Source organism: Mauremys mutica, chromosome 1 (assembly GCF_020497125.1).
Source record: "Mauremys mutica isolate MM-2020 ecotype Southern chromosome 1, ASM2049712v1, whole genome shotgun sequence".
NCBI classification, from domain to species: domain Eukaryota; kingdom Metazoa; phylum Chordata; order Testudines; family Geoemydidae; genus Mauremys; species Mauremys mutica.
The window spans coordinates 6,369,664-6,513,218 of NC_059072.1; the positions used below are offsets into that span (position 1 = coordinate 6,369,664).

At 48.0% G+C, this 143,555-nt stretch overlaps 2 protein-coding genes across 6 annotated transcripts; both read left to right on the forward strand.

Moving 5' to 3' along the window:
- The first annotated feature begins 859 nt into the window (after nt 1–859).
- NRF1 (nuclear respiratory factor 1) lies at nt 860–119,037 on the forward strand. Of its 5 annotated transcripts, none has more exons than XM_044986739.1 (13): nt 860–879; nt 42,078–42,309; nt 49,256–49,370; nt 51,194–51,320; nt 53,222–53,362; nt 67,698–67,856; nt 69,272–69,469; nt 71,544–71,645; nt 78,055–78,212; nt 83,629–83,753; nt 100,597–100,653; nt 102,980–103,060; nt 117,094–119,037. In XM_044986739.1, exons 2-13 carry the CDS (start codon nt 42,087–42,089, stop codon nt 117,255–117,257), a joined length of 1,650 nt encoding a protein of 549 aa, XP_044842674.1. In that variant the 5' UTR covers nt 860–879; nt 42,078–42,086; the 3' UTR covers nt 117,258–119,037. The 5 variants fall into 5 exon arrangements, with proteins under 5 accessions (XP_044842674.1, XP_044842644.1, XP_044842647.1 ...); XM_044986709.1 differs by lacking the exon at nt 860–879 and adding an exon at nt 3,838–3,986 and having other exon boundaries at nt 42,081–42,309; XM_044986731.1 differs by lacking the exon at nt 860–879 and adding an exon at nt 3,855–3,986.
- On the forward strand, nt 1,312–3,555 carry LOC123343921 (basic proline-rich protein-like). The gene is made up of 3 exons (XM_044979494.1): nt 1,312–1,338; nt 1,833–2,874; nt 2,984–3,555. Exons 1-3 carry the CDS (start codon nt 1,312–1,314, stop codon nt 3,553–3,555), a joined length of 1,641 nt encoding a protein of 546 aa, XP_044835429.1.
- Nucleotides 119,038–143,555: the final 24,518 nt, after the last annotated feature.

Genomic DNA, 143,555 nt, shown 5'->3' on the forward strand with positions numbered 1-143,555 from the left:
TCTACATACAAAATGAGGGGGTCTAAATTAGCTGTTACCACTCAAGAAAGAGATCTTTGAGTCATCATGGATAGTTCTCTGAAAACATCTGCTCAATGTGCAGTGGTGGTCAAAAAAGCTAACAATGTTAGGAATCATTAGGAAAGGGTTAGATAATAAAACAGAAAATATCATAATGCCATTATATAAATCCGTGGTATACTTCCACCATGAATACTGCATGCAGTTCTGGTCACCCCATTTCAAAAAAGCTACATTAGAAATGGAAAGGGCACAGAGATGGGCAACCAAAATGATTAAGGGTCTGGAACAGCTTCTATATGAGGCGAGATTAAAAAGACTGGGACTGTTGATCTTGGAAAAGAGGTGACTAAGGGGGAATATGTTAGAGGTATATAAAACCATGACTGGTGTGGAGAAAGTGAATAAGGAAGTGTTATTTACCCCTTCACATAACACATGAGCCAGGGGTCACCTGATGAAATTAATAGGCATCAGGTTTAAAATAAACAAAAATAAGTACTTCTTCACACAATGCACAGTCAACCTGTGGAACTCATTGTCAGGGAATGTTGTGAAGGCCAAAACCATAAACAGATTAAAAAAAGAATGAGATACATTAGGAGAAGATAGGTCCATCTGTGGCTATTAGCCCAAATGATCAGGGATGCAAACCCATGCTCTGGGCGTCCCTGAGCCTCTGACTTCCAGATGCTGGGACTGGACAATAGGGGATGGATCATCTGATGCTTGTCCTGTTCTGTTTGTTCTCTTTGAAGCATCCAGCACTGGCCACTGTTGGGAGATATGATACTGGGTTAGATGGACCATTGGTCTGACCCAATATGGCAATTCTTAATTTCCTATGCTACAATATAGGTAAGTAACCATTTTTTCCTTTGGGGAAGAAGTACGTACACTGGAGTGAATTATTTTAGTAAGAGTCTAGATTTTTTTTTAAATTAAATATACACACTGCTATGTTTTTATGTTAGAGAAAGCAAGGTCAAAGAAATGCCCCTTGGACGTGGAGAGGAAGGTAGTGAGGTTTGTGATGTTCCTTAGTTATTTGAGGAGTTTATTCCACAGCCTCAGGCTGGCCCCTCAGAAAGTGCTGTTTCCTGCACAGTGTGCCCAAGGAGTGCAAATGTCTATCACAGCCTTCCCCAGAGCTTTAGGCAGTATTTTTGATATCCTGGACACAAGGCATGGAGTGTCTTGGAGATAAGGACTGAGAACTTGAGTCAGCCCTTGCTAACATAGCAATCATAATTTTTTGTTCCTTGCTAGCATGGCACAGCCCTTCCCAACATGGCATCCAGTGGCCCCATCCTCCCTGTAGGGCTTCGCCTTTGCTAATATGCTTCCATCTGCCTGATGGTAGTTTTCTCATTTCAAAATTCTGTGACCCTGTCCTTCCCACCACAGCACCCAATGGCCCATACTCTTCACTGCTGAGCCCTGTCTGTCCTGCCACAACACCCACTGGCCTATACCCCTCCTCCACCCCAGCACCCAATGGTCCATGCCTCTCTTCCACCCTAGCACCCAATGGCCCGTACTTCTCTATCACAGCACCCAATGGCCCATACCCGTCTATCACAGCACCCAATGGCCCATACTTCTCTATCACAGCACCCAATGGCCCATAGCCATCTATCACAGCACCCAATGGCCCATACTTCTCTATCACAGCACCCAATGGCCCATAGCCATCTATCACAGCACCCAATGGCCCGTACCCGTCTATCACAGCACCCAATGGCCCATACTTCTCTATCACAGCACCCAATGGCCCGTACCCATCTATCACAGCACCCAATGGCCCATAGCCGTCTATCACAGCACCCAATGGCCCGTACCCGTCTATCACAGCACCCAATGGCCCATACTTCTCTATCACAGCACCCAATGGCCCGTACCCGTCTATCACAGCACCCAATGGCCCATACTTCTCTATCACAGCACCCAATGGCCCGTACCCATCTATCACAGCACCCAATGGCCCGTACCCATCTATCACAGCACCCAATGGCCCGTACCCGTCTATCACAGCACCCAATGGCCTGTACTTCTCTATCACAGCACCCAATGGCCCGTACCCATCTATCACAGCACCCAATGGCCCGTACTTCTCTACCACAGCACCCAATGGCCCATACTTCTCTATCACAGCACCCAATGGCCCGTACCCGTCTATCACAGCACCCAATGGCCCGTACCCGTCTATCACAGCACCCAATGGCCCATACTTCTCTATCACAGCACCCAATGGCCCGTACCCGTCTATCACAGCACCCAATGGCCCGTACTTCTCTATCACAGCACCCAATGGACCGTACCCGTCTATCACAGCACCCAATGGACCGTACCCGTCTATCACAGCATCCAATGGCCCGTACTTCTCTATCACAGCACCCAATGGCCCGTACCCGTCTATCACAGCACCCAATGGCCCATACTTCTCTATCACAGCACCCAATGGCCCGTACCCGTCTATCACAGCACCCAATGGCCCATACTTCTCTATCACAGCACCCAATGGCCCGTACCCGTCTATCACAGCACCCAATGGCCCGTACTTCTCTATCACAGCACCCAATGGCCCGTACCCGTCTATCACAGCACCCAATGGCCCATACTTCTCTATCACAGCACCCAATGGCCCGTACCCGTCTATCACAGCACCCAATGGCCCATACTTCTCTATCACAGCACCCAATGGCCCGTACCCGTCTATCACAGCATCCAATGGCCCGTACTTCTCTATCACAGCACCCAATGGCCCGTACCCGTCTATCACAGCACCCAATGGACCGTACCCGTCTATCACAGCACCCAATGGCCCGTACTTCTCTATCACAGCACCCAATGGCCCGTACCCGTCTATCACAGCACCCAATGGCCCATACTTCTCTATCACAGCACAATGGCCCGTACCCGTCTATCACAGCACCCAATGGCCCATACTTCTCTATCACAGCACCCAATGGCCCGTACCCGTCTATCACAGCACCCAATGGCCCGTACTTCTCTATCACAGCACCCAATGGCCCGTACCCGTCTATCACAGCACCCAATGGCCCATACTTCTCTATCACAGCACCCAATGGCCCGTACCCGTCTATCACAGCACCCAATGGCCCATACTTCTCTATCACAGCACCCAATGGCCCGTACCCGTCTATCACAGCATCCAATGGCCCGTACTTCTCTATCACAGCACCCAATGGCCCGTACCCGTCTATCACAGCACCCAATGGACCGTACCCGTCTATCACAGCACCCAATGGCCCGTACTTCTCTATCACAGCACCCAATGGCCCGTACCCGTCTATCACAGCACCCAATGGCCCATACTTCTCTATCACAGCACCCAATGGCCCGTACCCGTCTATCACAGCACACAATGGCCCATACTTCTCTATCACAGCACCCAATGGCCCATGCTCCTCACAGCAGGGCTCTGCTCTGCCCTTCCCACTAGGAAGCCTGAGTCCAAGCACTTTGAAATCCACGGGTCTCTTTCTGTTGACGTCCGTGGGCTTTGGATGAAGCCCATAGGGCCCAGCATCCCGCGTATCAACGTGGGGGTTTGACCTGCCTACGATGGCGCTCATTTCCCCCCTTTTCTGACCGCGACAGGCCCCCGACCTCCCAAACATGGCGCCCGGCGCCCCCTTAATTCTCCCCTTTCACCGTAGGCCCCCGACCTCCCAAACATGGCGCTGGGCGGCGCCCCCTCCCCCATCCCTCCCAATGCAGCGCCGGGCCGTGCCCTCCTCATCATGGCGGCGGCGCCGGCCCGTGACGTCACGCGTCCTCCTCGGCCTCCTGCTGCTGCTGCTGCTGGTGCCCGCCTCTCGCTCGCTCGCCATTGCGGCGGCTCAGGGCGAGCCGCGCCGTGTCCCCGCTCGGCTCCCTCCCCGGCCGCCGCCTGGCAGAGGCTCCACGGCGCAGGCCCGCTGCAGCGCAGCCGCTCTGAGGTGAGTGTCCTACCGCGCAATCTCCCAGCTCCTCCAGCCCCGGCGCAGCCGCAGCAACGCGGGGCCCCCGCCGGCTGCCCAGGCACCCCGCTCCGGAGCCCGCGCTGCCGGCTCGGCCTCCCCCGGCCCGGCCCAACTCCCACCTCGGGGATGCGCAGGCCGCGCTAGGCCCGGGCTGGGGAGGCGGCGGGGGGGTTGGACCCCCCTTTCCCTGGGGTGGGCTCCCCGCGCTCGGCTGCGGGGCTGAGGGAAAGGCGCGGGCGGGATCTTCCACCCCACCCCCCCGCCCGGGGTGACCTGGGCGCTGCTGCCGGGAGGCGAGGGAAGGCAGGCAGGCAGGCGGGGGGGGGGGGTCTGCCCGATCTCCGGTGCATCCCCAGCCCGGGGAGAGGGCGGCTCGCCCACACCGTGGAGAGCGGGTTCCCTGCCTGTGACCCCCCTTCTATCCAGGGGTGGGGAGAGGGCCCGATCTGCCACCCCTCTGGGGGGCAGGATCCCTGCCTGTGACCCCTTCTATCCAGGGGTGGGGAGAGGGCCCGATCTGCCACCCCTCTGGGGGGCAGGATCCCTGCCTGTGACCCCTTCTATCCAGGGGTGGGGAGAGGGCCTGATCTGCCATCCCTCTGGGGGGCAGGATCCCTGCCTGTGACCCCCCTTCTATCCAGTGGTGGGGAGAGGGCCCGATCTGCCATTCCTCTGGGGGGCAGGATCCCTGCCTGTGACCCCCCTTCTATCCGGGGGTGAGGAGAGGGCCTGATCTGCCACCCCTCTGGGGGGCAGGATCCCTGCCTGTGACCCCCCTTCTGTCCGGGGTGGGGAAAGGGCCTGATCTGCCACCCCTCTGGGGGCAGGATCCCTGCCTGTGACCCCCCTTCTATCCGGGGTGGGGAGAGGGCCTGATCTGCCATCCCTCTGGGGGGCAGGATCCCTGCCTGTGACCCCTTCTATCCGGGGTGGGGAAAGGGCCTGATCTGCCATCCCTCTGGGGGGCAGGATCCCTGCCTGTGACCCCTTCTATCCGGGGTGGGAGAGGGCCTGATCTGCCATCCCTCTGGGGGCAGGATCCCTGCCTGTGACCCCTTCTATCTGGGGTGGGGAGAGGGCCTGATCTGCTGCCCCTCTGGGGGGCAGGATCCCTGCCTGTGACCCCTTCTATCCGGGGTGGGGAGAGGGCCTGATCTGCCATCCCTCTGGGGGGCAGGATCCCTGCCTGTGACCCCTTCTATCCGGGGTGGGGAGAGGGCCTGATCTGCCATCCCTCTGGGGGCCAGATCCCTGCCTGTGACCCCTTCTATCCGGGGTGGGGAGAGGGCCTGATCTGCCATCCCTCTGGGGGGCAGGATCCCTGCCTGTGACCCCTTCTATCCGGGGTGGGGAGAGGGCCTGATCTGCCATCTCTCTGGGGGGCAGGATCCCTGCCTGTGACCCCCCTTCTATCCGGGGTGGGGAGAGGGCCTGAACTGCCATCCCTCTGGGGGGCAGGATCCCTGCCTGTGACCCCCCTTCTATCCGGGGTGGGGAGAGGGCCTGATCTGCCATCCCTCTGGGGGGCAGGATCCCTGCCTGTGACCCCTTCTGTCCAGTGATGGGGAGAGGGCCTGATCTGCCATCCCTCTGGGGGCAGGATCCCTGCCTGTGACCCCTTCTATCCGGGGTGGGGAGAGCGCCTGATCTGCCATCTCTCTGGGGGCAAGATCCCTGCCTGTGACCCCTTCTATCCGGGGTGGGGAGAGGGCCTGATATGCCATCTCTCTGGGGGCCAGATCCCTGCCTGTGACCCCTTCTATCCGGGGTGGGGAGAGGGCCTGATCTGCCATCCCTCTGGGGGGCAGGATCCCTGCCTGTGACCCCTTCTATCCGGGGTGGGGAGAGGGCCTGATCTGCCATCCCTCTGGGGGGCAGGATCCCTGCCTGTGACCCCTTCTATCCGGGGTGGGGAGAGGACCTGATCTGCCACCCCTCTGGGGGGCAGGATCCCTGCCTGTGACCCCCTTCTATCCAGTGGTGGGGAGAGGGCCTGATCTGCCATCCCTCTGGGGGCAGGATCCCTGCCTGTGACCCCTTCTATCCGGGGTGGGGAGAGGACCTGATCTGCCACCCCTCTGGGGGGCAGGATCCCTGCCTGTGACCCCTTCTTTCCGGGGTGGGGAGAGGACCTGATCTGCCACCCCTCTGGGGGGCAGGATCCCTGCCTGTGACCCCCTTCTATCCAGTGGTGGGGAGAGGGCCTGATCTGCCATCCCTCTGGGGGCAGGATCCCTGCCTGTGACCCCTTCTATCCGGGGTGGGGAGAGGGCCTGATCTGCCATCCCTCTGGGGGCAGGATCCCTGCCTGTGACCCCCTTCTCCCCACCACTGGATAGAGGGCCCAATCTGCCACCCTTCTGGGGGCAGGATCCCTGCCTGTAACCCCCATCTATCCAGTGGTGGGGAAAGGGGGGGAGTAGGTTCCTTGCCTGACCCCCTCACCTATCCAGGGATGGGTAAAGAGGCCGATCTGCCACCCCTTTGGGGAGCAGGATCCCTGCCTGTGACCCCCCCCTTCTGTCCAGGGATGGGGAAAGGGGCCGATCTGCCACCCCTCTGGGGAGTAGATTCATTGCCTGACCCCTTTTCTCCTATCCAGAGATGGGGAAAGAGGCTGCTCGCCAACCCCTCTGGGGAGCAGGATCCCTGCCTGGCCCGCCAGTTCAGGGATGGGGAAAAGAAAGGGGGTTGTTCCCCATTCCAGTGGGATGTGGCTGACACCCTTGCCAATCCAGGGGAGAGGGCTGGAAGGTGTCTCTCCTCTCTGCCCCCAAGGGAGAAGGGTGCTTTCCCTCATCACCACTCCCAATCTGGGGGAAAGGGGAAGGAGTGAGTCTGGAGGGACTTCCTCCTTCATTCCAGAAGTGAACTTGGTTGCTGGCATTAGGGGGCGAGTGGAGGACGTAGGCCCCTGGCCCGTAACCACTGCTTTCAACCTGAGCTGACACCTGAAGGATCTTTCTTTTCCCCCCTATCTTGAGCAAGTTCTGCGGTTCTTTGGAGAGAATCATGGGGACAGGTCTGGGCTCTGACTCCTCCCTTTCCAGGGAATGGAGAAAGGAAAAGCAAAAGCATGTGTTGCATGAACTGCATGAGTGGGTATTGCACCCGTGTGACAGGAGGCAGGATCCCCAATGCACTCAGAAAGAGGGGCTGATAGTGGGTAATGCAGCTGCCCTTACACATGAGGAGGGTGTGTTTACCTTTTGCATTCGGTGTCTTGTCTGTGTCTCCCCCGCCCTCCTCCCCATGTCTGACATTGGCTAGTGCAGTAATCTCTTTGCTCCTTGGGACTGGTTGCTCTGCGGGTAGGTCTAGTCCTTTCCAACTTTAGGAAGGCGGTTCCAGTAACTCAGGTTTCCCTTTTGTAAAGAGGGTGCATATGAGTATTTTGTGGCCAAGATCTTGTTTTGGAGCCACTCTGTATGGTTTGTGGGACAAAATACAGTCTAAATCATTCAACCAGAATTTCCTTGTATAATATATTCAAAGGGGGATTTAAGTCTTTAGTACAAGACAAGAGTATTAGACTCAAAAAGCTTTATTCATGCAGGGTCCCTGATTTTTTTCTTATAACTACTGGTAATTTCACTTTCAGTATGTAGGAAGGTGCACCTTTGGACATACTAATCTTGTAATCTCCGTTGCTCCTTGTTTCACCCATTATGGCCTCCATTATCAATTCTTGACTACTGACTCTAATTTACTGGGGGCAGTGCTTATTGTTCTTTTTTTTATTTTAATACAGCCGTCTTATTGCTGTTCCAACCAGAATTATCTTATCACTTCTACCAGGTTTTCAGTTCAGTGAGAATATTTTAGGTATTCTGGTGACTGCAATGATGTGTGTTTTTAGTGGTTTCCTTATACAAAACATTTATTACCTGACCTCATGGTTGATTGTGTTCACCTTTACATCAGCTGTAACTTCAGCTTGTGCACTAATTCATCAACATAGTGCTCCAACATTATAGTGGCTCATTTTTTAAAACATTTACATTCATTTTTAAAGGCCTGATTCTGGGAAATAATTCCTTTGAAGTCTAGATGTAATTCATCTCCTGAATACACTAGAATTTTACATTTAACCCCCGGTGTAGGGTTGGGAATTAAAACTAACCAACCAACCAAAAATAAAAGAAAGAAAAGGGTCTACAGTGATGCTCTCAAGTCAGGAAACACCAAATTATATTTGCCCTCAAACCTCAACACTGTGGGTGTGCATTGTGGCGTGGTCTCTGATTATATGATCACATACTATTTCCCATATAACCATACTTTTTTCCACAAGTTTAGCTACATGTAGTGTCTTTTAGTGCTGTAAACCACAGTTTATGCCATATATACAATATGTGCAGTGCATAAGGCAAGATCTCCTATGGACTCCGTCCTCTCTATACATCCATCAGGAATAAGTCAAGACAAGGAGAGCCTTGCCTCACTTACTGTATATTAACATGTGCATCAGGCTGTGTAGCTTCATATATTAGAATAATGTTTACATTTTATGAAATATTGTATGGCCTGTTGCACTCTTACAAGATACACAGAGAACAAGGCAGGGTTCCTGTTAAACACTGTTCATTTGCTACAGATGTTTTGTAAGCGTTTGACTGTAGATAATTATGCATGCATGTACTCTGTATACCAGACTTTGCTTGGAGTGTTGCATGAGTGTTTAAAATATTGCTACTCTGCAAAATCAAAACCAGTCTTCAAGTGAACATCCAAAGGCACATCTCATGAAGGAAGTGTCCTCACGGTGTCACTCAGGAAAGTTACGATAATAGAATCTCAGGGTTGGAAGGGGCTTCGGGAGGTCATCTAGTCCAACCCCCTGCTCAAAGCAGGACCAATCCCCAAATCGGCCCCCTCAAGGATTGATCTCACAACCCTGGGTTTAGCAGGCCAATGCTCAAACCACTGAGCAATTCCCCTCCCCCGTTAAAGATGTGAAAGTGAAAGCACAAGCACATTATTAACCCACTATGTGGATGCTCGCATTCAGATGTAAAGTGGCCTCATGCCAGGTCTACACAAGGAGCGCTTTGCCAGCATAGCTGTCCTTGTATACCAATAAAGTGCTCCCAATGTGGATGCAGCTTTTGGCCTTCCATTGTGTCTACACAATGGGGTTACAGCATCATGGCTGCGGTGCTGTAGCTATGTTGCTGTAACTCCCATAGTTATTTTGTCTATAGTTATTTGAGTCAAATATTTGTTGCAGCTTACTCAGCTTTCCTTTTTTTCATTAGCTGTTCAGTAAATAGCAGTTACACGTATTTGCTTAAAATTAGAAGTGGTTACAGTAAATTGCATAGCAATGTAAGCAGTGAGAGGCTTTTAGCCATACCAGGTTAATTTACTCTCCATAACATGAGTTCATTTTGCTTCCAGAGCTGTGTTGCTGTATTATATGCTTCTCTGCAACTTTTGGGTGAAATTCATTCCACTGTGGAGGGCCTGCTCAAAGCCCTATGAACTGTTTAAAGCCCTCTGTATTAAGAACTTAAGTGGTACATAGACCCTTCTGCACTTCACTGGGATATGTTTCACCCGCTAATATTTCTTTTGGACTATTTCTGTTTTTTAAAGTTAACAAATGAGGAACATGTGCTTATATTTTAAAATTAAACATTACTCATGCCCTTGGACACAACCACTTCTTACTTCTACAATATCAGTTTAAGTGCATTTAAAGTTCCAAAACCCACTAAAGAGTTCAAATGCTTATTTTACCTTGTGTGTCTGCCATTTTCTTTGTGGTGTGTAATCATATGGATGCTAATATTCTTAACAGTGAGTTCCTCTTCGTCTTGTGTGCATTAAAACAAACCCATGCATATCATAGCATTATCTTATAGCATTCAGTAAAGGATAGTTTACAAGTTTTAAGTACTGTAGTAGCAGTCGGTTAAGAGAGAGAAAAGAACTACAGATTTTGATAGAAAGTCAGACTTAAGAACTGTTGTGAAATTGGATTAGTCTTCATGAATGTTACGTATTTAAGTCTTCATCCGTTTGTTTCCAAATGACTTTTTCCATCTCTTCCATTAAGACTTCAGTGTCTCAGTCACAGAAGATGGGTATTTTGATTGTAACTTTCCTTGAATATTTTAGGAATAGGATCTTAAACTTGCAGTAAGATTTTTTTTTTGTTTGTTATGGACATGTATGGTTTTCCTCCTGTGTTCTTGAGCATAGGTTTGAAAAGAAAATAATGTTTTCCTGCTTAATGTTTCCTTTTGAGTGTGATCTCTTTCTGGTGTCTCAGATCAGCCATGAGAATGCAACTAAGGTTTCCAGTTCTTGATTTTTGAGAGGGGTTTTGTAGGACTTTTTTAATATCTTGCTTACAACTGTTTCTTCTTCACTCTGCCCAACTCTCCAAATTACTGCCCTGTCCATGCTTTTTCTGCACTTTTGAACAATAATCCACCAGTGACATAAGTAAATTCTCTCCCCTGCATCTGAAAGTTAAATCTACCCTATTTTGAGATGCCCAAATAAATCTGTTAGTCTTTAAGGTGCCACCAGACTCCCTTGTTTATTTTGAGATGGGACCTTCAGCTAGTCACCTCTTGGACTAGTCTTTCTTTATGACTCCTGTGGGAATTCTGCGCAATGTAGAATTCTGCAGAAATTAACGTGTGCAGAATCGCCCCCCCTCCCCAAGAAATGGGCTGCAGTGCTGCCAGCTGCCAGTAGGGGCTGAGGGACCAGGCAGAGCCCGGCTTGCACATAGAAGACACTGCCAGGGAGAGTGGGAGGGAGCTGGGGGGGTTCCTGGCAGCTGCAGTTCCCAGCTAGCCCTGAGGCAAGGAGAGGGTTGCTTGCAGAAAACTGTCCAAGTTTGGGACTGAGCATCAGGCTGTTGCTCCCTCTGGATCCCTAGGCTTTGCGGGGGAGTGCATGCAGGTAGGGTGGGGGGCATTAGGAGCCTATATAAGAGAGATCCCAAAATCGGGATTGTCCCTATAAAATTGGGACATCTGGTCACCCTACATGCGGGTGGGTATCTGGGCTGGGGGGCCCCACAGCTGGATGCTGGGGAAGAAAGGGGGTTTGGGTGTAGTGGCTGGGGGTGGTGGTTCTGTGGGTGTCTGGCCCCCTGGCTGGGTGGTCGGGGTAAGGAGGCAGAGAACCAGGAACTGGATTATCATAGGCAGAGCTTTGGAGCAGAGCCCGGAGCTGGAGCTCGGATCAGCTCTGGAGCAGTGGAGCTGCAGGTTTTTTCCTGGAGCTGGAGCGGAGCCATAGCATAGCTCCAAAGCCCTGATCATAGGGGTTTCTTTAACTCTCCTCCTGCTGGAATGTTTGTGCGTCTGTATTGTTACAGACATACTTGTTGACAGGTATTTTGAAATAAATTACCAAAATAATTGAAAGTGGCATGATTATGTAATATTATTTTGACAACATTTTCAGAATTGCGCAAAAAAAAAAATTTGGCACAGAATTTTTTAAAATGTTAATTTTTTGGTGCAGAATGCGCCCAGGAGTAATCTGTACATGTACTGGGCCAAGAACACTTAAAAATGAAATATAAATAGCTACATAGTAGCCCATAGTTTTTTTTTTTTATAAAGGATCTAGTTTTCTGTAAATCTGACCAGTTTTCCTGCTATGGAGCAGCCTTTTGTCAAACTTTAAGAAATATCTCTTGCTTTACAGACTTTATATGAGCTTGGAACAGGGATTATATTTTTGCTACAGCATCCTCAGGTCAATGGGAGTGGGACGAGCGGGGTTCCAATTCAGATTTGGTCTCTAGTCACTCCTGTAATACAAATAAAATAGGGCTATCGATTAATCGCAGTTAATTCATGTGATTAACTCAAAAAAATTAACTGCAATTAAAAAAATATTTGCGATTAATTGCACGGTTAAACAATAGAATACCAATTGAAATTTATTAAATCTTTTTGGATGCCTTTGTACATTTTCAAATATTGATTTCTATTACAACACAGAATACAAAGTGTCCAGTGCTCACTTTATTTTATTATTTTTATTACAAATATTTGCATTGTAAAAATGATAAAAGAAATAGTATTTTCAATTCACCTCATACAATATTGTAGTGCAATCTCTTTATCGTGAAAGTGTAACTTACAAATATAGATTTTTTTTTTGTTACATAACCACTCAAAAATAAAACAATGTAAAACTTTAGAGCCTACAAGTCTACTCAGTCCTACTTCTTGTTCAGCCAATTGCTAAGACAAACAAGTTTGTTTACATTTACGGGAGATACTGCTGACTGCTTCTTATGTACAATGTCACCTGAAAGTGAGAACAGGGCATTCGCATGGCACTTTTGTTGCCAGAGTTGCAAGGTATGTATGTGCCAAGTATGTTAAACATTCATATGACCCTTCGTGCTTTGGCTACCATTCCAGAGGACATGCTTCTGCTTGTTAAAAAAACCAATGTGTTAATTAAATTTGTGACTGAACAAATTGGGGGAGAGTTGTATGTCTCCTGTTCCATTTACCTGCATTGTGCCTATATTTCATGTTGTAGCAGTCTCAGATGATGACCCAGCACATGTTCATTTTAAGAACACTTTCACAGCAAATTTGACAAAACGCAAAGAAGGTACCATTGTGAGATTTCTAAGGATAGATACAACACTTGACCCAAGGTTTATGAATCTGAAGTGCCTTCCAAAATCTGACAGTGATGAGGTGTGGAGAATGCTTTCACAAGTCTTAAAAGAGCAACACTCTGATGTGGAAACTACAGAACCCGAACCACCAAAAAACGAATATCAACCTTCTGCTGGTGACATCTGACTCATGATGATGAAAATGAACATGTGTTGGTCTGCTCTGCTTTGGATCATTATTGAGCAGAACCTGTCATTAGCATGGACACGTGTTCTGGACTGGTGGTTGAAGCATGAAGGGACGTATGAATCTTTAGCACATCTGGCACGTAAATATGTTTCAACGCCGGTTACGACAGTGCCATGCGAATGCCTGTGCTCACTTTCAGGTGACATTGTAAACAAGACGTGGGCAGCATTATCTCCTGCAAATTGTAACCAAACTTGTTTGTCTGAGCGATTGGCTGAAGTAGGACTGAGTGGACTTGAAGGTTCTAAAGTTTTACATTGTTTTATTTTTGAATGCAGGTTTTTTTTGTAAATCTACATTTGTAAGTTCAACTTTCATGATAAAGAGATTGCACTACAATACTTGTATGAGGTGAATTGAAATATACTATTTCTTTTGTTTTTACAGTGCAAATATTTGTAATAAAAAATACAAAGTGAGCACTGTACACTTTGTATTCTGTGTTGTAATTGAAATCAATATATTTGAAAATGTAGAAAACATCCAAAAATAAATAAATGGTATTCCATTATTGTTTAACAGTGCAATTAATTGCGATTAATTTTTTTAATAATTTGACAACCCTAAAATAAAATTTCCCCTGTACGAGTAAGGTCTGAAAATATGGAGGTGTATTCCAGGAGGACATCTGCTGTGTAGGATTGAAAAGTCCAACTTTTCCTATTTATTTTCTTTCCAATTTTCATACTTGGTCCCTTTCTTAGGAGTAAGTCTGCCTTCAGTGGGCAGTGGAGTATGTTTCTGTGTACTGAAATGTAAAAACAGGTGTATCCTTGGTAAGGACCAGAGACTCCATTGAGGTGCATTCTGCTCTGCTAGGCTCTGAGGCCCTGCTTCCTCATCAAAATGGTTTTAGATTATTGATCTACCTTTTGCTTCTAGTGATCATTTTTTAACTTCACTTGCTGCGTGTGACTAGTGTATGAATAGTAAGAAACTGATTTACTGCCAAGTTAAGAATCGATAGTAGAGACTTGGATGTTTAACTTTCATTTAATTGTACAGTTTTTTGATTGTGGTTGCATAACTCAACAGATGTCAGTTCCATTAACTAATTTAGAAATATATATGTACTAATTTACATTCTACCTTGCAGCTTAAATGAATGAGTAAAATACAGTCGAATCCAAAAGGGAAACTTATTCCCTCCCACTGTCTTGCATAATCATCTCATTAAAGTAATCAAACTCTATTATGATTTCTAGGGCTTGCAAAACTTCCCCATGCCTACTAACCTGGGTCAAAACATTTGCAAAGCCACATACCCTAATTATGCACATTGCAACATCTTTATATGGGAATGGAGCATAAATCAGTTCTGCTCCCCATAAATTAATTTTTGTCTTCTCTTTGTCTTTGCCAGCTCCTCTACTGCTCCTGCTGCCTTCTTGGGCATACAGGAGGTTTTCTGTGCACCAACCCCTCCTCTTAAAGGAAGTATAGCTCCAGAATTAATAAGAGCTTGTCTATATGAGAGCAGACATGAAAATTAATCTGAATAAACTGAAGTTATTAATTTAAAGTGAATTAGTTTAATCACATTAACCCCTGTGTGGACCCACTCATTCAGAATTGAAGTGGCCTTAATTCAGTGTAGTTTATTCAGAAGGTTTAACTAATCAACTTTAAAAAGTAATTTGGATTAACTTTCCTGAGTGTCTCCATGTAGACAAGCTGGAAGACGCGTCTCTTCCATGAGGATTTTACAGTCCCCTCCTGTGATGTTTGTAAGACTGCCCTTATAGTAGGAAACATTTATTTTGAGTGTTTTTTTGGGGGGGACAGGGATAACGTGTGAAAGGTTAGGTATACAATATGAGTTTTATTTGCTGCTGCAGTTTGTGTCCCAGTAATTCCAGCACACCAAATATATGGTCATACTTCACAGAGACAGTAATGTTTAGTGGGAGCCTTATATGTATTTCAGTATACTTAAACCAAGTAAAGCCTCAATTGGGTAATGACTTAAGGTGAGTTCGAACTGTACGTCACCATGGTCTGACTGGGTTAATGCCAGATGTTCTCCAGGAGTAAAGTAAGTTTCAACTCTGGTGGAATACCACTCCTTAAACTCACATTTGAACTGGATCCCCGCACAAGCAGAGAGTTGAAATATAACCATGCATCACAAGAAAAATTTTAGCAGCCATATGGTTGGTCAGCTGTACATTATTTATAACCATGCCTCATCTTTTTAACAAATCACTTCAGTAGCTTAAAATCTGGTATCATCTATGTGTAGGTTAAATGTTGCATAGTCCAACATTAAATGATATGCTATCACAGTAGAAGCGTAATCCAGTTTACAAAAAAATCACTTATCAGAGGGGTAGCCGTGTTAGTCTGGATCTTTAAAAAGCAACAGAGTCCTGTGGCACCTTATAGTCTAACCGACGTATTGGCGCATAAGCTTTCATGGGTGAATACCCACTTCATCAGATGCATAAAAAAAAATCACTGTATCGGTACTTTCTACATCCAGTACTCTTGTAGCTTGAAATTCTTCTGCTTCTGGCCCTAGTCACCTTGGGTTGCAATTAAAGTTTCTGCCTCTTTTGAAGACTTGCAGACAGAAGTGTTACCAGCAAATTCCAGGGTACAAAGCTGTGAACTTGACAGGCATCAGGTTGTCCATTATATCTGGTGTCCTGTCTGGAGAGGTGAGAAGTAGCTTGTAACCTCCCTTCTCAAGATCTTTGAGGGTGTTTAGCATTCTTTGGAGCCTAGCAAGTAGGGTTATTGCTCCCAAGATACAGAAAATCGTCTGATGGATGCCTGACCTCCTCACCCTCCCCACTTTCAGAGACAGTGGGGAAGAAGCTCCTGTTAGTTATTGCTGTTGGTGGACTGAGCATTACAATTATTTGTAATCTCAGATGCCCCAGTCTGCGCATGCAATAACTGTAGGAAAAAGGGGTTTCTCATGTTTTGGGGAGAGACTGTAAAAAAGGAAATTTTTTGTCCTGTCCCTGGTTATGGTAAATAGCTGTCTGAAATTATTTTGAGACACTTATGGGATACAATTCCTCCTGGCTTTGGCTACACTTACACTTCAAAGCGCTGCCGCGGCAGCGCTTTGAAGCGCTAAGTGTAGTCAAAGCGCCAGCGCTGGGAGAAAGCTCTCCCAGCGCTGGCCGTACTCCACCTCCCTGTGGGGAATAACGTACAGCGCTGGGAGCCGCGCTCCCAGCGCTGGGGCTTTGACCACACTGGCGCTTTGCAGCGCCGCAATTTGCAGCGCTGGAGAGGGTGTGTGTTCACACCCTGCTGCAGCGCTGCAAATTTGTAAGTGTAGCCAAGCCCTTAATCATTTTTGCTTTTTCACTTGTTGTAGAGACACATCTGGTAGATTTAACACTGAAATCCCCCCATTTATGAAACTGATTTAAATTAATTGCTTATTTTGCAGATGGTGTCTGTTGAGTGGGATCCTGGCTTACTGTGTGTGTTCACTGTTTTAGAAGCCTATGTGCATTCTTTTCTGTCCTCCATAGACAGTCGATGGATTTACCTATTTTTAAGGAAAGCATTCTTGAGAGCATTGTCTTATTTTCCATCCCTCACTCCCGAAAAATATAGCAGTGGTTTCTTCGCCCCAGTGAAGATCTTTTCGTACTAGGTGTACTGCTATAGCTACATCATTCTTCCAGGTGCTCCTACTTTGTCCTGTTATCTTAGTATTCATCTTCCACGCTTATGCCTGGAACAATTACTCACTAGTTGCCCTTGTCTAGTGTTGGGGCTTTTCTGCGCACAAGTTGTACCACTTTAGCTCTACTGGTATAGGTAAAGTGGTACAATTCCCCCTACTTTGGACACAGTTATACTGGTGTAAAGATGCTTATTTCTATACAGTAAGGGGAATAAACTGTACAGTATAAAGCAACTTCATAGCAGTGTAACTGTGTCCAAACTAGGGATTGTAGCAGTATCTTTTTTTAAAATCACATCCCTCATTGAAATAGTTATATGGTACAAAATCTATGCATGGACTAGGCCTAGGATTTAAAGATATAAAATTAGCATATGTTTATGACATTCTGGGGTGCAATCCAGACCAGTGAGAGGTTGTGTCACCGCCTGCCCTACAATCTGGCGTGCCTCACAGTGCTTTGCTGCTGTGGGTCCCAACATGGGCTCCTCACAAACAGCATCCAGGGTGTCCATGTGTAGCCACAGCCCTGACCCAGCAATTCTGACCACAGCAGCCACCCTCTGGCTTCCAGCAGCCTTGGTTAACACTTGCAGGGTGATCCCAAAGCACTCCCAGTCTCAGATCTTTCTCCAAAAACGTGTGTATAGCATCGTCCAGCTCTTTCCTGGACAGTTGCTATATTAGATTCATTGCCCCTCTATGAGGATCAAGAGACAACAGCTTAGACCCTACAGTTACCCACACCATTCACAACACTGGATTAGTTTAAAGAGTAAAACAAGTTTATTTAACTACAAAGAAAGAGGTTTTAAGTGAGTACAAATATTAAGGAATGACAGTCAGAAAAGGCTACAAGACAAATAAAGATAAAACACATCCTAGTACTAAATTTAACAAACTAGACTTGGTTCAAGGTGAAATTCTTACCACAGGTTTTCAGTTGCATTGCTGACCAAGTTTCAGGTCAGGATCTGCTCCCAAGATCCAACAGCTGTTTCTTTTGTCGTCTTAGGTGAAAAGAGAGAGCAAGAGACAAGGAGAGAGAGAACTCTGGGTGGCTTTGCCCCTCACTTTTATAGTTCAGTCACCCTTTGAAATGCATTTTCCTGAGAGCGACCCCTAAAGTTCTTTCCAGCTGAGAGCGAGGAGACATGGAGTCTGGTGGGGGAAAAGGAGTTAAGCTGTTGTATGTTGAAATGCAGATTTCTTTTTCTTCCCCCTCTCACTGTCTGAGGACTGTGTTTACAGCTTATATGCAGATTTAGGTGTAAACACATCCCTTTGTTTAAGACAGGCCTGCTTGACCAGTTCTACCTAATCAGGGCTGCATGAGTTGGAACATGGTCCTTTGACATAATTCCGGGGGGGATTTCATAACTTCACACACAATGTTGCTGCATACGTTTCATCCTGGTATTATTGACCAGTGAGTTATTAGTTTTTAAATGATACCTCACAAGGCATGTTTTGTACAAAGATTATTACTGTAGTGTGTAGGGTGTGACTATAGGGCTGCATCCAGCTAGTGTATATAGGGCACACTGCCTTTAACTTGCGCTAAAATGGTTTTGTTAATGCATAGAGGGGAGCTTAGACTTTAATTCAACCAGTTTAACACATGTTAAAGGCAGTGTGCTTGATGTACACTAGACCAAGGGCCGGCAACCTTTCAGAAGTGCTGTGCCAAGTCTTCATTTATTCACTCTAATTTAAGGTTTCGCGTGCCAGTCATACATTTGAACGTTTTAGAAGCTCTCTTTCTATAAGTCTATCATATATAACAAAACTGTTGTTGTATGTAAAGTAAATAAGGTTTTTAAAATGTTTAAGCAGCTTCATTTAAAATTAAATTAAAATGCAGAGCCCTCTGGACTGGTGGTCAGGACCCCGGCAGTGTGAGTGCCACTGAAAATCAGCTCACATGCCGTGTTTGACAGGCGTGTCATAGGTTGCCTACCCCTGCACTAGACTTTTAGATAATTCATGCTAACTGCACACCTTTAAATGCTAGTTTAGGCCAGAGTGTTCTGAGTTGCCACCCTCTCCTTCAAATCCCTTCTTAAAACACACTTTCATTATGCCTTTTGGTGGTAGTCCAGCATAATTGCTAATCTTCTCTATATAAAAGAGGATTAAAAACAGGAACATTTGCACCTTAATTCACCTGGCTATGGCTGCACTCTGTCTTTTAGACTAATCCTGTTGGGGAAAGGACTGTGCCTTTGGACTGTGCCAAGAGTGCTCTCAGCAATCAGTACATAACAGATCTCTCAGCAGTGGTGTTTCTTGGGTTAGCAATTTTTTAAAGACCACTTTGTGTTTTAATTAAAACTATATAAACTAGAAATGACTCTTAACTTGATTCAGATTGTTAGAATGACTGACTGAAGGATACATCGTTCAGAGCAAAATTGGAATAGATGCATGATTCTTTTTAAAAAATGTAAAAAGTAAAATTCTTTATTCTCTTAGAAAAAGCATCACCTCTGAGTAGAGTGCTTGTTTTACCTTAATGCATCAGACTGTGTGTTATAAAAGTTTTTAAAGCTAATGTGTGTTCTCTCACCAGTGTGTCTAATAGTCTAGGCCAGGGGTCGGCAACCTTTACTATCAAAAGAGCCATTTTGCCCCCTCTTCCACTAAAGAAAAATAGTCTGGAGCCGCAAAACATAACACTGTTTATAAACTTTTAAAAGTTTTAATCTTTTTTTAATTTTACCTGTTACAACAGAATACAACAAACAGAAGTGCAGTGTGCATGTGTAGGCCTACTTTGAAATAAATTAAACACTGAACTATGCAGGCCTTTTTGAGTCCTTCCCGTATTTGTGTAAAATTAAAATAAAACGTAGCCCACTTTAATATAAAAAAACATATAGTTGCAGCTTAGCAGTTTTAAAAAAATAAACATAAAATTAGGAACGTTTTTTGACAAGTCCATTTCAGTGTGCTCTCATCCTCTTCGGGTTTCTTTCTCGGCCAGCAATCAACCGAAGCACCTGAACATACAATAAAAAACTACATCAGCTCCGGGTCTGAAATAAATGTTTTTTTCTGAATAATAATAGCCTATTAAATGCTAGTGTTCTCACCTGTTTAATGTGACTTCTGTTTCTGAAGCTCGATGTTGATCTTCCCTATGTCGGGGCTGTAAGATGTGACTTTGATCTTCACACAGGACTGTAGGCTCTCATTTGTGAGGCGGGAGCGATATTTGGACTTTATGAAGTTCATGCTCGAGAAAACTTGCTCGCATAAGTATGTTGAGCCAAAGATGGACAGGACTCCAAATGCATACTTTTTCATGTTCATATACGTGTCGGGAATGGCACTCCATGTTTCAAAAACAAGTTTGTCGTGTTTGGGGAGGTTTTCAATATCATTCCATTTGTGCTCTTTAGCGAGAGTGGCCTTCTGACGGGCGACTTCTTCGAGATCCGCTGTCAGGCTTTTGAACTTGGACACCCATAAGTCTTTATCCGCTATGTCGGCCAGTTCAATTTCAAGATCGGGCTGACTTATCCCTGTGAATGCGGATATGTTCAGCAGGGATGGGTCGATGTCCAGCGGTGTGACAGGGAAGGACAGAGTGTTTTTTTCCTTTCTAAACTCGCTGAATCTTTCTCCAAATGCAGCTTGCATTGCCATAATTGCACGGTGTAAATAATCACAATTTATGTGATTGTTCTCTTCTTTGAACTCTCTCAGGGAGGGGAAGTGAGAGAGCGTACCTCTCTGTACATCTCTGGCAAACACTGTCATCTTGCGCTCAAACGCCAGAACATCCTCCAGCAACTGCAGGGCCGTGCTTCCCTTTCCCTGGAGATTTTTATTCAGCATGTTTAAGTGACTTGTCATATCCACCATGAAATAAAACTTTTCCAGCCAATCGAGGTCTCCCAGTTCGGGATAGCTGAGGCCTTTGCTTTCCAAGAAGGTTTTCACATGTTCTAGACAAGCAGTGAAGCGTTTCAGCACGTCTCCCCTTGACAGCCACCGAACTCTGTTGTGCAGCAGGAGATCCAAATATGCGCTCTTGACTTCATCTAACCATGAACAAAACTGTCAGTGGTTTAACCCGTTTGCAATTATTTTGTTCACTATCTTAATAATGAGGTTCATCACTTCCACACATTCAGGGGGGAATGTTTGAGCGCACAGTGCTTCTTGGTGCAAGATGCAGTGAAACGTCATCAGCTCTCGATCCAGCGACTTTTGAAGTAAATTCACAAAGCCCTTCTGTGCTCCTCTCATACTGGGTGCACCATCAGTAGACACTGACACCAGGTGAGTGGTGTTTATTCCTTTGGCTTTTAGACAACTCAAAACAGCCTCACAAATGTCCTGTCCCCGCGTTTGGCCCTTTAGCGGTATGAGTTCTATCAGTTCTTCCTGCGGCCCATCAGAGTTCACATATCTGCATAACAGTGCTGTCTGCTCAATATCGTTTACATCACTTGACTCATCACAGGCAATTGAATATGCTTGAGCTGAATTGATGTCATCAATTTGCTTACTGGTGATGTTTGTTGCCATTTTAATGGTCCTGTCCTTGACGATCTTTGCAGAGAGAGGCATTTCTTTAATTTTCTGAATAATTTCCTGTTTTTGAATTCGGAGAATAGATGCTCTGATATTTTTATGAACGATTCTTTCATGTATTCTCCATCTGTGAACGGCTTCCCCCTCCTTACGATCTCATGAGCTGCCACAAAACTAGCAGCTGTAGTTGAGTTTGGAGAGTTGATCCACTTCTTTAAAGTATGTTTGCTCTGCTCAACTTTCCGTATTAGTTCCGAAATCGCTCTCTTTCGCCCATCTTCAGTTGGGTACTTTTCAGAAAATGCTGAGTGCTTGTTTTGAAAATGTCTTTCAACGTTACATTTTTTGTTGTTTGCTAATTTCTCGCCACATATCAAGCACACAGGTAAGCCAGCGTTGTTGGCAGTGAAGGCAAAGGAATCTGTCCATGCAGAATTAAACTCTCTATTTTCTTCTGAGATTTTTCTTTTTTGGGATGTATTCATGGTTAGCTTACTGCGGGGGTCGCACACTCAAGAAGCTGCCTGCAGGTAAAGGCGAGGTCTATAGACGTGGATGTGACGCATATTTTAATTGACAAATTATAAAAAAAATTTAAAAATTCAATGTTAAAGTATCACCTCGAACTCCAAGATAACTGTGCAACAAAATAAACAAAAATAAAATAATATATAAATAAAAATTAAATTAATAAATAACCGTTATTCTTTTTTTTCTTTTTTTTTTCTTTTGTCAAGGCCGAAGGGAGCCACAACAAGGAGGCTGAAGAGCCGCATGCGGCTCCGGAGCCGCGGGTTGCAGACCCCTGGTCTAGGCCAATGGTTCCCAAACTTTTCAGCATCACGCCCCCTTTTAAATTTTCGAGAAACTCTCATGCCCCTCACCTCTCCTTTACCATCATCCAATCCCCCCGATCCTTCTCCTCTGACTGCCCCCTCCTGGGACGCCGCCCCCTATCCAACCCTCCCCCCCTCCGCTCCCTGTCTCCTGACTGCCCCTGCCCCCAGAACCTTTGCTCCATCCAACCACTCCCTGTCCCCTGACTGCCCCCCAGGATCTCCAGCCCCTTATCCAACCCCCCCATTCCCCGCCCCCTTACCAGGCAGCTCAGAGCAGCAGGAGTGGCTTATTGGAAAGCCTGGGAGGTGGGTGGGCGCAAGCTGCGCTGCCTGCGCAGCGGCGTGGCTGCGGGGGAAGGGGGACAAGAGGGGAGAGGCTGGGGCTAGCCTCCCTGGCCATGAGCTCAAAGGCCAGGCAGCCTCGCGCCCCCCTTGGAATTTCTTCATGCCCCCCCCCCAGTTTGGGAACCAATGTTCTAGGCTAGGCCAGTGGTTCCCAAACTTTAACAACCTGGGAACCCCTTTCACTAAAATGTCAAGTCTCACGAACCTCCTCCTAAAAATGAATATTTCCAGGGATTTTCTCCTTTACCTGAGTATAAATTATAAAAGCAGTGATCTGGGAAATAGAATTTTTTTTTTTAGGACATGCTTATTACACCCTATTTATTATTAATTATTTATCATTACAGTAGTTGTATTACATTATGAAAATGGAAACACTCTTCCAAGATCCCCCTTTCGTAGCTTGTATCACTTTGATCACTTGGATCCTATGTTTCATCAAGGAGTATCAGATGTGAAACAGATGTGAACCTCCTACACAAGCATTCAGGTCTTGAGCAGTCCACGCAAACAACACATGTTGCAACAAAGCTTAAATTTGTTCTTCATAATACTTTTAAAAACAACACTAGCTGCCTATTTAATTTTAAAAACAGCAAAAAATATCCACCTCCCCTTTCCATTTCTTATAAGGAGTCTTGAAGTTTAAATCTCCTCAGTGTGATAGACATGCTTGCTTTGATCTGCTTAGCTCTTGGAAGTCCAGGGGCTCTGGGCTGCCGGACCCGTGCTGCCCGGGGTCCCTAGGGACAGCTCTGGCTGCCATTAGGGAATTTTTTCTCAAGAGCCCCCTGTAACATTATGTGAACCCCCAGGGGTTCACAAACCCCAGTTTGGGAACCACTGGACTAGGCATATAGATGGCAGACTGGCCCATAAATGTACAACATGTAACTTGCAGGTTTGTGAAAGAAATGCATGAATATCGAATGGGAATTCCAGCCTGTGGTTGAGGATTTTACACTGTAGTTTAATGTCAAGTTTTGGATTACACCTCTATAGATTGTTTAAAGTTTGGAAAAAGGAGGTTCTTCGCATCTGCAATCTTTCTCCCTCAGTTTTTCTTGCTCTTACACCATCATCTTTCTAGTCAAGGCTGATGACTGGATGGGATTTCCTTTGGAGGCAGTCAGGACCATTTATTCTGTTACTACAGGGAACCAGGAATGTGTATATTTTCCAAATGGCTCAGCATACTTCCTATTGCACCACTCCTAGTCACTGCTGATCCACGGAGGAGAGAGACCAGAATTCTCATAGGAGGGGTTTGGCATGACTATGTGGAGCACAACAATGAGGTCATCTCCATGCATACTGCAGCGTGAGGAGATTCTGTTAGAGTAGAAGTTGTCATATATTCATGTTTCGCACATGAGCTTTCCACCAAGACTTTTTTGTTAAAACTGAGAGGCTAAACTACAAAATAATTGGTCACAAATTGCACATGTGTTATGAAATAAACATAAGACCAAGTTTTCTATTGCTGGCTTTTAAAAATTCAGTTGAAATTCCAGCAATAGATGATAGTAATCTACAGCTGACTTTATCTAATGATTTTGTGTAGAATCATACTGGTTTCCTCTCAAGATTGTGATCCCGTTGTTTGGTATGAAATGTTTATGCTCCCTGCACTTGTGCTGCTACACAGAACTTTGATGGAAAATGTTAAGGAGAAAGATTGCATTCTTTGACATTTTATCCCTTCTTGGACCTATTTGTTTAGGGTTTGGATACATGGGGAAATTTACAGGCAAAATTATACTTCTGTAGTTATACTGGAATAAGACTATCCATATGGGACGTTTATACTGCTATAATTATGCTGGTAAATTTCTCTGTGTAGACAAGTCCTTATGGAAAAGTCACATTGTGTGTTAGGTTTTAGATTTGTCTTTAATTAACTGTCAGCAATACTGAAGACTTAAAAAGAACTCCAGCTTGACTAATTGCACTATTTCCTTATTAAGAGACTCATCGCCCTGGATTCTGGGTACACTTTCCATAAGTTAGAATGATGCCAAATACATCTTCCCCAGAGTATGAAACTGTATATACCTTTTGATCCTCCGTAACAGCCAACCCATAGTGATTGGCAGACTCCATAAAGGCATCAAGGAGCCGGACTGTTAGAAGATTCCAAAACTTGCACTTGATGGGAAGCATGAACAATATTTATCTTCCATTCTTCCTCTAAACGTGGCCAAATTTGGACTCAGGTGTGTCTGACAGAATTGAATTACTGAGGTGAGTGCTCTCCAGTGAAACCGTCCTTTGCTCTGCTCTCACCAGCGTTACTCTTCGAACACATAACAAGAGCATGTGTAAATGTACAGTTACAATGAAGCATAGGGAGGGAAGCCTTCTCTGAGATAAGAGATCTAGACCAGTGGCACTTAACCTTTCTGGACTACTGTACCCTTTCAGGACTCTGATTTGTCTTGTATACCCCAAGTTTCACCTCACTTAAAAACCGCTTGCTTACAAAATCAGACATAAAGATACAAAAGTGTCACAACCTACTATTACTGAAAAAATGCTGACTTTATCATTTTCACCATATAATTACTATAAAATAAATCAATTGGAATATAAATATCATACTTATTTCAGTGTGTATATATATATGGTATATAGAGTTTAAACAAGTCATTGTATGAAATTTTAGTTTGTGCTGACTTTGCTAGTGCTTTTTATGTATCCTGTTGCAAAACTAGGCAAATATCTAGATAAGTTCATGTACCCCCTGGAATTCCTCTGTGCACCCCCAGGGCTACGTATATCCCTGGCTGAGAACCACTGGTCTACGCCAGTGGTCTCCAAACTTTGTTGATCGCACAGCCGTATCAGTAAAAAAATTTTGAGCTCTACCATTTTTGCCACCACAAGCAAAAAAAAAAAAAACCGCTCAGACTCCCGCCCGAAGTGCCAAAGTGCAAACAAACAAACAAGCCACCCGAACTGCCGAAGCAGCGCTCCTCCTGCCGCGCACCCCGAAGGATCCTCTTGCGCACTCCCTGGGGTGCACGCACCTCACTTTGGAGACTACTGATCTAGACCATGTACATCTTCATAGATCCCAACCCAGCCCATCAGATTTCCCCCGGAAGCGAACTGACAGCCAGTGTGGAATCTAGAGTTCAGTTGTAATATCCTCCCATCAGTATAATGTACCTAAAAGATGGGCAGCTGCCTTTTGCACCACCTGAAACTTCCAAGTGAACTTCACGACTAGCCATAGGTAGAGCATGGTGCGGTAGTGTAGCTTTCATGTAACACAGATAACTGACCATTCCGCTGCTTCTGACAAACACTCTCTCATGGCATGTCCAAGATGAAAGGTGTTTCTTGCTACTATTGCTATTTGAGGGTAGAGGAGGATATAGCGAGAATACTGATCCTGAGAGCTGCTCTGAAAGGCAGGCAAGTACCTTCTGGTGAGGGCAGCTGCAATCTTTTTTGAGTTCTTCAAAGAATGGGGAAGCACTTATATCAGTCTGATCTGCTAAATCTTAAGCTACATGGCTTTCATTCATGAGACGTTAGAAAGCCCCATTCATGGTTCTGCCAGGGCCTTATGAGAGGCTGAGGTAGAGCTGAGCATCTTTTGACATACTTCATATTTTCTCACGGTTTTCTCCAGTAGCTTCACAAAGATGTTGAAGAAGAAGCAGCCTGTAGTGACCAAGCCCTGTGGCACTCGCTAAAGAAGGAGTAAAAGCACGTACATTACATTGCAAATACACTGAGACCTGTTTCAGAAACCTGTTTTGTAATAAGAGGCTGATCTGTACTTAAAGCCATTGGAAAGCCACAAAAAGTAATTTAGCAGTCAACTGTTGATGGGTACAGCTGAAACCCTGCAGCCTGCTGTCCAGCAGCCAAGTCAGATGCCTGCTGCCCACAGGACTGTTCTACAAAAATCCCCATGGTTAGCTCACCACAACAGCATATGTGAACAAAATGCCAGTGTGATATTCAGTGCCTAATGCAAAGCAAACATGACTGTTTACTGTGCGGGGTTGAACGCCTGGAGAGGATATTAAACTCCAGATGCTGTTGACGTTACAAACAGGATAAGAAATGGAGGAGGTGTTCCCTATTTGGTAGAAAAGCTCAATGAAAACATGCTCCATACTTGGGCAGTTGAAGTCAAAACTACAAGAAGCATGAAAAAGCTGAATGAAAAATGGAATCAGTTGCAGACATCCTGCTGCCAGGAATGTGTGCTTCGGGCCAGAAGATTCCACCAATTAACTCTACACTCAACTTCTGTGTGAAGTCAAAATTGTCCTTGCCAATTACCTACTCATTAATCACCCAAGGAACAAATAGATAAAGGATTTGGGAGGGAACAGCCACATGACTATTCTCTTTAAGCAAATTAAGAAATCTGCCACCAGGGTTATGAGAAGAAATGTGTAAAAGTGGCCCACTCTCCTATGCTAGTCCAGTACATTAACTTCATTTTTAAAAGGGAACATGATGCACGCACTGTGCCAGTCAAACAACCACAATGTGCCTAATGTTACCTTCCTCAGGGTCCTGTCTTGTTTCACGTGATTAGATCGTATATTATAGGCTCTGTACTGAAGGGGTCTTCACAAAGAGTGTCAAATTGGTTGGTAGCCTGCAGGACTCTCAGTGACAGCCACAAAATTCATAGTCAACTAACCAGAAGACTGTGCCACATCTTACTAAGCAAACATGGGCTGTATCACAGAGATCCTTGCCTTTGTGAACTCCAGCCTAGACTATTGCAATGTACTAGCTATGGCATCCCCAACACTTACTTTGTTTTTTAAAGCTTCAGTTAGTGCAGAATGCAGCATCGTGCCTCTTCAGTAGCACTAGCGGCTGAGAGCGTGTCTTTATAGTGGCTTCCCATAGAACATTATAGGGCCAAATTTAAGGTCTCTTAATTTTCAGGGCTCCGAATGGACTTGGTCCTGCAATTCATAGATCCCAAGGTCAGAAGGGACCATTGCAGTCATCTAGTCTGATCTCCTGTATAACACAGGCCAGAGAACTTTCCCAAAATAATTCCTAGAGCAGAGCTTTTTAGAAAAACATCCAGTCTTGACTGGAGAATCCACCACAACCCTGTAAAGTGTTCCAATGGTTCATTACTCTCACCGTTAAGAATTTACGCCTTATTTCCAATCTGTTTTTGTCTGGCTTTAATATCCAGCCATTAAATTGTCTTCTATCTAAGTAAAAACTAGGATAGTGAGTTGGGTAATTTCCTCACCCTCTATTCTCATTGCTGGGAGAGGAAGACAGTGGTTAGGTAGCTGACTCTGTTTTAAGTAGGTTCAGAGGAAGAGGAAGGGGAGTCCAAGATGGCTTGTGAATGGCCAACTAATCATTGGTATTGCACTTGATTAAGGCAGATCTTGATAGGGTGCTGACAATTGTTAATCCTCTTTCTCTCCACTCTGTATAATTTGTAAAGCCTAGTATTCCATTTTAAAGTATGGTAGAAATGAACGTGTCTTTCCTGGAATGTTGCAGTTTGGCCACCAAACGCTGCCACTCGTGTTCATGGAGTCCCTGCCTGTCTCTCATACATACTGTCTGAGTCCTGTTGAACATCACTCCCTTGCGTCTGATTGGATGTTTGTTTCAATCCGTCCAATGATTTTGTTTGGGAAAGGTCTGGGCTGTAGCTGATTGAACAATCTGAATTACAAATGGCCTCCTGCCTCAACAGTGGCTACCAATGACTTATTGGTTGGATCTTTTTTTAGGATTATTACATGCCTCACAAAAAATTATTAAGTAACTGATGGAAAACACTGGAGACCACTACAAGATAGTAGCTGAACTCTTCCCTTAACTATTGTGTTTTTGCCATATTTGTGACTCAGCCTTGATTCTGAATGTAAAAGCTTCCTTCTGTCTCATTTTTGTAAAATATAAATCTCCTACTTCTGCTTATGTGGGAAGAAAATATTGTACACTGATCTGATGGTGAAGCAGTGCTCGTTTCTAGAAAACAAGATTTAAAAAAAAAAGCTTCTTGGCATACACGTTACTACCGAAATATAACTAATCATTCAGAGGCATATTTCATCCCTCTGAATATTTTTCTGAAATGTCCAAGTCTGTTATAATTAAAAACGAGGGTCTGGTTATGTAACTCGAAGGCAAGAAGAGGATTTTTAGTTAATATTTTGGCAGGGACAGAGAGCAAAGCCTGCACTGTCATATTTCATCACTCTTCATTGCTCATTTCTGCCTACCACTTCAAAGTCAGAGTGCACACCTGCGTTCCCCAGGCTTCTGGTCTCTATCCAATGCCTGCTTTCTTTAGAGGGATATGGAGCAGATGTGTCAGGAGTGTGCTCTGAGGGTGTGCACACATCAGAGTGGGTTTGAGCATGAATTGTCTAAATGATCATCTCTCGACCCTTTTTCTGTATTCTAATTCAGTTTTCATTCATAAAATGATCATTAATTAAAGGAATCTTCTGAAGGGGTAGACCAAAAAGTTAGCTTTTATTAAAAAATAATAATAATAATAATAATGAACCAGTCTGAGTGAAATTCCTCAAGAAAATTTAGATGATGGAAAGTAAATTGATTTCAAGTTTTCATCTCTAATACTCCTCTTGATGGCAAAAAAGTGTGTGGTGTCAAGGTCAATTACAGCGGGCTAGCACACATTTTTGTAGCACTGGGAGAGCCCAGGCTCCTTTATATATTTTGATGAGCAGTGAAATAGTTAACAATGTGGACATTTCAAGTGTCACCATTGGCATTTGAGTTAGCACCCACTGAAGTGACAGGGATAGTGCACATTTGAAAACTATTGCTTCAAGCTCTCTGCAAATTCAGACAGACATTACTCCATTACATTCCCATTTTTGGAGATTTTCTTGCCTGCATAATAGAGACTTTTGTGTAATGAAAGCTGATGCTGTAGAGAACAGTTCTCCCGCACCCCTTGCTGCTGGCTAGTCTTTCACACACGCATTTCCTAGATCAAGCACCACATTTTGGTTGAATTAGAGAAGGGTTTCTAATCAATTTTCAGGTTAATAACCTATATGGAATAGAAACCATTCAACCATTTGAGGTCAGGCACGCCACCTGTACATGGGAATAACCCCACCACTCATGCTCTCAGGGAAGATTTACCATGTGAGAAGCATTTTGAGGTCCTTGGCTAAAAGCTGCCAAATAGTATGGGAAATGAGAAAAATTCAGTTGAGACCACAAGTATATGTATCTAAGGCCTGTCTATATTACAGGGACTATAGCATCTTTGTATGTTATAACTAGGACTGTCAAGTGAGTAAAAAAATTAATCGCGATTAATCGCACTGTTAAACATTAATAGAATACATTTATTTAAATATTTTGGATGTTTTCCACGTTTTCAGATCTTGATTTCAATTATAACAGAATACAAAGTGTACAGTGCTCACTTTGTATTTATTTTTTATTACAAATATTTGCACTGTAAAAAACAAAAGAAATAGTATTTTTCAATTCCCCTCATACAAGTACTGTAGTGCAATCTCTTTATCATGAAAGTTGAACTTACAAATGTAGAATTATGTACAAAAAAAACCCTGCTTGCCAAAAATAAAACAATGTAAAGCTTTAGAGCCTACAAGTCCACTTAGTCCTATTTCTTGTTCAGCTAATCCTTCAGCTAATGGATTTTAATACTTACAGAGTAGTTTCTAGCCTCTGTAGTTGTAAAGCTGAAAAAAACTTTCTGAATTTGGCCTGACGCAGTGTTGCTTCCACAGATTAGAACAATAATTTTGAGAGGCATAACCTGCCCAGTTCCCTTTCATGGAGTGTTTAACTCTGAAACGTAATGGCAATTTAAATGTCAACCATAATTATCTTGTTTAGCATAGTGCTTTTCAAACTGTATATTGTGGTCCATGTCTTAAGACTGTAATCCTTTCTTGCATTCCTCCCCTTTCAGCATCCTGACCTCACACGCTTCCTACAGCAGCTGAAGTAGTGATAGTTCAGTGGTAAGGAGATGAGGTTGAAATATACTCAGGGCTTGTCTATCTGGGAAACCCAGTTATACAGGTACAGTTATGTAGGTCTGTGCCCCACTCCCCTCCCCTGGTTTTGACACTTGTTGCAGTATGAGCAAATCATAGAATCATAGAATCTCAGGGTTGGAAGGGACCTCAGGAGGTCATCTAGTCCAACCCCCTGCTCAAAGCAGGACCAACCCCAACTAAATCATCCCAGCCAGGGCTTTGTCAAGCCTGACCTTAAAGACCTCTAAGGAAGGAGATTCCACTACCTCCCTAGGTAACGCATTCCAGTTCCTCACCACCCTACTAGTGAAAAAGTTATTCCTAATGTCCATCCTAAACCTCCCCCTCTGCAATTTGAGACCATTACTCCTTGTTCTGTCATCTTCTACCACTGAGAACAGTCTAGACCCATCCTTCTTGGAGCCCCCTTTCAGGTAGTTGAAAGCAGCTATCAAATCCCCCCTCATTCTTCTCTTCTACAGGCTAAACAATCCCAGTTCCCTCAGCCTCTCCTCATAAGGCATGTGCTCCAGCCCCCTAATCATTTTTGTTGCCCTCTGCTGGACTCTCTCCAATTTATCCACATCCTTCTTGTAGTGTGGGGCCCAAAACTGGACACAGTACTCCAGATGAGGCCTCACCAGTGCTGAATAGAGGGGAATGATCACATCCCTTGATCTGCTGGAAATTCCCCTACTTATACAACTCAAAATGCCATTAGCCTTCTTGGCAACAAGGGCACACTGCTGACTCATATTCAGCTTTTCGTCCACCGTAACCCCTAGGTCCTTTTCCGCAGAACTGCTGCCCAGCCATTCGGTCCCTAGACTGTAGCAGTGCATGGGATTCTGCCGTCCCAAGTGCAGGACTCTGCACTTGTCCTTGTTGAACCTCATCATATTTCTTTTGGCCCAATCCTCTAATTTGTCTAGGTCCCTCTGTATCCTATCCCTACCCTCCAGCGTATCAACCACTCCTCCCAGTTTAGTGTCATCTGCAAACTTGCTGAGGGTGCAGTCCACACCATCCTCCAGATCGTTAATGAAGATATTGAATAAAACCGGCCCCAGCACCGACCCTTGGGGCACTCCACTTGATACCGGCTGCCAACTAGACATGGAACCATTTATCACTACCCATTGAGCCCGACCATCTAGCCAGTTTTCTATCCACCTTACCGTCCATTCATCCAGCCCATACTTCTTTAACTTGCTGGCAAGAATACTGTGGGAGACTGTATCAAAAGCTTTGCTAAAGTCCAGAAACAGCACATCCACTGCTTTCCCCTCATCCACAGAGCCGGTTATCTCGTCATAGAAGGCAATTAGGTTAGTCAGGCATGACTTGCCCTTGGTGAATCCATGCTGACTGTTCCTGATCACTTTCCCCTCCTTTAAGTGGTTCAAAATTGATTCTTTGAGGACCTGATCCATGATTTTTCCAGGGACTGAGGTGAGACTGACTGGCCTGTAGTTCCCTGGATCTTCCTTCTTCCCTTTTTTAAAGATGGGCACTACATTAGCTTTTTTTGTTTGTTTACCATAAAACCCTTCCCAAGTGACATAAGCTAAGCTGAAAAAAGTCACTCTTATATTAATAAGAGTATTCACAGTGGGGCTTATGCCAATTATATCTGTTCACATTCACTCCTTCAATTATACCAAAAACTTTTGTGTGGTAGGCAAGGCTTCAGTTTAATCCATGTGGTTGTTTGCTCAATTTCCTGTAGACTTCATGCTTAAGAGGATCAGTTTCCTCCTCCTTGCCTGCAGCCTCAACTCTTATGATCTTTTCAGATTAGTTAGTAGTTTTGGTTTTGTCCTCCTGTACACTTATTTTTCTAGTTCTGGTGTCAATAGCAAATTTGATTGCAGTTGAATTTACATCAAAGAAACCGCTGATTTAGAAAGATATGAAGCAGCTGCACAGAGTGTAGAGAGGGGCTTTAAATTTTTTTTTTTTTGGGGTCAAAAATTGCCTTTGGATGTCAAAATACTTTGTCAAAGACTTTTGGACTGAGCTACAACCACCAGGAAATTTCTTCATAGACATCATAGTGTTAGGTCATGTCTACACAAGCGATCTTACAGTGCAACAGCAGTACCGATATGGCTGTGCAGCTACTTGTGTAGCCACTCTTTGCCAACAGGAGAGAGCTTTCCCGTCGATCTAATAAAATCACCTAAATGAGCAGCAGTAGCTATGTCGGCAGGAGAACGTCTCCCACCGACACAGCGCCGTGCACATGAGCGCTTATGCCTGCGAAACTTACGTTGCTCAGGGATGTGGTTTTTTTCACATTCCTGGGTGACATAAATTTTGCAGGCATAAGGGGTAGTGTAGACATGGCCTTAGTCTTCCTGGATGTAAAATAGATAGCTGCTTAACTGCAGAGACAGAAACAAACTTGCTGACCGTGGTTTGATGGTTGCCAGCAGAAACTTCTGTCTAATATGCTTGTCCACTAGGAGTGGTTTAATCTGAAGGGCCCCTCCACAAGAATAACCCAATAGGTTTGAAAGATACAAATACAATGTTCGTGATCCTCACGATTGCTGGGTTGGAGGTGGAAGATTTCCAACAGCTGGGAAATGGGAAAATCTAGGGGATTAGAAGATGCTGCAGACGTTGGGGGAAGAAATTAAATAACAAAACCAAACACAAACACATCCTCCCTCCCTGAAGAAGGGGAAAAAAAGCAGCAACTGTGTGAAACAAAGTTAATTTTCTTTAAAACTGTTCACTTAGACTACAAATGACCTTAGTAGTCAGTTTGTTAGAACTTGTCTGTCTGGCTTGAATGAATTTGCCTAAAATAAAATGAAAAGCACATTGTTCTGGAAGCCAGTGTTATAGGCTTTAAAGAGCTCTGTCACCTAAATATAATAATAATAATAATGTCCAACTCTGATACAGCACTTTTCATCAATAGATCTCAAAGCACTTTGCAAAGGAGATCAGTATCAGTGTCATTCATATGTAAATTAACTGCTTTATTAGCTGGAGAGAATAGTAGTTTCTCATATGAAATATGTATATACACACTTAATAAAAGGCAAGAAAAATCAAGAACCAAAAAATCTAATGACTATCAGTGAGAGTAAGAAACCATAAACTGCTACAAAATATAGGTGGGGCTCATCTGGGAGAAATTGAGGCGGGGGGAGTGAAAGAGTTCTCTTAATGAATGATTCCACTGCTTACACGACCAGTCATTATTTGCGGCTGTCTCAGAAACACCAGATTAAGACCAGGTCTACACTACGTGTTTTGTTGGCATAATTATTGTTGGTGAGGGGAGCAGGGGAAAAATACCACACTGCCTCACCGACATAGCTATGCCTGCAAAACCCCCACTGTAAACCCAGGTGTGCCAATTGAAGAGTGCTGCTATCGGCATAGCTAACATCATTCGGGGAGATGATGTTACTATCGCACCAGAAAAACTCTTCCTTGTCAGCATAAGAAGGGTCTACCTCAGGGGGGCTCACCTGATATAGCTCTCCTGGCAAAGTGTTTGTTGTGTAGGAAAGGCCTGTGAGTGTGTACTGTAAACTAGAATGAATGTTACCATTAACTAGATCAAATGTATGTGTGTAACTTTGCGTAGTTACCGAAGGAATACTGATGTCAGTTGTACAGTTCATTTACTGTCTCAAAAATGCAGTGATTATGATTTCATAGTCAAATAAAGCGTCCAAACATTACCCCCAAAGAGCCAGAGTATTATATCTAATTGTATCAAGTGGAGCTGACTACGGCCACCCAGATCTTTTAATATTAAACATGCAATATCTGAAGACTACATTTCCCAGTGTGCAATATTGCTTTGCGATTCAAACAGCCTTCATTCTGAATGAAATGGAGCATTGTATACAGTAACTGGTAGTCTCCAGAGGCCATGTCACTATGCTAAAGGGTGACATTGAGCTGTTTTGATCTGCAAAGTCATGCTTTGGTCATTCCTGCTCTAATGTCAACTCTAAGTTGATAAACTTTTTTAAACTGAAGAGAACATTTAATGTTGCGTCGCTTCATAAAATAAGGCCACTGGATACCTCTGTAAGAGGCAGAGTAACTGAATGGGAAAAGGCTGGATCCATCAAGCCTATTCATTTTAAAGTAGAACTGTGTAAATAATTTGTTTTTTGGTTAATTGGTAATTCTGAAAATTAAAAAAAAAATCATGTTGGGTCGAATGAAACATTTTGTTTCACTTCAGACCAAATTTTTCCTTTGATATTGAGCTTTATTTTCTTTTAGTTTTTAAAATAGAATTAAAGGTAATTTTAGAAAAGTCCTTTTGAGTCAAAGTCTAAATGTTCCTTTTTGAAAACATTGAAACAAAATGTTTTATATCTTTTCAGTTTTTTAGGGTTCTTTGTTTTGTTTTTTTGGACTGAAACAATTCACCAAAATTGATACAAATTGCATAAAAAGTTTTGGTTAACCCAAATCTGCATCTTTCTTCAAAAACACTTTTTTTCTAGTCCAAAATTTTTGCCCAGCTCTACTTCTCATAATTTCCCCTTCCTTGTTGCAGAAGGACAATGACAAATAGGTTCCTCCATCTGAAGACCTGGCTGATGTTTTCAGTTTGCTTCCGTGTCCTCTCAATATCTTGCTCTGTTTTCTTTTCTTGGAGGTATTTGAATTGCTGCTATTTCTGGATGGCTCTGTTTTAACAATCTGCCTCGTAAACAGCTGGGAAGTAGCATCATCTTGCTCTGCTGGTCTTTGATTATTACAGGTAGGGCAGGAATTTTGAAGGTGACTAAGTAATAGTTATAAATCTCTATAGCCTGATGCAGTGGGTCAGAGTGAGTTCCTCTAGAGCATCTTTAGCTAGAAACTGCAACTTTGGCCTGATCTACACTTACAAGTTAGGTCAACTTAGTTATGTTGCTCAAGGCTGTGAAAAATCCCTGGTATAGATGCAGATGTAGCTGCTGTTGCTCAGGGAGTTGGTGGTCCTACAGCAATGGAAGAACCCTTCCTGTTGCTGTATGCTCCATCTGCGCTACATAGTGGATTATGCCACATAGCTATGGTGGTATAGTCCCTGTCGTATAGACATCGCTTTAGATGCATACATTTGTGGTCCCAACTGAATCTTTCTCATTTCCCATACTATTTGGCAGCTTTCAGACAAAGATCTCAAAATGCTTCTCACACAGTAAATCTTTCCTGAGCGCATGAGTGGTTTTCCCATTTACAGATGGAGTGCCTGATATCGGATGGTTAAAGGATTTCTATTCCATATAGGTTGTTATACTGCTGTCATTACCCGAGTGTCTGAGCTACTTCCAGTTGCACATTAAGTGACGTAACTAACTTCTGTTGGGTGTGGTTTGTTCTGTTCTGGTGAAGGTTAAGCAGAGGCAAAGTCAGACGTGAAACTCAAAAGTCCTGGTTCCCATTTCTCTGTTCTAACCACTAGTCCATGCTCCCTGCCTCCTACACACTAGGCAAGTGACACAAACGCGCATGTGAGCCATGTGCTCAGCTCAAGCACTTGGATACCACAGTGACCAAACCCTTCTTCCCACCCCACTCCAGAAATAGGGACTCTGTTTTTAGACTGTCTGACTTGCCAACCAGCTGTGATATAAATCAGTATCACCCTAACCTTTAGAAACTTCCCTGTGTATTATATCTGATTAATTAAAATCCACCCCTAATAATACTTGGCACTTTCCTGCTGCTTGGGAGTCACATAGGTTCCTCTAAATTATTTTTCCTTTTTAATAATTTAAAAGCAAAAAACCTATCAGAGGAATTGTCTCCTCCCCTCGGGATGCGTTGTATGTTTCCTGAAGAAACAGTTACTATTAGACAGTCAGAAATGTGGAAAGAGATTTTAGAATAGACTGTTTCAGTTTTACATGGCTATTTTTAAGGGCTTGTATCCCATGTTCGGTGTCCTTTGGGATGGAACTGACTTTGGCGATGGTAGGACTCATTTAAATGTCACTTGTGCCTGCATGACAGAGCAAAGCAAATGCTGCCACCTGTGGACTTAGAAACCAGCCTGGGACTAAAATCTCAAAGGGGTTTAAATGTGGGCACTGTGTCCTCTCTCTTGACCCCGGTTGCCTTTCTACTACCCTACTCTTGCTCCTCCTTTCACCTCCAAGCTCCTTGAGCCTATTCCCACTCCCTCGACTTCCTCTTCTCAAACGCCGTCCTGGATCTGCTGCCCTCTGGTTCCGTCCTCTTCATTTCACCTCTTCTGAAGGTCACCAATTACTGTCTAAGACCTTGCCTGAAGTAGTATTTTAAAGATGTGATGGTAGCTGTGACACTTCCCAGCGAGGGCTGTCCGAGGCACGCTGTGTCACAGTAGCGTGTGATAGTTAACGTGTGCTAACATCATAGCTTAAATCCTAGTCTCAACAAGGCCTTGAAACCTCTTCTCTGTTCACACTGTAGCTGGTTACTTCCAAATCTACCTCTCCTGCCACCTTACATCTTGTCTTGGGTGTTCTGACACCAACTTAAATACCACGTGGCGGAAACTGAATGACATCTTTCTCCTATGCCCGACAACATCCAGGCTGTTGCTAAATCCAGACGACTCTTCATTTATGGTCTCTTTCAATTCAGTCTTTTCCTTTCCAGCCTGACTGCTTAAATCCCTTATCTAAGCTCTGATTATTTCCTGCTTTGACTACTGCAACTACCTCTTTTCTTGTCTCTGTCTCAGTCTGCTTAAAATTCTACTACAAAAAATGTGTTTCTCCCACAGCTTTGACCCTTTCTCATGCCCTTCCTGAGATATCGCTTTTGGCTTCCCCTCTCCTAAACCGAAAGCAGGTTTCTGGTCCTTTCCACTTCACACCCCCCCCCCACATTCTTGCTCCCACCTTTCCCTTCACTCCATGCAAACCTCCTCCCTAACAGATGCATCTGTTCCTGCCTTGCGTTCTCATTTTCTTGATTTCTTCCTTTGTGTCTCTTGTGCCTGCAGTGATCTTCCATGTCTTGTGTCCTAGTTAACCACCCTCTCTTCATTCATACCACTCCTTTTAAAACTCACTTATTCCATGAAACCTTTCAGTGATGATAGATCAGGGACAGGAATCTGAGTGTCCGTGTATAACAATTCACGCACAACATGTGGCTTGCACATGTACCCGCAAATGGCCATTTCTTTGCTCCTGTCCTTCCCCCAGGCTTTTTCAGGGACTGTGTGAGGGTTGATGAGTTAATGTTTGTAAATTTCTTTGAGGCCTGGTCTGCGCTACGAGTTTAGGTCGAATTTACCAGCATTAAATCCAATTAACCCTGCACCCATCCACACAGCGACATTTTTGTCCACATAAAGGGCTCTTAAAATCTATTTCTGTACTCCTCCCCAAGGAGGGGAGTAGCGCTGAAATCGACATTGCCAGTTCGAATTAGGGTTAGCATGGACGCAATTCGACAGTATTGGCCTCCAGGAGCTATCCCACAGTACACCATTGTGACCACTCTGGACAGCAGTCTGAACTCGGCTGCACTGGCCAGGTAGACAGGAAAAGCCCCGCGAGCTTTTGAATTTCATTTCCTGTTTGCCCAGTGTGGAGAGCTGATCAGCACAGGTAACCATGCAGTCCCAGAATCGAAAAAGAGCTCCAGCATGGACCGTATGGGAGGTACTGGATCTGATCGCTGTATGGGAGACGAATCCGTGCTATCAGAACTCTGTTCCAAAAGACGGAATGCCAAAACGTTTGAAAAAATCTCCAAGGCCATGATGGACAGAGGCCACAACAGGGACTCAACACAGTGCCGTGTGAAACTTAAGGAGCTGAGACAAGCATACCAGAAAGCCAAGGAATCAAACAGGACAGAGCCGCAGACATGCTGCTTCTATGCTGAGCTGCAGGCAATTCTAGGGGGTGGGGCCGCCACCACTACCCCATCCCTGTCCGTGGACTCCGATGATGGTGTACTCTCAGTCACCATGCCTGAGGATTTTGCGGACGGGGAAGATGAGGAGGAGGAGGACGAGGTTGAGGAGACCATACAGCACACCATTCTCCCCAACAGCCAGGATCTTTTTCTCACCCTGACTGAAATACTCTCCCAAGGCGGTATCCCGGACCATGAAGCTGTAGAAGGGACCTCTGGTGAGTGTACCTTTGTAAATATAAAACGTGGTTTAAAAGCAAGCGTTTTTTTTAATGATTAATTTGCCCTGAGGACTTGGGATGCATTCTTGGCCAGTACAGCTACTGGAAAAGTCTGTTAATGTGTCTGGGGATGGAGTGGAAATCCTCCAGGGACATCTCCATGAAGCTGTCCTGGAGGTACTCTTTGCAGAAGGTTTCTGGGGAGAGCAACCTTATTCTGTACTCCATGGTAGGACACTTTACCACGCTATGCTAGTAGCAAGTAATCTGGTATCATTGTATGACAAAGCCTGGCAGCATATGGTCTCGGTGTTTGCTGGCATTCAAGCAACATCCGTTCTTTATCTCTCTCTGTTATCCCCAGGAGAGTGATATCGTTCATGGTAACCTGGTTGAAATACGTGAATTTAATTAAGGGGACATTCATAGGTGGCCGTTCCTACTGGACTGTTTGCCTGTGGCTGAAAAGAAATCCTCCCCACAGTTAGCCAAGTGGTGGTGGTGGTGGTGGCTTTGGCGCTGAGCTGTTCGCGTTTGGCTAGCAGGGATCTTCCCTGATAATAGCCACGCGGTGTGGGGAGGGTTAAAGCAGTCATCCCAGAGAATTGGATGGGGGTGGGGGTTAGTTTGGTTTCTGCTGCTGCACGTTAACACGAAAACCACAGCCCTAAATGGACAACTCAACGGGCTTTGCTTGGTATGGGAAAGGAGGGCGCTGCTGTTATGAAGGTTGCAGAAGCCGAAAGACTATGGCTTACCATGGCCGCCTGCAAGCCGAATTCTGTTGCCTGGCATGTTTGATGTCTAAACACCAAAGCCGCAGGCACTCAATATAAGATGCAAAAATTGACCTTGTACCGAAATCACGTGTGCTATGTAATGTGAATAGTGTTGTTCACTGTAAAATGTATCTCTTTAAATACTTCTCTCCGTTTTTTTTCCTCCTGCAGCGGCAAATGTTTCAAGCCTCCCTCCTCCGTCCCAAAGGCTATCTCAGATAAGGCAGCAAAAAAAACGCACGGGCAATGAAATGCTCTCTGAGCTCATGCAGGCCACCTGCACTGAAAGAGCTCAGCAGAAAGGGTGGAGGAACACAATAGCACAGGACAGGAAAGCAGCCAGGGAACGTGAGCAGAGGTGGCGGCAGGAAGATCAGATGATGCACGATGGGGCTACTGTGGGAACAAACGGACATGATGCGGCGTCTGGTGGAGGTTCAGGAACGTCAGCTGGAGAGACTGCCGCTGCAGCCCCTGTTTAACCACCTTCCCTCCTCCCCATGTTCCATAGCCGCCTCCTCACCCAGACGCCCAAGAACGCGAGTGAGTAGGCTCCAGGCACCCAACCACTCCATCCCAGTGGACAGAAGGCTGTCGTTCAACAAGTATTGAAGTGGCCTTTTCCTTCCCTCCGCCCAAACCCCACACGGGCTATCTCCCTATTTTTATTATCAGTTAATAAAGAATACGTGGTTTTTAAACAATAGTGACTTTATATCCAATCTGTGATCGAAGAGGGGAGGGCGGTTTGCGTACAGGGAATTTTAGAGTCAACCAAGGGGGCGGGTTTTCAAGGAGAAACAAATAGAACTGTCACACGGTACCCCGTCCAATCGTGAAACTGGTTTTCAAAGCTTCTCTGATGCGTAGCGCTTCCTGGTGTGCTCTTCTAATCACCCTGGTGTCTGGCTGCGCGTAATCGGCCTCCAGGCGATTTGCCTCAACCTCCCACCTTGCCATAAACATCTCCCCCTTACTCTCACAGAGATTGTGGAGCACACAGCAAGCAGCAATAACAATGTGGGATATTGATGTCACTGAGGTCTGAGCGAGTCAGTAAACTGCGCCAGCGACCTTTCAAACGTCCAAATGCACACACTACCACCTTTCTGCACTTGCTCAGCCTATAGTTGAACAGCTCCTTACTACTGTCCAGGGTGCCTGTGTACGGCTTCATGAGCCAGGGCCTTAAGGGGTAGGCTGGTCCCCAAGGATAACTATAGGCATTTCAATACCCCCAACAGTTATTTTCTGGTCTGGGAAGTAAATCCCTTCCTGCAGCCGTTTAAACAGACCGGAGTTCCTGAAGATGCGAGCGTCATGAACCTTTCCCAGCCATCCCACGTTGATGCTGGTGAAACATCCCTTGTGATCCACCAGTGCTTGCAGCACCATTGAAAAGTACCCCTTACAGTTTATGTACTCACTGGCGTGGTGCTCCGGTGCCAAGATAGGGATATGTGTTCCATCATCGCCCCACCACAGTTAGGGAATCCCATTGCAGCAAAGCCATCTACTATGACCTGCACATTTCCCAGAGCCACTTACCTTTGATAGCAGCAGCTCAGTGATTGCTTTGGCTACTTGGATCACAGCAGCCTCCACAGTAGATTTACCCACTCCAAATTGATTCCTGACTGACCAGTTGCTCTCTGGCGTTGCAAGCTTCCACAGAGCTATCGCCACTTGCTTGTGAACTGTGAGGGCTGCTCTCATCTTGGTATTCTGGCGGTTCAGGTCAGGGGAAAGCAAGTCATGAAGTTCCATGAAAGTGCCCTTACGCATGCGAAAGTTTCGCAGCCACTGGGAATCATCCCAGACCTGCAACACTATATGGTCCCACCAGTCTGTGCTTGTTTCCCGGGCCCAGAATTGGCGTTCCACGGCACGAACCTGCCCCATTAACACCATGATGTCCACATTGCTGGGCCCTGCGCTTTGAGATAAGTCTGTGTCCATGTCCTCATCACTCTCATCAGCAGCATCCAGTAAACATACGGTGACAGTGAAAAAAGGTTGAATGGGCTCCATGCTTGCCGTGCTATGGCGTCTGCTCGGGCAATCCAGGGAAAAGGGCGCGAAATGATTGTCTGCCATTGCTTTCATGGAGGGAGGGTTGACTGGTGACATTTACCCATAACCACCCGTGATAAATTTTTGGCCCCATCAGGTATTGGGAGCTCAACCCATAATTCCAATGGGCAGCAGGAACCGTAGGGTAGCTACCACAGTGCACCGCTCTGAAAGTCGACGCTTGCCACGGTACTGTGGACGCACACCGCCAAATTAATGTGCTTAGTGTGGACGCATGCACTCGACTTTATACAATCTGTTCCCCAAAATCGACTTCTGTAAAATCGGAGTAAGAATGTACCACGTTCTATAAGTGCTACATATTTATTCCTTTATTGAGTGGTTTACTGCTAGTCATGTCAGACAAGGGTGAAACTTCATGAAACTTTTGTGTTCGGCCGTAATGATTCTGACCTGATGCTTAGACTCTAAACAGAAAACTCAATTTAAAAATAACCTCTACGTAGTTTAGTAGCAGCAGTTTGTATCTTTGGTCAAACATCTCAAAGTGTGAGTGCGGGAGGATGGGGCTGTCACTGTACCAAGGGTAATTGGATCCTGGAGGACTTCTCCCTCCACAAAGATCCCCTCAGAGTGCCTCAGTGTTTGGAAGCAAGGTTTTTTATACCTCTTGTTTTAAATGTCCAGTTCCTTCTCTGCCTCCCAGTGCAACCATCAATTCAGTCGCCCAAAGGGCAACTTCCATTGGGTAAGATAATTTCTGTCCCATTCTCAGTGAGTGGAGTGATCTGAGTGTGGCAGGAGAGATGGTCAACCCCATTTTATTACACTGCATCAGTTTAGTAATGTTTGTCCTGTGATTTGTCTCCCTTAACAGTAGCTATTAATGGAAGGACACGGGGTGACCAAAACAGAACACATGGATACCATTGAGGCCCATGCCGTGGCCCAGCAGGTGCAGCAGGTCCACGTGGCCACATACACAGAACACAGCATGTTGAGTGCAGACGAAGATTCACCGTCTTCTCCTGAGGATACCTCCTATGACGACTCTGATATTCTCAACTCTACTGCTGCTGATGAGGTCACTGCCCACCTGGCTGCTGCAGGTAAGCTTACTTGGACACTTGTGATTATTCGCCTGCTGTCCCAGGCGTTGGTTGCAAATAGCACCTGAGTGCAGTCGTTTAATGTGACTGACTTCTCTCTTCACCAAACCGGGCTGGGTGGTTATTGCACCAGGTTTAATCACAGGGCCATGCAATGCCAACAGAATGAGTACTGCTGTATTGAGTAACGCCATGTTGATATCCACAGTGTGGTGGAGCTGGGGAAAATATATTTATCGTTAAAGTGCAAGTGCCAGCAGTATCTGATTGCTGCACAGAAAGGTAAAGGAGAGGCAGAAATTTTCAAAGGACAACCAGTTTCCATCACCAAATAAAACAGTGTGGCATAAAGAACACTAACCAAAATAACCCAATAAATCCCCCACAAACCAGAGTAGGATGTAAACTAACACATCTTTAGCCTCACCTAAGAAGATGTCACTAATGGGCTTGGGCATATTTTAAGTAGGAAAAAATTCCAAAGTCATAGGTCCTTTCCAGTGAAGCCCCTACCTCCTGTCCTTGAAATCATGGATTGGTCCTAACCCTACTGGGCTCAAACATAGCAGCAGATAACCAATTGCAGACTGGCCTAACATCATTTCGATACCAAAGTAAAACCTTGGCGTACAATTGCTGAACAAAAGGCAACCTGTGAAGCTGTGGATGTTTACTGAATTTTGTTAGTATCACCTGCAGTACCATGCAGTAAGTGTATGTCCATGTGGTATGAAATGTAAATGTGTTGAACACGGAGGCCCTGCCCTGAAGAGCTTACAATCTAAAGCAGAGATTGGCAACCTCCAGCATGCGACCCACCAGGGTAAGCCCCCTGGCGGGCCGAGCCGATTTGTTTACCTGCCGCGTCTGCAGGTTCGGCCGACCGCGGCTCCCACTGGCCACGGTTCACCGTTCCAGGCCAATGGGGGCTGCAAGAAGCTGCAGCCAGCACATCCCTCAGCCCGCGCCACTTCCCACAGCCCCCATTGGCCTGGAATGGTGAACCGTGGCCAGTGGGAGCCGTGATTGGCTGATCCTGCAGACGCAGCAGGTAAACAAACTGGCCTGGCCCGCCAGAGGGGTTACCTTGGCGGGCCGCGGGCCGAAGGTTGCCGATCCCTGGTCTAAAGAGACAAGAAGGTGCAGTACAGAGCATTGTACAACAGAATAGGCCCAGCACACAATGGGGCATAAACCTTACAACTAGCTTGCTTCAAGCCACAGGAGTCTCTGTAATGAGGAGTGGGAGGGCAATAGGCAACTGCTAAGAGCATGCTCAAAGCTTGTGATGCGGTACTAAAGAAAGCTGCGAGGGAGCAGCTGGGAGACCTCTGAGTATAGGGAGCAGGACAGGTATAATAGGAAATAGGGGGAGAGATGTAGGTGGGTTGAGGATGTGCAGAGCCTTGAAAGGGAGAACGATTAACTTGAATTTGATGTGTAAGGAGAGTGAAAGCCAGTGAAGGGACTCAAGCAAGGAAGTGTTTATATGGTCAGAGCTGGGAGGGGATGAATGTATGGTGATCCTGGAGCACCTACCACTGCGGATTCCTGGGCCATGACTGGGGCTCCAAGGTGCTATGATAATACAAATAAAAAAATAGTAGTACAAATACTAAATAACGTCGTGTCCAGTGCATGGCGTTACTTCCTAATTCCGGTTAGCAAAGTCACCATTAGATCCCTCCTAACATCTCACTTCTCCTTCAGTGTCCTCAGGCTGCGAGTTCACAGTAACAATAATTCAAAACCAAACAAATGAAAAAAAAACCCAAATTCTTCCTGCAGGGTTTCTCAGTGTCCCATCCTCTGCAGAGGTTTTAATTAAGTGCATGCTATACAATTCTAGGACTGGCCACCAGAGGGCAACCTAGCAATAAGAATTGATAGACTGTGAAGAGGCTGCTGTGTTTCTGATCTCCAGCCCTGTCTCTCTATTGAAATTAAGAGTAATGATGAATTGGAATGGCACACAGCTTGCTAAAGTTGTCTTTGTCCTTTCGGTTTAATTTTTGCCTTCCCTCACTCACCAGATTGCCCTAACACCACACAACCGATGCCTAACCCTGCTGTAGGTTGGTGTTATCAGGTGATGTCATACGAAATTCAGCAGGTTGAGAATCCAGTCTGCAACGTCTTGTGGGTCTTGTATGAAATCTTACATCTTCCAGTACAAAGGCTATGTATTGCTCTGGTTCTGCTTGTGGAGGAGCTGGGCTGGATTTTTTTTGTCTTAGTTAATGTGACTCCCCAATTAACCAGCAACAGCAGACCTCCTCAGGAGTGCTCGTCAGCCCCTCCATAATTTTCCCATTCTTCACAGGCTCGTCAGGGATGAGAAGCAATATCTGAGATTTGAATTTTGTTCTTCCCATTAAATGCACATGGCACTAGTCCCGGGTCACCAATAATATGACACTTAATATATCAGTAGTAATTAATGTTCAAAGAGTTATATAAACGTAAGCTAATTGACTTTTGCAACAGCCTTGTAAAACCAGTTATGAAGTACAGGTCTGTCGCATCTTAGGCGTATTTAACATGTGTGATTTCAGCTCTACGCGGTCGGCAAAACCAAGAAAAAAACAGAAAAAAATAACAATTTAAATACTGTTTCTGTAGTGCGGGCAATTTTGCCCGCCATTACACTCAATGTAATTTTGACTATAGCGAAACATAACCCCAGTGTAAGATGAGACAGACCTGTATTTCCATTTTGCATATGGGGAAACTGAGGGGCAGAGGTTGTGACTTGCTCAAGAGTCAAATAGCAAGTCATTGACGGAGCCAGAATTAGAGCCCATGGCTTTCTGACTCCAAGCCCCTGTCCTCATTCCTCCAGACTATTAACAAAAACTGAGAAAACTGCCCCATCGCTCAGTTCAGCATGCAGAAGGTCGAGCTGCTTGCTGCAGGAAATCTGGGTTTAAAGTTTGCAAATGAAGGTTTTAATTTTAACTCTGCATTTTGGTGCTTCCCTGCTGCTCGGCAGATCACTATTACTGGGGCATTACTGTGGCCTGGCAAGTGGAGGGCCCGGAGCCGGAGAGCATAAAGCAACACCCATCCTGCAGTGATGCTGGTGCCGCATCAGAAGATTTTCACTGTTCATAATGCTTTCACCAGTAATGCTTAAAGCAGCTTCAGCAGCTGTTTATTTTAAAGGGGATGCGCCAAATAGGTTAGCAATAGCCTTGTGCAGAACAGTGGTAACTGCATCACCCATACAGTAATACTTAGTCCTGCCATGAGTGCAGGGGACTAGACTAAGACCTCTCGAGGTTCCTTCCAGTCCTATGATTCTGTCTCTGACTTTTTTTTTTTAATTTTATTTTATTTTATAATTGCAATAATCTTAGGGCAGGGCATTTCCTGGTGTTAATGGCCACTGCTTGTACATCAAGCTTTTACCTTCCCTCCCTCAGCGGGTCGTTAATCCCTAAGGGGCGCTCTGCACCTTGATCCTTGTAGCTGACGTGAGTCAGCGGGATTCGCGTACATTTCAGTACAGTGGAACCCCAGAGTTAGGAACACCTGGTAACTGAAACATTTGTAACTCTGAACAAAATGTTATTCTGGTTCTTCCAAATGTTTACAACTGAACATTGACTTAATTCAGCTTTGAAACTTTACTATGCAGAAGAAAAATGGTGCTTTTAACTATCTTAATTTAAATGAAACAGGCACAGAAACAGTTTCCTTACCTTGTGAAATCATTTTTTTTTAAACTGTTCCCTTTATTTTTTTTAGTAGTTTAACACAGTACTGTACTGGGGTGGGTGTGTGTGTGTGTGTGTGTTCACGCGCGCTGCTGCCTGATTGCGTACTTCTGGTTCCAAAATAGGTGTGTGGTTGACCAGTCAGTTCATAACTCTGAGGTTCTACTGTACTTACAGCAGCCAAATACAGGTGCGTGTGGCATGACTCCCTTGAGCCAACTCCTTAGTCACAGAGAAAGCTAACGACCTGGATTTGAATTGTAGAAGTTAGATAGAAAATCCCTTTTATGTTGACCAGTTCATTTCTTCCCTAGCCCTGGTGCAGGATTATTCCTGGCTAGAGTATGTTCTTAAGTACTGTGGGTTTTTGTAGGGGTCCTCCTAGGTTTTACTCTGTTTAAATTCTCTTAAGAACGTAAAAATAGCCTTATTGGGTCAGACCAATGGTCCATCTAGCCCAGTATCCTGTCTTCTGACAGTGACCGGTGTCAGATGCCCCAGAGGGAATGAATAGAACAGGCAATCATTGAGTGATCTGTCCCCTGTTGTCCTGTCCCAGCTTCTGGCAGTCAGAAACTTAGGGACATCCAGAGCATGGGGTTGCATCCCTGACTTATCTTGGCTAATAGCCATTGATGGACCTATCCTCCATGAATTTATCTCATTCTTTTTTTAACCCAGTTATACTTTCAGCCTTCACAACATCCCCTGGCAATGAGTTCCACAGGTTGACGGTGCGTTGTTTGAAGAAGTACTTCCTTTTGTTTGTTTTAAAACTGCCTATTAATTTCATTAGGTGATCTCTGGTTCTTGTGTTATGTGAAGGGTTAATAACACTTCCCTATTCACTTTCTCCATACCAGTCATGATTTTATAGACTTCTATCATATCTTCCCTTAGTCATCTCTTTTCTCAGCTCAACAGTTGCTGTTTTTTAAATCTCTCTTCATATGGAAGTTGTTCCATACCTCAGTCATTTTTATTGCCCTTCTCTCTACTTTTTCCAATTCTAATTTATCTTTTGTGAGATGGGGCAACCAGAACTACACACAGTACTCAAGTTGCAGGTGTACCATGGATTTATTTAGTGACATTATGATAGTTTCTGTCTTTTCTATCCTTTTCCTAATGGTTCCTAACATTCTGTTAGCTTTTTGATTGCCATTGCACATTAAGCGGATGTTTTCAGAGAACTATCCACGATTACTTAGATCTTTCTTGATTAGTAACAGCTAATCCTCATCATTTTTTATGTATAGTTGGGATTATGTTTTCCAATGTGCATTACTTTGCATTTGTCAACATTGAATTTCAGCTGCCATTTTGTTGCCCAGTCACCAAGTTGAGTGAGATCCTGTTGTAACTCTATGCGACCAGCTTTGGACTTAATTATCTTGAGTTCTTTACTATTGCTGGCAAACTTTGCCACCTGCCTGTTTAGCCCTTTTTCCAGATCATTTATGAATGTTGAGCAGCACTGGTCCCAGTATAGATCCTTGGGGGACCCCGCTGTTTACCTCTCTCCATTCTGAAAACTGACCATTTATCCTAACCTTTTGTTTCCTATTTTTTCATCCATCAGTTTTTTGATCCGTGAAGGGCCTTCACTCTTATCCCATGACTGCTTACTTTGCATAAGAGGCTTTGGTGTGGGACCCTGTCAAAAGGGTTTCTGAAAGTCCAAGTACACTATATCCACTGGATCACCATTGTCCATATGTTTGTTGACCCCTTCAGCGAATTCTAATAGATTGGTGAGGCATGATTTCCCTTTACAAAGGCTATGTTGACTCTTCCCCAACCATATTGTGTTCATTGATGTGTCTGATAATTCTGTTCTTTACTATATTTCAACCAGTTTGCCTGGTACTGAAGTTAGGCTTACCAGTCTGTAATTGCCAGGGTCACGTCTGGAGCCTTTTAAAAAAATTGGCGTTACAGTAGCTATCCTCCAGTCATCTGGTACAGAGGTTGATTTAAGCCATAGGTTACATACCACAGATAGTAGTTCTGCAATTTCATATTTAAGTTCCGTCAGAACTCTTGGGTGAATATCATCTGGTCCTGGTGACTTGTTACCAGGAATCCTAGAAATCTGTTTGCTGCAGAAATACGTGGAATTTGCGTTTTTTACAGAGAATCTTTAGCTTTACATTTTGTGAAAAAATAAGACCATATATTAACTATTAACTAAATCTTACTGAAAGTTAGGATGATCGTATTTCCCAAATTGAAAACGGGACACCATGCGGGGCTGGCCCGAGCCACCAACGCCGACAGCCTGAGCCCCATCACCTGGCAACACCTCCACTCTCCCTTCCTCCCCCCCCCGAACTGTCCCACTTTTTTTGGGCAAAACTGGGCATTTGTCCCATTTGCAAACAGAACAAATGCCCAGTTTTGCCAAAAACGTTGGGACATTCAGGACAGGGCTTAAAAAGGGGATTGTCCCAGCCAAAATACTATGTATGGTCACCCTAGTTCAATTGATACCTATATATATTGTGGCTAGGAAAACGAACGTTCAGCATTTCATTTTAATCACGGGAAAACCTGGATTTTGATTTTGATTTTTATTGGAGAATTTTGGGGGTTTTTTACCACGGAAAACTAGAATCCCTGCTTATTACTGTTTAATTTATCAATTTTCCCCCCAAACCTCCTCTAGGGACATTTAAATCTGGGACAGTTCCTCAGGTTTGTCACCTAAAAAGATTGGCTCAGGTGTGGGAATCTCCCCCATATCCTTTGCAGTGAAGACAGATGCAAAGAATTAATTTAGCTTCTCCACAATGGCCTAGTCTTCTTTGAGTGTTCCTTTAGCACCTTGATTGTCCAATGGCCCCACTGACTGCAGCACTTGGGTTATTTCTGTAGTGGGGGAAGACTACAAACAATCCTGAATAGTAATTATATAATTGGGAGGAGACATCTGTGAAATGAAATATGCAATGTTCACCTGATGCCTAACGTTAGGGCTACCAACCTGGACAGAGTTTCTTGAAATACCCCTCTGATCGCTGCAGGGAAAGAAATTTCAGTGTTTGGTGACAGTTTTGCAAAGAATTCTGGTTACATTGGTCCAGATCAGGGTAAAAGCCCCATTATTTATTTATTTGTATTACCAGAGCCCTTCAGAACCTATTCCAGTTGGCATAATGGTCACTTCTCTATCTTGATCAGTTGATAGATTGTGCGCTGATTCACCATTTGTGGTTTGGTTCCAGGCCCGGTGGGAATGGCAGCAGCTGCCGCCGTGGCAACAGGTAAAAAACGAAAGCGACCTCACGTGTTTGAGTCCAACCCATCGATCCGCAAGAGGCAGCAGACACGTTTATTACGGTAAGGACCCTCTACTGCAGCTGCCTTTGGCTTCTGCAAGCTAACAGCCATGTCCAGTTCTGTTTGTGCCTTTCCAAAACCCGTTTGTTGTTGAGAGATCAGGGACTGGCCACATGTTGCTCAGCTGAGGGCATCTTTGGCAATTTGCATGGAACCTGAGGGCTGCATTTAATTTGCAAAAATGGATCAGATTGCAGCTGTTCTCTGCTCTAATATGGTAGTGTGAGCCGCAGAGACTGGAGTCACCATTCTGATAGTATTCGCTATTTATTTCTATTCCTGCCTAATCACAAATTTAGTCCACGTCATCCTAATTGCCATCTTGCTTTTTTCCATATGAATTCTTAACTACTGTTAAAACCATTATCTTGAGAACCATTGGCACTGCAGTATCCCAGCTCTGGAATGGTATAAACCATTCACCACCATCATGAGGGATGCATCTCTATTCAGTATTTTTATTGTATTATTGAATGAGGCCTCTTAGAAGGCCTCCCAATAGTTCCACAAGGTGGAAATAAGCTCACACTTGTCCCTGCACGCCCTCTTCTAGCAAAGCTGAGGTGGCACACAGCAGAATGCATCACACAGTGGGTATTTTCAATAAAAATGTTCTGGGGCTTCACCTCACTCTTCCCTTTTCTGCCACAAATGACTGGAGTAAAACACTGGCAAAGCATGTCACTTTCGTTCATTCAGTCAGTTTGACAATCAGAAGAATTTTGCTATTTTGTCAACATAGTTAAATAGTAAATGTTTGTCTGTTTAAATCAATGTGCTAGCCAGAAGGGAGCTGGTGTAATGTCTCTGACACTAGAGTGTCTATATGGTGTCACAGCTGTACATACACTGCTGAAGGGAGCTCAGAAATGCCCATTTGCATTGATAACCTTAATGTCGCATAAAGTGGCAACTTACATGGTGAGAACGGCTCCTCCTCCTCTATATAAACTTTCTACAATCCGCTCTAGCAAAGTCACTGCCATTTTCTTGTCAGTTCTCTCACATCATTTAAATGTTAATACAAGGAAAGAAGTGGTAAGTATGAGTGGTTCCCCATGGAAGGACCATCCCAAAGGGGCTCACTGATGTAACAGGTGGCTGAATATACACATTTCCCTTAGCCAGCTGTTGCAACGTCTCTGTTTCTTTCTTACCACACTTGAGTTATGGTTTTGTGCAGGATTGAAGTACCAGTGAATTATTCAGCATTGTTGTGGGATTCTTTATCTGTAAAACATTTCAAAGTGCTCTGCCTATAAATTCTGTATTGTTAGTAGTCAGTGGATGACAGTAGCTTGTTCCGCCCTCTTTGTTAACTGATCATCCACAGGCGTCAGAAAATTAATTTCTCTCCAATGTTGCAAAATTGGTCAAGTGCTTCATGGAGGTTTTCTTGACATTGGGTGTTGGTCACTGCTGGAGACAAGATCCCAGACTGCTGGAGACAAGATCCCAGACATGATGGGCCCAGTGGTTTGATCTGATGTGACGTATCCTCTGTGCCCTTAACTTCACTGCTGAGAGAGAAACGTTCATTTCTTTCCCCTCTCTACTTCACTTGACTTTTCTTTTTCATGAACATATTTCTTTGTGAAAAGTAGAAACGCCATAGCTGAGCTGTAGTCTGGCAAAAGGGAATATAGCAGGCCTGTGGGAGCAAAGGGGTGTTTGTGTGGCCACTGTTACTCACCAGGATTTCCTTTCACACCTGCTTTTGAAAGGGGCAGTGTCAAGAGGAGGAATTGTAATCTGAAGGGCAGTGGCTGGAATGGCCCTTACTTTTCTCTCCTCCCTCCCCTTGTTTTCTTGCCCTGTTTCAGGAAGCTGCGTGCCACGCTAGATGAATATACCACCAGAGTGGGGCAGCAGGCCATTGTTCTTTGCATATCCCCCTCCAAACCCAATCCTGTTTTTAAAGTGTTTGGTGCTGCACCATTGGAGAACGTGGTAAGTCTCTCTGGGAAGGGGAAAAGGATCTAAGATGAGTTGTTTGCTTTCTGTGCATGTTTCATCTTGGCTTATAATGCTTCTAAGAGGCAGCGAGTGGTGTCAGCTTCAGGTGTGAAAAACACACACGCCTGGAGTCACAAGCTCAAATCCTAGCATGGTGACTAATCTCCCGAATGCGGGGCTTTCAGATAAGGCCTTAATACTGAGGTCCCACCTGCACTGTTTAGAGATGCTAAATGTTCCCTCTCACTTCTCATAAAAGAGGAGTGTAGCTTAGTGTTCTAGACCAAACTTTCCCCTTTCTCCATTTCTGTGCTGTGAGCTGATTGTGCATCTGGATGCTGCCTTCACCCTATGGAATGAGATCAGGGCTTAGAGCCTGTATTGCTCGCACCAGTGAGCTTCGGGCAAGGCTGGGGTAAGGTCGGAAGCATCTGACAGCTATTCATGGTAGTACTGTCTTGAATGGCCAGGTGCGTGGTGGGAGGAGGGAAGGGATTTAGTGGGACTTCTGGGACCAAAGACGTGCGCGTTGTTACCTTGCTCTCATTTAGCTGTGCTTACGGGATGTTACTTACTGCTCTGGTTCCCAACCACTGGTATATGTAGCAGTTCTGGGACTTGAAGCTTTAGCCACTGGTGCTCGGGCTGGCCAGCAGCCCCTCAGCCAGTAGTCCCCGCTGCAGCTTCGCTCCAACCTGAGAGAGAAACGTGCAGTTCTGCCTCTGTGCTGAGCTACAGACATCACCAAATCTCCTGCCCTATTTGCTGCGACGTGCTATATCTTACAGTGCAGCTTGGGCTGTTCCAGACCTTACTCTTGTGGGATCTGGGGTTTGAAGCAACCCAGGCTCCACTGTGGCTTAAGTTAGAGGAGTGTGTCCAGTTCAACAGGCGGCAAGCAGTGCTGGTGCACCTGAGGCTGGACGTGCAGTTCATGTAGATGCCTGCAGTGGGAGGGTGAGGCCTAAGGGAGTCACTGGCTGGTACTGCTGAGGTCTCAGTCTGGCAACCCAGTAGTTACCTGGAATAGTTGGAGACCACTGATTTCCAGGACAGGCAGGACGGACTGGACTCTGCCGGTAAGTGGCAAGGGTTTAAAATCGTCTCGGCTGTCAGTGATTCCAGCTAGCCTCGAGTGAGGTTCCTTGAGCCTTGCAGGAACTGAGGGGATCATGGAGTGTGGGGGAGTCAGGGCCCTGCACCCCCACTTCCTGCGATTCACTGTGACTCTCAGCCAGCCAGTAAAGCAGGTTTATTAGCCGACAGGAACAGAGTCCCAAGCAGGGCTTGTAGGTACAACCAGGACCCCTCAGCCGGGTCCCTCTAGGGGGCGAGGAGCTTAGGCCCCAGACTTGGGGTTCCCTGCATCTTCCCAGCCAGCCCCAAACTGAAACCCCCTCCCGCCGACTCACTCCCCTCCCCCCGGCTCCTCCTCCAGCCCTTGTCCAGTTTCCCAGGCAAAGGTGTCACCCCCCTTCTGGCTCAGGTTACAGGCTCAGGTATCGTCCCTCAAATAAAGTCACCCCCTGATCTCTCATCCCCAGGGCAGACAGTCACAGTAAAACTAGGCGACATTCCCAGGTCAATCCGCCCCGCTCCCTATTGCGTCACAGAGGGGGATCATCCTGATTGCAACAGCACCGTTGTTTCCAAACTTTTATTAAAAGCATTCTAATGCTCCTCCTTGGCGGTGTTACTTGGAGTTTCATCATTTCTCCTCCATGCAGCCCTTTGGGGCCAGTGGGTATTTTTACCTACCAGCTGTGGCATTGTTTGCTCACTCAGTTCTGCAGTGTCTTGGGGAAGAGTGAACAGCCCCTCCTCCGGTTACCTAGCACCCTTGCCTCTCTTGTTGCTCTTTACCTTGTTTACCTGAGCCTAATGATTCCCCACAGGTGCGCAAGTACAAGAGCATGATCCTGGAAGACCTGGAGTCAGCACTAGCGGAGCATGCACCTGCGCCACAAGAGGTTAACTCCGAGCTGCCACCCCTAACCATCGACGGAATTCCTGTCTCTGTGGACAAGATGACCCAGGTAAGCAGCCAAGGAAGGTGGAAACTTGGAAGAAGAAAGAAGAGGAGTTTTAAAGCCTGTTGATTTTGTAGTGGAGAGTGTGCCTGTGTCCTAAGGGACACTTAATCCCATCTCTCTGGTGGGACCATAGTGGGCCAGGTAATAGATGTGAATATTTATCACTGGTGCTTCTTTCCATATGACATTGTAGAAATCCTAGTGAGGGCTAGAGCACACATTGCTGGGACTCCTCCCCCACCTTTCCCCATGGGATCATCGTCATTGTGCTCCATCAGAGCTGTCAGTCCTGCACCTTGGAATGGTTTATAGCCACTGGTATCGGGGAGGTGGCTTCTTACTTGTCAGTAGAATCCCCTTTTAGTTTCTCCCCCTTGTGCCTTGGTTTTTCTCCTCTCCCCCTGTCTCGCTGATGCTGTGGGTGGAAGCAGAAGGAAACCCACTGATAGTTATGCTCCAGGGCCAACCCCACTCTCCCACCTCAGGGGCAGGGGCGAGCTGCTAATACCTGGTGGTTACAGTGAGTCATCTGCTGTAGGGGTGGGAGGACTCCTCATCCTGTCATGACCCAGTCCTCGTCTGAGCAATGTTGCATTGGTGGCCCCATCTCTGGGAGAAAAGGGGAAGGGGTTCTGAAGGAAACGTCCCCTGAGTGGGGAAGGATCAATAGTCTTGTATGTAAATCTCCTCTCTCCGCTGGTGGTGGCAGGGACAGGCGAGGAGGGAAGGATGCGAGGAACACTGTGTAAAGGAGCTAAGTGAAAGGCTCTGTACATGCTCATCCAGGCAGATCTATCGAAACAAATCACAAATGCCCAGACCCAGCTCTGCACTGGGAGGCAGAAACGCAGAGAGGAACAAGGCTGAGTGAGACCTGGGGTGAGGGTGGTCAGCAAGTTAGATATGGGTTTATAGCATGATATGTCGGCAGAAGGTCAAGGTGCTTCGGGAGAAGAGTTGTTGACGCAGAGAGTGGTCGGAGCAGTGAAGAGGAAGGTTTTCACCTCAACAGTGGTGACATCGTGAGGAAGGGACAGAGAAGAAATTGGTGCTAGTGGAACAGAGGGAAAGGAGATTAGAGGGAGATGAGGTTGGCTTCTGAGATTGACTGGAGGAAATCCAGGATTTGCAGCTATTGCAGTGTGGTAGAAATTTCAAGAAGCTTCCCCTCTTTTTGCTGCAGGATGTAGGCACATATATAAAAATAGCAAAAAGACCAGGAGTACTTGTGGCACCTTAGAGACTAACAAATGTATTTGAGCATAAGCTTTCGTGGGCTGCAGCCCACTTCATCGGATTCATAGAATGGAACATACAGTAGGAAGATATTTATACATACAGAGAACATGAACAGGTGGAAGTACCCATACCAACTGTAAGAGGCTAATTAATTAAGAGAAGCTATTATAAAAATAGCTGCTATTAAAAAGAAGAATTTTTGTCCAGTCAACTCGATGGCTGTTAGTGTTGCATTTCGTCATTGAAACAATATAAAAATGTCTAACTTTCATTCTAGTAAACCCCTCACATGGATTTTCTGCACGGAAGGTATTTAATTTTTATGCTAGTGTTGGAAATGAGAGCAACACTTCAACATCAAGAGTTGTTTAAGTTTTACCCCCGGCTCTCCAAACATGGCTAGACAACCCCAGCTCTTTAATCTGTACTTTTTATTTAAAAAAAGCTTCTTGCGTTAAATCTAAAATATAAGCAGTTCTGTTTCCTCTAGGTGTGAAGTGGCCTTGGCCATCAGCTGTTAAGAAAATTCTGTGGTTTCGAAACAATTATTCTGCGCACAAATCCGGCCTAGGAAGGTGGCTGTGGGGCGTTGACTGCTCTGGGTTGCCATGTGTGAGATGTGACTTTGATTTCTGGTTCTTCGTGCTTACTCTTCTGGCCCAGGACTTATTCGCTGCTAAGGGGAAGGTGGCACCTTGAGTCCTTCTTCAAAAGCTCCTTTGACTGATATGTTAGCACGGTTGATGGTTTCCTAAATCAGATCAGGGCCGCCCAGAGGATTCAGGGGGCCTGGGGTCTTTGGCGGCAAGGGGCCCCCGCCGCCAAATTGCTGCCGAAGACCCGGCACTGCGGCAGGGTGGTCCTTGCCGCCGTGGGTCTTCGGGGCACTTCGGTGGCGGGTCCCGGAGGGGAAGGACCCTCGCTGCTGAATTGCCGTGGAAGATGCTCCAGGGGCCTGGGCCCCGCAAGAGTTTTCCGGGGCCCCCGGAGCGAGTGAAGGACCCCGCTTCAGGGGCCCTGAAAAACTCTCGTGGGGGCCCCTGCGGGGTCCAGGGCCTGGGGCAAATTGCCCCACGTGCTCCCCCGCTCCCTCCTGGGCGGCCCTGAATCAGATAGTTAGCTCTTGCTAACACCCTGCACAAGGGAGCCCAGATCCTAAACAGGGTTCAGTAGGCACTCACTGCTATTGCAATATGAATAATGAGGAGTACATATACAGAGGGGATTGCTGGCTGCTCCAGTGCACTCTGCTTCTAACCTTCCCTAATCTCTCTGCCCCTCCTCTTTCTATTAGTGGTGGAGCACTTGTACGCTGGCGTTATCTATTGGAGCAGCGTTCTCTGGCAATAATTATGCAAACTGTTGATGCAACAGTAAAGTAACTTAGAAGGCATCTTATTTTGAGATCTCGTGTACCCATCATGCTTAAGTAACTGCCTAATTAGGAATACCTATCTTGCAGAAATGATACTTTTTGTTTAAACAACTTCATTGCAATGGTGTTGAATTTCTCCCAAGCTGTAAACAGATGTAGCTCTTGCACTTGTACCCTCATCCCCATAGACTCGTAGAAGTGCCGGCCTGGAAGGGACCTTGAGAGGTTGTCTTATTCAGGCCTCAGCACTCTCGGCAGGGCTAGGTAATCAATACCATTCTCTGTTTGTTGTGGATAGTGCCCAGATCATCTGTCTGTGGACAAGTGGTCACATCGATGCTCTTGTCTCTGCTTTCCCCTCTGTAAAATGGGGATGACTTCATAAACCAGGAATGGGCAACTTAAAGGAAGTAGAGGGCCACACAATGCACTAAAACTCTTTGGCAGGCTCACGGGGTAATGCAGGGGGAGTGTCAGGCCCTGCTTTGGGTGGGGGGTGAGGCCAGGGTGGGAAGCGATGGAGAGCAAGCCCACCCTGCAGTCATCCCTCCGCAGCAGCTCCTATCCTGTGGTACTGTCCTGACTCCTTGCTCTGGCTCACTGGTTCTTGCAACAGTGTGCAGGTGAAACCCTCCCCCCATGATGCCCTGCCTCCTTCCTGGTGCCTCTGGATCACCTGCCCTGAGCTGGGCTGTGGCAGGCTAAATAAAATGATCTGGTGGCCGCCTGGTGCTCATCTCTGTCATAAACATTTATAAAATACCTTGAGAGCCTTGGATGGGAGAGGGCCACACGAGGACAAAGTAGTATTAAGTATTGCCAGGGCTACAAACTCTCCATGGGAGCTGAAAATCCCCCTGTGGTTCTTTCTGCCTGTTAAAGTTAACAGAGATGCTACATTTAGATCACAGCTGACCATTTCGCTAATGAGGGAGTCTCCCCAGCTTATAGCTGGACAGGTCCTGCAGGGCTAAGAGAAGTAAACACTTCAGTAAAACCTGAGGTAGCACTTGGGCACTGCAGGGAGCAGAGATGTTGGCTAACATGGTGCCACGTTTTCAGAGTCACTTTTCTGACCCCAATGGCACTTGAAGAGTTATAAATAGGTCAGTTTTAAAGCACAGCAATTCTGCAGTGACCCACGTTCAGGGCTCCCCATCTCACTTGGGAGAGCGGAAGATACTACTAGCCCTAAATCAGTGCAAAGAATGAAGCATCTTGCATGGCTAGTGATGCCATCAAATGTTGTGGCAGAAATCTTGATCCCCAGAATGCCCAGCTGAGCAGATATAAAGCTTTTCAGTTCACGGCTGATCATTTTTATATGGCTCAATATATTCTTTTCCTGATGTTTGCCTTCATCAGCTAACAGGAGACTCCAGCCTTTTTCAGTTCTTGTTTGTGATTGGAGATTGCAGAGCCTGGAGGAAAGCAGAAAAATTTAAAAATACATATTGGGCATCTCAATTAAGAGGCAGGTCACTAGGAATGGAAAAACGAGGCTTTGGCTTTGAACAGCTGCAGGTCTCATTGGACAGGTGTTAGAAGCGTTAGGTTTAGCTCACCGAAAAGGAGATGAAAATAATTCTCCTCCTTTTAATTGCCCTGCTTCTTTGGAGGTCTTGGGGGAAATAAAACCTTCCGTAGGTTGAGTCAAGGTGTTTCCATGGATTTGCAGATGGAGAGCACTGCCCACCTGTGCTGCGTGTGAAAAATGTATGCAGCGGGGGCTGATTCTGAAGCCCTTACTCAGGGGAATCTCCCATTGTAGTCAATGGGCATTTTGACGAAGGACTTCAGAACAGCCCAGTCGTGAGCTTGATGGCTAGTAGCTTATCTGTGTCTTTATCTGAACGCAGGGCGTGAACACGGAGTCATATTCTGCACTCTGCTCTGCATGTAGAAACCTCAGTGAGGTTGCTGCACGTTGCTTACACCTTCCTGAATGCAAAATTTGTGCCTTAACCTGACCTACCTTGCTTTGTTTTAACATCTGCACATGACTTGGATGCAAAGATGACTCCACCCCACCCCAGTTCCCCCTAAAAAGGAAATTAAAAGGTGTTTGTTTCACTGATGTGCATCAGCATCTAGGCACCAAACCAATTTACCATTAGGCACTGAACAGTTATGTTGTGGAAACTAAAGTTAGTCAGTCGTGGTGAGTATACGATGGAGGGGGGTTGAAGCACACCTGTAACCGTGCATGCCAGCATTCAGAAAGCATCCTGTCACTGGAGGCTCAGGATTTGTTCTTGTGCCTGGTTTGCAGCATCCTGATGCAATGAAGTTGCTATATGCAGCATTCAGGGGACTTCTAAACCTTGTGTGCTGCTACAGGTGAAATGGGATGGACAGTAGTGAGCTTTAAGGGACGGTGGTACTGTATGCTCTCCTGACGAGAGGGTGCACCACTCTTCAGGCTGCGCAAGAGCTCAGCAAATGGGTTAACAATTCTGATTTCTTTATACGTTTCTTATTTTTCACCTGACCAAGGTATGAGGGGGAGGGAGACAGCTCATGTAAGAGTAAAATGCAAGATTAAAGAATGTGTGAATGGGTGAGGTCAGTTAATCAACGGATCTGATTGAGCCTCTTTTGCATGGTGTGTTCTGCCATGTTCTGCCTACTCTCCCGTCCCCAATCTCTGCTCCTCAGCTCTGACCCATTGTACAATATTCCGTGAGTTTCTCTGCTTTGAGCGCTCCTAGTGTTCCCACTGTACCTCTGGCTTTGGGTTGGAACAATATTATTAGATGGAGATTTGCCTCTGGTGGTGGTGGGTGCCAGCCTGCTGCATTTACCAGGCGTATTAAGGGTTCCATCCTGTCTGGTGCCAGGTACCTTCAGCTCCCATTGAGATCTGTGAGATCAGGCCCCGTCTCTCATTTTTGCTTCAACAAATGATGAACTTTGGCCCAACTTCTCTCCTGGTCTGACCTGTCTGAAGGGCCAGCAGTGGTGGGGCCTGGGAAGGGGTTCCAAAAGGGCGAGATGAGCTTTGTAAAAAGGCAATTCATGATGGTGAATTTGTTGTTACCTGCCATAGCCAATGTCCCATTTTTTAATCTGCTGCTGCAGATAAAATGTTATTTGATCGGTCAGTCTAAAATCCACTGCTGCAGAATGCAGCTTTCTCATCTGTTAGGAAGGATGGACACATGATCACAGAACCCCAGAGTTCCACTCTGGTTACTGCTTCATCTGCAATCACCTGCTTCATCATTCAGGTAGGATTCAAGAATACGAATTGTCTAGACTTGGCTTAATCCGCCTATGCCCCGTTGCAGCTGTTGCAGATGGCTGGTGTTCTCCCGAGGGGGAATTTCTGGGGGCCCTTGGAAGGCTGTTCTTCACAGAAGGTGCTCTGTTCTGGAAGCTGCTTCTCTTAGCAGACTGTCAGAGTTCAGGCCTGGCTGTTATTAGATGCATCTTGCACTTTGCCCTGTTGCTTCTAGTGTTTCTGTGTCTCTGCAGTTGGGTGCATCTTGGTTTTTTGGAGGCTGAGGATAGTTAAGATCAGGATTAACTCATTATCTTTACGGGTTCATCTTACTGTTTTTCCTTCGCTAAAGCACCTGGGGTCTTCTAAGGGCACCCAATACACGTTTCTAACAATATCGTGTATAGACCTTGCATTGTAGCTCACGCAAGCTCTTTTCCAAGCTGAAGGACTGAGGAGATCGGGATGAATCTTTATTTTTATAAATGACTTGGTTTGCCAGGGTTTCCCCTTTTTGTATGGGGTGGTGGGGTGGCGAGGGTGGGAGGGCTCCGAGTTCAACATACTGTGCTCATTCCCTCCCGGATGCCGCACGCTTAGGCGATATGGGGCTCTGCAGCTCAGAACCCATTTTAGGCGTTTTGTGAGCAGGTGGGATGAGGGGGGCAGGTCTTGTTGTGATGCCAATTAGAGAGGCCCTCGCGCTTGAGCAGGTTATAATGCCGTGCCGCTGCTGTTGATTGTTTCCCTGGCGGATTAGAGGCGAACCCTCCTTAACAAGTGCCTTGAGTAGCTTGAGTCTCTGAACTCCTGAGGATCAGTAATTAATCCATCTGGTAACAAGGAGCACAGCTTGCAGCTAGGAGTTCTGGGAAGGCACTTTTGACAACGACATTCCATTCACGCCCATGACTTTTTAATAATTAGCGTTTCTGTAATGCTTCTTGCCCAAGCATCTCAGAGCACTTCGCAGCATCGACATTGCCCCTGTTTTATCAATGGGGCAGCTCTGGCACAGAAAAGTTAGGCCACACAGCAAGCAGCGTTCTAGAGGGCAGAGCCTGGGGTGCGGGGGAGGAGACCTGGGTGTGTCTGCTACCGACTCCCTGCATGACCTTGAGCAAATCACTTAACCGCTCTGGGCCTCACTTTCCCCATCTCTACCTTGGCGATCGTCACCTTGTGATGAAAGTAGCTATAGAAATGCAGATGGTATGTGTTGCCCTGGGCTTTATGCAGACTCTGTGGGGAGGGCACTTCTTCGAGTGCTGGTCCAGAGGGATATTCGCTGTGGGTGCACGTGTGCCTGAGACCGGAAGATTCTTCATTAGCCATGTCCATTGGTCTGCGCCTGCACATAAAGGGTGGCATGGACCGACCACCTCTCCAGTTCCATTCTACCACCGGTGGTCTGAGATGGCATTCCACAGTGCCCGCAGCTTGGCTGGCCTTCCCGCCGTCTATTCGGGGATTATTGTAAATCGTTTTATTTTAGTGTCGTTAGTTTAGCAGTGTAGCTAGTTAGATTAAAGTTTGGGTTAGGAGGTGTTCCTCCTCCTTGCTCAACTGCACCGTTTGGGGTACCCATTATGCCCCAAATCCTGGGCTTTAAATCCTACGTGGCCTGCCTCTGGGTCTTCCTGGTCAGTGATCCCCACTCCTGCTGCCTGTACTGCCTTGGAGAATCTCATATTCCATCCGAGTGTGAGATTTGTCGTTCCTTCCCACCTTGTCCATGACAAGCTCAAGAATTTCGGCTTAGGAGGCATGTCAGGAGCTTTCCATGAGGCCACAGCTCGACCCAGGGGCTTCTGACTCCCATGTACATTGCCAGGATCCATCCACTAGCACCTTTCCGGACCCAGCACTTCCCAGATTGTAAAAGTCCAGATCTAAAGACTTTAGCAGGCATGGATGGGAAGAGGGTAAAGGAAAGCACCCTCATGAGAAGCGGGAGAAATCTCCATCTAACCCCTCTAAGAACAGGTCTGCCTACCCTACCCCCTCTAAGTCAGGCAAGACTCAGTGCCCCGGTACAGGTGTGTGCGCGGATATCAGCTGTACTAGGAGTCAGGCATGCCCATTGACTACTTCCTTAGTGAGAGGCAGGTCCAGCTCCATCATCAGTGAAGGAAAGGAGAGGGTGGCCACTCTCTGCACCAGTGGTTCCATACCACAAGCAGAGAAGGAACTTAATGGTACCAACACCTACTTTCCATCTCAAGACTGGGCTGTTGGTTCCATCTATGCGTAGAAGCCCCTCTTGCTCTTCTGCTGGACCTACTCACTGGTCCCTTCCGCTGTGGTATGAAGCTGCCAGCACTGACCGTGCACCACTCATGCATGCCATCCACCTGCAGTGGCACCACTAGACAGGCAGTTCTGTCGGCTTCGCCCATAGACTCCAATCACTCATATTCCTCTGGCAGGATTGATGCACCGGTCATTTTGACAGTCCAGAGATGCACCATTAGCCCTGATAGGGGTTCCAGAGCCTCATTTGTACTCTGTCATCTCCGCAAGACATATCATCATCCCTGGGCCGAGTGACACCCTCCCCCATTGGGACAACTTCCATATCCATATGACCCCACACCATGTCCCTGTTGGGGTTCTTGGGACCCTTACTTTAGACCCCCTGGCTCCAGGAGATGGGAGCAAGAGTGCCAACAGAGATCACCTCGTGGGGAAAAGTATCAGCCCCTGGAGCATGGTAAGGATCAGAAACAGCCCAACCAGCAAGAACCCTCCCTTCCACCGGTGGCTGTTTCTTGTCTCCCAAGGAGGTGGTGGTGCCAGCCTCACCTTTGCTGCCTGAGGATTATAAACAGCTCCAGGACCTCCTGAGGAGGATTGTGGAGGCTTTACAGATCTCGCTGAAGGAAGTCTAGGATCCTACTTACAAGTTTCTGGATATCCTCCAGACTACAGACCCTGGCAAGGTGGCATTTCCCATCAACAAGGCCATATTAGAATTGACTAGGACTGTTTGGCATGCTCCAGCCACTTATGCCCCAACTCCAAAAAGGATGGAGAAAAGATGTTGTCTCACCTAACGAGGTAGAGTATTTGTTTTCCCATCCCGTACCAAATTCTCTAGTAGTACAAACTGTTACTGAGTGCAACAGACTGCACCAGCCTCCTTCTACCCCGTCTGATAAGGATACTAAAAAACTGGATCTCCTAGGGGCAAGAGTTTCTCCACCAGCCTACAATACTGGATAGCAAATTACCAGACTCTGATTTGGAAATATGACTTTATTAGTTATAGTAAGCTGTCTGCGTTTGTCAGCAAACTTCCTTCAGTGTTCAGGCCTCAGTTTTAGGCTATTCTGGAAGAGGAGAAGCTCATAGCTCGGTCGTACCTACAGGTGTCACTTGATGCAGCTGACGGCACTTCATGCCCCAGGGTGACTTTGGTAGTCATGAGGCAGGCTTCTTTGCTTCACTCCTTGAGGTTTCCTGAGGAAGCCCAAACTATGGTAGAAGACCTCCCCTTTGAGGGTAATCTTTTGTTCGGGGGAAAAATAGGCAAATTTTAAAGAATTAAAGAATCCTGGGCTGTCCTCCACTCCTTGGGGATGTACACCCCAACCCCACGTAGGAAGTACTATAAGCCAGCTCCTTACAGACAATATCCTGCTCCCCCGCCCTTCTTCCAGCCACGGGTTTATGAGCCACCCAGGAGACTCCAGAGGTTACAGCACAGCAGGCAGCAAGCCATGCCATCAGTTCCTCACCCACAATCCCATGCCAAGACGCCATTTTGACAGGACATTTGAGAGCCGCCAACCAATCTCCACGCAGCCAGACACCCTCCCATTCACTTTGGTGGCCACCTGTTCTATTCCTTCCCAACCCAGCAACATATTACTTCAGAAATTTAGGTCTGGAAGATCATCTGCACAATAGAATTCCTTTCCATTCCTACACCAACCCCTCCCCCGTTCCTCTTCAGGGACACCTCTCACAAGAGGCTTCTCAGACAGAAGGTAGAGACTCCCTTCTTCAGCTCAAGCTGGAGAGCCTGTGCTTTATCACAGGGGGAAGGGTTTCTGTTTGAGATACTTCCTCGTTCCCAAGAAGGGTGGATGGAGACCTATCCTGGATCTCAGGCAACTCAATGTCTCTATCGGTTGTTGGGGATTCAAGATGACCATCTTGGCTTCTGTAATCCCATCCCTCAACAAAAGTGACTGGTTTTCAGTTCTTGATTTGAAAGGATGCCTATTTTCAGTAGGTGTTCACCTGGCTCACAGGAGGTTTCTAACCTTGATGGTGGGTCTAGAGCATTACCAGTACAGAGTCCTTTGTTTTGGTCTCTCAACAGCCCAGAGAATATTCACAAAGATGCTCTCAGTGGTAGTGATGGACCTGCATTGCTAGGGCAACCCAACATCTACCTACCTTGACAACGGTTGCTCATGGGATGGCTATCTTTGGGAGTTTAACTGACAGTATGCTCGTACTCAGTCTTGTAAAATCCTTAGGGCTTCAAGTGAATCCAGAAAAGTCCACTTTAACTCCAAGGCAGATTATAGAATTTATTGGAGCGACTATGGACTCAACTTCAGTCAAAGCTTACTTACCTCAGAACAGGGACCTCATTGCCCAGCTCCAACTGAGCCCCCAGCTGACAGCTCCCTCCTCTCTGGTTCTTCTAGGCCACATGGCTGCTTGCATCTATGTAAAATCCTTCACAAGGCTGAATAGTCATCGCCTTCAGGTGCGCATAAGCTCCGAACAGGCAAGCTTTCTGTCTTCTCTTGCCTGGTGAGAAGACAAGATGTCTGTGTGTAGGGGTTCCCTTCATTCCCCCTCCACCCACAAAGAAGCTACTCATGGACCCTTCGTTACTGGGTTGGAGAATACATCCGGACAACCAAGTGGCAATCTGCTTGAACTTTGAGCTTGCAGAAGATTTCTGCCGTTCATACATTTCCATCACGTTCCAGTCATGTTGGACATCATGATGATGGTGTTCTACATAAAGAAGCAGGGAGGAGCAGGATCCGCCCCTCTTTACATAAAGGAAGTCAAGCTCCAGAATTGGAGTATCTGACATCATATCTCCCTTTCAACAGTGCACCTTTCCAGAATAACGAACACCTTAGTAAACAGCCTCAGTAGTCACTTCCACAGATACCATGAATGGTAACAGCAAAACTCAGTGGCACAGAACATCTTCCAGCAGCGGGGCTCCCTATGTGTGGACCTCTTTATATCCCAGGTAAACAAGAAGTGTCCAGCCTGTGACTCCCTTGCTGCTCAAGGGCACAATTCCAGAGGAGACGCATTTCTCGTTCCTTGGTCAGTGCCATTAAAGTATACTTTCCCACCCATCCCACTCTAACTAAAGGTCCTGAACAAGGTCAAGCAGAACAAATGGGCAGTGGATCGTATTGGCTCCTGGGTGAGTGAGACAGTTTTGGTTCATCAGAATCCTCCAGATGGCCACATACCCATGTATCCACTTAAAATAGTTGCCAAACCTTCTGACTTGAGACAAAAGCAAAACCGTCTGTCCCAGCTCAGCCTCTCTCCACCTCACAACCTGGTATCTGGATGGGCAATGAGAAAGGTCATGCTCCAAGAAGTCCAGTCCATCCTCAGCAACAGCAGAAAGGTTTCCGCACGAAAATTCTGTGCTGCCAAATGAAAGAGATTCTCCATCTGGTGTTAACGCCACCAGATACCTCCCATGCCTTTCATTTTGGACATCTCTTCCTAAAGTCTTCGGGTTTGTCCATTAGATTGCTGCCAGGTACACATGCAACAACCAATTCTTTCCATCCTCTCATAGGCAACTGCTGAATATTCACCCATTCTACAAAAATGAAATTTCTGAGAGGTCTTGTCAGAACCTTTCCTCCAGTATTGGTGCCAACTCCTAATTGGGACCTTAATTTGGTGCTGTCAGCATTTATGAATCCGCCACTTAAGTCCTTGGCCTCCTGCACCCTTCTCCATCGATCCATGAAAGTAGCCTTTCTAATGGCAATCACTTCCACTAGGAGAGTAGCGAAGCTTGCGGCTCTTATGTAGGCCCTCCCTACGCAGTATTCCATAAGGATAAAATGTCCCTAAGGGTACATCCCAAAAGTTCCCTCTGAATTCCACCTTAATCTGCCTATCCCTCTACCGGTATTCTACCCAAAATCTCATGCCACCAAGGAGGACAGGACACTTCATTCTCTGGATGTTCGTAGAGCTTTGGCTTTCTACCAGCAGAGGATGAAGCCCTTTCAAAAATCCCAGAGACAATTCATCTCCTTCAATGAGCAAAATGGATTTCAGGCTGCATTCTGCTATGTTATGAACTGATGGAAACTCCTCAGGGTGGGAGGGCACATTCGACTAGAGAACACGCTACCTCTGTAGCTTCTCTCCAAGGCATACCTCTGGTACACACCTGTAGAGTGGTGACAATGGGTCTCTTTGATCACCTTTACCAGGCACTACGTCCAAGCTTCTTCAGCAGATGCATCCTTTGGCACAGAGGTCCTGGGATCCGTGGTGCAGCATGGGTCCCTCGCCCCTTCCTGCTCCATGAGCACTTCTTGTGAGTCACCCGTGGTGAATACTTGTGGGGACAAGCACTCAAAGAAAAAAGGAATGTTACTTTCTTTATGGTGACTGGAGTTCTTCAAGATGTGTGGTCCCCATGGGTAGTCCATGACCCCCCTCCTTCCCCTCTACTTCAGATCCTTCTGAGGTGATGTGCAGTAGAGTTGGAACTGGAGAGGCGGTCTGTCCAGGCCACCCTGTATGCCTTCGGTTCAGAGCATAAGGAGGTTCAGGGTGCAGGCGCGGACCAATAGACACTGTTAGTGAATAATCTTCTGGTCTCGGGTCCTCGGAGTGCATGCGCACCCACAGGGAATACTCCTAGGGAACGTACTTCTCGAAGAACTCCATTACAGTAAGGTAAGTCACCTTCCTTTCACACTGTCCTGTCAGTCTGAAGTACTCCCCTCTCTCTGATGTCGGTGCAGGATGTTGTTTGAAAGGTTTAGGATGCAGTTACCAGCGACTTTGAGATGCAGTTGCTTAAAATACCCCGAAAAGGGAACGTTCAGGTCAACTGATTTGCAAACATGTCCCCTTCTATTAGCTTGCAGTTTGATGCTGAGGTGCCTAATACATAGGCTGGTGTGTGTGATGTCATGCGGGCAGCAGTGCATTAGGAAGAGGCCCATGCTCTTGTGACAGAGAATTGGAAATACTTGATAGTTGTCTAGTGGGGTAAACAACATCTATGTTGCTAGTTGGAAGTCTTGTCATGGCTGAAACCAGCAGCAAATGATTCCTCTTCCCTGAGCTTCCTAGTACTGCAGGCTCTTGGGGCTGGATCAGACTAATTGCGTCCAGGAATTCTGGTGGCAACCGTGAGAGCGAAGTTCAAATGGTTTGCCACCAGAGTCACTGAAGGTTGTGGGAGGAGGCGTGCATGTGTGGGGGGGAAGAGAATGTTCTTGTCTTAAATTAGACTATTTCTCTGAGAAACATCTGACACTTGGGTGTCACAGTGATCAGCATTGCTTAAATTGCAAGCTCTCTGGGACAGGGGCCATCTTTTTGTTCTGTGTTTGTACAACACCCAGCACAATGGGTTCCAGGTCCTACGGCGGTAATATAAATAATAATAATAATCTACATGATCTAAAAACATACTGATAGGTGTGCGGAATTCATGATACTGCTAGTAGTAAGTCACGTTCTTGTTAATGTGTCTTTGTGGTGTTATCTGGTCTGCAAATCTCTCTCAAAATATTTTCTCGTGATAGTAACGCTTTTGTCTCAGCCGAAACATCATCCCTCTCTTTACACTTGCCCATAATGTTCTCGAAAAGTCAGCCTGACGCATCTCCTCCTCTCTTTCTTTGACAAAAGACTTTTTTCTTATGGAAAATCATTCAGAGATGATTATTTTTTTCAGATGGAGCATGAAAAAAAGACCACCTTACACAGAGCTGTCCAACAGTTCTATCAATGGGGGAATGCCTCCTGTTCCTGCTGTGACTTCTCCTGTGGGTGGTATTTGATAGCAGAGCTTGTTGAATCCCTGCTGTCTTTGTGACATCCCTGTGCAATGCATACCATACAAGATATGCAGAACAGCTACATTCAGGTTGCTGTTAGAGCATTAGCTCGGCATTTCCTCACTGATTTTAACTGGGCTGGCTGGTTCTCATCACTGTAGTTTTGAACCTTAACGTTGCAGTAATATAGGGCATGTTTTGCTTTTATTATTCTAATTGGCTGACGTACGTTTGTCACTATCTCACGACCTAACAGTGAGCTGTTTTTCAACTGGGGGTGAGGTGAAGAGGGATTCATCACATGCTTTCAGGTGTGCTCAGGGCAGTTCCAGTGGGTAGTTTGTCTGATCATTTCCAGGTGGAATCGGAATCTAGTAATTTATAAAACTAACCTTAACCACCCCCCGCCCAAAGAAACTGGGATTTCAAGTTGTAACCCTCTTGTGCTGTTGGTTTCAGGCGCAGCTGCGAGCATTCATCCCCGAAATGCTGAAGTACTCAACAGGCCGTGGGAAGCCGGGCTGGGGGAAGGAAAGCTGCAAACCCATTTGGTGGCCTGAGGATATTCCATGGGCAAACGTTCGCAGTGACGTCCGTACAGAGGAGCAGAAACAGAGGGTGTGTGTTGTATTGTCACTAACCCTTCAGGGCAGTCGTTGGGGGTTGGGAGTGGGTTGTTATGTTTTGAGCCTCCCTCTTGTGTGACAGAAAGAACAGCTAGATCATAAACTTCCCTGGTTCCATGCCATGGTTAAAAGTTTGTGCCCAAATCATATGGGATAGCTCTTCCTCCTCAGTTCCATACCTTGGCTGGGTATCCCCCAGTTCTCCATGACAACCATCCGTCTGCCCCTTTGTTGCCACCCTGGGGGGTTGACCCCCAGCTTAGTCCAAGGGGTGCAAAGGGCAGAGGAGAGCAGTGAAGGTGGTGAAAGAGGCATATTCCTGGATTCACTCTGACTCCTATTGCTAATTTGCTCTATGGTATTTTTTAACCCTACCTCTCTTCTCCTTGCCCCCGACTCCTGTGATGGGTAACTCCCAATCCAGCTGGCCACAGTAGCAGCGCATGAATACAGGCTAAGGAAGTGGCTCACAGGCCCAAGCTGTGTCTCTGTTCTCCCAAACACGCAGTTCAGCTGCTAGAGAGAACATGTCCCAGGCCCAAAGAGAGCAACCAGAGGTGGTCACCCCACCTCACCAAGCAGAGCAGTGTGTGCCCTTCCTTTAACTGAGAGAACAGGGATAGTGGGGAGAAAGATTTCAGAGTAGCAGCCGTGTTAGTCTGTATCCGCAAAAAGAACAGGAGTACTTGTGGCACCTTAAAGACTAACAAATTTAGCTCATGCTAAAATAAATTTGTTAGTCTTTAAGGTGCCACAAGTACTCCTGTTCTTTTTGGGGAGAAAGAGGAAATGTGAAAAGGATGAGAGAGAACAGACAGAAAAAGGAACACGTCGAGTATCTCAGGACATTTCAAGAAGCTAAGGAGGAGTGGGAGATACCTGTCTACCCAACTGTCATAAAGGGGCATTAAAAATGTTGTGAATCACAGGATCAAATCCTTCCACAGACTGCAGCTGTCCCTCATGGGGGGCGGCCTGGTTGAGCCGGGATTTATGGTATCGGAGTCTGCTCTTTGCTTGATCTTTTTTAAAAGGCTTTGTTTTTTTCACTCCTAGTTAAACTCACTGAAAGTTTGAAGCCGAACTGTTTCACTAGAGAGATTTCCTCCACCCCATGGTCCTACAGCCTTGTTCTGTAAAGTGGCATGTGGATGCAGACTGTACGCATGCTGGCTTGCTTCCGAAGGGTGGCTCACGAACCGTGGGGCTTGGAGGCATGGAGGGGGGGCTGGGTGTGTTTTCTGGGGGGATTTTGTTTTTATTTGGGGGAAAAAAAACTGATTTAAAAAATAGCCCTGAAGAAAGCCAACTAAAGATTTACATGGCTCAGCTCCCGGGGGAATTGCTGAATGGAAATTCTGCTTTGCACTCTTCTTTTAATGTGACTGTTTTCTTTTTTCCTGTTAGGTATCCTGGACCCAAGCATTGCGGACTATTGTGAAGAACTGCTACAAGCAGCATGGGCGTGAAGACCTACTCTATGCCTTTGAGGATCAACAGACACAGCAGCAGACTGCAGCTACGCATAGTATAGCGCATCTGGTCCCATCACAGACGGTGGTACAGACCTTCAGTAACCCTGATGGCACTGTCTCCCTTATCCAGGTGAGCAGAGCCCACCTGTCCCTTCACACACACTGTATTGAGTGGCCACGTCTGACAGAAGTTTTTAACTATACACCTTTGGCTGTTGGCTTAACCTGTATGTTTCAGGAATCTCAAGTCTGTCTATCTTAGGTACTTATGTGGCCTCCATTATCATCATATGTAAGTTCCTCACAACGGAAAGGGGAATACAGTCATCCGTATAACACCCCTATTATGTCCATTTTACAGAGAGGGAACTGAGGCATAGACTGCTCCCTTCATTGCTGACTCCAGATTTTATATATTACACATATCTCCTCTTCAACAAACATAACTTTTCCGGAGTATCATTGCACATATGTCTTTCTGACACCCGCAACAAAAATAAGACGGGATTTTCTGCACAATACTTTAGGTCGGGGGTTTCCAAACTTTTTGCTGGCACAAACCCATTGTAATAATTTCCTCCTGGGATCCCAGAGAGCACGGAGGACGCTATTTTGAAGAGCAAAATGGCAACTTCTGCACAGCGTGACTTTGCATGCACCATATGTGTGAGGTTACGCCGCACAGAGGATGCCGTTTTTCTCTACAAAATGGCATCCTCCACACATTGTGACTTCCATATGTATGGTGCATGCAAAGTGTGTGCTCTACAAAATGGCATCCTCCATGCATCATGACCTCACATGCACTGTATATGCAAGGTCACAGCGTGTGGAGCAAAATGGCGTTCTCAGCACAGTAGAGATCACCATGACCCCGTTAGCTGATGGTGCAACCCTGTTCGCGGTTACAACCCACAGTTTGGGAACCGCTGCTTTAGGCAGTGTTCATAGTACTTGAAGTAGTGGTACTCACCACCCATGCTTAAACCAATCTCCAGCTGCTTGAGATGTTGAAACAAGATGCCATTTGCAGTAAATTGTGCATGTCTTTATTATATAAGAGTCTTAAAGCAAAACACACAAAACTGACCTCAGCTGACTCATCCCTCTTGTTTCCATGTGTGCTGTGATCAACAGTTGAAATAGTTAAGTGTTGACATTGATATTCTCATTAGCTGTCAAGGTTAACACCCATTAAAATGAATGGGGCTGCAGACACCTCTCAGAGCTGTTTCAGTCAAGCTGTCTGCAGGTACACCTCATTGCATTGGTTTACGCTTGTTTCACGTTTTGATGGCAGTGCTCACAACTGTGAGGACTAGGGATTGGAGTAGTTTTAAATAAAAGCTTAGGCTTAGTCTACACCTAAAACTTAGGTTGGCATGGCTGCGGCTCTCAGGGGTGTGAAAAATCCACACCCCTGAGCGCTGTAGCTATGCCATCCTAACTTCTGGTGTAGATGCAGCTTAGGTCAACAGAAGAATGCTTCCGTCGATCTAGCTACCATCACCTGGGGAGATGGTGTTCCTTCAGTGACGGGCAAACCCCCTTCTGTCACTGCAGGCTGCATCTGCTCTCCAGGGTTATGCCAGCAAAGCCTAGGGCGTTGTAGCTGTGTCACTACAGTCCCTGTGGTGTAGACATGACCTTAGTATGGAGCACAAGATGGCAACTTTGCTACCTCTTCTCTTTCCCCTCTGCCCCCCTTCCCCCTCCCCCCCATAAAAGAAAAGGTGCTCTCTGAGCTGTTGTGAGTTGGCCCAGTTTGCTGCTGCAGACTCCCTCTTTGCCTTTGAGCTACTGACTTATGGCCTCCTTTTCAAGATGCTGAGCACCCACACTCCTATTCATCTCTGTGGGGGTTTGAGTGCTCAGCGCTTCTTAGAAGCAGGCTATAAACCTCTTTGCCTCTGTTTTCCGAGCTGGTAAATGGGGATGAAGGTAACTTCCATACCTTACAGGGCTGCTAAGGATGAATTAATGTTTGTAAAATGCTTTGAAAAGCAATAGCCCTATATATGGTAAGTGCTGGGTATTAATAGTGATCAGTGTGGGACACTCTATTCCTCAGTTTTCCCTTTAGGTGATCTGGGGTCTAGAGGACTTGGGTGTCCCTTTAGCAGAGATGTAACTGTGGATTCCTGAGGGGAACAATGCTGGCGGGAGCTGCATTTTGACGACTGTTTTATGGTGGTATTTTGCAGGTTGGCACAGGTGCTACAGTTGCCACTCTGGCCGATGCCTCTGAGTTGCCTACCACAGTTACTGTTGCACAAGTCAATTACTCCGCGGTAACTGATGGAGAGGTAAGGATGTGTTTATGTTTCTCAGGTATGCAGCACATGCTATGGTTGTGTGTATCTAATGGACATTGCTGGCACACTTGCATTTTTCACACTTACCGTATATACTTGTTCATAAGCCAAATTTTTTTAGTAAAAAAGGGGAGCACCAGAGAAGGGGGTCGGCTTATGAACGGGTACAGAGAGGGAGAGGTGGGACACAGCCCCTCCCCCCAACAGAGGGAGCAAGGAGAGGCAGCCCAGCCAGCAGAGCCAGAAGGGAAGAGGTGGGGCCAGAGTCTCTCTGCTTCTGGCCACGCTGCTCTCCCCCCAGCCTCCAAAGCAGCTGCAGCTCTGGGGCTGGCAGGCTGCGGCCGCGCCACCCGTCTGGCCCACCGGAGCAGCTCCCGCAAGGCCAGAGACATCCTCCCCTGGCCCTTCCCAGTTAAGGTGGGAAGGGATGGGATGGAGAGAGTGTGAGGGTCCTGGGCTAGGGGTGGGGTCGTGGGGGATGGTCACAGGGGTTACTCCCCTGACCCTCCAGCTTCTCCCCCCCAAAAAATTTCCCCACCAGTTGCTGTCCTGGCCCGTCAGGGTAAGCAGCTGGCGCGCCGGGACACTTTGTTTACTTAGGTTTACCTCTGTGTCTGCGGACGCTCGAGGTAAACAAACCATCTCGGCCCCCCAGCGGCTTATCCTGATGGCCCGGGAGCCAAAGTTTGCCAACCCCTGAATTATAGGGTCAGCTTATGAACAGTTATAAAAAGTTTCCATTTTTACTTATCCATCTTGGGGGAGTCGGCTTATAAACGAACCGGCTTACAATCGAGTATATACAGTAAGTCTTTACTGGGAATGCAAAAGCCTAGTGTCACACGCTGTCATGTTAAAAACTGAAATCAACATTAATGCAACATTGTCGTTGATATTTTACATGGGTCAAAGTCAGAAAGTGCAATGTTATGGTAACTGTGACTCAGGGTGTGTGTATGCACAATTACTAGGAGACCCTAAGTGCCGAATTTCCTAACTTTTGTACATGTAAATCTCAGTCATAGTGTCCATTGGAATAATAGCAGATGTATGTGTTCTGTATGCAGCTATCCAGATATACTTATTCATGTGCTTTCTGGATAACCATTGAGCCTAGAGCACCAGTCGTCGTTACAGCAGGGGGATTAAGGTTTAGGACTTCCTGAGTCAGAGCCAGGAACAGAATGCAGGGTGGCCTTGGGCAAGCCACTTAACTTCTCTTTGCCTCAGTTTCCCTATGAGTAGATTGGGAACACGTCTCTGCAGCACCTCCAAGGGTTGTTGAGACTTAGTTACTGTGTAACTGGCTTGCACTTTCCTCTGCTAAAGGGCGGTGTGTAAATGTTAAGAAAAGCACTGTCCAGTACAGTACATTCATTTTTACTCATTTATATATTTCTCAACCAGATTTTTCAAACTTGGCAAAGCTGCATTTCCCACTGAGGGCTTGATCATGCCAAGCTTTTAAAGAGGAAGCACTTACATTTACAGTGCCAAAAAAAACCCAACAAAAAACCCCCTATATAATTTCCTTAAATCGAGAAACAAAATGCATTTTGTATAAAGAACATTCCTATAACTCAGACAGGTACTGGAATTGCCTTTCTCGGTTCCCTCTGCCCCCAACCCTCCCCCCTCTTTAATTTAAAGAGACTGCTGTTTCACTGCAAGTTGTTGTCCTCCCTTTTGGACACGTGCCTAGGTTTCTCGGTGAAGTACCATCCTTGTGATGGAGTGGAATGGTCCCCCTATTCTGCTCCATAAGGATAAGGTTTTCATGGCAATAGGTGGCAGCACAAAACAGCTTTGTTCTGTATTAAAGAGCATTTGCAGCTGAAAAAATGAATAGACACAAGCTGTTTGTTTGGGGCTCTGGCCTTGAAAAGTGCTTCATATTCACTAGAGGGTTTTCAGGACCTGTTATCTTTGTCTTTAGGCCTTGGGGAAGGTTTTCAAATGCACAAATGGCAATTAGATGCCTAACTTCATTGACTTTCCATGAGAGTTAGGAGCTTGTCTTTGAAAATCTCACCCTTGTCAACACAAAGTTCTAACCGATTTATTAAACAGGTAAAACTTTTCTCATGTAGACAGACTATAGTTTGGTGGTGGACCTCTTCTAATCCAAGTGTCTGTATTCTTACCTGGGGTTCCCCTCCCAGGCCAAGCTAGCACCTCACACTCCATTCCTGTCCTGGATGATGTGGCAGAAACCTTCCTCCCTTTCCAGAAGTTACTATCAGTGTCTGGAGATTTGAGCCTTTTCCTTTGTTAAGGGGACTTTGTCAAGGCTGGTAGGCAGCATCATGTGATCTACCTTGACCCTCCCCTTCTCTCTGGAATTCCTGTTCTGTCTCAAAAAAAAAAAAAATCTCTGCTACCCACAGTCTCTTCATCTCTCACTCCCTCGGTCTCTGGGCACTTAAAGAAACCTGGATTACATACACCCCTCCACTCCCAACACTGCCTCTGTAGCCACTTTCTCGTGCAGCGCCAAGTTCTTGCACACACCTTGTCTCTTGGTGTGCCTAGAGGAAATGGTGGGAGTATTATGCTTCTCTCTCGCTCCTTGCCGCCACGCTCCCTGAGACCAACAAACCCTTTGGCTCTTCTCTACCATCCTCTTGATTCCTTCTCATCCTCCTTCCTCTCACATTTTGACTCCTGGCTGTCGTGCTTTCTCTCATTGCAATCTCTTCTACCTCATTTTCGGTGACCTCTGCTTCTGCATTGATGCCCCATCTGATCCTGCAGCCACTTCCCTCGTCGTCCTCTCTAAGGTGTCACAAGGACTCTTGTTCTTTTTGCGGATAAAGACTAACACGGCTGCTACTCTGAAACCTCTCCTCTTTGTGTAACCTTCACCGTGGATCAACGTTCCAGTTCACCAAAATGGCCACTCCCTTGACCTCTTCACCGCGCACTGCTTCTGCTCGGAGCTTTTCATCATCAAGTTCCCCCTTTCTTTGACCATCACTTCATTGATGTCAGTGACTCTTCTACAACTTCCAGCTTCCCCCTCTCTCTTCTCTCTATCTTTTGTTAACTCAGCTGAATCCCCCCACTCCACTATCATTCCTCCACTCCTTTGCACCTCTCACTCACAGCAAAGTCCATTCCAGCAACCTCCAACCCGGGTTCACGCCCACCATCTGCTTCATCCCTTTCTGTGCCACTGCCAGTGAACACACCGTAGAAAGTCTTGCGGCTATGCAGGCTTCCTTTGCTACAGATTTATTCTCTTCTTCGGTTCTGCACTCTTCCTGGTCAAGCTTCATTACTTTTTCCTGCCTTCTTGACTCGGAGGCCAGCAATTGCAGCTGATCATTTGCTGCCTTCGATTCCCTCTCCTGTACCCTCCAACATAAGATGTTGCTGAGTTTTTCGAAGAGAAGTTTGATGAGACCCAACACTACCCCCCTCCCATCCCCAGTACACTCTCCTCCTCCCCATTACCAACACACAGGTGTCTTGCCTGCTTTCCTCTAATCTCTCCTCCTGCCTCATCCTTACTCTCCTCTTCTAATTCTCATCTGGCTTCCTCCCCTCACAATACAAGCCTATTATGGTCTCTTCCAGCCTAAAAAAGAAAAAGTCCTTGACCCCATCTGCCTCTCTAACTTACACCTCATCTTCCTTTCACCTTCAAACTCAAATACAGTCTACAACCGTTGCCTTCGAGTTCCTCCATCTCCACCCTTGATCCTCTCCCATTAAACTGTTCTCTCACCCAGATATCTAATGGCATCTTCCTAGCCAAATCTCTACTCCATCCTCCTCCTCCTCAACTGCTGCTGCTTTTGGCTCAGTCATTCCTCTCCTTGAAATCTACCTTCAGCTTTTGTGACTCCATCCTCTTCTGCTTCTCCTCCCACCTCTAGTTGTTTCTTCAGTGGGGATGGTGATTCTTCCCTCTCCCACTTTCTGTTAGGGTCTCATAGGGCTCCATCTTTAGCCCATTCTTATTCTCTCTCTCTGCACCTCTCATCTGCTCTCCTGGCTTCTCCTGTCATCCTTACACCTTCTCACAAATCTTCTCACCCTCCACTGCTGACCAAACTCCCTACATCCAGTCCTTCATCTCAACCTGTTTTATGACATCTTTCCATATGTCTGAACATCAGCTTGAGCTTCATGTGACCAGAACTGAACACTTGTTTTCCCTCCCTTTCGTCACTGTTAATGCTCTCTTCCTCCCCGCCACCAGCCTTGCAACCCGGGAGTCCTCTTTGACTCCTCCCTCTACCTTGCTCCACATCTCTAGGCGATGCACAAATCTTGCTGTGGTTTCTCCCATACTGTTTCTAAGACCCAGCCTGTCTTGGCTCTGTATACGGACGTTAAACTTTCAACCATCCCTTTCTTGATACTGGAACCACTTCCCCTCTGGCTTCCCTGATGACTGGAAGGGTGAGTGATGCAGGCCACACAAAACACAGCTGTTAAAATTAGCTTGCGCTTGCTTCCTTGTTGTCTAAATAACTCACTTCTCCCCTGCCACATTGAATCCTTCTGCTGACCTTTCTTTCTCCACCGCATCAAATTCAAGATTCTTCGCATCACCTTCAGGGTCTTTTCTATGTGACCGTTTTGGTATCTGATCGAGCAGCTCTCTCTACTCCACCAGAAAGGTTAGCCATCATCAGCTGTTTGTTCACTTGCCACACTTCCCCCGCATCATCTTTGCATCTTCTTCCACTCCACCCTTTGTGCATGGAACCGTCCCCCTGGAATGGTCTCCCTGAACTAATCCATGTGGCCACTCCTGTCCTTCTACCGATCTCTCATTGAACTCTTGCTCAGACGTGATCCCTCAAGGAAAATGGCAACTGATAATGGCTAGAGGGCTTGCTGACATATATATACTATATATAGATAACGACCTGAGACTCTGCGTCCGCCCCTCACCTCTGACACCATGGGTAAGAGGATACTACAAACTGAAAGAAAAAGCCTTGCCTAGATGGGATGGATTGGGTCCGATCTAGTAGATTTCTTCCCTTTCCATATACCGTGTCAGGGGTCTGTGGAGCCTTTCCTGATGATCAGTTGAATGAAACATTTAAGCACCAGCCAGTAAAGGGTCTTACGCAGCTGGGAGCGGGGATGGGTCTGTGAGAGGAATTTTCTCTTATAAAATGGTCCACAGCTCTTTGAAGGTTGAAGAACCTTCATCTTCTGATTCTATGATCTTTTGTTCCTGATGCTCATTCCTGCTTCCCATCCTATTTGTGACCACACACTCATTGATACACGTGAGGTCCCAACTGGAAGAGTATAGACTGGGATGGAGAGTGATCAGCTAGGAGAAGGTGAACTCTGTGGCAAGCACAAAATCCTGTATGCATGTAAATGTCCTTAGTTAAGAGAGAATGAGATATATTGAAATAATTAAAAGACATGAACAGAACTGTTTCCAAATGTGACTATTATTTGTATTGTTCATAAGATCCCTAGTCATGGACCAGACCCCCTTGTCCTAGGCACTGTGTAAACACACAACAAAAAGACCGTCCCAAAGAGCTTACACTCTAAGAGCATGTCTACACTTACCGATCGATCTTGTGGGGGTCGATTTATCATGTCTAGTGAAGGCACGATAAATCGAGCGCTCTCCCGTTGACTCTGGTACTCCACCGGAGCGAGAGGCGGAGTCGACGGGGGAGTGTCAGCAGTCGACTTATCGCAGTTAAGTAGCTAAGTATGTTGACTTCAGCTACGATATTCACATAGCTGATATTGTGTAACTTAAATCGATTTTCCCCCTCCCCCCCAGTGTAATCCAGGCCTAAGTATAATACAAGAGAAAACAGATGGATGTGGGCATACAAATGAGGGAATACAAGGAAATAATGAGACAACATTTTGTTCTGTGTTTATACTGCACCTGGAACTATGGTGCATGACTAGGGCTCCTAGACACTTGGGGCATACAAATAATTTAAAAATAATAGGTACATCATCTGTAGGCATCATGGCAAAGGAGGGATTTGGAGGATAACAAGGTAGTTTTTGTATCTTTGGAGGGGGTTTCTCCCACATGCGTGGGGCAGTATGGGAGAAATCACGAATGCAAGTGTTTGAAAGTTCATAGGTAGGCGATGGAGGCTGGCATCCTGGGTCGATCAGAAGTGGGAGTCAACACCTTGATAGTGAATGAGAAGTGATTGGATGGTTTCCAAAATGTTCCCTGTAGCTCAGTTTCTAAATTGCTCCCAAGGCACCTCTTTTTTCCAATAGTGGTGCTCTCAGGGTGTTGTGTACAGAAGAATCAAAGCATGTAGGATTTTTCAAAGACATCTTGCAAGTGTTTGACTTACCCCTTTTAAGAAGTAGCCACCCAGCTGTGGGAAAGGTTCAGGGAAACTGAACTTTTCTCTTTCTCTCTTCACCCAACTAGGTGGAGCAGAACTGGGCAACGCTACAGGGGGGTGAGATGACTATCCAGACGACGCAGGCTTCGGAGGCCACGCAGGCGGTGGCATCGCTGGCAGAAGCAGCAGTGGCAGCATCTCAAGAGATGCAACAAGGAGCAACTGTTACCATGGCGCTGAACAGGTACATGTGGGAGGAGGAGCTATGGGGACTGAATGGGGTAAGGTCACTGAAAGAGGGAGACCTTTCTGCCAGATTTGCTATCCCTCACGATGAGGACAGCGCAGAAGCCAGTGATACATTTGGAAGAACGTTGTCTGGGGTCTTTCATAGAGATTTTTCCATAGAGAATTCCCAACCCATCCATGCCAAAGCATTCATAGATCATTTTCTAGTGTCCCGTTGTAATATGAGGAAGCTCACAGAAATAGAAATGTGCTGTTAGGGAAGGTACATGTAGTACCCATCCCTCTTGTCCCTTGAGTGTCCACTTACAGCAGATAAGAGCTATAATGTGCTTGTAGCACTTGTTAAATAAGCAGCTCCATCTCTCTGTCAACATTATTGAGGGCCCCTCTGATAAAGGGATGACGTTGATTTAACCAGGTGGGTGACAGTAGGGTCTCTTCTAACATGAAATCAGAATCTCTCTTCCAGGCTAGTTGTTGTATTTCTCTTGTGTTTGGTTCTAGAGCAGGGAAGCTGAAATGAACTGCCTGGATAATGATTTCTCCTCCTGCTTGGAGAGCTCTTGGCTTAGAATGAGCCCTGTTGTTGGTTATTTGCAGAAGAATGTTTTGATGGAGGGCATGGAGTGCTGGTCTGAGGTTGAAACAGGAACCTTGCAGAGGTCATTTTGAAAGATATATTGAAAGACTATTGAGAAAGGGATTTGAGTGAGAAGAGCGAGACTGTCCCAAACACAAGGAGAGGGAGAAGGATCCAAAGGACAGGGGTATTATTGCTCATTGCCTGAACCCAGCTGGGTTTTCCTACCTGGTTTATCTTATATTTGTGCTTTGCATTTGCACTCAGCCTCCTTGTTTTTGGAGTCTGTTTATTGAACAGGGGTTGATCCTGCCAGGAGAAGAGCAAAGCATGAAATGTTAGTGTAGAGCTCCAGGAACCTCTTCTACAGACCACTTGTTAAAACAGGCACCTTCGTACCAGCTGCATTCCACAAACTGATTCCACATTTCTGTTGCAGCAGGATCCAGGACTAGTCCAGAACTATTTCCCGGGTGTGTCAATCAGATCACTCTCTCCTCCCCACCCCGATCCCATCTCTCCCCCTTTCGTACCAAACAGTGCCACGCTTTTAATCAATGGGAGGGGTTGCTGCCGAGTCTCTTGAAATGCATTCTTCTCATAGACTGAATGCAATGCCTCTGCGTTACTCCCAGCAAGAGGCCAGGACTGGGATCCAGATTCAGGTATCTTTCGGAACATGGTCACGTATGCCACTGTGTTATATTGATTAACTTTATCTACTGATAAAGACTTGCCGTCTGTAAAATCACTTTTTAAAAAACCCTGGGTGACTCTTTTCAGGAGATGATATGAAAACCGACTGAACCCCCCCGCAAAGTATTCATAACATTGTAGTGAAGGCCTACTCTCACACAGTCCGCCCCTCCTCACCTGTAGGATGGCCACTTACAGTAGTATTCACAAGAACTTTCTCCGGTGTACTTTTAAATGAGTCAACGGCTAGGGTTTTGACCATTTTTGTAGATTATTCCACTGCCTTAACACATCTCTGTATCAGGAGCGGTTTTCAATATGGAGATCAATAAAAATCTGAAAAAAAAAATACGCATTGATAGAGTCCATTGAAACAGTGAAAACTAAACATTGAATTCTGCCAAGCCCAGTCATGTATAATTTGTCTCTTTCTCACGCCCAGGTCCCACTGGATAGCCACTTTTAGGCAGGTAGAAATTAAATAACAGAATTAACTTCTGAAAATCAGAATCCATAGTAGAAATAACTGTTCTTCCTTTAACTCTAGTAGCAATCCCTGGGGGTCGCTGCAATGCCTCTCTCTTTAGCCAGCGTTGTATTTCAGGAGGGAGTGGGGGAACGTGCACAAGAGCCTCAGAATGTGAGGGGAGGTATTCAGTCAACGTTTTGGCTGCTCTAGTTAGATGTAGGATATGGGAGCAATGTGCACTTTGGGGAAAATACAAAGCCCAGGCCCTTCTGCTGTGACAGTGCAGGTTGCTTTCTGATGGCAGCAGAGTAATGGTGCCTCAGGAGGTCTTGTTAACAAGCTGCAATGCAGCTGAGCTGACTCAAATGTTTATCACGTATAAGGGAGAATGTGGCTACCTGCAGAAACTCATAGAAGTGTTGAGATGTTGACATTGGGAAGTGTATTAGAGGGTGGGAATATACTGATCTACTTTCCTCAGGGGCTAGAGGTGTGATTCGTGAAGGCCCTGAAGTCTTACCCACACTTTTACTTTGCATCCCTCACGTAGGCCTGTGGCATTGGCTACCAGCCTACATAGCCCCACAATACGCCTCTACCCCGATATAACGCCACCCGATATAACACGAATTTGGATATAACGCGGTAAAGCAGTGCTCTGGGGGGGCGGGGCTGTGCGCTCCAGTGGATCAAAGCAAGTTCGATATAACGCAGTTTCACCTATAACACGGTACGATTTTTTTGGCTCCCGAGGACAGCGTTATATCAAGGTGGAGGTGTACTATTCATTAATTGGCCAGAAGTCTTGTGAGCTGAGATCTCCCATCTGTCGCTAGGCCTCGAGGACACCCTGGTCCTTAAGAGCTGGCAACTATTACCAGCTTTTGGAAGGTTTCTGCCTAATTTTAGCACAAAGCTGCCATCGCTCCATCGGGTGCTGGCATGGTGTCTCTAGGAGTACCTGGTAGAGTGCTGTCATTGTAAAGAGCAAGAAGTGTGCAGTTGTGACAAATGAGGCAATCTCTGTAATCGGTTTAGGGATGGGAAGCAGAGGAGCAACTTCCAGCAAGAGAGGATGAGGGAGAGTGCATGTAAATGGGTGCACGCTTAATGCACAGCCATTTGAGTTAATAGATAAACATTTGGGGAGGTCAACAGAAATGGAGAGTGCTTTTGTATAGCAAAGCACTATTATTATTTTCAGTGATGCAGCCTTCACAGTTCCTTGGGATGTTAAATTGCCCTTGAAAGTGGATTTAAATAAGTGCTTCTCGTGGCTGGGAGGCTGGGCGGCTCCAGCAAGTGAAGTCTGTTTATTGTAGCTGGTCTTCGCATGCTAGAAATACCTTTATAACGGTGCAGATTCTCAGGAGGTGGGGGCATACTTCCTAGGCAAAAGGAAGCGAGAAGGCAAGAAAACACAATGGTGTGGTCAGATAGCAACGGGAGGTTTTGTGAGCCAAACAGACATTGTTTGGAATTGAAAATCCAGCCCAAACCAAGTCAGTTGGAAGGAACATAAAATCTATGATGGAAATTAAAACGGTCAAGAGGGAAGGACATAAAAACAAATAACACATAGGAAGCATGCAAGAAAAGGGGTAGGTTCGTTTGGACTCCCATGGAGCAGTTAAGGAAGATCCCAGGGACGCTAAATGGCTTCTTTGCATTGATCTTCACTGCAGAAGACGTGTCTGCTTTTTCAGGTAATTAAGGTGAGGCACTGTCAGATATTCAGCTATCTGAAGAAGAGGTTCTGGAACAAACATATGAATAGCAACAGGTCACGCTGCTGCTAATCTCTCATTAAAATGAGCTATTAAACCACAGAGCTGGAGGGTAGCAAACTTTTGGCCTTGGATAAAAGGAGCTGAAGAGATCATGGGAATAACTGACCAGTGAGCCTTACTTCAGGGTAAGGTGAATTGGTTGAAACAATTATTAAAGGTAGAATTACAAAACACGTAGGAAATTGTGTTTTAATGGGGAAAAACTAGTATGGTTTATGTACAGGAAGATCCTGCCTGTCCAGTTTGTTAGAATTTTTTATGCCACAAGGTAGTGCATAAGGGAAAACCACTTGCTATAACTTACCTGCACTTTTCAAAAGTCCCCTGCAAAAGGCTGTTAAGGAAACTGCATGTGCCTGAAGAGGGATTTTAGAATAGGGGAAATTAGAGCTGGGAAGGGCCAATTGGATCATTTTATAGAATGTAGGGCTGGAGGGGGCCTTGAGAGGTCATCTCTAATCCAGCCCCCTGCGCTGAGGCAGGACCAAGTAAACCTAGACCATCCATGACAGATATTTCACTAACCTATTCTTAAAAACCTCCAGTGACCGAGATTCCACAACCTCCCTTGGCAGCCTATTTCAGAGCTTAACTACCTTATAGTTAGGACATTTTTCCTAATATCTAACCTATAGCTCCCTTGCTGCAGATTAACCTGATAGATTCCTACCTTCAGTGGAGATTGAAACAATTGAGCACAGTCCTCTTTATAACAGCCCTTAACATATTTGAAGACTAATCAGGTGTGTATGTCATGTGTCCCATTCCCCCCTCGGTCTTCTTTTCTCAAGACTAAACATGCCCAGTTTTAGTTAACTTGTTAACCTTCATAGGTCAGGTTTTCTAAACTTCTTCTCTTTTTTTGTTGCTCTCCTCTGGACTCTGACCAGTTTGTCCACATTTTTCTTAAATTGTGGCACCCAGAACGACACAGTAGCCCAGCTGAGATCTCACCCATGTTGAGTAGAGCAGGAGAATTACCTCCCATGTCTTGCATATAACAATTTTGGAACTGCATCCCATTGTTGGCTCATATTCAGTTTGTGATCTACTGTAACCCCCAGATCCTTTTCAGCAGTACAACTGCCTAGCCACTTATTTCCCATTTTGTAGTTGTGCATTTGATTGTTATTTCCTAAGTATAGTACTTTGCACTTGTCTTTATTGAATTTCATCTTGTTGATTTCATCCCAATTCTCCAATTTGCCCCAGGTCATTTTGAATTCTAATCCTGTCCTCCAAATTACTAGCAACCACTCCCAGCTTTGTGCCATCCACAGAATTTATAAGCATACCCTTCACTCCTGGAGCACCCATGGAAAAAAATTAGGGGGTGCTTAGCACCCACTGGCAGCCAAGCTCTCTCCCTCCCCTCTGTGTGCGTCCTGCCCACTGGCAGCCCTGCCAATCAACTCCTCCCCCTCCCTCCCAGCGCCTCCTGCACTCTGCAGAACAGCCGTTCAGCAGCGTGCAGGAGGTGCTGGGAGGGTGGGGGGGAGGAGCAGGGATGGAGCGTGCTTGGGGGAGGGAAGAGGCGGAGCAGGGGCAGGACTGCGGGGCCGAGCAGGTGTGCGGACTTGGAGGAAGGGATGGAGTTGGAGTGGGCCTGAGGCGGGGGGGGTCAGGTCGAGTACTCCCCCGGTTAGAGAGGAAGGTGCTATGACCCACCTTATAGCAATTTCATCTAGACCATCTCTCACCCGTCTTCCACTATATGTTCACTGCACAATCATTTCAGTTCCTTTGGGCTGCTGAGAGCTCTCGCCCCCCTGGCATGTGTGATCTCCTTCTGTGGCACTTGGTTAAAGCCAAACACATGAGAGCTGAGTTACTCTCTTTTTCTAATCATTCTTTTTCCTGTCCCTTCCACCTGCAGTGAAGCAGCCGCCCATGCTGTCGCCACGCTTGCGGAAGCCACCCTTCAAGGGGGAGGGCAAATCGTCCTGTCTGGTGAAACTGCCGCAGCGGTGGGAGCGCTTACTGGAGTCCAGGATGCTAATGGTAAGAGTAGATAAATATTTAATTGGATTTCATTTTGGTTTCCACTTCAACCCTCAAGTCCAGAATGACGGGATGAGTCAGAACAAACCCAAACTATATGAGAAACAAAGGGAGAAAGTCCTAATGTGAGCTGTAACAGACCAGGAATTTTGCTTAGCAAGAAGGTCCTGTTGATCCCCCGCAAGGGAAGGTTACCTGGGATGTTGGGCTTTTTTGCTGTAAGGAAGGCTTCACCACTATGGAGTGTCATGAACCAGGTTACACCTCTTACCTTTTAAAAAGGTCTTTGTTGGCCTTGGAATTTGAGGTGGCCTCGGAATTTGGCTGAGAGTTGACTGCAAGGGGATACCCTCCAGGATTTCCTTGCCGTCTATGGGACTTTTTCACATGCTCCTCTTTGGCTGCTGGAGAACTGTCACTATGATGCTGCGTATCTGTGCTTTGGTGGCACCTTCCACGCTAGTGAATGCATCCCTATTCTTTCTATTTTCTTCATAGCACAATTCGGGCTGTTGCTTGCTTTCCTTGTAGGCCTTTCTGTGGTACACCTCACAGTATCTGAGTGCCTGTTCTGAGTGGTGTCTACTGTAATTAGCCAACCATAATTGCTGCTTGGTAGTGGTTATTAATATTACCAGAGTGCCTAGAGACCCTAATCAGAATCCCTTTGTCCTAGGCAAATATCAGCATTTGTAGCTAATACTAACTAGCCACATGTTACTGTCCCATGGTCTTGTTCTGCCTTTGCTCAACTGCCAAGGTAAACAAAGCATTGCTTTCCAAATTCAGGGATGAAATGCAGTAGTCATTAAAAATACTTGATAATGCAATTGAACTTCTGTTTACCCGTCTGCACCTAAGAACTGTGTGGCATGTGTTCAGTTATAAGGAAATGCAGCTTTAAAGGATTGGACTATTTTAAATATTATAAATGCCAAAGAAAAAAGTAGTGGATTACCAGGTTGCAAAGTGATGGCCTTTCTCTTTTGCTCTGTTCCATACCTAATACAGCACCTTTAATAGTTTACGCCTCATGTTTGACCTTCCTTGAAATAACTGGTTAGGAATGTTCTTTGTGTTCTAAAACATCACCATTCTGTTGTCAAAGAACGCAATGGAAAAAACAATAGCAACTTTCCCTAATGTTGCATTTGGCTTTGTTGCTATGGAGTCAACCAGCCCGAAGGGGTAGCACAAATTAACCTGCAAACCCTGTTTCTAAAACTGTTAACGAGGATGCTATTCCCCTCCAAAAGTAAAAGAAGCCGCAGAATTGTGTTGGGTAGTGCTCTACCAGCAACCTGGTGCGAAGGTTGTAGGGAATCCGTGTTTGTCAACACAAGGGCCCAGAAAGAAGTGACCTGTTGTTTTCAAGCTTCCAGGAAGGTTTTACAATCAGTCAGATTGAGAAAAGCACATTGGTGTCCCTTTAAGAATAAAAAGTGGCTTAGCAAATCTGTCAGGCATGTTCCCTTTGGTCTGTTCCCAAAGTGCTTCCATGCTCTGGATTCCTCTGGACAATTCCTCCCACCCGCCTCAGGACCTGAGTCACTCTACCTCATTCATCCAGCATTAAAATCATTTTAATGCGAGAGAGTTTTTATAGCAGACTTTGAAATCAGATGGGATTTACAATGCATTTAGGAAAGAGACTGTTTGCGTTATTTTCCTCTGCGCAGAACTTCACCCGCAATCCCTCCCCTTGTTTCCTCTCCTCTTTGATTGCTGTAATCTCTGGTGGCATTAAAGGGAAGGTCTTTGTCTCTGCAGTAGTCCTTGGAAGCACCATGCAGTTAGTTTTATTATGTAACCAGCTAATACGTCTCCCTGTAGGGATGGATGGCGACTTTGATATCAATTCCCGCTGTCTGCCCAGACAGAGGAGAGGAATTTTCAACTTCCGTATTGCCATTCAAAATTTGTTTCACCCTTCCCCACCGTATGCATCTAGCTTTTTTTAGTCTGAGTTCTCCCCTGGTTTCAGAGTAAGGATTTGCCGGGGTATAAACATTTACTCATCTGATGCAGCCAATCAGTATAAGCTGTTCAGAATGCAATTCCATCAGTGGGAGATTAAATGTGAGTGATTGGATGTGATTGGCTGCAGCCAGGAGAAGGGGGAGATATCTTAGAATAGCGACTGAATTAACCTGAAAATTCTCCTTGCCCAGTGATTCAAACAAAGACTGAACTTACTAATATTTCCAATAAATGTTCCTCTCTAAAAATCTGTTACCCTTCTCTAGCTCCTATCATGCCAGAATACCAAAGCACTTTACAAACGTTGATTTCCATACCTCTCAGGGAGGCGGTGATGTGAAGTTTGTTACGCCCATTGTATTGATAGCAAAATGGAGACAATAGAGTTTAACTGACTTGCCCAAGGTCACACAGAGAGTCATTGACAGAGCAGGGAATAGAACCCAAGTGTCCTACCTCCTATTCCTTTACTTCAGCCACTAGATGTAATTCTTCCCTCCTTGCTTGGTTGTGTTATGTCCCTCCATTATATTGTTGTTTTTCCATCTATTGTCAGGAAGTGATGCCCCTATTCCAGGAGAAAAAGGCTGATTATAAAGGGGAAACTTTTCTTTGTACTTAGACACCCCAGGAACTAGAGCTGAATTCAGTATTGCCAGAGGTAGAGTAGCTGGTACTGTTGCTGGACTGAAAAAGGGCTGTGGATAATCTTATGAGCAGTAACATTTATAGCTAAGGGAAATCAAATCTCCTGCTTCACTGCAGTGTAAAACTGTCTCAGTGCATGATGGGTTTCTCCTTCTTCTGGAGTGTCTGGTATTGTCAGTCAGGATACTGGAGCTGATGACCCAACAGTCTGAGCTGTTGCCTCAAAATCCTGTGTTCTTAAATAATTGGAAAGAAAAGATTGCAATATTCTAGACAGGCAAATGGGACTGTAGTGACATCTGTGTGTAAAGTTGGCGGAAATTGGAAAGGGCTCTGATAGGAGAAAATGGACTGCACTGCAGGCATAGGGCAAGGGTTAAACACCTGCTAGCATGCAGAAGGGGAAGCATTTTAATTCACATGGAGGTGCAGTAGCTGATAGTAGGAGCCTGACCAAGCCTGTGTTTAGATTAGGGCTGTCAAGTGATTAAAAAAATTAATCACGATTAATTGTGCGGTTAATTGCACTGTTAAACAATAAGAGAATAAATACCATTTATTTAAACTTTTTTGGATGTTTTCTACATTTTCAAATATATTGATTTCAATTACAGCACAAAATAAAAAGTGTGCAGTGCTCACTTTATATTTATTTTTGATTACAAGTATTTGCACTGTAAAAAAAACAAAAGAAATAGTATTTTTCAATTCACCTCATACAAGTACTGTAGTGCAATCTCTTTATCATGAAAGTTGAACGTACAAATATAGAATTATTTACCAAAAAAAAATGCATTCAAAAATGAAACAATGTAAACTTTTAGAGCCTGCAAGTCCACTCAGTCCTACTTCTTGTTCAGCCAATCACTGAGACAGTTTGTTTACATTTGCAGAAGATAATGCTGCCAGCTTCTTGTTTACAATGTCACCTGAAAGTGAGAACAGGCATTCTCATGGCACTGGTGTAGCCGGCATTGCAAGATATTTACGTGCCAGATGCGCTAAAGATTTACATGTCCCTTCATGCTTCAACCACCATTCCAGAGGACGTGTGTCCATGGTGATGACGAGTTCTGCTCGATAACAATCCAGAGCAGCGTGGACCAACACATGTTCATTTTCATCATCTGAGTCAGATGCCACCAGAAGGTTGATTTTTCTTTTTTGGTGGTTTGGGTTCTGTAGTTTCCCCATTGGAGTGTTGCTCTTTTAAGACTTCTGAAAGCATGCTCCTCACCTCGTACCTCTCAGATTTTGGGCGTCACTTCAGATTCTTAAACTTTAGATTGAATGCTGTAGCTATTTTTAGAAATCTCACATTGGTACCTTCTTTGCGTTTTGTCAGATCTGCAGTGAAAGTGTTCTTAAAACGAACAACATGTGCTTGGTCATTATCCAAGACTGCTATAACATGAAATGTATGGCAGAATGCCGGTAAGACATACAATTCTCCACAAGGAGTTCAGTCACAAATTTAATTAAAGCATTGTTTTTTTAATGAGTGTCATCAGCAAGGAAGCATGTCCTCTGGAATGGTGGCTGAAGCATGAAGGGGCATACAAATGTTTAGCATATCTGGCATGTAAATACCTTGCAATGCCAGCTACAAAAGTGCCATGCAAAAGCCTGTTCTCACTTTCTGGTGACATTGTAAATAAAAGGGCAGTATTATCTCCTGTAAAGGTAAACAAACTTGTTTGTTTTAGCCATTGGCTAAATAAGAAGTAGGACTGAGTGGACTTGTAGGCTCTGATGTTTTACATTGCTTTGTTTTTGAGAGCAGTTATGTAACCAAAAAAAAAAATCTACATTTGTAAATTGCACTTTCACGACAAAGAGATTGCACGATGGTACTTGCATGAGGTGAATTGAAAAATACTATTTTGTTTTTATCATTTTTATAGTGCAGATATTTATAATAAAAATCATATACACTTTGATTTTAGTTACAATACACAATACAATATATATGAAAATGTAAAAAAGCATCCAAAATATGTAATACATTTCAATTGGTATTCTATTGTTTAACAGTGCGATTAAAACTGCGATTAACCGTGATTAATTTTTTTGAGTTAATCACGTGAGTTAACTGCGATTAATTGACAGCCCTAGGTTAGATGGATAGGGACAGGGAGACAGACTCTTCAAGATTGTCAGGAAGGAGAGACTGCAGCACAGCCAGGCAGTGCAGTTCCCATTGACTGGATCGCTTCATGTTGCAGTAGGGTGACCAGATATCCCGATTTTATAGGGACAGTCCCGATTTTTGGGTCTTTTTCTTATATAGGCTCCTATTCCCCCCCCCACCCCCGTCCTGATTTTTCATATTTGCTGTCTGGTCACCCTATGTTCCAGCCTCCCTTTTTAAGTGGATCTGGGGCTTGAGATCATCTTTGGTTGTGAAGTTTCTCAATGAGGTTTCATTTTTAAATAGTGGAGAATTTTGTGCCTGCATATTCTTTATAGAGGGCCATAACTGTACACAGCCTTGGCCAGGAGGTATAATATGCCAAAGGCAGACCAGAATCTCTGCCCCACGGAGCTTAGTCTAATAGCATCAGTGGGTCCATTATATAACATTTTACCAACACAGAGTGGCCAGTGGTCATTACAGCTGGAAGGCTTTGCAGAATAAATGGCTTTTTCAGCAGTCTGGAAGAAGAGGAAGGGTTGTCTGAGTTAACTTGTAGGGTTTCCCAACTACAGAGCGTGAGTTAAAAGAACACATGAGTTTGGGAGCAGGGGAAGGAGTTGGGGCTGTCAGGAAGGAAGCCTGCACTGATCTTAGAGCGAAACAGCTGAGCGCAAACTGGGGAACTAATTACAGTGACTTGAGCTGGGTGCAGCCAGTGTGCATCTCCAACCCCCAAAAGCTCTCTGCTGATGCACCTCAATCCTGACTGGTAGCATTCCCTGCTCTTCCATTCCGCTTATAGCTTAGCTGGTGCCCCTCAGTTGTGACATGTAGACCCTTCGCTTTTCCAGTCTAGGCATCTGTGTGGCTAGAAGGACAGCTAATCATGCTAATTTGTCTGCTGGTTTTCTGTCCTGGGTGCAGATGGGCATGAAGATGAGCCTGCCAAAGAGATGTACATTTCTCAATAACAATTTTCAGCATGACCGAAGTGAGACAGGCTTACAGGCGAGGGCGAGGCAGGATTATCAGGCTGTGATGAAAGCAGGGAGAGAGCATTAGGCCTGTTTGACGTGAGCAAAGGGGGATTATCGAGCCTGTGCTTTCGCAAACAAAGGAAATAGGCCTCTGTATAGAAGCATGCCTCACAAGTCAGCGTCGGGTAAACAGGCATTTAGATGGTTATTTCTCATTTCAAAGGGGTGGGCACTTGCAGCTTTATACCACCACATGAGGGCAATTAGCGATGCGATTGAGATATAAAAATCAGATGGAATGCAGCAAATTTCCTCTGCTTGCTTGAGGGATCTGTACTTCCTGGGCAAGATCAAACTAAGCAACAGCCACCAGGTGGAAACCTGTTTCTGCCGCCCTGTAAAGGGCTATGCGGATGAGACCCAGGAGAGCATGTCAGTGCAGCAGGTGGACCTCCAGACGTGTGGGGACAGTTAGGGTCCTGTCAGGCTCTGTACAAACTGTTACAATTCAAAGTGTGTCAGGAAAAGGAATGGTGGGGAAGGAGCCAGGGGCCCATTGTGTGCATCACCCAAAGACCTAGAGAATGAAAATAAAGATCAAGAGGGACTAATACATACGACAAACTTGTAGAATGGGAAACTACCTGTGTTTGCCTTTGAATGCCTCGGGGGCAGGGAGGTGCAGAGCATTGATGATCTGGTTATTGTGGTGGCACAATAAAAACCGAAGGGAAACTTGCACATTAATCTGGTGTAAACACCAAACTACCTTTAAACATATATTTTCCTTGAAAGTCTCAATTTCCGGGAAAATTGCCCAAACGGGGTGTTGAGCGCAGCGGGGGACTGGCCTCATTAGAGATCTGTGGACAAAAGAGCGAGGCAGAGTTCTTGTAGGGTCTGAGAAGAAGTAGTTTGAATTAATGCATTGAGGCAGAGGGATTCAAACGTGGGCTGAAGAAGTGGCACGGAAGATGATCGTAGCAGATGCCGTCTGAATGGACCAGACGAAGGGAGAGGCCAGCATTTTCTGTGTCAGATGACTGGCAAAGATTTGCATTGGCTACTTTCTGCATATGCTCGCTCACTCTATGCCTGCACTCCTTCCCTGCTGGCATCCAAAACCAGGAGAAACCACAAGGTAGACAGGAAGTCGCTTCTTGCATGATGAAGGAATGGCAGTCTTCTGATCACATGCAGCAAATGGCTCAGTGCAGTCTGCTTCCTCTGCTGCACTGACTCCCAGCACTTCAATGAAAGATTAGCTACGACTGGGCCTTTTGATGCTCTGGTCTGAGGGTGGGAAGCATTGCCTGAGAACTGGCTCAGTGGCTGGGATCCCTATTCCACTGGCACTGTCTGTGTTGCTGGGCCCTGCTAGCACAGAACAATGTTTGCTCCCCTTTGCAAGGCAAACGCTGCCACTTTATAAACCCAGGATGCTGGATTGCATGTTCTTGTCACTACCCCAGCTTGCTGTTGAGCGTTAATCTTTGCCAGCGCTGACGGTACCCCCAGCATAGGCTGGCGTTTTGGCACTGGGCTGCCCTCCTTTGCTTGGACAGGGTAGGACTGGTGACGAGATGGCTGCTGCCATTAATACGTGTCTGCCCATCAACTGGAGCTAAAAACAGTCTTGCCGAGAACTTGACTGTGTACTGCCCTGGATACCTGCTTTCTCCTTTAATCCAAATACCTTGGTCCCCCAAGAACAAGCATGGGCATGTTGCAGGCACGCATGCTCTAAGCAAGCTTTTCCTAAGGCCTTGATTACAACAGACAGGGAGGTTTTGTCTAGTGGTTAGAGCAGGGACTGGAGCTGGAAACATAGGTTCCATTCCTAGGTCTCCCGCTGTATGACGTTGGGCAAGTCGCTTATCCTCTGGGTGCCTCATTTGACTCTGGGCGTAATACCTGCCTGGTGGACTGTGCTGTGCTTTGAGATCCTTGGATGAAAGGCTCCTTATACATGCAAAGTGCAGCTGATATACCTGCTGCCATTTTCTTCTTTCCACTGTCATCAGCTCGGTGGGAGTGGGGACTGTCGCCTGCCAGTTTGGGTGCTTCTGTCACACGAATGACTGCCCCAGCAGCTCCCTTGAATTCTCAGGCTGCCTTTTTTATCTCTGCAACCTGTGTTTGAATCGAGTCATTTGCAAGGAGAGAGGGATTGGCCCTGTAGGGACATCTGTGGTCATCTCTTGCTTGGATTTGTGTTTAATTGTCTATTGGGTGCAGTCTGGTACATTTTAAAGACACCCCCCCCCTTGCTTCTCAGAGGCATCCCTGTGAGCCATCGATGGTTTACAAGTTTCCAGAGAGGAGGGTGAACTGTCAGCAATTGGAAGGCCCCACCAAGCCCCCTTTCAGCTTGAACGCTGCTTGGAGCATCTCTAGTATCTTTGGGGCGACCCGTGCCCTGCCAATAGTGAGGGGTGGAGTGAGGGCAGCCGGCTTCAGCAGTGTTACTGAGCATGCTCAGTCCATGTGAGCATGCTCCGTACAAGCCAAGCAGCAAATCTGGGGAGGCTACCCTGCCTGCCCCCCCTCGTGTGTCCTCTTTCAGACTTTCCCATCAGTACAGTGAACTAACTATCTGCCTTGTTTGAAAACATTGCTTCCCAACTCCCTGATGATCTCGTAGCATCTCCCCTCCCTCCCTTCTCCCTTGCCCTCCCCCCCACCTCCCCTCCCTCCCTTCTCCCTTGCCCTCCCTGTTCCTCCCCCCCCCCCCCCGCAAAGAGTTTTGACATCCACTCCTATTATCAGACAGTTGAGACTTAGTCCCTCCAGCTGTCACAGCTGATGCTGTCCTGGTTTAAGCACAGGGCCATTTACCTTCCACGTGTCATGAATTAGGGGAAATGGACAGGCGGGCTGGGTCTGTTTAAAAATTAAAGCTGATTACAAGGCATTAACATTACATTTAAAGAAATAGACAGCAGCCCGCCTCGTTCATCATCACTGCAATATGTTCCCCTCTGCTCTGAGCTGGAAGAGAGCGCACTGATATCAACGAGACGTCGGCATCTACTTGGGCCCCTAGCTCCATGTGTATCTTAAAAATCGCAGCTTGTGGATTTCGTTTCTGCCGGGAGATTTAAAAGCCGTTCTGCTTCCCGCACCCTAAGTGTAACCACCATTTCTGTGTGATCACGCTAGAAAGAGTTCTGGCTCCTCAGTGCAACTCCTCTCTTCCTAGTGACGATGCACCCAGTGTCACTAGCACTGTGATTTTTCCAAGTTGCTTGAATGAGTTACGTGTCCAAATCCTGTTGAATTACAATGGGATTTGGGTGCCTAACTCACTTAGGCAACTTTGACTAGTCAGTCTCCGGCTTTTGCCTGAGGAGGAGTGATTATGAGGGAACAACCTTATTTCGGGGTGGGGAATGATAGACGGTTGAGTTGGCATTTCTTGCCAAGTGGTGTTGTGTGGACACACACAGCTAGATGGACACATTTTTAAAAAAACAAGTCCCTCAGTTGAGCATCCCAGTCCCAGGACTGCGTGGGTCCATTTTCAAGCAGTCGTGAGCACAGGGAGCTGTAAGTGCTCAGAGATGTAGAAGGGGTCGTATTACTGCTTCCCTACAATGGTGGGGCTGGATGGTGTCATCCCAATGAGCTGCACTAATTAAATAACGAAGGGCAATTTACTTTGTAGTGCTTGGGCTGCACTGCACTTTGTTGTAAACACAGTTATAGTCAGCAAAGCAGCCAGTGGGGCATTCCCTCCCTCTCCCATAGCAATGGCATCCAGAGTCATTTTGCTTGGCTCACAAGTTCAGAGCAGGATTTGTCTAACCGTGGCAGCAGAGCAAGATCAGCCCCAAAGCTGCCCCTTAAATTCCAGCCAAGCTCTCTCTGCTGTATGCACTTTTAGGAAAGGGGGGGCACTGTTCCTGACTCCAATGCCAAATATGATTACAAACATATAATTGTTGCTTGTTTCAGTGCCCCAAATGTGCTCAGGGCTCCCCAAACATGTAGGAAGACACAGTCCCTGCCCCCAAAGAGCTTCCATTCTAATAGCAGCCACCATGCAAAAAAGTGCCCCTTCACTCAGTCTTCACCACTCTCACTATCCGAAGTTCCTTGCTCACCGTCCTCTGTCGTCACTCATCAGGCAGCCTTGAACAAGTACTGCAGTAGCCCCCTCCCTTGTTCAGGGGCCCAGCCAAGCTGCCTCCATGAACAGACAGCTGGTGAGGTATCTAAGGGATACAAGAGGGAGACGTGGGTCCTTGTGCTCTCTGATCCCTGCTGATCCTATGGTGTCTGGGTCCTGCATAGAGGGGAGTGAAGTAGCACCTGCTGCTTCTCCTTTTGGTGCAGTTTCAGGCTCCGTGGTGGCTGACCTCGTTCTTGGGAGAAGCAGATTTTCTTTTCATGTTGGGAGCCTTCTTCCGGGCCTTGTACGCCCTTAGCTGCATTGTCATTTTTCTACCCATACTCTCCCCTTGAAGGCAGGGTTGACCGAAGTGATGCCGAGGTATAACCATGGTGCAGCCTGTGGTTACCCTCAATCGGTTCCGATCAGGAGGGGCTCTGCCACCTCTGCGCTCTGCGCCTCTATGTTACCGATGAGGCTGGCTGCACTCTGAACATTTTGACGCAAATAGGGCCTGGCTCTTGGAATCCTGGCAGGTTGCCCACATGGCTATTAGCTGGGCAAAGTTTGGGCAGCCTCTGTTTTTAGGAAAAGAGTGAAGAGTCCATTAGAAAATGTTATGGGGGATTTTTTTTGGTAGGAGAAAAATAGTCTAACCTGAGGGCAGCTTTGAGCTCTTTCTTAATGGATGTCAGTGGGAGCGGGATGCAATTTGATCCAAATGGGAAGCTGGCTCAAATCCCAGCAAGCTGTTGTAACTGTATAAGGCATCTTACGAAGTGAGACGGTTCCTCCCATAAACTTCCCCTGCAGGCAGAAGAAATCCCTTGTAAATTAAGCTGCAAACAGGGGCTTTCCCAAATACATTTCTGTTTAGTTTAATTTCAAGCGCTGAAGCGTGTTTGTACATCTGTCCCTTTAAGAGCGGAATAGCCTTGATAGGTGTGTTAATTGAAGTTCTTTCACAGTGGAGTCCGACCCAGTCAGTGTAGCCTTCATCAGATCTCTGCTGCACAGACTGATTTAAAAACCTTGTGCCCCTAGGACTGAACCAAGAGCCCGGTCTCCGTGTGAGCTACTCACTGTAGTCAGTGGACGTACTCTAGTGAGTAAGGCCCTAAACCTGTGTGCATGGCATAGTGGTGAAGGCAGCCTGTGTTCGGGAATTAATTTTATGAGCCGGTCACACAAGACGTTTGTGCTTCAGCTTTTATAAAACGTATCACTTTCATCCTTTGGTTGCTATTTCCTAGGGTGACCAGACAGCAACTGTGAAAAAGTGGGACAGGAGGTGGGGGTAATAGGCGCCTATATAAGAAAAAGACCCAGGTCCTGCTTTGAGCAGGGGGTGGGACTAGATGACCTCCTGAGGTCCCTTCCAACCCTGGTATTCTGTGATTCTAAAAATTGGGACTGTCCCTATAAAATCGGGACATCTGGTCACCCTACTATTTCCTAAAGAGTCAAGCGCCGTTGCTGGCTTTGAAAAGGGGCTGGATAACATTTCTAGCTACTCGTGCCAGGAAAGGCGTAATCAGCGCTCGTGCCTCAAGGTGCCAGCAGATCATGACAGGGGTCAGGAAGGAATGTTCTGCCACCCCAGTGTCCAGCATGGCCAGTTCCCACAGCGTGTGGCCTTTGTCTGACTCATCAAGTACCGGCCTCTGCTGGAGATAGAGGACCCAGGCCTTATGGAGCAGTTCATCTGATAGGATTTTTCAAATCCTAAATGCAAATTGGGAATAGCCACAGGCAAATTCCAACGTGTCCATTCTGTCACTTCCTGGTAATCCACCATCTTGTGCTCCTGCCCCCACCCCCACCCCAGATTGCAGCCCAGCAAACGAATGGGGTGGGACTGACATCGGCAGCCAGTACCTGCTCTCTGCTGTCATTGGGTGGGTCATGATGACAGGCTTGAATGTGAGGCCATTTTTCTCTTGTGACCAGGAGGGGAATGTTAATGTTGCTGCCCCTTGTTGCCTCTGGCAGCAAATCGTGCCCTCAGCTGCCCTGTGGAGGGCAGCATGTTTCTCTCTTGAGCCTGGTGCCTTCCCAGTGACCTTCTCAGCTGATGAAGACAGCTTAGCTTTGCTGTAAAGCAGCTCATGTGACTGCAGTAATCCGCAGGCAGTAAACAGCTGTGTAGGAAGATTGCAAGAGGAATCGGCCTATTTTTCCGCACTGCAGACTTTGGCATGAGAACACAAGACTCAGGGCGGCGGCTTCTACTGCTGCACATCCACCTTTATGCATTCTCTCCGTGGCTGCACGACACAGCCGATCAAACCCCTCCCCAGAGCCTGTCTTCCCCTCGGGGCTCAGGCTGCCGCGTGCTACGCGCTTGGATGGGAAATAGGCCTTTGAAATGGCACAGGGGTGCTAATGACTTGGCTCCGCAAGTCCATCAGGAGGGCAGTGTGTTTGGAGCAGTGCCAGAGGTCACTGTGCAGCCCTTTCTCTCTCATAGTGGAGAGGGCACAAGGGGCTCTGAGTCAGTGTCAAGCTGCAAAATAAATTACAAGATGCAAAAAGCGATTGCTCCTGAAGTCGTTTCCCCTGGATCTTTTCCCATAAAGTGGGGGCCTAGATCTGAATTTGACTCCATCTTCACCCCACTGAGAATGGACTCCTTTGGCTTCCTTTATTCCTGGGCAGAAATAACTCTTGAGGTAACTTCCTATCCTACATAACTCTTCTGTGGACTCTCAAATAGCCCTCTCTGCCAGGGAGGCTACTCACTAGCTGCTATTCCTAGACTAGAATGTTCTACGAAATAACAGCTGTACACACAGCGTCTTGGATTTTGCACCACTTAGGTGCCGACAGCGTGCCCTGTGCTGATAGAAAGTCCTTGCCACAAGAGCTCCCAAGCTAAAGCACAGACACACTCGGCAACTCAGAGAAAGGACATTAATTCTGAACAAGTTCCAAGCTAATCATGGCACCATTTACTATTCCCATAGCTGGTTTATAGATCAGTCATTTTCTCTCCCTTTTCAAGGAGAGGATGAGTGTGGATCCTCTTGGTCTTGGAGTTCTGAGGATCCTTTAGTTTCCTCATCTCTACCTCCCCCGGTGATTTAAGTCATCAAACTCAAAGCATCTTCCAGGGGAAGCTTAGTAAATATTCATAGGATCCTGCTCACAAGGAACAAAGTGCAGGAGGCAATCATGAACTAAGTTGTCTAATCTTCAGTTGTTGAGACTCTGAGAATAGGTGTTACAGAGGCAACTGCAGCATGATCTTCCTAGATACGATCCCATTGATGTGATTCAACCCTCTTCTGGCAGAAGCTCCTTTTATCAGGTAGAGAGTAGTTACCACCTGCCTCTATAATCTTTTGCTTCTCCACTGGATCTGCCAAAAAATGCCAAAAGCATGTGTTTGTGACATGGACAAGTTGTCGACTAGGAAACTGACTGAGACAGTCCCTCAGTTCATAAGTTACTGAACAGCCTACAGAAATGACCATCTGTTACGACTGGCTAGGACAGATTTGAACAGGAGACCTGTCGGTGAAAGGCTCTTATTTCCTATTCCCCTGAGACGTCCTATTTCTCCCCTGCTAAAACAAATTCTGTGTATTTTCAAGCTCTAGCAGATGCCGATTGATGTGCACAAAACTGTGTGTTCATTGTACTTTAGAATGTAAACGTATATATTTCATTGCAGCTGTATTCATGGCTCTGCCCCTTAACCTCCGAAATCATGGGTGTTTATTTCAGTATAGGTCAAGCCAGATTGGCGGTGATCTTGTAGACTGTTTTGTCTAAGCTCTGGTTCAACTCCATTGAAGTCACTGGAGCCAACAAATCAATGGAGCTGTCCAGTTACATCCTCAATGAATTTAACCCACTGATAGCTTTTAAATCACAATGTGTCATCTTAGAAAATGCATGTGTACTGAGATTCTCAGGTAAGAATTTCAAAAGCACGTTAAGTCCCATTTCGGTTATGACAGGCACTTGGGAAGTCTAAATGAAAGTCTATAAGAATTAGGATTCTGCAAGTGCTATCTCATTTTTGAAAATGGAACTTGGGCTTCTGAGAAGCTTTTGAAAATGTTACCTGTCAATATTTAGAACAGAATTATTTCTTCAAACTGGGAGTTACTTCTTTCTGTTCACGTATCAACCAGAATTTTTAACCTGTTCTGTTGTCCTTACGGCAGTGGTTCTCAACCTTTCCAGACTACTGTACCCCTTTCAGGAGTGGTCTTGCGTACCCCAAGTTTCACCTCACTTAAAAACTGCTTGCTTACAAAATCAGACATAAAAATACAAAAGAGGCACAGCGCACTAGTACTGAAAAAGTGCTGACTTTCTCATTTTTACCATATAATTATAAAATAAATCAATTGGAATATAAATACTGTACTTACATGTTAGTGTGATACTTAAGCCTTGTCTGAAGCCCAATTCCCCCACCCAGAGCTGAAGCATGTAACTTAGCTTTGTGGGGCCCTGCTTGCCACCCCTAATGCCAGCCCTGCACTTGCGACACCCCTAAACCTGTCCCGCCCTGCCCTCCCCCCCAATGGTTGCAGCCCCCGGGTTGAGAAACACTGATCTAGATGAGCCGAGTACCCATTGGAAGACATCTGTGGAGCCATGGTTCAGAACCACTGCCGTGAGGTAGAGAACAAACAGGCCTATTATGGAAGGGGCTGCTCAATTCTTCTTTGAGTATTTGTCTGTGTGGATCCCACTTGAGGTGCACATGCGCCCAAGAATCTCAGTACCATACTAGCTAACCACACTCAGTAAAACCTGTTGTGTATGGCTTATGACACACAAATGTACGTTTTAGTCATCAGTCCCAGCCTCTAAACTTTTTTTTATCAACAGATGTGTGCAGAGTTAAATAGCAGTAATCAGCCAGAGGCAGTAGCATACCAAAAAGAAAGAGTCCCCACCTGCTACACAACAAAGATACAATGCAAGAAAATGCTTTTTAAAAAATGTTGACTGTAAAAACTGTCCCTTATGCTACACCTACTATGGCTTTGAGTCATGTTTTTACTCTGATTTATTGCTTACAGTGCTGCAGGTGTACAGGACATGTACAGTGGGCGATGTGTGTCAAACAGTTAACAGGTTCCGGCCCAAAAAATGTACAGTCTACAGGCAGTGAAAGTATAGCCTGTGACAGTCCAGCCCATAACAGAACAAAGAGCAGAGTGTGGTCATTGTAGCAGGAATGTTTTATTGGAAGGGAGGCGGGGAGCGTAGGCATTAGGTTTAGGTGTTACTTTGGAGGAGAAAAGAGAGGCAGCTTGGACTCACTCAATGACCTTATCTTCACAAGGAAAAAAGTGTGTTCTTAACTCGAGTTAATTAACTAACATGAAGCGAAATCCTAGTGAAGACAAAGCAATTTATATATCACGCCTTCACCAGAATTTTACTTCACGTTAGTTGACTCCAGTTAGCTAACTCCAAAGAACACACTTGTTCCTGAGTGAAGACACCTACGGAGCTGGTAGAATTCCATGAGAGTGAGCTGGATTCTAGTCTGCTGCATGCTCCACAGTTGTATGCAGTGTTGTTGTGGCTGTGTCGGTCCCAGGATGTTAGAGAAACAAGGTGGGTGAGGTAAAATATGTTATCTCACTCACCTTCATGTTCCACAGACAAAATTGTCCTTTATTGTGGAAGGGTGACCGAAGAGTCAGGCCCCAGCTGTACTTTTGGATTCCACACCAAATTTGCAGTATAGGCAGGAAAACCTTATTTGACGGGTTAACTGAGCCAATTTGATCTCAGAGCCATTGAGTGAGGATTAATATAGAACCTCATGCTGGCAATTTTACAGCCATCCCTCTTCTACCTTTTAAATCATATACCATTGGATTGGCCTAAAAAACCGCATCAAAATGGGGTTCTAAGTAAAACCAGTCGTAGGCACTCAATCAACCAGTGTTTTGTCACAAGGAACAGTTGACATGAACCTATTGCACTGATGAAGACAGGTTTACTTCATTCCTAACACACACACAAATGAGTGAAGAAAAGAACCTGCATATCTTGGCCTGTTTGTCAGCCATGAATGTAGCTCTGTGTGTTAGCAGAAATATGTTCACTGCTGAACAAGCCAGTGAAATGCTTGGAAAGGCATCATTTAGATGAACCCAGAGAATATCTGGTTACATACTCTACTCCCTGAACAATAGTTGCTTTGTACCTTCCTGTATTAAATGCTCGACAGCGTGCATTAATGCTGGTGTTCATATGTGATCCTAGTGTGACGTGTACCCTAACTTTTGAAACTCATTTAGATTTAAGTCTGTTGTAACCCCAAAAAATAATTTGAGACTAGTTTATCTTTTTTTTTTTTTTTTAAAGTGACTGTTGGATGAGATGGGGAGAGAACCTGGATTTTAGGAACTTTCTGACCTAGTGCTCTGGGATGTGTAGAAGTCCCGGTTTGGCATCCATCTTTGGTCGTGTGTCTGTGTGGTTTTGTTTTGTGTGTTGTTTCGTTTTCACCTCACACGCACACTTTCCCTGGGAGTGGAGGGGAGATCATTAACAGATGGAGACCGTGGCTGTTAGGAACATGCGGCAGCCCCTGCCTGTCAGGCTTTCTGTGGTCTGATTATGTCACTGATCTAAATATTAGCATGAAATCTCCTTCCTGGTGAAAAGTTTTGCACTAATGATCTGCTAAAGGGAGTATTAATACCTGGGATCATCAGTAATAATTGCACACTTCCTGCCCCTAAACTGTTTATGTAATGTAAAATATAGTTAGAAATATATAGTCTAGCGTATCTAATATTTTGGTGATACTCCATATGTGGACACTGAATATGGCTTTTAATTCCATGAAGGGCAAGAATGACTTCTGTTCAGTTGTTGTCCTTCACAAGTGGAGTGAAGAGGGCATATTTCTTGTCCGTACATGGGCTATTCTGGTTATACCATCCCCCTGCGATATTTTTGCCCTTTGTTCAGCATTTTATACTTGCATTTTATTGTCAGGCTTCCTAGCAGCAGACTGTTCAGGTTGCAAGTGGAGGCTAACAGAAAATCCCACAGGTGAGTTAATGTTTGTGGTGGTAGTTTGGGATGTTGGGATAAAGCTGCTGGTTGACGCTATTGCTTGTTTCTGTAGGCGTTCTGATCACACGTGGTATTTCTTAGCGCAAAGAGGGATACATCTGTCTGTCTATCTTTTTCTCTCACTTCTATGAGTGAAGAGTAGTAGAATTCAGACATAAATGTACCCGTGGGTGTGTCAAATTTGCATATGTGAGGTACAGATACAATCCTGGGTGTGGGGTAGATATGCACATGCTAATACACTGAGGGCCCAATCCAGCTATCCTTATTGAGGCTAAACGCCTGTGGAAGTTGATGGGATTACTACCCAAGAAAGGAATGAGAGTGACAGGATTGGGCCCAAAATAGCTATTTCACTAATATACTCAAGTAACAACACTTGTGGTGAGGGCAAGAGGGGTGTATGTGTGATATTTTGATTTGTAAGATGTCTGATTCGACATGTTAGAGACCATCTGCATAATGCATAAGATACAATAGTTATATAAAGAAAAGCCCCCCTCCCTCCCCCCCAACTTAAACTGCCACCAACCCATCAGTGCCGAAAAACTACAGTGAGGAGCATTGTAGAAAAAACAGAGATCATCCCATTTGGCCTGTGATAGACCAGTGAACTCCAGTGGGTATGCGTCCGCTCACTTGCACTGGAGTTCACTGGTCTGTCGCATATGGAATGCATATGTGCATAAACACACATGGCATATGTTTCGCTAACAGTCATCGTGATCCATGACGGGTGGGTGACCAAGACAGTAGCCCCCCAAGAGTGGGTGCCTTCCCTTCTCAAACTATTTGAGAAATGCAATTGTGTGTGTGAGAGAGAACTGGAGTGTGAGATAACTGTTAAGTATTTTTTTAATTGTTTTAAATAAATTGAATTTAAATGCATTTTAAAATGCCTTTGTGACTTCAAATTACTGTTATGTATATTTTAAAATAGATTTTGTCCTTAAAAATCAAAATAATAGAGCATCACTTTCAGGTGCGGTTCTCCCTTCACACTTCAGAACTTGCAGCTGCCATTATACAAAGGCCCTCTAGAGAATATGGGATCCTAAAGGATATTTTAAATGTAAAACTAAACTCAGCTTAGATATTGTCTTTACTTTATGGAAAAGCCCTGTAGACTTTAATACGGATTAAATTAATAGATTTCAATAGAAATGTCATAGGATTCCATAGCAATTGCCCTGAAAACCACTAGAAATTAATAGAGAATGTAGAAGTCTGCACTGTAATTAACATAGTTTTCAGGGAAGGGGTAATTTTAAAATATTTACGGTAAAACATAATGAGACTGACTATTCAGAAGTTTTAAAAACTATAATATGGTACGTTGGCCATTTGACTAAGATCAAACATACCAGGTTAATAGCTGATGCATCCTCTGTTTGGGAACCACAGAGGAATCTACTCTGCGGCTGATTAGGTGTTTCCCATTTCTAATATCTAGAAAGCTTTATCCTTATAACACCTGTTAGCCAGCTACCTAAAATATCCTCCACTGCTGTTTATATTTCATTAAAAGAAAACAAAGCTTAAAGTTTCTAACTTTAGTAAAAGTTAGATGCTATGATTCTTTCTTAGTATTTTAGCCAGGTTTCCTATATATTTGAATTGACCATGATACAGACGGCTAATCTTATCAGGTTTACCCTCTTCTATTCTGTAAAGCCAGCTGATCAAGGGAGTTTAGTAGAAAGGTGGGTTAGTCCACTAGACTTCTGGAGTCCTAGGTTCAAATGTTGTTTAGATCACAAGTGGAAATGAGCAACGTGGGGCACGGGTCACTTGCTGGAAGATTCTCTGCACCTTGAAGTCTTTAAACAATGATTTGAGGACTTCAATGGCTCAGACATAGATTTGATACAGGAGTGGGTGGGTGAGATTCTGTGGCGTACGTTGTGCAGGAGGTCAGACTAGATCATCATAATGGTCCCTTCTGACCTTAAAGTCTATGATTCTGTGTTTGGTCTCCTAGTCTCCATTTGCCACATTTCTCTCTTGCACAAAAATTGGCCAGGTTTTAGCAGACTTGCAGTCCCTGCTTGAGAGAGGCCCAAAATTAGCATCTTAGGTAGGGAACGAGTTACATGGGGAAAACGTACACAGAGTATGCGCACACTTTGCGTCTAACTCAAGCCGGTCTGAGTATCCTTATTCAGCTTTAGATTCATCCTCCGCATCATATGGAGGTGAGGGAGGGAGGGATAGGTCATTTAGCCGACAGGGTCATAAACTGAGGATTTGAAATTGGTTTCCCATGGAAAAACACGATCTGCTTCTTTGTCTCCTCTCCTAGCCCCTCTTTTTTTATCAAGTAAGAAGAACATAAGGTTTTTACAGATACATCAGAACGAGGCCAATATGACAGAAGAGGAAGGTAAAGGCTCAGAATTTCAGAATAAAGGAATATTGTTAAGATAAAAGCACCTTTTTAAAGTGCTTCCCGGTGTTACTAACACCACCTGAGAGTATTAACTGAAGGAATTTGCAGTCCCAGCTTGTGATGAAATATACAGACTGCAGTGACCAGAAAGGGGATAATCCCATTGCACCTGTACAAGGTGTCAAGCCTGGATGGGAGAGAGGAAAAGCCCAGCTCAGTGATGGCTGGCTGGGAGACGGAGTAGACCTTCTGAGCTAGCCCTGTGAAGGAGGCAGGCCTGGCTGGGGCTAGAACCTAACTAGAGCCTCCTTGGGACAGGTAGGCCTGGTACAGGACCTTTTTGTCTCTCCTAACTAGTTTGGGCTGCCCTTTGGTTTGGGACCAACAGAAGAATAAGCCGGGCCAGAGACTGAGAGAAAAGCCCAGCCATGGGCTACAGTAGGAAGCAGCCCAGATATACCGCAGGGGGTCTGAACAGACCTTCTCTGCTTTATACAGAGCCCCTGGGGCTGGAACCCAGGGCAGAGGGCGGGCCTGGGTTCCCCTACTAGGGCAGGGGACATGATGTCCTTGGGGCCAAGGGCTGGCAGGCTGCAAAAGCCTGAAGTTGGGCTGAACCACCGGCATGCCAGAAAGGGTGGGACCGTTATCGAGCTGGCCGAAGGGCCATGTCACAGGAAGAGGCAGATCAGCGCAGGGAGGGGGCGCCGAAGGAGGAGAGCTACTGCATCATGCCCAGCCACGAGGGAGTGTCTGTGGTGAGTAGACTCTTCCACATAGCTTGGCAGAGCACGCCCAGGGCCACAACCTGCTCCACCCATGAACAGATGCTCTCGGGAGCCACAGAAGAGGTATTTTGCCACAATCCTCAATTGCTCCCAGCCTGTGGATCCGTGCTTAGCCATGGCAAAGGACCGCATATTTGGATGGCTTGTTGGGGCCTCTGCATTCCCCCCTCCCCCCACCCAAAACAAAACAGAAAAACAGAGACTCGGCCGGAGATACTTCCACAGGGACAGGTCAGTCCTCTTCAGTACTTGAGACTCAATGACCTGGCTCATCCTCTCCAGCCAAAGATTCTGTAGGGGTAAGTCCAAAAATCTCCCCGCTCAATCCATCCTACATTGCAAAAGCTCCAGGGCCATCTCCCGGGTGCTCCAGTGGGTACTAGTCACTTGGCAAGGAATCCTTGCTGACTCTCTTCCCAAGAGGAAGTTCTGAGCTCTTTCTGGGATGTACGCCTCATGCATCTTTTCCAATTTCATATTGGACAAAAAGAATGCAGGGGCTCAAGGCTCCCTCTCTGCCATATCTTTGTGATTGGAAGCCCCAAGTGATCACCCTTCCCCTCCCAAGAAGGCAAAAGAAAAGTAAAAAGGCTAGAAAATATAAAAAAAAAAAAAAGCCAAAAAAATCTTCAACTCTTCTCCTCCTGAGCTCTAGCTTCTCCCTCAAAGAAAGGGTATTTTTGGCTTTAGATCATGCTAATCCCAGGCCAGAAAAGCAGAAAAGGTAGAAATTGGTGGATTGTAGCAGAAGGTAAATGTGTAAAAGAGCAACTTAATCTCAATACACACAACAAGCATCCGCTCTCAACAAGAGAGTGGAGGAAAAGACAAAGGCCAGAACTTGAATAATGGGTATCTAAAGTTAGTCTTCTCAGTCCACATTTATGCACCTAAATACACAGCCTGATTTTTCACAATACCGAGTAGCCAGCAGCTCCCATTAACATTAACTAAGTTAAAATTAATCAAGAAAAGGGTCAGCCCTTGTATGCGTGGTTCTTTGGAATCCTGGCCCATGCTGTGTTAGTGATGCAGAGCGTAAGGTACCAGATCAGTCCCTATCCAGTCTTTGAGCTCTTAGAGAAATCCACTCCTGGGGTTTCAGAGTAGCAGCCGTGTTAGTCTGTATCCACAGAAAGAACAGGAGTACTTGTGGTACCTTGGAAACTAACAAATTTATTTCAGCATAAGCTTTCGTGGGCTACAGCTCACTTCTTCAGATGCGTAGATATATCTCCTGTCTGTGTGTTCCATTCTATGCATCCGAAGAAGTGAGCTGTAGCCCACGAAAGCTTATGCTGAAATAAATTTGTTAGTCTCTAAGGTGCCACAAGTACTCCTGGTCTTTTTACTCCTGTGGTGGTTATGAATGAGCTGAGAGGAGCACATTGAAATAGAACAAAATGAACCAGGATGGTGCAAAGGGTTAATCACGGGGAGTTTTAGGAAACATTTGTCAGCTGAATGGCAGATAACACGGGTGACATCCACATAGGTAGTTTGATGTGCTTAGCTGTTGGGGGTGGGTGAGTGCAGAACTATTTAATTATGGTGGCTGCAATGCTGCTGTAATCTCCTTGGGACCCTTGCGGTTTGTTGGAGGAAAATGTAACATTTTTGTTTGCTATTGTGTTTGGCTAATGTTCCATGGAAGAGTCAGGACTAAAGCTTCATTATATTAATTATAATTTACAAGTTGGTCTCTGGGGCTTCCCCCTTCATACTCATGCTCCATCTATAAGATGCCCTGTTGCACCTCAATGTTGGTGTTCACACATGTAAAATTCCCTACTTGTTGGCACATCTGTTATGCATCTTTGAGAGAGTTGGATTTTTTAACATGATTAGACCAGGATGGCTCCTCCAGAGACACATGGTGATGTGATGGCAGGTTTGAGGTCACAAAACAAAATAAAGTTTGCAAGTCCTTTCAAACCATGCTGGGTGGAGCAATTTCCGTATCTAGTGTCTGTGAAGTGCCTTGGGATGGCTAGCACTAGGGTCTGACTATTCAGAAACGGGGAGCTCAGCACTTTTTGCAGTTAGGACCCTGTAGAGCATCTCAAATTTAGATCCCCCAAAATCGAGACACCCTAAATCACATAGATGATCAAGTTTTGTTGGGGGAGATCCAACACACCTTTTGTAAAGGGAAATCGTGCCTCACCAATCTGTTAGAATTCTTTGAGGGGGTCAACAAGCATGTGGACAAGGGTGATTCAGTTGATATAGTGTACTTGGATTTTCAGAAAGCCTTTCACAGGGTTGCTTACCCACAGGGCCGGCTCCAGGCACCAGCTAAAGAAGCAGATGCTTGGGGCGGCCAATACCAAGGGGCGGCCCTCCAGCCGCTATTGAGGCGGCAGGTCCGGGTCTTCAGCGGCAATTTGGCGGTGGGTCCCTCAGTCCCTCTCGGGGCCGCCGAATTGCTGCCGAAGCGTGAAGCTGCGCGATTGCGCTGCCGTGGCTTTCCCCCCGCCCCGCTTGGGGTGGCAGAAAGCCTGGAGCCGGCCCTGCTTACCCAAAGTTCTTAAAAGAAACTAAGTAGTCATGGGATAAGAGGAAAGGTCCTCTCATGGATCAGTAACTGGTTAAAAGACAGGGAAACAAAGGGTGGGAATAAATGGTCTGTTTTCACAATGGAGAGAGGTAAACTGCAGGGGTCCCCCAAGGATCTGTTCTGGGATCTGTGCCATTCAACATACTTATTAATGATCTGGAAAAAGGAGTGAACAGTGAAGTGGCAAAGTTTGCAGATGATCCAGAATTATTCAAGATAATTAAGTCCAAGGCTACTGCTAAGAGTTACAAGAGTATCTCACCAAACTGGTTGACTGGGCAACAAAATGGCAGATGAAATTCAACATCGATAAATGCAAAGGAATGCGCATTGGGGGGAGAGTCCCAACTACACATATATAAAGATGTGTTCTGGATTAGCTGTTACCACTCCAGAAAGAGATCTTGGAGTCATCATGGACAGTTCTCTGAAAACACAGTAGCAGTCAAAAAGGCTGTCAGTGTTAGGAACTATTAGGAAAGGGATAGAAAATATGACAGAAAAACATCATAATGGCATTATATAAATCCATAGCACACCTACACCTTGAACACTGTGTTCAGCTCTGGTGGCCCATCTGAAAAAGGATAGAGTGGAACTGGAACAGGGTCAAAGAAGGGCAACAAAGATGATCCGCAGTATGGAGTGGCTTCCATGTGAGGAGAGACTAAAAAGATTAGGGCTGTTCATCTTAGAAAAGAGATGGTTAAGGGGGGGATATGATAGTGGTTTATAAAATCATGAATGGAGTGGAAAAAGTGAATAAACAAGTGGTGTTTATCCTTTTCCCACAATACAAAACCCAGAGCCCACGCCATGAAATGAATAGTCAGCAGGTTTAGTACAAACAAGAGGGAATCCTTTTTTACACAACCCACAACTAACCTATGGAACTCGTTGCCATGGGATGTGGTGATGGCCAAAAATATAACTGGGTTCAGAAAAGAACTAAAATTCATGGAGGATAGGTCCGTCAATGGCTGTTAGCCAGGATGGGCAGGGATATAACTCCACACTCGGGGCGAACCTAAACCTCTGTCTGCCAGAAACCAGGAAGGGAAGACAAGTGGATCTCTCTAAATTGCCCTGTTCTGTACACTTCCCCTGAAGCTCTGGTACTGGTCACTGTCAGAGACAGGATACTGAGTTAGATGGGCCATTGGTCTGACCCATAGAATCATAGAAGATTGGTGTTGATAGAGACCTCAGGAGGTATCTAGTCCAACCCTCTGCTCAAAGCAGGACCAACCCCAGCTAAATCATCCCAGCCAGGGCTTTGTCAAGCCGAGCCTTAAAAACCTTTAAGGAAGGAGATTCCACCACCTCTCCAGGTAACCCATTCCAGTGCTTCACCACCCTCCTAGTGAAATAGTGTTTCCTAATATCCAACCTGTACCTCCCCCACTGCAACTTGAGACCATTGCTTCTTGTTCTGTCATCTGGTACCACTGAGAACAGCCAAGCTCCATCCTCTTTGGAACCCCACTTCAGGTAGTTGAAGGCTGCTATCAAATCCCTCATCACTCTTCTCTTCTGCAGACTAAATAATCCCAGTTCCCTCAGCCTCTCCTCATAAATTGTGCTCCAGCCCCCTAATAATTTTTGTTGCCCTCTACTGGACTCTTTCCAATTTGTCCACATCCTTTCTGTAGTAGGGGGCCCAAAACTGGGTGCAATACTCCATATGTGGCCTCACCAGTACTGAATAGAGGGGAATAATCACTTCCCTCGATCTGCTGGCAGTGCTCCTACTAATGCAGCCCAATATGCCATTAGCCTTCTTGGCAGCAAGGGCACACTGCTGACTCATATCCAGCTTCTCGTCCACGGTAATCCCCAGGTCCTTTTCTGCAGAACTGCTGCTTAGCCAGTCGGTCCCCAGCCTGTAGCGGTGCATGGGATTCTTCTTTCCTAAGTGCAGGATTCTGTACTTGTCCTTGTTGAACCTCATCAGATTTCTTTTGACCCAATCCTCCAATTTGTCTAGGTCACTCTGGACCCTATCCCTACCCTCCAGCATATCTACCTCTCCCCCTATCTTAGTGTCATCTGCAAACTTGCTGAGTGTGCAATCCATTCCATCCTCCAGATCGTTAATGAAGATGTTGAACACAACCAGCCCAAGGACCGACCCCTGGGGCACTCTGCTTAATACTGGCTGGCAACTAGACATCCAGCCATTGAGCCCAACAATCTAGCCAACTTTCTATCTGCCTTATAGTCCATTCATCCAGCCCAGACTTCTTTAACTTGCTGGCAAGAATACTGTGGGAGACCGTATCAAAAGCTTTGCTAAAGTCAAGATATATCACGTCCACTGCTTTCCCCATATCCACAGAGCCAGTTATCCCATCGTAGATGGCAATCAGGTTGGTCAGGCATGACTTGCCCTTGGTGAATCCATGTTGACTGTTCCTCATCACTTTCCTCTCCTCCAAGTGCTTCAAAATGGATTCCTTGAGGACCTGCTCCATGATTTTTCCAGGGACTGAGGTGAGGCTGACCAGTCTGTAGTTCCCTGGATTCTCCTTCGTCCCTTTTTTAAAGATGGGCACTATATTTGCATTTTTCCAATTGTCTGGGACCTCCCCCGATAATGGCCAATGGCTCTGCAATCACATCAGCCAACTCCCTCAGCACCCTTGGATGCATTGTATCCGGCCCCATGGACTTGTGCACGTCCAGCTTTTCTAATAGTCCTTAACCTGTTCTTTCACTACTGAGGGCTGCTCACCTCCTCCCCATACTGTGCTGCCCAGTGCAGCAGTCTGGGAGCTGCCCTTGTCTGTGAAGACCAATGTAAAAAAAGCATTGAGTACTTTAGCTTTTTCCACGTCATCTGCCACTAGGTGGCCTCCCCCATTCAGTAAGGGGCCCCCACTTTCCCTGACCACCACCTTGTTGCTAACATACCTGTAGAAACCCTGCTTGTTACCCTTCACATCCCTTGCTAGCTGCAACTCCAATTGTGCTTTGGCCTTCCTGATTCCACCCCGGCATGCTCAAGCAATATCTTTATACCCCTCTTTAGTGATCTGACCAAGTTTCCACTTCTAATAAGCTTCCTTTTTGTGTTTAAGCTCACCAAAGATTTTTCCGTTAAGCCAAGCTGGTCACTTGCCTTGTGTGTTATTCTTTCTGCACATTGCGATGGTTTGTTCCTGCGTCCTTAATAAGGCTTCTTTAAAATACAGCCAGCTCTCCTGGACTCCTTTCCCCCTCATTTTAGCCTCCTAGGGGATCCTGCCCATCAGTTCCCTGAGGGAGTCATAGTCTGCTTTTCTGAAGACCTGAGTCCATATTCTGCTGCTCTCTTTACTTCCTTTTGTTAGGATCCTGAACTCGACCATCTCATGGTCACTGCTGCCCAGGTTGCCACCCACTTCTACTTCCCCTACCAATTCTTCCCTGTTTGTGAGCAGCAGGTCAAGAGGAGCATGGCCCCTAGTTGGTTCCTTCAGCACTTGCACCAGGAAGTTGTCCCCAACACTCTCCAAAAACTTCCTGGATTGTTTGTGCACCGCTGTATTGCTCTCCCAGCAGATGTCAGGGGGATTGAAGTCCGCCTTGAGAACCAGGGCCTGTGATCTGGAAACTGCTGTTAGTTGTCTGAAGAAAGCCTCATCTGCCTCATTCTCCTGCTCTGGTGGTCTGTAGCAGACGCCCACCACGACATCACCTTTGTTGCTCTTGCCGCTAAACTTAACCCAAAGACTCTCACCAAGTATCATTGGTGCCCATGTGGAGAAGTAGGAAGGGGTAGCGGTCCGAGGGTTTGATCAGTCTTGGCAGACACTCCATCACATCCTGAATTCTAGCTTCAGGCAAGCAGCACGCTTCTCGAGTTCCCCCGGTCTGGATGGCAGATGGATGACTCTGTCTCCCTTAGGAGGGAGTCCCCGTCTCCGCCTGTCTCCACCACCTGTCTCCTCCTCTTGGGAGTGGTGGTCATGGAACCCCCATCCCTAGGACAATGCATCCCATGCCTTCCGGTCGATGGGGTCTCCTTCTGATCCCTTCCCTCAGATGACTCTTATAAACCATTTTCTGCTGTAGTACCTGTGCAGAGAGCCTGAAAATGGTTTCTTACCTCTATCTGCATTGGGAATATATGGGTTCTCCTCTTTCTTCTTCTGGAGGTCACATGCTGCCAATTTTCTTCCCCGTTCTGTACTGCCCTCTCTGATTCTTCGGCATGCTGTGCCTGCAGTACCAAATGCTGACTTCTATCCAGAAAGTCTTCATTTTCTCTGATGCAACACAGGGTTGATACTTGCGTCTCTGGTCCTTAACCTTCTCTTTCAATATGGAGGCCAGCTTGCACTTTGTACAGACGAAGTCGCTTCTATCCTCTGGGAGAAAGACAAACATGGCGCATCCTGTGCAGGTCACAACAGCTGATCGCTCTTAACAGGGGTGTAGCCCTGTAGAGTCTTTAGTGCTAGCTTGTCTTCTACTCTGATCACGATGGAACATTCCCTACTGAGACCTCTGGGGAATAAGCAAGTGTATCTCACCCTGAAAGAGATGGGAATTGCACCAGTGTACTTCAGGGCTGATATGGCCTGTAGTCTTGGTGATGATGTATTATGTATTCCAGCAGTGCCCACAGAGTGCTAGACACTGTCCATACACATGGGAGGACTCCATCCTTGCCCCAGAGAGCTCATAATCGGAGACCAGCAACAGAGGAAGGGGTAAAGCAGTCAGCTTGTGTAAAAATAAATACAGCCGCTCCCCAACGGCCCTTCAGTCTCGCCATTAGCAGTGGGCTGATTTCACTGCCAACTTAAACTCAACATAGCCAAAGGTGACCTCCTTGTCTCCCTGCCCACCCAGCACCTTCCTGCTGGAGGTAATGGCTGAGAACACAACCATCCTCCCTGTCGCTCAGGCCTGTATCGCAACTTTCTTCTCTTTTAGTCCATACAAAACAGAGTTGCTAAGATGATTTGCCTGACCTGGCATTGTCCGTATCTTGCCCTCTTTGTATCCCTCTAACCAGCTCCTGTTCCTTCACTACATCAGATTCAAGCCCTTGTTCCTACTGGTAAGGTCCTGCACAGCTCTGTTCCTTCCTGCGTATCTACTCTAGTGTCCTGGCGCAGCACCCCATTCCCCTGCCAGTGATGCTGGCCTTTTTCTGCATCTCCCGCAGGCTCCTTTGGGCTTGTTTCAAGCCTGCCCTTTAAAAAGTCCCCTCTGAACTACTCCATAAAGCCACTCTCCTATCCTTCAAGACCCACTATCGCAGTGATAGCACAGGTAACTGCAAGTGGCGAGCTGGAGGGCCAGCAGGGACAGCTGATACAGATTTGATTTATTGGGTTAGATTTTATCATTTATTTCTAAAGGTTTGTCTCTAAGCCGTCTAGCTGTGCACGCAGCTGGCCTGTGTACCTGGATCTTATAACCATTCCTGTTCTTCCGTGTCCCACGGATTGCATCTGCTTGTCGTTTAGACTGTAAGCTCATTGGGGCAGGAACACGCTCTCGTTATGTTTAGTCCCCAGCAAGATGGGGTCCTGATCAAGACCGGGCCGTTCAGGCCCTCTCCCAGCGCAAATAACATAGGTAACATGACAGAAGTGGGTCTTGAATGAGGATTTGAAGGAGGGAAGCGGAATGGCTGGAGGCCATGTTGTTATGGCTGCCATTCTGCTCTGTCACACCCCTGCTCCGACCCTTTCCAAGTGAGTAGTGGTGGGCGAGGTCTGGTTTCAGGTAGAAAATCCCTTCACAAAGAGGAGTGAACTTAGGTCCCTGCTCCATCTCCGCACTCCTTTGCTTTGAAAACCTGCTTCTATTGTCTGCGGGTTGGTGCATTATTAATAATGTTTGTTTATAGGCCTTCACCTGGCAGGAGCCGATCTGAACTGTGTGTGCAGCTGAAGTGTAGCATTGCTGTACCCCCCTCATCCCTTGGCAAGAAGCTGTATGATGCTTCCTGCCTGCTGGCTCTCTCAGGAATAGCCATATCTCCTTCAAGGGATTGTCCCCTCTTTGCCAAGATTTGTATTTGCACAGCCCCAAAAGTTTTGTGTAAGGGATTTCCTGTTTAATACAATTGACAGGATCTGAAACCCATGCTTTAGATTAACATGTGCCAGCTAGATTAGGGCTAATCAGGGTCCAGGTCGTAGCAGATGCAGCGCAGGGACAATCCTAGACCTCATTACGGTGTATCTGCAGTATAATCGTCTCTCTCCCAAGGGCGAACATCTCTGCTTTAATGCACAGCAGACTTTACAGCCCTCACCCGTCTCCTTCCTCAGTTTGTTGCCACTTCTGTCAGAAAGGCTTCTACCTCAGACGCTGAGGCGATTTAGTTTAATCCCATGTAGAAAGGAGCCGCTCTCTCATGGATAATTCCCTGCTGTGTCGAAGGTGGGGCTGGGCTTGACTACACCCCTGATACCAGGAATCCATCCTTCCCAGAGACACTGATCCCATTCAGTCTTCCCCTCTCTGTAAAGACCCTTTCTCTGGCTGGCAACGGCTGTATCCTAGTGTGCGCCGTCACTCCCCTCTGTACGTGGCAGCGGGATCAAGCTTTGTAACCTTGCGTGTTCCCTGGCCAATAAGAGAGAGTCAGTCCCTTGCATTGTGTGGAGTCTTTGGAATATCACTCCTAAGTAGGCCAGGAGACCCATTTGGCCAGTGTGGCACAATGGAGACCAGTAAATCCAGCTGCCTGGAGTGGAGACCTGCCAGCTTCTTCTGTCTCTGGTGGGTGCTCGGGTTCCATGCTGGCCTAAGGCCAAACTTCCGGGTTGCTGCCTGGCTCCCCCACAAATTGAAGTCTGCAAGGTTTTCTTGACACATCCATCTAAGACTTTATTTTTTTTTAGGGGGCTGTGTGTGTGGAAGGAATGTCGGCTCAGATGTAAGCCTCCACACCTTCCCTTTGCAAATACATCACAATCCCCAGTGCCTTCCGCAGGCTGCTGTGCGGGGCTCTGCAGGTGTCAGTCATATGGGGTGGTGCTGGTGGTTACAGTAGAGCCCAGGGAAGCAGGTCTCTTCTCTTTATTCCAGATCCTGCCACTGACTCGCTGTGTGACCTTGGGGCAAGTATTTAACCCCTCTGGGTCTTTCTACCATCTGTAAAGTGGGCAGACGAATACCTCCTTCCTAGGGGATTTGTGAGTCTGAATTGTTAGCAGTATGTGTTGAGATCTTCAGTATTACTGAACTCTCTGCCCTCCCAAACCCTGGGGCACCCTCCTGGCCAGCATGATTAAGACATAAGCTTTTCTGTCTGCACAAAAAGTGATGCGAGGACACAGAAACACATTCTGCTGCCTCCTGTCATTAAATAGTGTCCTCCGGGGACAGAGGTCCTGACCTCGGCTAGTGAAGTCTGAGTGAAATTGCCCAAACAGGATAGTGGTTTGGCAGTAGACTCGTGTGTCTGGAAAACCTGGATCAAAGATCCAGCTCTCCAGAATGATTTGAACTTGGTCTGGGTAAGGGGCAATTCTGCGCCAGCCAGGGGCATAGACTTAGATGATCTAAGAAGTCATTTCCTTTGCTAATTTCTAGGATTCCAGAGTCCAGCCAAAGCTGCTACAGCCTCCCCTGGCTCTGCCTTGCATCCAAGGGCACGTACCACGGTGTTACTGGAAGGCAAGAGGCTGCACCTTTGTTGCAATTATTGTACATCACTTAATCGCCCAAACTGCACGGAAACCTCTGGGGCCTTAATACATTTTGTTATTGTCTGAGCAGTAAACTAACCTGAATTTGTCATACTGCATCACAGGATTATTCCAATAGCACCAGAAGTGGAGCCTGAAGCTTTACTGACACGTAATTGGACCATAAAACGGTAGCAGTGTAAATGATCATGAGAGCAGGAGTCGGAGAAAAGCTGATAGGAAGCAATGAGGTTTATTTCGGAGAGGCTGGTGGCAGTTCTGGGGATAAAGGGGCAGGCTGACTGGTGCTCTGGGAATGAATGATGGTTGTATAGTGAATCAGGCTGTTGTCTGCAAGACTCCTGCCTTTCTCGTTGCGGAAGTTTGGAAGGTGTGTAGTGAATGAAGCAGAGGACTGCAGGAAGAGAAAGGATGGTCTCCTGGTGAAGGCAGTTGACGGTTGCCCTAGAGAATTGGACTCTCTCCATGCTCTGCTGCACAGTTCCTGGGCAGATCACTTAAACCAAACTTGTCATAAAGCAGCCACTACCAGCCTGTGCCTCATTTTCTGAGTGCCCCGTGTGAGACTCTTGGAGCCAGATTTATAGCACTGCTGTGTACTCACAGCTGCGATTGAAGTTGATTGGAGCGAGCTGTGCTTTTAAGATAGTGATATAAAATTGCTAATTACTCTGACAAATCAGGCCCTAGACATCGAAAGTTGGAGACCCAAAATAGGGGCGACCTTCGATAATTTTGGCCTTAATCATTCAGTTTCACATCTGTAAAATGGGGATAAATACCAGCTTACCACACTTACCTCATGAATGTGTGAGAAGCACTCGGCCATTATGGTGAAAGCGCCATAGAAACACCCATGAGTAGATGAATAATTTTGTGTTCAGAGCAGGGTTTGAATGGTGAGGCCTTAAACAAAACCTCAGGCAACACACTGAATGTGGCAGCTAAAAAGGGATGTTGAATAACTCTCCATTCACTGAAGGGGGCAGGAGTCCCGTGGAAAAAATAGTATCTGATCATGGAATTGAAGACTGTCTCGTAATGCACATGGATAAGAGAGCTGAATTCATGCTCCACAGGCACCAAGCTGTGTCCACACACTGAGTTACCGGCTGGTTTCTGTGTCCTTGCCCAGCTTCGATCCAGACTCTTCCTCTCTCTTCTCGCCTCCACTCACGTTAGGTCTAAATTGAGTACTAGGAACCTTGTCCAGTCTGATCCATGAGGCAGCTTGGGACACAACACAGAGAGTAGATTTTTTCCCATGAACGTGTTCCTTAAAATGTGAATGAAAACAGCTTTGCTGTTGTGGCTGGGCGGGGCTGGAGAATTTACAAGCAGCCTGGAATCCTTGTACTAAAGTGAGAGGCTCACGGGAGAAACTGACCAGCCCGGTCTCAGCTGAGTGAAATGCAGGCAGTTAACACAGCCTCAACTGGGAAGTAAATCGCACTGTTTAAAATTGCTTTGGGTTTAAGGATGACAAGGTGTTTGGCTACTGCCAAAGTCACTTTCCCGCTGCTCCAAAGGGATCTCCCCCTCCCTTCCTGAATCCTGTATTAGCCTTCCCCTCCGGGGCCTCCGCTTCCACTTTCCCTTCTCTAATACCACTCCTGTCCAGTTCCTAGGTCCCCATCGCTTCCTCTTGCCTTTATGCCTTTGCGTGGTCATGTGTGGACCAGCCTCCCAGGCGGTGTGCACAGAGCTCCCGTGCTCCTTGGAACCAGCCTGTTCTTCAAGGCAGTCCAACGCCCGTCACCCACTTCTCTTGCATTGTAGCACCGTGGGCCCTTCGAGCCTTTCAGAACAGGGACCCTTCTCCCCGCATGGACCCATTGGAGTCCCGCCTCTGGAATACTGCGTGCAGGTCTGGACCCCGTATTCAAGAAAGAGGAATTCCACCTGGAACCAGTGCAGAGAAGAGCTACTAACATGATCAGGGGAAGGAAGGGCCTGTCTTAAGAAACTGGAAGAGCATGGCTTGTTTAGCCTGGCAAAACGAAGGCTGAGAGGGGATCCGAATGCTCTCTACAAATTCGTTAAACACCAGGGAGGGTGAAGCGCTAGTTAAGCTGAAGGACAGCGGTTGGCACCAAAACAAAATGGGCATAAATTGGCCATGAACAGACTCAGGCTGGAAGTTAGAAGAAGGTTTCTAATCATCAGAGGAATGAGGTTTTAGAACAGCCTCCTAGTAGGAAGTGGGGGGGGGGGCGGAGAATTAGTTTTGAGAGAGCTGGACAAATGTATGAATGGGATTGTATGACAGGGTTGCTTATGATAGATGGGGGCAGGGATCAGCAGCCCATGGGGTTCCTTCCACTTTGTGCTTTATGTTCCTAAAGCTCATCTGGATCTCCCCCCCGGCCCCCATTTGTATTCTGTGGTTGGTTGGGATTTTTGTTTTGTCTTTTTGTCTCCTTCCTCTGAAGCATCAGGGGTGCGCGTGGCTGGAGGTGGGACACTGCACAGGGAGGGTCAGTGCTCTGAGGTGGCACCAAGCATTCTCTCTCTCTCACATTCTTAGCCAGCTAGTTCTTGCTCATGTACCCAGGGTCTCACTGATCGCCATATGTGGGGGTCAGGAAGGAATTCCCCCCCCCAGGTCAGATTGGCAGTGACCATATGTGGGCTTTACCTTCCTCTGTGGCATGGAGTGTGGGTCGCTTGCTAGGATCATCAGGGTATATCTGCCATTGCAGGGGCCCTGGGCACTGGTGCACCTCGGTCCTTCCTCTTCTCTGCCTGTGGCACACAATAGTTTAGTCTCCTGTGGGCCGTAATACTTAGATCTAATGTGTGGGTGCTGGGTGGTGCTGGTGGCCCGTGATAGCCAAGAGGTCACACTAAATGAGCTGGTCCCTTCTGGCCTTAAACTCTATGATTCTTGGAGCTATGTAAATAACAGCAACAGACGCAGGATAAAAGATGTATCAAAACATGCTTGAGTCCTTTGATTTGTCCGGTTGAAATGTCTGAACGATCTGCAAATCCCGTCGCCTACTTTTGTCTCCGCAGGGCTCGTCCAGATCCCCGTCAGCATGTACCAGACGGTGGTAACCAGCCTCGCCCAGGGGAATGGTCCCGTTCAGGTCGCCATGGCTCCCGTTACTACGAGGATAGCAGACAGTGCCGTCACCATGGATGGTCAGGCAGTGGAGGTTGTGACCTTGGAACAGTGACGCTGCTGCCGTGGCAGGATCATGATGATGTTTTTCCTCGTCTCTTACGTGAATAATTTTTTTACGCCTCTTCAGAGATGCAATCAGGTGGCATTGAGTCTCCCAGCTTTGGAAGCAAAGGTTTCGTTAACCTTTTTTTAAAAGGAAAAAAAAAAATAGCAGAGGATGTGTGTTAAGTGCATTTTTATAGTGCCGCGCTGATCTTGTGGGAGTGGAAAGCCAATTTGTAATGGACTTTCATTCTGAGGAGATTTAAATCAAAACACAGCCCCCCTCCCTCCCACCCCCCCATGAAATATCTGTTAGAATCAGGGCAAGATGGGAAGATTGCCACCCCCCGTGGGAAGCGGCTGTGCCCTTGGCTGGAGAGAGTTCCAACAGCGCTGCTGCCCGCCAAGCCAGCAGTGAGTTCTGCAGTGGCTCCCGGGGTCAGCCCGTCTGCCCCGTCACTTTGAGAATTAGGTTTCAAAAGCGAGCGCGAGAGAGAGAGTTTGGAAAAAGTCTCTCCTCGGGGAAGGCGCATGCACCACTGTGTAGGGGCAGCAGCAGCCTTTCGAAGGGATAAAGCTCCTCCGAGGACAGCAGTTGATCACCCCGCGGTCCCCGTAAGAGAGCAAAACTCTGCCGTTGAAGCTCTTGAGAAATTCCATGGAGAGTTGCCTCCCCGCCCCATGCCCCTGCCTTGCTCTCCTGTAATGCACCCTCAAGACCTGCCTGTATCTTCTCTGCTGTTGAAATGTAGCTGACTTTTAGACCCTTCTCTTTATTATTTCATGTTTGTAAATTTAGACTGCAACAGAGAATCTCTTGGGGGGCCTTGGCTGGGGCACTGGGGCGGGGGAAGGCTGTTGAGAGCGTGAGGAGTTATTGACTAGGGCAAATCCTTCCTTCCCCTGCATCTCCCCAGGGCTTGTTTTTGCTGAGAGGTACTTGGAGTTCACCTGAGCTGTGTCTGCCACTGGTATTAGCCGAGCCGGGATAGGACTGTATGAAACAGACGATCCCCTATCGCAGCCTCGACCCGTCCTGGAATAGCCAATCCCCACGATGTTTCCTTGTTCAGTAAATATGGGGGTCAAACCGACTCCTCCCACAGCCCCCCCACCCCAGTTCGCGTTCCACGGGTCCCGCACCTGTTCCTGCTCTATGTGCATCTCCAGCACGGCTTTGCTGCGGCGAGTTTTTTTTTAATCTACTTCATGAGAAAACCTATAGACAGAAAAACGCCTGGTGTGTTTTCAGTGGCTGATTTTACTTGACTTTCCAATGGGCCAAACCTTTGCTTCCCCAAAACAACAAACACTGCCCCTCCCCCAGGCAAGCTCCTCCTTTCTTTCAGCCGCGCCTGCCCTCGGTGTGTGCATGGTATTTAATTATTTTTTATTTTTTATTTTAAGTGGCCATTTAACAAAATTCTCCACGTCTCGCTCCACCTTCAAGAACGTTTTCAGATTCTTGTATTTACTTGTTTTATATGAAAATATCAAATGTTCTTTGTATATGTTTTTCTGTACTTTAAGGAGGGGAGGGAAACATTTTTCCATAGAAACAGCCCTGCTTTTCCGATTTGTTTTTTTTAACTATTATTATTTTTTATTGTCGTTGTGAAGATGTCCAGTGGCTTTACAGTTGGTGTTTCTTTGGCAATGAAATAACGTTCTTACAGTCTAAGAAATTCTCCCCAGAAAAAGAAGAAACCAGTCAAGTAGCAGAGCATGGAATACCTGTTGTTTTCCCATTCTGTCTATTCTTGCCTCATTCAATAAATTGTTACAAATGTGTCTGCACCCGGAGGCTCTTATTTGCACGTCTTTGCCCAGTTTTGGTAAATGGAGGGAAGATGGTTTTAAAAGGGAGACTGTCAGGTGGTTAATACATAGTAACTTTTTTTTTTTTTTGCTTATTTGTGCTGTTAATATCTTAGGGCCTTTCCCTGCAGACTTGACTCCGATGCGTAATCCCATGGACTCCAATAAAACCCTTCAACTGAGTAAAGCTATGTGGGGGCATAAGAGTCTGCATGAGCCGGGCCCTAGATTATTAAGTGAATGTTTTTTAAACCCACTTGTTTACTGGTTTTGCACTTCACTCAGCTTGAACAATGAAATCAGACAAGTCGGCCTCACTTTTTCATTCATAGTCCCTTTCAGGTTCCAGACCAGAAGTGGGCAAACTACGGCCTGCGGGCCACATCCGGCCCACGGGACCGTCCTGCCCGGCCCGGGAAGCTAGCCCCCGGCTCCTCCCTCGCCGTCGCCCGGAGCTACGCTACCATGCGGGCAGTGGGGCTGCGCGCTCCTGCCGAGCCCTGTGGCAGCGTGTCTGGCTCTGACCGGGCGGCGCGGCTGCCAGACATGCTGCTCTGAGCGGCATGGTAAGGGGGTCAGGGGTTCCGGGGGATAGTCAGGGGACAGGGAGCAGAGGGTGGTGGGATGGGGCAGTCAGGGGATGGGGAGGGGGGGGTTGGATAAGCGTGGGAGTGCCGGGGGGGGGTGTCAAGGGGCAGGGGTATGGATAGGGGTCAGAGCAATCAGGGGACTGGGAGCAGGGGAGTTGGATGGGAGGTGGGGTTCCAGGGGGCGGTTAGGGGCGGGGTGTCCCAGGAGGGGGCGGTTAGGGGACAAGGAGCGGGGGGGGGGTTGGACGGGTCGGGGGTTCTGAGGGGGGCAGGAAGTGGGAGGGGGCGGATAAGGGGCGGGGGGGGCCAGGCTGTTTGGGGAGGCACAGCCCTCCCTACCCAGCCCTCCATACAGTTTTGCAACCCCAATGTGGCCCTCGGACCAAAAAGTTTGCCCACCCCGGTCTAGCCCCATGTGCTAGCCTACGTCAGCGGCGAGTTGTTCAGTGTCATGCTGGGGCTTTGCTGAGAGGCACTTTTTGGAGGAGACATTAAATATCCCACTGCACTTTTTTTGGCAAGATCATGGAGTTGGCCCTAGTGATTTGTTAGTTATAATTTTCATCTGAGAGTGCATGATAAATATTAAGTGCTTCTGTTCTAGCCAAATCCCAGTTGGAGTAATTACGTGTGTCCTACCCAGATTTGCTGGTATTTGATTCAGACTAAATGTGGAAATTCTTTAGATGCTCAAAAAAGTAAATAGCATGAAAGAGATTCCTCTTCGTGTTTTAAATGTGAGATGGGTCAGAAATGATTAAAAACGGGAGGGGGAAATAACTTGCACACTGACTCAACCCAGAAACACGGTCCAGGAAGCTTTATTTGAATATTGTGTATAAAAGTAACATGTAGAGATGGGAGCCTCATTGTTCTAGGCTCAGTATAAACACACAGGGAGAAACAGTCGCTGCCAATCTAAATATCCTGGGGGCTTAGGCCACTGAACTGTCTTGTCTACGTTCTGTTGCCAAAATATTTGTGAAATGTTTCAATGGATCCAGCCATGCTGCCTCGGGCTGTGATTTTGTCATATCGCCCATGCTCGGGAGCGTCGACTCCGGTCAATATTGGGATGAGAGGCTCCTAGGGGAACCCAAAGCGGCACTGGTCATTCAGCAAGTGACACTTTGCTTTGGGCTGTTGTCGATCCAGTACCCCAGCATGGCATTTGGGGTGCTGAACTGGCAGAGAGGATGGTAGAGCAAGGTTCTGACCACTTTGGGTCACTGTTAGCCCTGCTGTTTGGGGCATATTCCTAACCCTAGACTATGCCTTGCTGCTTCTGGAAATCCCCTCCCGGGGTATTCTTCCCTTTCTGGCCCAAACTCTTCTGTAATGTTGAACTGCCACGTTCTACCCCAGAGGTAGCTGCATTATCCTGTGGGCGATGTGATCACTGGGCGCCTATAGGATAAGACGGGCTAGCTCTTCTCGCCAATAGAGCAGCTCCCAGCAGGAGCGAGAGCTAACGCACAAGTACTGAGTACACACGTGTGACGGGAAGCACATGGGTTACCCTGGTTTTCCTCCTTTTGATCTGATGATCAAATGTAGCAAGCCAGGATTCCAGCCAGAGGCTGAGCCGCAACAGAGTCCATCTCCCCCCTTCTTTCTCCTACACCCCAAAATCCACTTCTCACGTCCTGTCACCTCAGCATCCAGGGAGAACCCATTTGCCCCACTCCAACCAGTGCGACTTGCTCAAGCGGGATGATGCCCCTTCTCCCAGTGCATAACCTCGCTGCTTCCTCCAAATTCCCCAGGACTGCGAGGGCTGCTTGCCAGCTGTAAAAAATGTTAAATTCTGTGTACAGTTTCCTCCAGATTCTGCTGAGGGATTGGAAAATCTGCACAGATATCTACCCTGCCCACACACACACACACACAGAGCCCTTAGGAGACAACTGGTTAATGGCTGCTATCCTTGTCGAGAAGCCTTTCTCATATGTTTTTCACTCACTCCTCTCCTCTTTTTAAATTCCTTCCCCGCTGGCCAGCGAACTCCCATTCCCCTGGAGTCGTCATCTCGCTCCCAGCACGAGATCAGCTGTGTCACCGAGCACTGAGTTATCTGCCTTTTTAAAGCTGGTCCCCCTCTCCGCAGCCTGGGCCGTCAGCAGCGTTTGAACCCGGGCCCTTCAGCGCTCAAAGTCTGGTCCCCTGTCACTTGAGCTAAAGTTGTGATGCTCCTCAGTGTCGTAGAATCGTCTCTGACGGGGACCTGCCACGAGGGGGGCGACAAAGCTTTGTAGTGGAGGTTGCGCTTGCGTTCTCAGCTCTCTGACGCCTCCGTTCAGGTGCTGTTAGCTGCAGGGGATAAAGCACAGGAGCGGACCGTGGCTATTCTGTTAACGCGCTCCCTGCCCAGGCCCTGCAATGGTTCGTCTTCCCGAGGCAGAGCACGCTGGCTCAGAGCCCACCCTTACTAAACATACAAGCTATGCACAGAAGATGGATCTATTAACGCTGGTCGGTGCCTCTCCTCCCCTCCCGACCCTGCAAAAATCCCACTGGCCTTAAACCTGGCTGCAGTGAGTTCCTGGAGCGTCATCCAACAGCTTTGTGCCAGCAGCGAGCGCAGAAGCAGCCTGTGCACAAGGCTTTGTTCATAGATCATTAGGGTTGGAAGGGACCTCAAGAGATCATCTAGTCCAACCCCCGACTAGATGCCTCCGCTGTAGCTGGAGGGGGCAGGCAGGAGGCGGGGGCTCAATCACCTGTTGGCTTGGGAATGAGACGCTGAAGCCACGAGAGACAGCTGGGAGGGGGACTGGGACCGGGAGGCGCTGGCCGCTTGGAGGACCGTGCCCGGCATCTGCCAACCGCAAGCAGGGCGAAAGCTGCTCACTCCCCCTTTCCTTCCCTTCCTGGTTTAGGAGCCAGGCCTGGCAGGGGGGAGGTTAACGGGGAGCAGTTAATGGAGACACGGCAGGCCTGTCGCTGGGGGGTGGGGTTATCCCCCAGAGCATGCGGGCCTGTCGCCCACCATTGCTCCGAGCCGGCGCGTCAAGGCCGTTGGTGTTTGCAGCCTCCCCCAGGTCCCAGGGCAGAGCCCTCCACTCATCACATTGTGCAATTAGCCGCCGGGAAGATGGCCCCACATGGGAGCAGGTCAGGGCCATACCCCTGTAATGGGTCCCCCAGCTCCAGTGGGGAGACGAACGGGGGATCCAGGGGGAAAGAGGTAGGCAGGCTCCAAGCGGGGATTCACCCGGTGCAATGCTGCAGCCATCAGGGGTAGGGGCAGAATGGGAGGCCAGGGAGGTTTACACACGTGATGTGATGCAGCTAAAGAAAGTGGAGCAGAAACGGGAGGGCAGCTGTGAGCTGTGCAAGCTGGGATGCGGCCAATGGGGCCGGCTGCACAATAGGGCACTGACCATGTAAGTGAAGCCCTGGCTCTGGGGCTGTCGGTGAGCCTGGGTGAGATGAGTTTGGTGGGTCTCAGGCCAATGGCTGGAGGAGAGGCACCCATCACCAAAACTGCCAGGCCCATGGGGGCTCCTTGCTGGCAGTGACATCAGAGACTGAACTGGGCCCTGGAGCCTGAACTGGGCTCAGCGACTCCCAGTCACCTCTGGTCGCAGCATTCGCAGCGCCTGTTCCTGGACATCCAGCTACTTCTTTGCCAGCGACGCACAAGGACGCTACAGTGCAGCACAGGGCTGCCCGGGGGGGGGGGCAAGAGGGGCAATTTGCCCCAGGCCCTGGGCCCCGCAGGGGCCCCTGGAGCAGGGTCCTTCACACGCTCTGGGGGCCCCGGAAAACTCTTGTGCTCTGGGTCTTCAGCGGTGGGGGGGTCCTTCCGCTCCGGGACCCGCTGCCGAAGTGCCCCGAAGACCCGCGGCAGGGGGGGGGTGTCCTTCCACCCTGGGACCCGCTGCCGAAGTGTCCAGAAGACCCGCGGCGGGGGGGGGTGTCCTTCCACCCTGGGACCCGCTGCCGAATGCCCCAAAGACCCGCGGCGGGGGGGGAGTCCTTCCACCCTGGGACCCGCTGCCGAAGTGTCCAGAAGACCCGTGGGGGGGGGGGGGGTCCTTCCACCCTGGGACCCGCTGCCGAATGCCCCAAAGACCTGCGGCGGGGGGGGGGGGGTGTCCTTCCACCCTGGGACCTGCTGCCAAAGTGCCCCAAAGACCCGCAGCGGGGGGGGTCCTTCCAGCCTGGGACCTGCTGCCGAAGTGCCCCTAAGACCCGCGGGGGGGGTGTGTGTCCTTCCAGCACTTCGGCGGCGGTCCCGGGGCGGGTCTTCGGCAGCAATTGGGCGGCGGGGGCCCCCCCCGCCGCTGAAGACCCCAGGCCCCCTGAATCCTCTGGGTAGCCCTGGTGCAACAAGTCGAGCAGGCCTAAGCCCGTGAGTGCTCCCGCCCCGTCCAGTGTTGGCTGCTGCCGTAGCAGCCGGAGGTGGGGGGGGGGTGAGCCTGTTGGCTTTATTAAGCAAAGCAGGGTCAGGTCAGGCCTGGCTAAGCAGCCCACATGGAAAGTGGTGCTGGCGCACGTGTCTGCGAACTGCACCGCGTTCCAGGCAGCCTTTGCTGCTGAGGAGCCTGCAATGAAATCAGAGCAGCCCGCCCAGCCGCTGTGTTGCTCTGCTTCACTGACCGGCGGCCGCGGCCCACTCCAGGGCCAGCGGAGGGGATGCTGGTCACGGCCTCGGGCGCCTTGGCTGCAAGGTGCGGCGGAAATGTGAGATCATCAGCCCCGTAACGCGCCTACGTTCTCACCTGGATTTCGTGGGCCTCAGCCCAGTGCCAAGCAGGAGTCACTCCATGATGCCGCGTCAGCGGAGAGCTGCTGGGAGCGGAGACCTGGGGCCTGTGTTTCCTGCCGCTAAAGCCCCATCGCTCTGTGCCAGCTGGATGGTGCAGTGGGCGGCTGAATCCACGGCAGGGGCGGTGACAACTGCTAGAAAATTGATTTAAAGCTGGGCCCAGCTTAGGAGACATAAATACTCAGCAGGCCCCCTGGGGAGTCCACCGGTCACATGCTGCGGACTGCCCAGTCGGGCCCACTAATGCTACTTGCCTTGGTTAATCAGGGTTTGGGCTGCACTAGTTTAAAGAGCTAGTTAACGAGCTGCACATTCAGCCCGAGTGACACAGCGTGACAAGGACACGGGGCCGCCTAGATCTTCTCCAGCACCTGCTGCACTACCAAGCCGGGGGTGGGGGGGACGTGCGCAGGTGCACGGGAAGGTTACGGTCACAGCTGAAGTTCAGGTTGCCAACTTCCTATTCGCACAAACCCAAACACCCCTGTCCTGCCCCTTCTCGCGCCATCCCACCTCCCTCCATTGCTCACTCTCCCCCCACCCTCACGCACGTTCACCGGGCGGGGGCTGGGGTGCGGGCTCTGGGGTGGGGCTGGGGATGAGAGGTTCAGGGTGTGGGAGGGGGACTCTGGGCACTTTGCTCTGCTGCTTCCAGGCACATGCTCTCCCCCCAGGTCTTGGTTCAGTGGGCTCGGCCCAGCCTGCACGCCAGCCTCGGGGGCAGTGCCTGGAGCTCAGGGCCGGGGCTAAGCCGATTCCCCGGAATCGGGCCCCGCGCCTAAGAGGGTCCCGCGCCTTTGGCGTCTTTTAAATTTTATTTTATTTTTTTTACTCACCTGACGGCGGCAGGGGCAGGGGGGGTCCACTCTGGGTCTTCGGTGGCAGGGGTGTGTGTCCACCCCGGGGCTTTGGCGGCATTTCGGCGGCGGGGTATGTGTGTGTGTGTGTGTCTCCTTCGGTGCTGTGGAAGACCTGGAGCGGACCCCCCACCACCACCACCAACGTGCCACCGAAGTCCCAGACCGCTGCCGGCTATTCGAATCGGGCCAGCCCTGCTGGAGATCAGTGTTTTTAGCAGGTTCCTCGTGCATTAAGCTGCATTGATTCTGTAAGAAGCGAAATCACAACCACCAACCTAAGCCGAGGAGGGGTTTGGTGGGGTGCTGGCCAGCTGAGGGGGTGGGGAGCGGTTTGGTGGGGTGCTGGCCAGCTGGGGGTGGGGGCAGGGCAGTTTGGTGGGGTGCTGGCCAGCTGAGGGGGGAGGGGCAGTTTGGTGGGTTGTTGGCCAGCTGAGGGGGTGGGGCAGTTTGATGGGGTGCTGGCCAGCTGAGGGGAGGGCGGTTTGGTGGGGTGTTGGCCAGCTGAGGGGGGTGGGCGGTTTGGTGGGGTGTTGGCCAGCTGAGGGGGGTGGGCGGTTTGGTGGGGTGTTGGCCAGCTGAGGGGGGGCGGGCAGTTTGGTGGGGTGCTTTCCAGCTGAGGGGGGCGGGGCAGTTTGGTGGGGTGCTGGCCAGCTGAGGGGGGCGGGGCAGTTTGGTGGGGTGCTGGCCAGCTGAGGGGGGCGGGGCAGTTTGGTGGGGTGCTTTCCTGCTGAGCACTGACCTGGCCTCTAAGCCAGAGCAGCTCCGGCACCGAGGATCACATGCCTCTCGCTAGACTGAGCAGCAAAACCCTCCCACGGAGCGGGGGGCTTGCCAGTGGTTTGGGGAGCAGGGCAGCAGGCTGGCTCCTGCATGGCTCCGGGGGCGGGGGGCTCAGTGGAGGACCGGATGCTCTTGCGGGAGGTCGATAGCATCTGCCTGGCGTAAGCCTGCTCCCTGCTGCGGGGTATCAGCACAGAGCAGCCGCCCTGCTCCACAGCTGCCCAGCGGAGGCCGGCACCGCGGCTTTAATCTTCGCTAATCAGGGCTCAAGAAGAAGGTCAGGGCCACCCGCAGGGCCCGGCTCACGCACGCTGGAGCAGACTGTTTAATCTCCCCCTGCTGCTGCCGGGCCGCCCGGAGCCAGCGAGAAGCCTGGAAATGCAAGGGAGGGCACTGGAGAGGCTCAGGCCTGGACCGCAGGGCCCGGAAAAGCGAGGCCCTAACAGCGTTGCATAGAGCCAGGTGCTGGGGACGTTCACACACCCACAGCTCTGCTGATGCTGCTCAATCCTGACCTGCTTCTCCCCACCCACCCCCGACCCACCAGTGCTGGGGCTAGCCCGCTGGGGGCCCTAAGCAGGAATATCCCCCCCCATAGATAACGTACTAATAATGAATAGGGCCCCCTTGAGCTGCTCAGGGTGCTAAGCAGTTGCTTAGGCTGCTTATGCCTAGCGCCGGCTCTGCTCCCACTCTGCTACCCCAGCCCTGGGCTGCTGCTGAGCATACGCTGACACTCAACAGTGGCGGGGGGCTTTTAATAGCCTCCTGGCTCTGGGCCTGTCCAGGGACACCCCAGGGGCGCCGAAGAATCCCCATGTTCCTGCCAAGCACATCGCCTGTCACATAAAATCAGCCCCCTGCCCAAATGCCCCCCAGAACCGGGCCACCCAGACAACCAGGGGGTAGCAGAAGTGGGAGGGTGACAGCCCAGGAGCTGCCAGCCATGCGACAGCCCCACCCCCGGGGCTTGAAACGCCGAAGCCGAGCTGCTTTCTGAGCGAGAGCATTTCATGGCATGAGCCTCTGCACCCGCAGGCAGCTCGCCCCCCCGAGCGCTCAGGGCTGGGGCTGCAGGGCTGCTCACCCCGCCAGGCCAAACCAGGGAGGGGGCCAGAGGGAAGAGGCAGACACCAGGGACACCTTCAGCCCAGGGCTTCGGAGCATCCCCAGGATGGGGGCGGAGGGAGCCTCTCCTGAAGGAGGCCTGGCGTGCGGCTCTGACCACATCAGCCCCCTTTGCCGCCATGCTGAAGCCAACGTCTTGTCGGTACCTGCGGAGCCCGGCAGAACTTAGCCCCACCCACCCAACCTGGCTGCCCTAGTAACCTGGCTTGAGGGCAACCCCCCACCACCTGCGTGTCCAGCCTTCCTCCGCCAGGCAGCGTCGCCGCGCTGTCTCCCACGCCGCCCTTCTGCCGGGGGGAGAAGCTCCCTGAGCAAATCCAAGCAGCCATTGTCTGCTCCTCCTTCAGAGCCCCTTCCGAGCCCAGCCTGCTGAGCCCATTGAGCTGAGGCTGCTCCTCGTTCCTTCAGGGCAGCGCGAGCCTCCGGGCCTGTGCAGGCCCCAGCACGGGCTCGTTAGCCGAACACAGCGCTGGGTAACAGGTGGCCCGTGACTACCTAGCGTGCTGGGCTCAGCGGGCTCCTTAGGCTACAGCCACTGCAAGAAGAGCGCCGAGGGCTCGCAGCGGCCGCTGGACAAACTCAGGCTCACAATAAGGTTCAAGTTTTTAAGTGAGGGTAATTAGCCACTGGGCCAGCTGCGGCGGGTTCTCCTGCAGTCACGGGCCTGAGCTCAAGATGGGCCGTCTGGGTCGAAACGCGCCGCTCTAGTGCAAACAAAGGCCTGGGCTCCGTGCAGGAATCACCTCAAGGTCAGAACGGTTCCATCAGGCTCTGAGGTTGCAGTTCAGTCCCACCTGGGGCCTGTGGGTGCTACCAGGAGCGAACGCGTTATTACTGCTTGGGGCCTGCCTGTGCTGTGCCAGCCCGCGGCCACCTGCCAGCTGCCCTCCCTCGACCCCCGGCCCCCGCTCACGTGTAAGCCCGATTCATAGAGTCTAGGACTGGCAGGGCCCTCATCGAGTCCAGTCCCCTGGCCTCATGGCAGGGCCAAATCCTGTCTAGACCACCCCGGACAGACATTTATCTAACCCGCTCTTAAATATCTCCAGAGATGGAGATTCCACAACCTCCCTAGACAATTTATTCCAGTGTTTAACCAAACACCAACCAGAAACCGCCTGGCCTCCAAACGCATTTGGCACACGGCAGCTGCCTTATTGCAGGGTGACTTGCCGAAAGCGAGCTGGGCCGTGCCTTGGCCGCCAAGGGAGTGGGGGGGGGGCGACAGCACCACGGCTGGTCAGTTCTGCGCAGGCTCATAGCCCGTGCCCAGCCCCAGCCCAGCCAAGGAATATAGTCGCTCGCTCGTGCCTTCCCCTGCTCCCACCACGCTGCGCCCGGGGCCCTGTGAGCTGGAGCCTTGCTAAGGGGCGTCGCGTTCCAGGGCTGCGTTGTAAGGGGGTAGCCTGGGCTTTACACATATGGTTACCCAGCCCCTCATAAGAAAGGCCACACTGGGTCAGGCCAAAGGTCCATCCAGCCCAGTATCCTGTCTGCTGACAGTGGCCAGTGCCAGGTGCCCCAGAGGGAGTGAACCTAACAGGCAATGATCAAGTGATCTCTCTCCTGCCATCCATCTCCACCCTCTGACAAACAGAGGCTCGGGCCACCATTCCTTACCCATCCTGGCTAATAGCCATTCATGGACTTAACCTCCATGAAGCCGCTCCGCTGGCGCCTCACCCAGTGCTAGGTGCACGCAGGGTGGTCCAGCTGCAGTGAGATAATAGCTGTCGGCAGCCTGGCGGGCCATTGTCAGCGGTGCGGGCTGCAGCGCCGTGGCCTACGAGCCGTGCCTTGGGCCGTAGCGCCTCTGCGCGCCCAGCACCTAGCACCAGGCACTAGCGAGTGGCTCCGTAAGAAGACAAACGAGGCTTTATGCCTGGGCCACACCGCAATGGGTGGCACGTTCCCACTGGGCGCCTTTGTCTCCCGTAACGCCCAGAGCGATCGCTGCCGCCGCGTGCCCTCTGCCCGCCCGCTCTGACTTTGCTGCATAATTCAGCCGCCCAGTCCTGCTGCTCAGGCCCCTGTGTAACCAGACACCGGCCTGGAGGAGGCGGGGCCGTCAGGAGGAGCCGGTGCTGACGCGGCACGGTGCTGGCACGGCGCCAGAGGGGATCAAACAAAGGCATCGATAGTGTCCCAGTTGGGGAAACAAGAGCCATTTGCACCCCCCCACACACCCCCATCAGACCTGAAGCTGGGGGGGGGGGTGCGCCAGGCACTGAGGAGCTGTTTGCCCTTGTTCCCTACATTAACGTCAGGTATGTCCAGCGCCCTACCAAATTCATGGTCAATTTCACAGTCATAGGATTTTTAAAATCATGAATTTCATTATTTGGCTATTTAAATCTGAACCAAAAAGAAGTTATGGGGGAGGTGCAAGGTTATTGCGGGGTGGGGGGGAGAGTGAGGGGGTCATCACTACTGCCACCCTTACGGCTGCATCGCTGCTGGCGGGGACTCTGCTTTCAGACCTAGGTGCCCGACCAACAACCACCAGTCTCCAGCCACCCCACCTCTGACGGCAGCGCAGCCGCCAGGATGGCAAACTGTGACCTCCTCCCCCCGCCTTAAAATAACCTTGCACCCCCCCCCATCTCTTTTGGACAGGGCCCCCAATTTGAGAAACACTGGTCTCCCTTGTGACCTCGGGGTGGGGGGCGGAGGCAGGACCAGATTTCACACATTTTTCATGGCTGTGAATTTGGTTAGGCTCCAGCTGTGTCCATGGTAGCACTGATGGTCCTACCACCAGCTAGATTAGGTGACCATGATGGTAAGACGTCTGGTGACAGCTTGTCTATCTTAGCGTCCCAGCATTGCTGGGATAATGACCCCTGGATGGGTTGGTAGCAGGGATATAGAGCTAATGTCCTCACACGCTAAGAGCGAGACCTGCTACCACTTGAGCTGGGTATCGGGTGGTCATGGCAGGCTCCTAACTGGCTTATATGGCCCAGTTCTTAGGGGTCTTTGCTCCAGTTCTTGTGATGGGGGGAGCTGAACGGGCAGCGGGGGGAGGGGGAGAGGCTTTAGTGCTAAAGACCAGGCCACAGCCGGAGAGCAGCCCCCCAGAACCACCTTTCTTTCATAGCGAGAGACAGGAACCCAAGTGAAGTGTCCCAAGTGTGTGGCCATCCGGCCAGTCCCCCCAGTAACAGGCTGCCGTTGCTCTGAGACCAAAATGGCTGTTAAGTTCAGCCCACCGGGCCAGGTCTTCGACTGTAAAAGGCACAGACGACAAAAGACATTTCCATAGCTCTATAGGCTGGTGGCAAGGGGGCATTTGCTACCCATACCAGGTGAGGTGGAGGGGCACCAGAATGCAGGGGTGGGCCCCCCCTCACTTTTTACCAGCCATAAGGGTGAGGAATGAGGGGAGGGAGTGGAGAGGAGGCGAAAGTGGGGGCGGGGGGTCTTGTGAAGCAGAGGCGGGGCATCGGGGGGGAAGTACGAGTGTGGGGCCTCGGGGGTTGGGGGGCACCACAGCCTGGGAGGACGTAACCATGGTTCGGGTGTCTGTGGGCCCCCCTACTTTTAGGGCACGTCCGCTGCTCCTGGTGGGGGGGGCCATTAGCTTTATATGCCCAGCGGCAGGGTGGGCATTAGCTATATATGCCCGGGGGGAGGGGGATATTAGCTATATATGCCCTGGGGGAGGGACATTAGCTATATATGCCCGGGGGGAGGGGGATATTAGCTATATATGCCCTGGGGGAGGGACAGTAGCTATATATGCCCTGGGGGAGGGACATTAGCTATATATGCTGGTGGGACATTCAGCAACACATGCCCCAGAACAGAAGCGATGAAGTGACTGAGCCCAGAAGGTGCCAGGATGTGGCTTAAATCTAAATGAGGTCCCGCTACAATAAACAAGCAGGCCTCTGCTCCTCATCCCTCAAACCCCATCAGGGACCCCCCCCAAAACCCCACCAGGCTCCCCCGCTCCTTGCGCTCCCCCGCCCCCCCCCGGAGAGCATCAAGGGTCCTGTCTGAAAAGGCGCCACCGAAACCCCACGGCTGAGGCCATGTAACATCCGGCATGCGGCCCAGCTGGCTCACAGGTGTTAGCACCACCCTGGGGGCCACTGCTCCTGGGAGCAGGCACCCAGCTCGGGCTAGGCTGGTCCCATCTGCAATGCTTGCTCCGCGGGCGACGCTGGGAAGATAGAGACTGCGCCCGTCTGCCTGGTCCCCCAGCGTCCCTTTGGCAATTCCCCAAAAGCCCCTGCAGGAGTGAGGGGGGAGCTAGGGGACTCCCAGAATGCACTGGTGACGGCTAAGCCCCGAAGGCGCTGTCAGACACACCGTTGCCATGCCGATGCACCGAACTCAAGGGGCAGACGCTCCAACTCCCTACTCAGTGCTGAGCCCCCCGCTCCCCCGCCCAGGCCCCTCTGAAACATATGGGTCCTACCTCACCGGGTGCATGGCTAGGGCTGGCACACACAGGGCTCAGCGAGCAGGACCTGCTGCTACCATATCAACAGGCCACACTTGCCAATCACCTGCTGCTGGGTGCGCAGGCCAAAGCCGCACGGCCAAATGCTTTTCAACAGACCCTGAAATTTTTTTATTTACTTATCATTATGGTTTTTTTAATTATTATTCTTTTCTCTGGAGTGTGGACCTTGACTACACCTTGACTGAGAAATTTGGACCTCGACAAAAAATAAGTGCCTACCCCTGGGTTAGATGAACAGCAAAAAAAAGTTTATTACGCAAAGGCGATAGGATTTTAAGTGATACCAAGCAGCAGGACTAATGTTAGCAAGGGCTACACACAAACAAAAGTAAAAGTGGCCTTTCTAATGACTAAGACGTAACAAAACTACAGTCTTGGTTCAAGATAAGATTCTTACCAAACTTTCTTCCACCAAGATGGTTGACCACCCCTTTGGTCAGGATCTCTCACAAAGTCCAAAGTGTGCAGTTCCTTTGTCTTCTTAGTGATAGATAACTTGGGGCTCTGTGCCCCTCTCTTTTATAGTCCAGTGAACCTTTGGACTAGATTCTGCTGAGGGTTTATCCCCCGCCCAAAATAACGTTCATTCATGCTATGTGGAAGGAGACCCGGAGTCTGGTGGAGAAGGACGTTCCCGGACGGTTTCTTTCCCGTGGGTGTTTGCTATAATGCAAATTGATCTGTTCCTGCCCCCACTCTGATGCAGATGAATGGCCACTTGACATGTGATCTGGGTGGAGGCATTGGCTTGGCCTTTGTCTTGGAAAAACTGCTTCCCAGATTTGTGGGTAAAATATATTTTAGTTCCACAATTCCTTAATATTTGTATGGTCCCTTGGGTGTTTACTGTACAGACACCAGTCAAGAATATTAATGATCAGTGTGTTATTCGTTTTCCAGATACATATCTGCTACAGTTTATAACATTAATGAATTGGGGCGCACTGAACTCATCAAACCAGCTGAAACTCTCTACAAATATCAGGGAGCCCCCCCCTTCCCTTTGGCATTGGGATGCTCTTAGGTTACAATATACAAACAACAATTCAAAATAAATTTCTAATTCCCTAAAACTACTTACACTACTCTGTCCCCTTATCAATTGCATTTAAGCAGTCCTGAGCAGTATTCTAAAGATCAGTTCTTTGAGGGGGGGTCTCACCAGTCTAGCAGCCCATGCTCTCGCTTCTGCTGTTTGCGTGTGGAGTTCCTTGTGAAGGGGGCTCATTGCCTGACCGAGTACCTGCGACTCCCAGATCGTCTCACTGTTGTATTGGAAAATACTGAAGATGAGCTCAGTTCCTCTAGAGAAGGCCTTCTGGAGTCTCCACTAGGTAGGATCTGGGAGTTTCTGCTAAGTTTTGAACAGTTCCAAGTGTCCGGGAGCTTTTGAGCCAACCGTTGTTCCCTGTTCTTCATTCAGGTAGAGCTTTTGTTCTGTGCCAAACATTCAAGTTTTGTGGTTGCTGAATGATTTGTTTCGGCATCCCGTTTTCACCATTCCCACAGGAGTTCCCTTAGGTTTAAACTGTATTGGTGCCACCGGTAAGGGTGTCCTTCGTTGTCTTCCCATCAGCAGTTCTGCTGGCGATAGTCCAGGCACAAGTGGTGTTGACCGATATGCTCAGCGAGATGCTCCCCCGAACCCACAAGGTATAAACACGTGCGGGGCATGCGCACAACAATCCACACAGTGGCCTGGCCTGAGCCGGCAAAATGAGCCCTTGGTAGAGGGCTGCAAGATATGTAACAAGGAAAAACAACAACCCGCACCCACACCCCCAGTTGCCAGCACCATTATTCTTTACAAAGCATTAGTCAGACCTTGGCACCGGATAGCCACAGATTTGTTTGCCTGGAAAGGCCATACATACATTATTGCAATCAATACGTCTCTGGAACGATTGACTTGGCTATACTTACGTAGACATCATTGGCACATGGCGTCGAGAAACTAAAGTCAATATCTGCAAGAGAAGGAGTTCCTGAAGTCCTCATATCTGCTAATGGGCCTCAATCTCCCATTCCTAGCCTGTGCACAGGACATTGATTGGGAACATCATACTAGGAATCCATATTACACCAGAGCAACAGGGAGGGGGAGAGACTTCTGCAAAAATCAGTGAACATAAGCAGGGCCGGCTTTAGCAAGTGCGGGGCCTGATTCGTACTCACCCAGCGGCGCTCCGGGTCTTCGGCGGCACTTCGACCGTGGGTCCTTCACGCGCTCCGGGTCTTTGGCAGCACTTTGGCAGTGGGTCCTTCACTCGCTCTGGGTCCTCGGCGGCACTCAAGGACCTGCTGCCAAAGACTCGGAGCGAGTGAAGGGCCTGCCGCTGAAGTGCCGCCAAAGACCCCCCTGGAGTGCCGCCGGGTGAGTAAAAATTAAAAAGGCACCAGCGCGGGGCCCAATTCCGGGGAATCGGGTGAATTGCCCTAAGGCTGTCCCTGAACATAAGAACGGCCAGACTGGGTCAGACCAAAGGTCCATCTAGCCCAGTGTCCTGTCTTCCAACAGTGGCCAATGCCAGGTGCCCCAGAGGGAATGAACAGCACAGTGAATCATCAAGTGATCCATCCCCTGTCGTGGATGGACCCAAATAAAGCCCTTCTTGGTTTCTGTGAGGCTTCTTAATTGGAATGCAACAGGTCTTTGGACTCCTTCTGGTAGGGTGACCAGACAGCAAGTGTGAAAAATTGAGAGGGGGGTGGGGGATGTTCAGAGAAAGGCTGCTGGGCTCAAGTGACCTACTTGCCGTGGCTGGCTCTGCCATGGGTCTTAGCATAATTCTTCGCCATTGCAAAGGACTGTGGGTCACAGGAGGATTTTTGGAGGTCACACCACAATATTTTCCTTCACTTGTGCACTGTTGATGCACGTTGTGCAACAGCCGCCGTGTTCCACACCAGAAGTGCCATCCATGAAGCCTCAGCGCACATTGAGACCTTGGCTGAAAGGCCTTCGCAAAGTACAAGTGCATGGGGGGCGGGGATGGAGGAATTATCTACAGAAATCTAATTCATTTGAAAAAGAAGCCCTTGTCTTTGACACTGGTACAGCACAGTAGTGTCTAGAGACCCCATGGCCGCCGTTGCACCTGGCGCTGTATGAACACGTAGTGAGAGACAGGCCCTGCTCTGAAAATCTTATATCTGGTCAGCAGCAGAGCTGGGAACAGAATCCATCTCTTTTAGCGAGGGCCACGATCCACTACACGGCAGCACCGCTCTGTTCACAGGGCTCCGAACGAGCCTCTGCACCAAAATATCAGCTCTGCAGCCATTTTCGCTCCTCTTAGGAAAGCTCAGCTCAGAGAAAAGGGTTTTTTTCCCTGGACTTTCTTCCCCTGTGAGCTTCATTGTCCTAAGGATCAGGGCTGGCCTAGGTCTGTTCTTTGCCATAGGGTATTTGGAGAGGACTTGCCTGTGCCTTCCCCGATGGGTCGAAGAGGAGAAGCGTACGCTGCTTTTCTAGACCACACTGTTGGGTCACAGGCATGATGTGGTGATGACCTAGAGGGCTGAGGACAGGGCTAGGAGCTGGAAACCCTCTGTGATCAAATCCTGGTCCCTCCATGGCCTAGGGTAAATCCTCCTCCTCCTCTGTACCTCCGTAGCCTCCCTCTCCCCACCCGGCAGATGAAGGTAACCAGCAGCGATGGCTGGAAGTTGAAGCTACTCAAGTTCCCACTGGAGATCAGGCACCGACATTTAACGGTGAGGGCGACTAACCACTGGCCCACACACTCAAGCGATGTGGTGGATTCTCCTTCTCTTGGAGCCGTTAAATGAAACTTGGGCATTGTTCTAAAACACACGCTCCAAGTCAGCTACACACGGCTGGGCTGGAGGTAGGACTCGCTGGCTGAGGGGCTCTGGCCAGGATCTGCAGTGCATCAGACAAGACGATCATGCTGGTCTTGACTGGCCTTAAAAACTGATGACTCTAGGATCCTGCTCCAGCACTAACTCAGCTATAGCACGGGGGCCATGAGGATTAATTAGCTAATGACTGTAAAGTGCCTTGATTGCTAGGTAGGTGTCAAGTGGAATGATTCTGTTATGGCTGGGGTCTCGCTCCTCGGTTTGGTGGTTTGTCATTAGCACGCAACTCGCCTGTAAGGAGGGAATTCTGCACCTTGAACTGTGTTTTTACCTGCAGCTCTGTCCCAGTGACGGATCTGCCAAAGTTCCAGGCCAGGCCAGTGCGCGTTGGCGTAGAGCAGGTCTTGAGCAGATGCCGTAATCGCCCCTGGTTGACACCAGATGGAGTCGCAGGAAGGGATCAGCTCTTAATGCCTGGGAGTCAAATGAGGACACCGCAAGCCGTATTGTTCCAGTTCCCAACTTCTTCAGGTCCCTCAACGGTTTCAAGGCCTGATCTCGCCCTCATGACTCAGGTAAGGCTCCGAGGGCCACTGGAGTCAGTGAGATATTTGCTTGGCTGGGGAGAGCAGGATCTGGCTTTGCTCCACTGTGGAGAATGCATGGACAATGACACTCAGGGGGCATTTCTGTTCCTAAGGTCTCTTTCAAGTTCCTCCTCTCAGCTCGAGCTGGGATTATCTCACATTGCACCAAAAGTGCTTCCCCGCCCAGCGGTGCTTAGGAGGGGAGCTAAGGTCAAAGCCTTTCAGATTGGCATAGTTATGCACAGCTGCCAGAAATATACTAACCACAGACCCTCCCCCCAATAACAAGAGTGACATTCTCACTCATCCAAAGAGAAAGGTGCTCCAGCGTCTTCTAGAGACATGGAGATCTGCACATCAGAACCCAGCTTCCAGAGCTTTTCATTCTGGTGGTACGCAGCCATCCAAAAATGGGCCTATTAAAAATGCCCAATTACCGTGATGTTGGTGACGGCTGGGCACCTATGAACCCAAGAGAACTCACCGTGGTGTTATCTGCAGTTCCTAGTGTTTTCACAAAGTGGGTTCATGATTCTGCGTTCGACGTGCTGGTTTGGAATCAGACCCCCTCCTTGTGCATCTGGGGGATCTCCTTCCACTAGGCTCCAGGGTGAGGTAGCTTCCCAAGGACAAAATTGAAACCCAGTGGGCTGAACTGTCAATCATCTGTTCCCAATCTGCTCCTGACTTTCTCTCTCTAAATCAATCAGAAGTTAGACGCTGCATAGCGTTAGGTGCTGTTCAGCCGTGTCGCTAGGACGGACCAAAACACCCCAGCCCACCACGCTCTCAGACTCGCCAGCGACGCACGAAGGGTTGCACACCCTCACCCTACCTGGCATCACCGGTGGGGCAGCCCCAGGGCTTTGTGGCTCTAGGAAGTTCATTTTATGATGCCTGGTTGTGACGCCGTCAATGGGGGTCAGTCTGGCTGGCACAAAGGTCCGTAGCAGATGATGCTTGTTTGATGAGGCGGAAGAAGAGGAGGAGGGGAGAGTACTACGGTTGTTACAGCTCATGGCCAATGGAGGGGGGTGGCTGGTGCTGTGCTGGGTCTTTACATGCTCCATGTGCTGGGGGGGCGGTTCTCTGAAGGGTGGATTCTGGTGTAGGTGGGAGCAAGCCAGCAAGGGGCAGCAGTTAAAGGTCAGAGTTCTCCTGTCCTGCTGCTATGAGTCATGCTATAAGAAGCCTAGACTAATATGTACCCTTGGCCAATAAAAATGGCTCTCTATGCAAACTGCATTTTAATTAGTTCCTACCTTATTTTTATTCTTAAACAGGACAGGATGGAATCAGAATGTTAGGAGAGGGAAGACTAGGGAGCTATTCCATCCCCCTGGCAATGTTCAGATCGCCACTAAGGCAGCCATCAAATGATGGATGCTACTATCGTCCACAGCTAGTTCATGTGAGTTCATTCAATTTTGATTATAGGCAGGAGTGCAAGTAGGGCAGTACTCTCCAGTACGCAGTACTGGCAGGAGATTTTTAGTGGGTACGGGGTACCGGAAAGACCTCTGGGAGGCGGGGGGCTGAGCAGAATGCAGCTAGGGAGGACATTCATTCTTTATATGGCTTTAACAGCACAATACATATGCTAACAAACTTAAACATTGGTCAGGAGTCCTCAAGAGGGAGGCGTGGAGGGGAAGGAAGGTGTTTAAACAGTGTTTTTTATTCTGTTTCTCCCCATTGGTCTGAGTTATCCATGACACCCATACTGCATCACGTCAAGCTCCAACCCTTAGAGGAATGCCTCTGCTCGCATTGACCAGAGGATGTTTGGATTATGATGTCAGCCCAGTTTGGCAGCCTGATGGGAATCAGGTGCTGTCCCCAGTGTACATAGAAATCTTCTTTGCAGTCAAACTAGTCTAACGTGCATTTTTGTTAACTGGAACTGGAGCAGCAAAACAAAGAAAACAAATACCTCATTTGCCAGCTTTGTGGGTGAGAGAACTATTAGTGACGATTATAATGCTGGACACTGATGGCCTTAAACCAGCTGCCTCAGGAATCTGCCAAGAACTTTGCTGAAAATACGTTCCTCATCTTAGCAACAGCGCTAAGACTTATCACACATCTGCCCACCTTTATTCGAATGAAGCTCCTGCCGATCTGACAGCTCAGGCATTGTCAGTTTCATCCAGAACAATTTACAAACGTGGAACCTAATCCTGTAAACCCTTAATCATATGATCAATCCCATTGCATGACTATAGACCATTTTTGTGGACTGGTAAGAGTTTCAGACGTCTGTTCCTATAAAGGAAGTTGAATCCCCCATTGAAATGCAATGTTTGGGTACAATACCATAAAGCAGTTTAGGATACAGTTCTACTTACAATTTGTTTTTTTTAATAAGTCATACATAGGCTGAAATGGCCCCTCACCCAACTCTCATATTCCATATAAACAGACTGAATACTACATACGTGGGGGGGAAGTGAGTAGTTAAGCACGTTGATGTTTGTATATACAAAGTGGGGGGTGTCCGACAGGATGGGGAGAACGTGGGGGCCCCGGGCTGGGGGTGGGGAGGAGTCACATGGAGAGGTCACGTTCCCCCCTCCCCCGGTGCCCCTCTCTGGAGTGCAGTACCAGCAAGAAATGATTTCTACGTGCAGCACGGCAGGGGAGGCTCTGTCAGGCAGGACACGGGGCTGAACTGGGGGTAGAACTTGCATTCCCTGCTTCCGCTGAAGTCACCTGCAGAACTAGCCCGCCAAGGTGAAGCCCTGAGGGCAGATTTCCCGAGCGATGCAGCCAGTGGGGAGGAGGCAAGGAGATTTACACTGCCCATCCCAGGGGGCTGCTGTTACGGACGTCAGCCTCCCACCCCAGCTGCCTGTGGGCTGCACGAGGAGCCCAGCATCCCCCCACAGCCCAGCGCTATGGACATGCCCCAGCCAGCCCCTTACACTGGGAACTGCTCTGGTCAGCCCCGCAGTGCTTCTGTGCCAGGGGAATCTCCTCCAGTCCCTTGGGGCTCGGGGCGGGGGGTTAGACTTGGCCGATAGGGTGGAAAGTCCCACTCTGACCTTATCTTCCCAGCAGCTGGGGCAGCCAACTTGCTCCACGGGCATGACTGAAAAGGGATCAGGCCTTGGCTCTAGACATCAGATTGTCCATAACCAAAACGCTAATGGACCCAGGGGTTACCTAGGTATCACTCGGGTCCTAAGCTGTAATGACCCAGGTTCCTGGGTCACTCTTTAGAAGTGAAGCACCAAGACGAGCCATGACACGGAGCTGCATGAATCCAGCCAGCGGGTATCCACCTGCCTCACCCACCCTCGCGCCCGCCCAGCCCTGTCCCAGCATGCACTGGGTTTGTTGTAAGAAGACCTGGCACTGATTCCCTGGGGCAGGACCCTCTTTGCTGGGTGGATGGAGGGAGGCATCTGGAGGGAAACCCCTAGTATCCAAACCGCTGAGTGATTTGGATATAAGGGGAGCTGAAGCGGCTCCAAACGCCAGGACTGGCTGAGCGGCATCTGTGGCCGAACGTTGAGCCTCGGGCCTGGCCCAGGAGGCAGGCCCGAGTCCCTTTTGCATCCCCCCGGCGTGCCCAAAGAACGGCTAGTGCTCTTCCACCCCCGGTTCAGAGGCTGCCCAGCCAGAGAAGCAGTCGAACGCGAGTGCACGCAGGCCGAGTATTACCCTCAGCATGGACACGAATCCCCCGTCTCGCTCCGGGCAGCCGCCGGCTCCTGCGTTCCAGCCCCGGGACACTCCAAGGGGATGGGAGGTTAAATTCAGCCCTGTTCACATTACAGCCACTTGCCAAAACCGGCCCCCTGATCAGGCAGCTCTGACAAGCCACAGGCAGCAGAGGAACTGGGTGTGGCTGGTAACAGGAGCCCTGCGGGGGACCAAGAACGTCTAAAGGTGCAGGAGTCATGAGCCACCCGACTCCACACACAGCTGGGCCCACACGGCCTGCTCCTGCCCTGGGGGGGGCTGGGCGAGGGCTTCTCAGTGCAGCATCTTCCCGAGGACAAAGGACCCCCCCAACTGGCTCAGTTCTGCCCTCACTTACAGCCATGCCAGCCCACGGCATTCACAGAGCAGGGCTACGGTGCAGTCTCTGCAGCTAACAGTGTTAAAGCGTGTAGGGCCAGATTCTGGGGTAAATCCGGAATCACTCCATTGGAGCCAGTGGGGGTGACTCCGGATTTACGCCCGTGCTTCCTAACCAATGAATAGTTTAACAGGAAGCATTAGCTAGCGCTTAGAGCGTAGGGCGAGGCACTCAGGAGCGCTCTGTTCACCACCCATCTCTGGTAGCGTCTTCCTAGGGGGAAGGTCATGTAGCTTCTTTGGGCCTCAATTTCCCCACGTGTGAGATGATGGTACGGAGCCACTTCACAGAGGCTTCATTCGCTCAGGCCTTAAATTGCACTGAGATCCTTCGCTAGGCGGGGCCACAGACCTGGAGCGTTGTTATTCGCTTAGCTATGGGAGTGTCCACCGTAGGCTGGTCGGGAGCAAAGCAACCATCATTTTTCCCTTCCCCCCGCCCACCCTGTGAAAAAGGAAGCACAGTCCGGTGCTGGTGTGGCTGAAGTCAGGCTGAAAGAACAACCGTCTTTAATGACACGTTCCCTGTGGGCAGCGGCCCTTCGGTCTACGCCAGCGCCAGGCTCTGCCTCAGCCAGGTGACTAGTCGCACGTTAGATTATGCCCCGTGCAAATCGGTTTTGAATTTACTTTTCAGCCTTGATGTTACTTTGCCTTTCGCCCTTCCGCCCCCGGGACAGTGAAATTAAACTGGGCCCGTCTGGCTGGCCCGTGTCACTTCTTGCTTCCCAGGCGCCGTCACCACGTTGTGATGTCTGTGTTCACACGCGGCATGTGGAATGGGGCCTTCATAACCCCTGTGTCCACCCTCCCCCCAAAACCCCGACACCCTTGCATTGCAAATAATGAAAGATCCTGACAAACTTTTCTAGACTATTTTTGTGCTAAGACCCTTTTAAAAAGTCCAGGAAAAACCCTTAAGATTCCTGGGCAACGTTGCTTCCACCTAATTATTGGGCCGTGATCATTCTAGTCTGCACCAAAATATCCCCTTTGCCCCCCAGGAGCACTGGCACGGAGGGAGCCTGCAATCCCAGGTAGTGTTCCCCTTGGGGACGTGGGGTTGCTTCTGGATGTGCCAGCACCAGGATGGGAAGCCAGGGCTGGAAAGGCTCCTCCCTCACTCTCAAGCCAACGCTCAGTTGCTCTCATGCCTTTGCCATGAAATCCAGGCCCCTGCCGTTGGGTATGGGAGGATGCAGCTGCACAGATGGGGCTCAGAACTCTCCTCGACGGAGGCGGGGGCGCTTGGCAGAGCGGCGGAGAGGGGCCGGGCAGCAGCCACAGATACCGTAAGGAGCGGGGCGGGGCGGGGTTGAAGGAGGCCGTGGTCTTGCAGAGGAAAGCTGCTCAGAACGTAGGAACTCGCCAGGCCTTCAGGGGCAAAGGCCCTGACTCGAGCCGCCGCAGGAGAAGGGGGCTGTGCCATGTCCCTTAGCGGGAGCCGCTGACGACCTGGGACGAACTAGTCGGTCTCCTGGCTCCACAGCTGGGCTGGTGCCTGTGGCGATGGAGCAGGGGCGCACAGGAGCTGCACAGGAACGAGCCCAGCTTCAGCAGCTCCCCAGAAGCAGCCCCCCTCAGGACTCACTCCGCCTCCGAGCCCAGACAGAGGGGCCCCCGCCTGCTGCACGGTCCCCGGGGAAGGAGGAGGGTTTAGGGCCAACGGGAGGCACCAGGTTGGGGACAGGCTCCTGTGCTGTGCTTGGTGGCGAGCCGGGAGGCCAGGGCGGTGGGGGGTTCCTGGGCTGCGCTGGGCCTTGCCCTATAATTTGGGTGTAACATGGCCCATGCTAACGTTCAGTTAGCAGTAGATGCGTAGCATCCCACCGGACCCAGGTCTCCGGGCAGAGCTAGCTCCGAGAAAGGTCCTAGCACAGGGATGGGCTACAGCGAATGAAAGGCCCGAGGGCTCCCGCAAACCCAGACTGTGTGACGGACCCAGCGGGCAGACCCACCTGAGTCCAGATCTCCTCCTGCATCAAGAGTCAAGGGAGTTACTCCATGCAGAGTGGCCAGCGGCCCCCCTCCGTGACTCTGGAGTCCATGGCAGACCCTGTGTGGTGACTCTAGGCTGGGTTAGTTACCTGGGGACTAGAGCGAACCACTGCATCTGTCTGTGTCCAGCAGCCTTGAGTTCAAATCCTGCCGAGTCCTGCCTCTGCTCTGCTACACTCTGGATTTACCCAGCTGCAGATGGACAGCGGAGTCTGGTGCTTCACTCTTTGCTGTTGGGGGGGAATGCCCTGGTTTTATCGCATGTTGTGTCTATGGCGCCCTCCTGTGCCTCCATCTGATGCAAAGGGGAGTCCCGTTCGCACAGGGGTGATGCCCTGATTCACCTCCTCCCGCCCCTAGGCTTAGGCTACGTCTTCACTTCCGGCGGCGTGTGTAGGGTACAGGCCCTACCCACGTAGCTACAGGCCGCGGTGAAAGGCTCCGGCGGCAGGGAGGCGACGGGCAACGACCCTGCTAAATGACGGCAGTGTAGACGCACGGCAGTGCTCGGGCGTGTTGAAAGCCGTGTGGGGTATTTACCCTGGGGGCAGAGCCCTACCGTCTGCACGGCTGTTTATGCCCATGCTAGCTGGGCGCGACATCGCTGGCGTGAGAGTAGCCGTACCCTTAGGAGAGCGGCAGGCTGTGGAGTGAGAGGATGGGGCACTCCTGGGATAGGAGCGCACCTGTCTAAGGCGCAGATTCGCCCCTCGCAGCCCCGTGAAATTCAAGCAGCAGAAGAGGAGACGCTGGGAGGATCAGAAGCCCTGTGACCACGGACGTGCAGGGAAGCTGGTAGCTTACTTCCTGCTGCACCCACCCGCGGCCACTGACGGAGGCCTGCGGCGGGTTGGTCTCGGGCTGCCGGGAAGGGCTCCCATGCCCTGCCAGCGCCGGGGGGCCGGTTTCCAAGAGGAGGGCGCGTGGTCCTGGTGCCGCCGGCTGTACCCTCGGGCTGTAGTTGGCAAGTCTAGAACCACCGGATCCTGATACCTCACCAGTGTGAGTTCTACCATTGCCAAAGACAGCGAGAGAGACCATGCAGGCAGCCACGGTGGAGGGAGGGCAGGCAGGCGAGACGGCGCGGCAGGGCGAGGCGGGACCCAACACTCTGTCAATTCAGCTGTAGTTCCACGGAGAATTTCACTCGGTGACCGCGGTTATTTCACCTTTCACCCCTTCCATGCACAGGGACTTGGCTTCACTTGCAACAAAGCGTCTGTTAGCAGGCCGGGGAGCAGAAAGATCCTGGGTGAAACAGGCCAGAGTTTGGTCTAAGGGCACTGAGGACTGGGCATCCTAGATTCCATCCCCAGCTCTGCCACCGACCTTGAGCACCTCCCGTCAATGCCTGTAGAATGGGGCTCATCCCCTCCCGGGATGGTGGA

Excerpts from the sequence above, each read along its gene's own strand:
- LOC123343921 (XM_044979494.1), top strand. The coding sequence starts at position 1,312 with ATGGCATCCAGTGGCCCCATCCTCCCT. Across the intron at positions 1,339-1,832 it reads CCAGTGGCCCCATCCTCCCT|CCGTCTATCACAGCACCCAA; the intron begins GTAGGGCTTCGC and ends AATGGCCCATAG. Across the intron at positions 2,875-2,983 it reads CTCTATCACAGCACCCAATG|CACCCAATGGCCCGTACCCG; the intron begins GCCCGTACCCGT and ends TCTCTATCACAG.
- NRF1 (XM_044986739.1), top strand. The coding sequence starts at position 42,087 with ATGGAAGGACACGGGGTGACCAAAACAGAACACATGGATACCATTGAG. Across the intron at positions 49,371-51,193 it reads CAGCAGACACGTTTATTACG|GAAGCTGCGTGCCACGCTAG; the intron begins GTAAGGACCCTC and ends GCCCTGTTTCAG. Across the intron at positions 103,061-117,093 it reads CAATATGACAGAAGAGGAAG|GGCTCGTCCAGATCCCCGTC; the intron begins GTAAAGGCTCAG and ends TTGTCTCCGCAG.